Source organism: Thamnophis sirtalis, unplaced genomic scaffold (assembly GCF_051295495.1).
Source record: "Thamnophis sirtalis isolate CommonGarterSnake01/CBP01778 unplaced genomic scaffold, rThaSir2_p1.2 scaffold_7, whole genome shotgun sequence".
Classification (NCBI taxonomy): domain Eukaryota; kingdom Metazoa; phylum Chordata; class Lepidosauria; order Squamata; family Natricidae; genus Thamnophis; species Thamnophis sirtalis.
In genome coordinates this window covers 29,358,340-29,502,518 of record NW_028261387.1, presented here as the reverse complement: position 1 = coordinate 29,502,518, position 144,179 = coordinate 29,358,340, and the positions used below count along the sequence as shown (strand labels likewise).

General features: G+C 37.7%; 1 protein-coding gene across 1 annotated transcript; it reads right to left on the bottom strand.

Moving 5' to 3' along the window:
* Positions 1-41,709: 41,709 nt before the first annotated feature.
* On the bottom strand, positions 41,710-124,800 carry PLPP3 (phospholipid phosphatase 3). The gene is made up of 6 exons (XM_014055515.2): positions 124,006-124,800; positions 82,229-82,386; positions 69,589-69,872; positions 68,251-68,308; positions 53,782-53,958; positions 41,710-43,706 (listed from the first exon to the last, which is right to left on the bottom strand). Exons 1-6 carry the CDS (start codon positions 124,142-124,144, stop codon positions 43,584-43,586), a joined length of 939 nt encoding a protein of 312 aa, XP_013910990.1. The 5' UTR covers positions 124,145-124,800; the 3' UTR covers positions 41,710-43,583.
* Positions 124,801-144,179: the final 19,379 nt, after the last annotated feature.

Sequence of the window (144,179 nt, the reverse complement as noted above, 5' to 3'; positions counted from 1 at the left end):
CTGCATTCCAATAAAGACCTTCATCAGTATGTAGCTTCATTTCCCTTTAAAAATCCAGAACTCCCAGTGATATATAGCCAGGCTGGGGCATTTTATAAATCCTCTGCTCTTATAATGTATATGGAACTACAGTAAATGCCTTATAAGCAGTAATAAAATTCCAAGAATTCCACATCCTTCCAAACTTGCCTTTGATCTGTCATTGACTGTCAGAACTTGCATCCGTATCACATCTAAAGGCTACAGCCAGATGTCATATTTACCTATGTTTGTCAATGTCAGAATTGTGAACTTGCTTTGGTATTGTTTTATTTTGAAATGAAATCATGTGTCATGCCCAACATGTCACAATTTGGCCAAAGTGCTGTTTATCATTGTGGCCAAGAAAGAAGAAAGAGGTTTCTTTAGGTTGAAATTTTCAGATCATATTATATTCACAATTTGGCAAACTCCACACATGTCTGTGGTTAGAAGGAGGAATAAAAGGACCCAGCAATCCCAAGGAAAGACTAGCAGGCCTCTGTTTATTTATGAAGCATTATACGGTCCTTGTTTCATACTTACATTCATACGAACAACAACAAATAGTTTAAAACTGCTGCCAGCTGGTTCACATAAGCGTCCAACATCCTTCCCACTTGGTGTGGATTGAAAGGAATGGAAATATTTTTTTTCCTCCACAGAATTATTTCCCAGAAGGTCCAAATTCCTCTGAAGCATGGTATTTTCAATATACAGTATGTTTTTGTGTGTGTACATGGACGCATGCACTCACATTCACACACACACACACACACACACACAGAGAGAGAGAGAGAGAGAAACATACACAGGTATGATAAAATAGAAAATAACTGAGATGGAGAGGTCCTTTAGCAATTCTAATATGCTATCATCCTCAACTGATAAGTGGTGAATTTACCACTTTTGGGGGTAGGTTCTCTCTCTCTCTCTCTCTCTCTCTCTCTCTCTCTCTCTCTCTCTCTCTCTCTCTCTCTCTCTCTCTCTCTCTCTCTCTCTCTCTCTCTCTCTCTCTCTCTCTCTCTCCCCCTCCCTCCCTCCCTCCCTCCTTCCTGTTTTGTGTATTTTTTGGGGGAAGGGTGAATCCTATTATGTCCCCTTCATTCCCAAGTGAAGATATCGGTCTGGAGGCAGTGAGAATCAACGATCTGGTTCTTCTTGAACAGGAGATGGTCTGTAAGTTCAGGGGAGTTCTGTCTACCACAGCCACGTTACTTCTCTTCCCTCATACTTAGTTAAAGTGCTCTTGCCTCATCTTGTCCCAGGAGAATACTAAAGTAGCATAGACTTTACTGTTCACATTTTCTAATTCCCTCTTTTCTTGGCTAATACATCTCTACCATTTGGTTAAGAGCAAGGATTGTATATTAGTCAAATGACAATATGTTCCACACCATCACCTTCTCAACACCACCAGTCAATGAGAAAATTATCTACTAACAACAAAATAGCTATGTGCAAATGATGGTTGACAAAGAATTAGTCCCATGGGTTTAGCTGCTTGTCAGAACTTTTCCCGTTCACTTTCCATCTCTCTCCCAACCTCAGGAATAAAACTGGGAGGGATGTCAGGTGTTAAGGGAAGAGACGTTCTTTAATTCATCTATCTCTGGCTAATCTCCAACTTGACAGACCGTATCAACCTGAGTAGAGGACAACATAACAGGTTCTGAAAGAGGTGGGGATCAGGTTATACCCATGGTATTTAGCACTTTTCTTGAATAACAATAAGCATATGTTCCAAAATAGTCCAAAGAAATAACAGGTGATAGGTAGGGGGAGAATAGCAAGAGTCCTCTCTTTCTGGCCCATTTTATGATGTAGCCAGACTGCCAACTGACTAGTATTTGGCCTGATCTAGGTCTCTGAGCTGATACTATGGAAAGTTTCATTTGGATTTCTTCTTCCCAGAGCATAGTGGCCCTAAATGACAGTTGGATGGTTCAGGGATCAGAGGGGAGGGGGTGCTTCCACCAGCCAAAGTGGCTAATAAGGAACCAGTCTGATCCCATTCCTAGAGGTCACTTGAGACTGAAAAGTCATGATCAGTGAAGTGTATTAGAATTTACCTATGTAACAGAGTGGATTGTGGCTGCTTAAGGGTGAGCACACCAATACAGATGACTTTAAGGTAGCTAGGTAGAAAATGATAATAAAATTGAAGCAACATTACTGGAAATGAGAGAAAACAAAGTTTCTGAATCATATTCATGCATGATGAGGTATAAGTGAACTTTAGCAATTTTAGAACTGTAGGTCAGATGAAGACAAGATTCAGAAAACATCTTAGGGAGCATTCTCCTACACTCATGGCCTAACCTTCTCTACCTTTGTCATGAGTTTATGGCAACAGCTGAATCTAATTAATCACCTAATGTTAATAGTTCCTAGAACATCATGAAATAAGATTGTGTTTGAGTCTTGGGCTCAGCTACTGCAGACAAATATTATAAGCACACAGCCAGAGGAATGGACAAATGAGTCAAAATCAGTATTGGTGAGCCCAGTCAGAGGCTCATGAGCAGTGATATCTCAGCAGGATTATATGTATTGTTTTCCTAATTTGACTACAGAGTTAAATATCAATATTCCGGTCTCCTTTTCTAAAATTGGGGAGGATAAAAAACCATTATGCTGATAAAAAAATCCAATAATTGAACTGAAATTGCTTCAATCCAACCATTGGGATTGGGAAATGTTTTTCAGCAACCTTCATATAGCAGCATTAGCAGTAGTATTAACTGGAAATTCTTATCCTTGATCTGAAAGCCAATGGTGACAAAGGGTAGGAAGAAGCATAAGGTCTTTCAACACATAGGTAAACCTACAATCAGTTTCAATTCATACCTCATGCTAATACATAAGACAGAAAGATGCACAGTAGTGGGCTACATACTGAACATTGACATCTGACTTTCCCCCATTGAGGGAAAAAGGGAAAGGTGGACATTTGTACCTTTTGTGCCCCATACTTGGAAAATCAATTATTTCTAATCTCACTCATCAGTCATTTCCTTGATTGTAATTCTGCATAGGTCATCGTTCCACTTTGTTTTCATAGAGAGGCATATAGTAAACACAACATATGAAACACAGCAGAGATTGTTGAAAAGTGTTTGAGCAGATGTCTGTTTAGTGATGATAACATTATGTTTGCTTTCATATTTCTAAAGTAAGTGCTTGGCATGTGGTCCATTTTCAGAGGGGTATCTGTGTGGCAGCTGCCTTCTTGTGTTTGCTTATGTAAATAAAGCAAGAGGGCTTGGAGGGAATATTCTGCAGGCATTTATTTAACTATTGTTGAAGAATAATATATGTGGATTGAACTTAAAAGCACTTAGTATTTTTCAGCCATTCCCAAGCAAAAGAACAAGAAAGAGCTAAGAATAGGTTAGTGGAATACTCTAGCTTTATATCTGCACTAAAAATTTTAAAAAATCATGTAGGGAAGAAAACAGAGAAGTCTTCTTTAGACTTAGGTTGAGAGACAAGAGTAAGGTAAAGGTTCCCCTCGCACATATGTGTTAGTCGTTCCTGACTCTAGAGAGCAGTGCTCATCTCCGTTTCAAAGCCAAAGAGCCAGTGCTGCCTGAAGATGTCTCCATGGTCATGTGGCTGGCATGACTAAATACCGAAGGCACACGGAACACTGTTACCTTCCCACCAAAGGAGGTTTCTATTTTTCTACTTGCATTTTTACATGCTTTCGAACTGCTAGGTTGGCAGACACTGGGACAAGTAATGGGAGCTCACTCTGTTATGCAGCACTAGGGATTCGAACTGCCAAACTGCCAAACTTTCTGATCAACAAGCTCAGCATCTTAGCCACTGAGCCACCACATCCCAGATACAAGGATAGATCTTTCCAAAAGCCAGTAGTCAAAACTCTTTTTTTCTTTTCAAATTTCAGACTGGTTCATTCCAGGCAACTATATCTAGCCTTTTCATTTATCAGACTGTTGCAGTCCTGATTTGTGGATACACTGGTAAGAAAGGGTGAAGGAAATAAATATATTTATAGAAAAAAATGGAAACCCATCTATTCCATTGGGAAGCTGCAGTTAGGCATTGAGTAAAGAAACCTTTTTATTTCAATTTTTTTAAAGGTTCTGCAAAATTATATGATCCATCAGGAAGAGCTTTCCATTTCACTCAACCCATCTTGATCAACAATTCTTCATTCAGGAATAATCCTGTTTTAGAAATGATTAAGGCAAACGTATTCCATGGTAAATCCCACTGTGTATATTTATTTAGAAACATGCTTACTAGGAAAGCAGTCATAATACATTCGGTGGAGCAGATTTACAAATAAACTGTGTGTCATATGATGCTGACATTCCAAATTTTCAAGTCCTTTAGAAGTGTAAGAGTTAGAAGACGTTATACCTGTGTGCTACTAAGCATTAAGCTGCTTTGTACCTTAAAGGAGATTTGATTGAAACAAACTTCAAAAAGCAAGATCCAATACAGCAAATGTGTCTTCTTTCAGGCTAGTAGGAGTTCTTTATCTTTAATATAAAAGGTACCTTGGCGCTTTTCTTCTTTTGATTCTTTTTGAACAACACATCTTAAAACTGCATCTTGGCACACTTTGATATCTTTCGCACTCTGCTCCAATGTATTGCCACTCACAGTAATTTTCAAAATAAGTTAACTTGTTTTATTCTGAAGTTATCATGATTCCACATTAATTCCTTTTTATTACATGAATAAGCAATTATTTTCTTTGATAACTACAGGTAAGGAACTTGTGCGTGCACAACTTACTTGTATGAGGAAAAAATGATGTTAGCAAAGTTTCCAATCTCGTGTCATATATAATGAATAAATGTATCAATTTATTACATTTAAAAGGCCGCATAACCCAAACAGTGCAACTCTGAGTGATATATAACCACACACACATAAAAAAACCCACTACCCACCAAACTGTACCATATAACACTATTATATATAAAATAAAATATATCTTTTACAGATCAGCAGTCTCACTTTCCCCCCTTTTTTCCTCAACTGCTTGAGCCAAAACCAATCAAGAAGCCATGCTTGTTTTGTATTTGGCACTGTTAACTAAAACTTAGTTTGAAGTCTAGTTCAAGGATGAGGGAATTGATCCAGGATAAAATGCTTATTTGAAATGAAGTTATGTCCTGTGGCAACATACTGCCAAAAAGAAGAAAGAAAAAAAGTTAATGGCTGAAACAAGATGAGTTACATTTTAACGTTTTCCCTCCTGGTGTATGTGAAAATGTTAGTCTTGTGTATAATCTCTGGAAGGCAAAGATGAAACACAGAAAATGGTAGTGGCGAAATACTAGAACTTGGTAAAATAAAGATATTGCCTAAAAACACAATCTTTGTAGATGCAAAGCCAGGTATAAACTGACACAGACCACCAAGAAGAAGAAAATAAACAGTTCTGGTTCTACTAGTGCTTTTGGCTATGTCCGGAATTGCCATCTGATAAGTCACCATACCTAATAGGTGAATTAAAGACCTCTTCTGTGGGCTAAAAAATCTCCAGATCCTGATTCATCCATTATTTCTTTGGCCAACAAATCTTCCTCGCTCCTTAAAAAGTACTGAAAATAAAACAGAACTAATTGAAAATAATGGATCGTTCTTACGAATTCATGTTGGAATTTCTATCCCCTGTCCTCTCTTCCCTTTCTTTACTTTTCAAATAAAAAAAATTCATTATCACTGAAAAGAATAGAATATTGAGAATGTTTGCAATAATTAAGCATGCAATTAAATACACTATTAATTTAAATATAAAGTATTCAAATAAGTCAATATAAGTAACCGCAAGGACACTGTTCCCTGACTTCCTGCTACATAAATTAGAAATGATCATATATGCATGTATTTGTTTATTTGTTTCTGTTACATACCAGACCTTTGTAAAGACCTGTTCTTTTTAAAATGAAAAACTGAATCAATTGGCTTTCTTTCTAATCCTTTCCAGATTTTTGTAATGAATGTATGAATTTAAAATGGGTCTACATGGGATTACAGAAATAATGGATAAACTGATTTCAGTGTAGAATTTTACAGCAGTAGAGTAGCATCATAGGAAGGACTAGAAACCTCTGCTATTGGGTCATTGTTTCAGAGATATTTCCTTACTGAAACAGATAAACAGAATGACCAGAGGATGTGAGCAAAAAGGCAGTTGGTGGGAGCAGGATCGACTTCTAACTTCTTGCCAGTTTCCACATTGAGTTTCCATGTGGGAATCTGGCAGGAAGCATCAGAAATCTCCCGTCCCCTTTCATTTGCTTCCCTTTCCAACAGACAAGAAGTGGCTGCAGCTAAGTGAGGGAATGAATGAAGGATTGTGAGACTGGCTGGGAAACTGTCATGGAATATTGAAAATGACATTTACTTGACTGCAGCAGCAGCCCAGCAGTGTAGCAGCAGCCAGTAACACAGAAGCAGTCACAATTTTCCTAAATTTCATTTTTTCAGGAATCAGATACATACCTCAAATACTAGACACCTATCTCCCATCAATATATCACTGAAGAGAGCTTTAAGTTACATTCATTCATTTATGAATCACACATAGAACTCCTTATATTCATTAATATTTACCGTAGAAATGTTTATATTCCTAAATCTCTGATTGAATCAGTATTTATTCCTTCAGCAATGAATTGATTTACAGGTTTTCTGTGTCAGACATACAGAGAATTTGAAGAGAAATAGACAAAATATAGGCTACTGATTATAGTATATACTGATTATAGTATATACTGAATTGATTTTTAAGGATTTAAATGTGGATCGGGATGATAATTATGTGTTGCCCAACTTCCAGTGATTCCAGATGTATTTTCCAAGCATTAAGATGTACTGTACTTTGTGAAAACATTTGTTTTATCTCCTTTTAATAAAGCTCCTTATGATTTCCAAATAACTTCCTGCAATTCCATTAATGTTTCCATCTTTTTATCTTTCAATACATGAACTAAAGGTTGTGTGCCTTGATGTTATTGTTAAGTATATGAAAATGATGACAGAGGTAGGCAGAGAGTAATGATAAATCAACAATTCCATCTACTCTTTGTTCCTATTAATATGTTATGGGTGTTTTTGAATAAATTTCAGGAGATTTTGATTAGACTTTTAACCCCTATGCTTTTCATACTGTATGTACTACTAAACTCTTCCTTTTAAATAGACTTTACTTTATTAAAAACCAATGACCCTAGAACACCAACAGAGAAGGGTTTTTTTGTAGAAATAAATTATACTTCCTTGAATATGTTGATGAACAACTGTTGTAAAAGAGAATTCCATTGCAAATATGCAGAAAGGCCAGTCTATGCTTAATATAATAGGATAATGATCAGAAATTATTACTGATTGAATTTTAGAATTTAAAAAAAAAACTTTGAGATGCATATTAAATTCAACCAACTCTTCAGCAGAACATTTTCTCACTTCATTTGTACTATAATGAACATGTTTTATCTGTACTTAGTGCAATTTTATATTACTTTACAAAATTTATGATCTATTTTATTTCTTTTTTTTATGTAAATCCCTTTGATGCACTTCAGCATTGTATAAATATATTAAATGGTAAAAAAATAGATGTCAGATAAATTACGCCTTCATTTATTTCATTGTTAACATAAACTATCATCAGGATTTTAGATGATTTCCCTTTCTTGCCTTTTCCTGTAAAAGAAAATAAAATGAATAGTACAATGAACAGCTGTCAAAATGTAAAACAATATCCTTTTATGAAAGTAAAGTATTATCTTCAAGTTTCTTATTCTAGAGCATGCATTAACCAATACAATCATGGGACATTGATATGCATATTCAGTTGCTTCTTCTAAGATTTACACAGCTAGGAAAATAAAATAGCTTGACTTTCATAGACTGTTGATACACGTAGTTTGGATGTTGCACTTAGCCTGTGTTATATAAAATGAGGAATTTCAAAGGAAAGTCACAGCTGGGTCAACAGACTGAACCTCTGATTTTACATATGCATTTTTGAAAAATTCTGGTATTTTGGTTTTCCTAATTAACTAGTATATCTATAATATTTTGTGTCTATATTCTAGACCCAAAGAATATTAACCAGTGGAATAATTTGGGTCTGTTTGAGTAGTATACAACACATGTGGTGATATCATAAGACTGTTTAGAGAAATGGGAACCCCAATTCAATAAATGGTAACTCAGTTCTCATGATAATTGGGCATCTGTCCAATTTTGCAACGTTTTACCACATTTTATTATTTTTATATTGTTGCACTCATTACACCTTAAATTATCCATTACAAAACTGCTGGGTCATAATCTAATAATTTCTTATCTATTGGTTAATAAAAACCAGTGCAATTTCCATTCATCAAAGCAAAAAAAAAATCTATGGTCTTTCCCCACTTTAAAAAATAAAATAAAAATGATATTTCTGAACGTGAAGTCTTTGTATTTGGCAATCCTAAGTATTAGACAACATTTTCTGACTTGCCTCTCTGTTCTGTTCCCCCTTCTCTGCTCGTTAAACAGACGACAGGCAAACAACTTAAAAGGAACTCTCTTTATCAGTTCTCGGCTCAAACTGGCTGCGAGCCCAAAAATAACATGAATACAGTCTCTGACCAGATAACAAAATACCAAACAAAAACTCTTACAATGCAATGCACTTCTCCAAGTGTATCCTTGAACCAGAGTTACAGAAAACAAAGCACTTCTCCAAGTGTATCTTACATAAACCACGACTGCTGATCAATCAATGTTGAACGAACCAAGGAACATTGACTCCTGCAACTAGGGTGTGACACCGTCCGTCCTTTTATCCCCAGAATATGCCCCTAATGAGCCCCAGCTGCATAATTAATCTTGTGTCCTGAAAAGACTCACAGAAGACTGCTGCTGAGTCACAACTATATCCCCCACCGCAGGGCCCTTTCCCTGGGTTCTGATGGTCTGGATGCGGTTGGAATGATGTGTCCACAAGATGACCTGCACCCATGGTGCCTTTTTCATGAATCCCAAATCTCTGGAGGCATAGCCCCCTTGAATCGGAACTCCTTAGGTATCCGGTGGCCACCATGTTTCCTTCCGCCCTTCACAGCGTTGACCAGGGTCCTCCACCCTCTGCAAGGCCGACCCACCAACCCCCCTACTGTCGGAGGTTGATGGCACCTCTACCAGCTTTGGCCGAGCCTTAACACCCTGTCCAGGGTCCTCCACCCTCTGCAAGGCTGACCCACCAGGCCCCCTACCATCGGAGGTTGATGGCACCTCTACCAGCTTTGGCCGAGCCTTAACACCCTGTCCAAGGTCCTCCACCCTCTGCAAGGCCGACCCACCAACCCCCCTTCCGTCAGAGGTTGACAGCAGCTCTACCGACTCCTGCCAAGCCACCATGCAATCCCCTCCCGCAGAGCCCTTCCCCCAGTTTCGATGATCGGGGTGCAGCCCAGAAGGGTTGGTAACGGCCTCCCCAGAACATGGTCCAAGACACTGGTACCCCACTGGGAACCTAAAGACAAAGTCCAGTGCTACGGGGCCCGGAGTCGACAAAGGCTGGAATCTCAGCGGAGTTCTCCTTGTAGACCTGACCCAATGACACTGGGCACATGACTTCACACACCTCTGCATGTCATTTTTCAGATGGGGCCACCAAAATTGACGGGAGGCCAGGCGCAACATCTGAACAAACCCCCAATGTCTTGACGCAGATGCGCAATGAATCTGCATGAGCACCCATCGACGGATGTGCCCTGCGGGAACATAGCACTGGCCCCGACACTTCAAAAGATCCCCTTCCAAAGTCCATGGGGATGCTAGCCCCATTTCCACCTTTTGTCGTCCACCCAGTCATCACCCCGCTGCGCATCCCGTATCAGAGACTGCATGCTGACGGGATGCAAACGGCAGTGCAGGCTGCAATGGGTAGAACAGTCCGAGGTGGAAGCAAGTTTGCAGGATCAGAGTTCTCTACTTTACTCGGCAGGGCATCCGCCCTGGGACTCCACACACCCCGAACGCACGCTATCGTGTGCAAACGGAGTATCACAGCCGCACCAACGTGCTGGTTGTCCGACATGATAGTGCGTTGCTGAGGGATGCCTGCACTCCGTGCAACCCTTCTGTTCTTCTTGGGGCAGCTCCCTGCCAGGTGTCCAAGATCCCCACAGTAGAAGCACAATCCCTCAGCACGTCGTCTGTCCATCTCTGTCCGTGACACTCGAGGTCTGACAGCATGCCCCTAACGAGCCCCAGCTGCATAATTAATCTTGCATCCCAAAAAGACTCACAGAAGACTGCTGCTGAGTCACAACACCTCTCATAATAGCCATAACCAGTTTCTGCAAATAAGAGATGATTTTACTTGTGCATGTATGTGTCAAATCATGAATTTCTGCTGGCTAACTCAAATTTTCTAGAAAGTGGGTTCTAATTCCGATTCTGACATAATAGGTCACTCAGTTTGTTTGCTGTATTCTACTGTTCCAAGATTTATATTTTTGTTAAATACTTTCAGAGAAGTATTTTTAATAAATACAGAGAAGTAGTTTCAATGTGATTTTTAAAGCATTAAAGTTTTTATGAAATTAGATAATCAACCAGTAGCATTTTAGTTCTGAGAGTAAATTAAAATACTGGTTATTGAATATTGAATTGAATTGAATTGAATAAATTTATAGGCCGCCCAATCCCAAAGGACTCTTGGCGTCTTACAGAAACAAACTTCAAAAAAATAAAAAAAATAAAAACAGAGGAAACAGTTTAAAAAACCACATCATACGTCTACTCTGGTCGGGACTGGACCTCAGTCATGAGGTCAACAGCCCCAGGCCTGCCGGAAAAGCCAGGTTTTGATAGGAAGGCCATGAGAGTGGGTAGGGTCTGGATCTCTGGGGGCAGTTCATTCCATAGGGTCAGAGTGGCTACAGAGAAGGCCCTCCCCCGGGGAGCCGCCAGCTGACATTATCTGGCTGACGGCACCTGGAGAAGGCCCACCCTGTGTGATCTTATCGGCCATTGGAAGGTATGCGGCAGAAGACGGTCTTGCAGATATCCGAGTCCTAGGCCATGTAGGGCTTTAAAGGTACTAACCAGCACCTTGAATCGTGTTCGGAGACCGATAGGGAGCCAGTGCAGCTGGCGGAGGATAGGTGTAACATGGGTGCATCTTGGTACACCCAGTATCGCTTGCGCGGCTGCATTCTGGACTAATTGTAGTCTCCGAACACTTTTCAGGGGCAGCCCCATGTAGAGCGCATGCATACATAGACAAATCCTTTAAAATCAATATAACTGTATATAAATGTTCTAAAACACAAAGGGGTGTCAACTTCAGTGTCACGTTGCTGTCATGCGATGTTCATGATGTTTTTCCCATTCACGGAGAGGGAGTGGGTATGGCCTGCACGTGACACATCTGGCTCGCGGGCCACCAGTTTGACATCCCTATTCTAAAATAAGGATATTCAGAGAGTGAATTGTCTCAATGGTTTTTTGTTCTTCTTCCCACTCCATATTCTAAGCATGCATACTATCTCTCAAACCTTAAAGAAAAATATTGAACAGCGCAAGACATTAATAATGTGAGCTGGAACATGCTTCCCTCTGTACAAACAATCTTCTCCTAATTGAAATATAGGTCCAAATAGTGAGTAAGAGCTAGAGTTAACTTTTTTTTAAATTCATCAAAGTTAAACATTGACATCACTCCTCTCTTACAATATTTATGAAATAAATAGTTTTAAGCAGGAAGCATAACTAATACATTGAAAATAAATAGGGTGCTTGGCTATTGCTTAGGTTATAACATTGGAGGGGATCCAAGTAATCTGGGTCTGGGAGATTAATGTCATCCATCATGAAACAAAGAAGGAGGGACCTGATTTTTGGTGTTTAGCTTTTCCACTCTAACTCATCCTCAACTGAGGGGGTCCTTGATGTTTTCTGAGCTTGTTTGTTTCTTGCAGATGTTTTATTATGTATGTATGTATGTATGTATGTATGTTTAGGTTTAGGTTTAGGTTTAGGTTTATTAGCATTTGTAGGCCGCCCTTTTCCCTGAGGGGACTCAGGGCGGCTCACAGAAAACCAGGGGAGAGGGGAATACAACATTAAGACAACAACATATAATAAAATAGTAAGCAACATCCATTCATCATTCGGGCGGGGTAGCGATTCTTATCCCCAGGCCTGACGGGCGAGCCAGTTCTTCAAGGCTATGCGGAAGGCCTGGACGGTGGAGAGGGTACGAATCTCCACGGGGAGCTCGTTCCAAAGGGTCGGGGCTACTGCTGAGAAGGCCCTCCTCCTTGTAGTTGCCAGCCGACACTGGCTGGCCGATGGGATGCGGAGGAGGCCTAATCTATGAGATCTTATAGGTCGTAGGGAGGTAATTGGCAGAAGGCGGTCTCTCAAGTATGTATGTATATATGTATCATTTATCATTTATCATTTATCATTTATCATTTATCATTTATCATTTATCATTTATCATTTATCATTTATCATTTATCATTTATCATTTATCATTTATCATTTATCATTTATCATTTATCATTTATCATTTATCATTTATCATTTATCATTTATCTATTATCTATTATCTATTATCTATTATTTATTATTTATTATTTATTATTTATTATTTATTATTTATTATTTATTATTTATTATTTATTATTTATTATTTATTATTTATTATTTATTATTTATTATTTATTATTTATTATTTATTATTTATTATTTATTATTTATTATTTATTATTTATTATTTATTATTTAATTGAATTTATTACCCAAACTAGGTAACATTATCAGTGAGTGATAAGACTAACAGTGAAGATGTTATCTAGTTTGGATAATGAAACATCTGCAAAAAAATAAAAAAGCCAAGCAAGCTCAGGACCTCTCATGAACTACAAATATTCTCCTTTATTGGTCTTCTTCCATTTCTACTCCAGAGAGGGTCCCAATTCTCCAGAAGAGATTTGAAAAAGTTATAAGAACTGCAGGAAGTCACAGGAAATGTTAAAAGTCATACTTCCTTCTCTTCCTTTTAAGTAGTATTTTTAATTAAGAATTACAATTTAAAAAGATTTTTTTAAAAACTAATGCAAACAACATAAAATAAAAGAATAGAATGGAAAATAGAAATAGAAAGAAAAGAAAAATAGGAAAGAAAGAAAAAGTAAGAATATACAAAAGAAAATCAATATTTATTTATTTATTTATTTATTTATCAGCATAAATATAACAATATATATATATATTCTCCTACAATTGTATAAACAATTGTAGTAATTTAATTACTTCTTAAAATACAACAAATATGGCATACTTGTTCTACAGTATATACCATTTCTTTATCTATAAACAAATTCTTAAGGCCTCATCATTCAGTTCTTGTCAGCAAAAACCCATTAAGGATTACCAGAACCAACAATATACTATACATATAAACTTAATCAAATAAACCAACTTTCCTTCCTTTTACTTTCAACAATCTAAATCTTTAATATTTTTAAATAATGTCATATAATATAATATCTCTTCATTTTCTCTTTGATCCTTATCACAAAAAAATTCAAAACTATAACAAGTTTTTAAAGCACAATATAGTTACCTTTTGGGATCACTTTTCTAGTTTGTTCTTTGTATAACCCTTTTAATTATTAACACATCAGGTAGTTTCATTTGTATATCCAGTATAGCATATTTTTCTATATCATTCTTACAGCCTGTCATTTTTAAATCCAATTTCAGATAAGTCTCAGTCTTGTCCTGTAAAACTTGTTCCTCTTCCATAACATCTTTTAAACACAGTTGGTCTATCAAGCAAACATTTTTTTAAATTAATGTCTGGTACATTGTTCCAAAATAACCTTCAATGTATTCAGAGTTAAGATATTTTGCTTCATTCTGTATTATGATCCATCTCTCTGTGGGAGATGGGTAGTTAAGGAATGTAAAATGTAAATAAAATAAATTAATTAATAAGTCAGATTTAAGTGTTCCTCACCTTTAATTTTGATCTTTAGTTTCTTATGATTCCCTCTAGCGTCCAATCTTCTAAGTCCCATTCCATCATAGTTTCTTCTTAAGAATTTAAAACAAAAGCATTTTTCCACAGAAAGAATTCTTATAATGAATTACAAAATCTTATTTCAAATCTATCTGAACCCAAAAGTCTAATCACCATTTTTCTGTTTATTCCAAAATGACCTTAAACTTTTTTAAAAAACATCTTTCACTAAGGATTGAATAAAACTTGCCTAGTGCTATAAAATGTACGAACCCAAAAGTTCCTAATAGCTGAAAGCAATTTCTGAAAATGATTAGGGAAGTATGAGAACCCAGTGTCTTTTCAAAAGATACTGACTGCCGTTTGAATGGAAAGAGTTTTTCTTAGACTCCCAGAGCATTAAACCTGCCAGAGACCTCTGTTCTGAGATCTTCTTATTAGAAGCAACTGTATGGAGTACTTGTGGGCAATCTCAAATCCTCTCCTTGTTTGGAGAGGAATTATGAAGAGCTGGTCCACTTGCTGGTTCCTCATTCCACTGCAATCTTTGGCTCAATTTTTAGCAGAGCCATGTTCAGTTCTTCATTTCTTCCCCAGAAGTCATTCCTCCTTGTATCCTGTTGAAAAATGTAGAGAGAACTATTCGTGTATCATATTATTATAATAAAGGAGTATTCTAATTATTTTGATTGCTTGAAAATTATCTTATCTTACGTTGACTTTGTAAACTTTGTAAATAATTGCTTCAGCATAGATTGGGCACCATAATTATAGATACTGTATAGCCAGAAACCAGATTAATATCCATCCACACAATTTGCTTTGGGCCAACTGAATATACAACACACCTTTGTTAAATTTCTCAGTTGCAGCCACACCTACCTCTTCAGCTGCTCTAACTTGACAGGACAAAGACCTGTTAAAGATAATCAAAACCAAAAGAATGTAGTGTGGTTATTCAAACTGCCAAATCCAAGATTCCAAGAAAAGAAACTGCAAGTATTTCAGTTATTACTGAGCAAAATGAATGAGGTATTCAGGAATCCTTCATAGACTTCATAAAAGGATTCTACTTAATTACACACATATAAAAAAGTATTCATACATTAAAAGTATAACAGTGCAATCCCTTATATGTCTTCTCAAATATAAACCTATTGAATCCAGTACATAGAGTGGAATTGTACCATCACTTACAACATGAGAAAAAACCCATATTGATAACCAGATTAATCAATAAGAGTGGGTTAACTCTTGTTTCTACCAGTATAAACAAGATGGGCAGTAATAAGAGACAATGAAAACTGCAATATGGCAATAGCATGAGAATCAGAAGTAACTGATCCCTTCTTTCAAAAATTATAGTCAAGGATGTTTTGAACCCACATAATAGAGATAGTTATAGGATAATATAATAATACCTAGTTAAAAAGCAATAGCAACTGCCCCTTTTAAGGTGATAGGATGGTTAAACAAATAAGTTTAGAATTTATTTTCAGTGCCACTGGCTCAATCATAAAATATTCAGACAGTCCACAATTATCTGTGATTTAAGAAAGTCGTATGACTGGATTTAATTAGACGCTATTGTCATTGAAACACAGAGAATCCTGACCAAACTCATTCTTTTCCTTCACCACTAAAATATCTCATTCCCACAAAATAGGAAGCAAAGTTTTCCTAAAGGTGAAGGGCGGGGGGAGTAGCTTGAATGAAAATCCAAGTTACACACGACAATATCTATGCCTTACACAGAACCATTCCCAAACTTTATGACACACACATTTAGGTTTTATTCAACACAATAAACTGTAATGCTTGTGAACTGAACCACAGTAAGAAGCATATTCTAAACCTTTCTGGAGAAATCATCCTTTTACCAACAGCAAGATGGTTTCCTCCCTCCTCAGAAAAATGAAGAAAAACAGTACCCATTATATGATAATTACTAGCCTTTCACAACCTGGTAATCTGATCTACTTCTATTATTCCACTCAACATATTCACAGGACTTGATGGGAACCTCAATCTAACACTTTTCATTCATATTTTGTTGGACGAACCTAGTCACCTATGGGCACTGGGAGACCTATACTAAACCACGTATTAATCCCACACTAATCTGGATCGTTATTGCTATTTATTGCAAGACCACAAGTTTTGTCTGTTCTTGCTACAATTCTCTGTGAGACACTGAGCTGTCTACAGGCATGGCCACCAGTGCCAAATTTGCCAAAGATCTTAATAGCACAATATACCTTATCCATCTTGTGTAACTACTATGATCTTTCATGTGACAATCCTATCTGCCACAGCTGCTCCCAATATCCACTTTCTTTTCCTTCATAAGGTGAAAGAAAATGCTTCTTTCCTGCATTCTCTGTTCTTACATGGTGTAGTTTTGGGTTTAGTTTTCCTTCCCTTGCCTCTACTTTACCTGGTAGAGTTGACCGATGTTGAAGATGGGGAAGTCAGTAGATCTTACAAATGGCTGGTTTCATTCACCAAGAAACACAAAACCAAAGAGATGTCTTGAGAAAACTATACATACAATTGCGTTTGTGAACTCTAAATTTCAGGTGGTCTTTCTCATTTGCTTCTTTCATTAAAGCTACTTAATAGCTTTTTTTATAATAAAGGCCAGGAAAAAGCAGGGTTATATGCATGCATATCAAGAAAGATTTGAGTCTACTTTCCAATTCTTCAAATTTGGGGATTGCGATTAAGACGATTACTTTTAACAGCTTGTTGTCATCCATGGATTCTTGCTGACATATGTATTCTAGAGGCAATATGCAGATGTCAAAACAAGCTTGTATATCTGCACACTGCTCTTTTGATGATGCTTCATGGGCACCTGCAAGAGTTTCATACAACATGAAGGCATATTGTCATTGTTTTATTCTGTCATCTCAAAAAAGAATCTGTCATCTCAAAAAAGAATGTTTTCTAGTGTTTGAAAATAAGCCTGCTTATGGTATAAATTTTCATGGACTAGACACATATCCTAAAAATGAAATCCATGCCATGGAAGTAGCTCTGTGTGTGTGTGTGTGTGTGTGTGTGTGTGTGTGTGTGTGTGTGTGTGTGTGTGTGTGAGAGAGAGAGAGAGAGAGAGAGAGAGAGAGAGAGAGAGAGAGAGAGAGAGAGAGAGAGAGAGAGATCATAGAATTTATAATAGGAGTGACAGAGAGAGGGAGGGATGGATAGAGGGATGAGGGAGAGAGAGGGAGAGAGAGAGATTTGTTTACAGGTCATAATTAAATTTTTCTCCTTGTTTTCTCCCCCTTTCAAATAAGGAACCATTGATTGCATGTAACTTTGCTAGATTTCATGTATCAGCAATTAAAATCCAGAAATAAATAATTAAGGGAGATTGGTAAATTTACGGAGAATCCATTTTTTATTTTTATATATCTTTCATTACTGCCACAATTCCTGATAGTCTGGGCTTAAACCAGAGCTACAATTTTCTGGATGCTTATAACATTTTTATCAACATACTAATATTAACAAAACAAAATGAAGCATACTAAAATATTAATAAATGCAATTTGAAATATACAACCAATTTCATTTTACCAATTGCTATTGTTCATTTCTTATTTCCTTGCATTCATTATTTTATTCACTGTTTGGTTGTTGAAGGACTCCACTTAACCTTCTTTATGTAATTTATTTTTTTCTTTTTCTTTGGTTCTTAATTGTCTTGGTATTTTTCTCATTATAGATTTATGCATAGCTAAAATTTAAAAAAATGAGTAAAGGTATTTATGATATGGTTAGGAATAATTTGCTTTTATGAAGCTGCCTTCATGCCTCATTCAATGCTAAATGTTCAAATAGCTATGGACTCCACTATACTCACTCAATCTCTTGCAAGTGGACCGCGCTGCTGTGCACCATCCTATTACATTTTCAAGGGAAGTATTGCTTTCTATAAGCAAGACTTAAGGAATTGATAGAATCATAGAGTTGGAAGGGACCTAGAGTGTCAGTTTGGGTGTGACTCTTAAAAGATTTTCCACACTGCCTGTCCAGACACTAAACACACACACACACACGCACGCACGCACACACACACACACACACACACACACACACACACACGAAGGAAGTGAGGGAGAAAGGGAGGGAGGGAGAGAGAAAGAGGGAGAGAGAGAGAGAGAGAGAGGGAGAGAGAACTGAGTTTTCATGAAATCTCTTACACACTCTGAATTCATGTGAAGCTCCATAGGGTGAGGAAGCCATCTGTGCTTCATATATACTTGATCCAACAAAACGACACAATGTGAAAAGCTCTTTTCTCTTGTTGGCAATGAACGGTAAAAGTAATATTAGTAATAGCTTCTGCAGGCTGAGGAATGACATAAGTGTCACTCACTAATAGCACAGGAATTAGATACAACCATTTGTCAAAAGCCTACTTTTTATTCATATCTTCATTTTTAAAACTAGACCATTATGTTTGGGGGCCTTCTTAAAAACCAGGTTTCTGCTAGCACAAGGAGGGTTTCTAGATTGCTCTGGAAGAGTATTTTTTTAATCATAATTATTCCCTATTATGCAACTCTCTTTCACTAGAAGAAAACATTTGCTTTAGCCATAAGAGCTTGAATTTCAAATTGTTTCAAAATCTTATTGCATGGCTTGCCTCTCAATCATAATCTTTAGCAACTTGACCCGGTATCTGGTATTTAACACAGAGCCGTAGCCATGAAAGCCTGGGCTGTAAGCCATTGTGCACATATGTTTTTTGAAAGCCTGATATTTTCATTTTGCTTCAAATGACCTTAACTTTAAGGAGCATCCATTTATAGTATCCAGATATCCCCTCCCCACCCCCGGTAAATACTGTTTTCATTCTCATTCCATCTTTTCCACTGATTGACTGCAAAGATCTAGAACTTGGTAAAAGAAAGCTTGTTTTAATAATTTTTTTGCTGTGCAGTTTAAGATCTCAATGGAGCCATGCAGTTTTGAAAGACTGCCTGCTTACTGGAGCAAATGTTTAGAAAAATAACCCCTAAATCCAGCTAAGTTCCTTTTTCCACTTCTCCTAGTCTACTGTTTTTATAAATAGGCTGAGCTGAAATGCAGAAGCATGTCATAGTTTGTTTAGGTAAGTACGTGACAAAACAAATTGGACCAGTTTTTATATGTTTTATGTATGCTTTGCTCCTTTTTCTTCTACTTGGATGTCACTGGGAATATATATACTAGTTTACGGTACAATGGAATCTGGCGTTACTAGTAATTACTTCATCTAGAAAATCAAGAAACCATTCATTTATGAGTGTAGAAAATTCCATTCTATTCCTCACAGAGAATGAGAATTTCTAGTATTTCATTAGCAAAACTCAAAATTAGTTTTTAATGTCTAGCTTTGGCCTAAATCTTAATTTGTGTCTCATGATTGCTAAACTGAAGTTAATTAAAATTTCAATAATCTTATTAAATCAATCAAATGTTTTTACACAACATGAAATTCTATGAATAATCTAGAATGTCTTAGAGTTTTGTTTAAGAAATCGGTGGGTCTATCCGTTCAGATTCTTCTTCGGGGAAGACAGGAAGGATAATGCAGAAACATCAGTTGTAGCTTTTCTAGGAAGTAGTATCTTAAGATTCTTGGAAGGTAATACAGTCCACATGTCGTTTTATTGGCAGAAGGGCCAGTAACACGATATTTCTGAAATTGATGTTTATGGTTTTTCTTTTTGCATCAAAGGAGACAATTGGACAACTTCAACCACTAACTGGAGGTGCCTAGAAAAACACCACAAAATCCTACGCATGTTAACTTACAAGTTTGATTGACTCAGTAGGAGTTATTGCTAAATTGGTGCTTATAGATTGTAACCTAGTTCCTTGCAAATGATTGCTATTCACATATTGTCATTTTGCAATACTCCTTCACAGGTTTTATAGATGAAGTCTAACAAATGCTTCCCCAAAAGATTTGGATGGTTTGATCTTTTGGCTTTCTTTTCCTCCAGATGCTGGGCTTGCTTTATGTTATTTTATTGTATTATGATTATTTTAATTCAGCTTTTTCTTTTCATGACAGTGGTTCTTTTCCTCTTGTCCATTTCATTTGCTCAGCAATGAGGCTCCATGGATGTGTGCATGTACACTTGTCTAAAGAACAAGTGCTTTTTTATATTCAGAGCCAGAAGAAGAAGAAAGCTCACAATGTTAATGAATTCAGAACTCTTCAGACAGATCCTCATACCATTGACTGTTGAACAAAAGAAAGTCTGTTTTGTTTTCTTCCTTGAGCAAAATTTGGGTCACTTTGCTAGATGAAACCGAGTGAAAAGAATAACCAAAGCAGGGATACTTAATTAGGATTTCATTAATATGCACAGAATTCTCTAGAAGTGCTTGAGAGGCAGGCAGATACTTGTAAATGTGATGGATCAGCCCAGGGGAGGTGGTCACCCTTCCAGTTTTCAATTACTTACTTGCTGAAATGAATGTTTATTTTTCTCTTTACATTCATCTGAAATTATGTACTTTTGCTATTGCTGCTGCTGACTGACATTTAGCCAAGGAGCACAGAATTTGTCTTCATTTGTTTATTTGCATCTCCCTGGAGTTAAAATCATCATGTATAATCTCCCTGACTATCTTATCCACTTAATAAATCTACAAGGAAGTTTTTATATAAAGAGTTGGTAACTAATCCAAGAACACTCAGTGAATTTAATGGTTCAATGAAGTTCTGAATTGGGATTTTCTGAATGTCCTTTGACAGCCCATTTGCTGGTTTTTCGATTCCTTGATATTTATGTAGGCTATATCAATCAATGACCCATCTATGTAGTCACTTCCAGTACTGTTTTTAAATTGACATTCTCTGATCCAGTAATCCAGGAAAAATATCTGCTGGCATATTTTTGAAACATGGAGTACATTAAAATAAAATGAAACTATGACTTTTATTGCACTGCAATGATCATTGTGGTATATATTTTCACCAGCAATTGGATTACTTGTAAAAACAAATGTCATGTCGCTCTCTGGGTTTGTTTTCTTGCAGACGTTTCATTACCCAGATTAGGTAACATCAGTGCTAGTGCTAGTAAGGAGTGGCTGTGCTCTCAGTTTATATTCTAATAACCTGAGAACAAATCTCACTCCATACTAGCACTAATGATGTTACCTAGTTTGGGTATTGAAACATCTACAAGAAAACAACCGTGCTCAGACAGCACTAAGAACCTTCCATTTCAACTCTGAGCTACAAATATTCTTCTTTATTGGTAAAAACAAATGTATCAATATCAGTGGTGGGATTCACTTAACTTCCCTACCAGTTCGCAAATGTGAGTGTGCGTGCATGCGTGCATGCATGCATGCACTCACTGCACTCATCTGTGCCACCTTCTGCGCATGCACAGTGCTCACGCATTATGTCGTGGTGGATGGACGGAGGCTCCCACAGCCACTGCTACCGGTTCATCCAAACCGGAGAGAACTGGTTGAATACCACCTCTGATCGATATATACCAAATAAACAGAAAAGAAGGGGGAAAGCAAATTACTTAAAAAAACAAAATGAAACCAACAACATAAAAAACAAAAATTGAGATAATTAATCCTTCAAGCAGGCAAGTTAACCGATTATACAATATTTCCACTTGCTGCTCCTTTAGGTACAGAATTCTTCCCTAATATTGGCAGAATCCTAGGTAATAATTTTATCCTCACTTTATAAAGCTTCTCAGTTTGAACAAACAATGGATATTTGTAAAACTGCTGAGTACAAAACAGTAATTTTAATGTCTTTTTCAGAGGTTTTCCAATTGCATGTTTTCCATTATGCATATTAATTCAGAAAGCATAAATTACTTCAGCTTGTATTAAAATTAAAAAAAAAATCTAGTCATCTTTACTCAGGAGGCTTCATCAGCAATTTATTATGGCTTTTCCCCACATCCTACCTTTCGTTATATTTTTAACTTTTACAGTGATCTTCATTTTCCTGAGAAGTATTTCAGCAGAGCTTGTAAACATATTCTTCCTTTTCTTTGTGTTGTGGGAGTTCACATCCTCTACCTCTTCCTTCTTACAGGTCTGATCCCTGAAAATGCCAAGCCATATAAAAACAGTATTACAAAAAAACAAGAGAGCATTTTTCACCTGTTTTTTTTTTTAATGTACTAACGGAAGGAAGCTGCTGCCATCATGGCAGTTAATGAAAATCACACATCTCATTAAAAATAATGTAAGCGTGCCCTTTTCTTAAAAAGTCACCTATTCTCTTATATTCTTATAACTGTTGTTTACCTGCCATTTAATTTCTGGATTTTAAAAAAAGGACAAAAACATTAATTTCAGAATCTCCTGCTAAGATTCTGAATGTGCAAATTGCAAATGTGCACATGAATGTGCAAATTAATTGTATTTTTATATATAATTTCCACTCTTTCTAAAATCTAAGCATGAATAAGGCAGTAGTGTCAATGTAAGCAGTGTTTCACTTGGTTTAATCAACGGGCTCCTTCAAAACATAGCTGTGAAGCAAGCCCCGCCCTCAGCATCTCCTTGTCAAGGAGATTCAACCCGGCCACTTTATTTTCCTCAAAAAGCCATCGTTAACAAAGCCAAGTGGCCAAATAAAGGAGATCAGTCCCACGATGGTTTTGTGCCCATAGAGGCCCATCTGTCCAGAAGGCATGTGGTCCCAGCAAAGTGATACATCTCCACGATACAAAGATCTTGTTGAGGCAGATCATAGGCCACATATTCATTCCTACAGGGAGGGATGAGTGAATTTTTCAACTCTGTTTCAGTCAGCTATTCATGTAATCTTGAGTCTATTCCATTTCATTTTCACACATAATTATTTTTTCCTTTTTAAATCTGCACCTCTGTGTTTCCCTTAAGATATGCATTTGAATAGACATTTTTTCCCAATAAAAATCCACATTTTTATGCTATGCCTTAAAAATAATGCATTGTGCCTGGATCTCCCCAGTGCATGCTTTGTTGAATTTTAGAGGGCATTGCAACTTTAGAGAAGTACAGATATCAATGTGCAATGCTTCCTAGTTTGCACATAGGCTTGGGAAATTGGAAATATTTGCACAAAAAGGTGAACCTAGTAAAATTGGGATCAAGTGTCCTACCATATGTAATTTCAGCTTCACGTGAATGTACATATGGGAAACAACCCTGAAAGGTTTCACTCTTTCCCCAATGAATTTTTTTTTCTCACTCGAAATGACATAGTCATGTGAAAATCTGCTGGTTTGCTATATAGTAACTGTCATTGTGTGTGTCTTTGTAATTTCAGTGGGAAGACAATAAAAGGAAAAGTTTGTCAGTTTTTCAGTCAAATGATCTTTCCTCTTCCATATGGCTGCTTCTCATAACATCTTTCCCATCGTGCAAAACTTGTCCTTGTTGTGTTTGTTTCTTTCTGTACTTTTTATTTACTTAATTATTAAATTTGTATGGGACACTTCCCATTGGGACCCCAAGCCAGTTGGCAAAGCCAGGCTTACAGGCTTTTTTGGTAGGTCAAGAGAGTGGTGGCTAGTCTCACTTTGGGGGGAGGACGGGGAGAATTTCCATTTCTGTCTTAAAGACAGAGATTTACTGTAACAAAGAGCAATTTAATTGTTTGGGGAAAAATAATAAAACCAATTAAGTATGTAAAGTTTGTTTCATATGTATTCCTCTTCTTAATTTTCTTCCTCTAATTCAGTTCTTGAACATGCTACTTTATTGCCTCTGTAGCTTTTCTGCTCCTCCACCCCAGTGCTATCCTTTCCTGAATAATAATAATAAATTAGGACAACAGCAGCTTACATGTAAATGCTGACCAACTCTCTCAAGAACTGTGGGCATTTTTACAATCACTCTAAACATCTCACTTTTAACTCATTATCATTTTGTTCCTTTATATCTCTTTATTTTTATTTCTTCGTATGTAATCCAACATTACATTTTCTGCTCATTTTATTCTCCTTATTACTTCCTTCATCCACACCCCAGACTTTCTCAAACTCTATTTCATTTTTATTCATTTATTTTACTTCTATCCCATCCACTGGAAATATTCTCTGTGCATTCTTTAATTTCATTTTCCTTTCAAAGAAAACCTTCAAAGGATCCACTCATCTTAATTTTGCTTTTCCTCGCATAACCTCCTTATTCACAATACGTTTGTGATTATTATAATTTTTCAATCAGTTTTAAAATGCTTAAGACATAAATGGGTTTATGAGGGTGAGCTCAGCAGATATATTTCTCTTTATGGTGTCAAAGAATATCTACTCCAGAATACTTCTATTATCCCAATAACAACTCAAACAAGAAGAACTTGCATTTTAGCAGACTATATAAAAAAGTTGTGGGTGTTAAATTTGTTTTGCACTAGTAGTGACCTCAGCAATAAACAATCATAATAGTCTACCAGCTGATTCCTGGTTTCTGACACCAAATATTCACTGCCAACTCTTAATTGGTGAGCTCAGGTCTCCCTGGTCTGAGGAACAAAAAATGAAATAAAATTATGTGCTCAGGTAGTCCTTTTTCCTTATATATAACCCAAAGAGAAATCCTGGCTACTCGTCAATGAGTTCTTATCTCTACTATGTTACAGTAGTAGAGTATATTTATATGGAACAACTTTATGGTTCAGCTTTTTCTCTTTCTGTATCTGAAAGCAACTTATAAAGTAAAATAGCAAAACAATAAAAGTATTCAATTTCAAATTTCCACTACAGTTTTGTCTACATTCTTTTATAATATTTTGATTTCATCAGAGAGATGTTATCAAGAGATTTTGACTCAGAATTCTTAGTGGGGGAGATAGAGTTAAACAAGCAGGAGAGGGGAATGGTGGCCTACAGTGGCACAAAAATATAGATGTCGAACACGTATTGCTCATGGAGCCCAGATTGCACAAAAATTATCCACAAATTATCTAAAGCTCATGGTTCTTCATTTTCAAGTGTTTCCAATGATTCTTTTAAAAGTTTGCTGAGTAGCTTTCGATTGTCAAAATGCCAATCCCAGTTTGAGCCAGCAATGTGCAGCAGCTGCCAAAAAAGCCAACACAGTTCTAGGCTGCATAAACAGAGGGATAGAATCAAGATCATGTGAAGTGTTAATACCACTTTATAAGGCCTTGGTAAGGCCACACTTGGAATACTGCATCCAGTTTTGGTCACCATGAGATAAAAAAGATGTGGAAACTAGAAAGAGTGCAGAGAAGAGCAACAAAGATGATTAGGGGACTGGAGGCTAAAACATGAGGAATGGTTGCAGGAACTGGGTATGTCTAGTTTAATGAAAAGAAGGACTAGGGGAGACATGATAGCAGTGTTCCAATATCTCAGGGGTTGCCACAAAGAAGAGGAAGTCAAACTATTCTCCAAAGCACCTAAGGGCAGAAAAAGAAGCAATGGGTGGAAACTAATCAAGGAGTGAAGCAACTTAGAACTAAGGATAAATTTCCTGACAGTTAGAACAACTCATCAGTGGAACAACTTGTCTCCAGAAGTTGTGAATGCTCCAACACTGGGAGTTTTTAAGAAGAGATTAGATCACCATTTGTCTGAAGTGGTGTAGTGTTTCCTGCCTGAGCAGGGGGTTGGACTAGAAGACCTCCAAGTCCCTTCCAACTCTGTTATTCTATTCTATTCTATGCCGTGTGCACAAAGAAATGACTGCAAAACAGCATCCTCTGAAAGTTCTAGGAGCCAGATCTTTTTCTTAAGCATCTCTTAGCAGACAAGCAAGAGTGGAGCCAACATTGGGTCAGCTGTGGCTGGTATCCATCACTTTACACCAACGCTCAGAAACTTGCTCCAAAACTTTCTTTAAGATTTTTTTTACCAGGGCTTCTTATCAAAACAGCCTGTTTCTTGGCTTTTAGCACTGATTGAATCCAGCAGTCCCCAACTGGCATTGTCTAGATGTGTTGCAACTGGACCAATCAGAAAGATCGCAATGGGTGGAATTTTTAGGAAATTTAATCCTAAAAATCTTGGTAGAGCCAGTTTGGAAAAACTGAATTAGTGCTGGTTCTACTTAAGGAGGCTTAAAGCATGCAATATTCATTGTGTTGTAGCACATATGATCTTTTTCATTTTATACAGCCTACATTGTTAAAGTAATTATTGGTGCACAGCAGCTTACAGCAGTATTTGGATGACTAGGAACTTAGAATCCTGTAGTACTTTGTTAAATTGCTTCGGGTACACTACAAATACGAAACTATTTACAGAAAAGGAATGCTCACTGGAATCACTGATGAAGAAAATAAAAATTCACTCCATTATAAAACTTCAGAAAGCTAAGAACAGTCAGATGGCTGAAAACATCCTGTCAAGCCAACATTCACTTTTTAAAAAAGAGGATAGGCATTCCATGTGGATTTCAAATTGTGTAATTATGGAAAGAATTTCTCACCATACTTTTATCCACGTGTGTGTGAATCGACTTTTCTATTGTTTTCTACTTCATTTTGAGAAAGCTGCTCCTCCCAAGGCAATTACCAGTGTAACTCTGTTCTTTGTTAATACATCCTCAGGGCTGAAAGTTTAAAATAGGCAGCAGACTGAAAGTTGTGGCTCAGTCTGTTACGTTAGGGATTGTACTTTAGGAATATAATAATTACCTATAGCTACCTTTCCCAACTTAGCATCCTTCAGGAATGGTTTAGTACAACACACTATTTAGAATTGAGGTAGTAGGGAAGATGGGCAGGATTGTTCAACATATGAGAAGATAAAGAACCTTGTCTGACACAGAGGGCTACTGTATATAAAATGCAATTGTGAATGATACAAAAATAATAGTGTTGAATTTACACTTATCTGTCATTTCTTAAGTCTGTGAAGAAATTGTTAAAAAGAATAAAATTGATTAACAGCCTATTTATAAACTGAATTTCTGACCCATATGGAGACTGGGAATTAACCATGTCTTCTTATTCTACTTATAGCAAATGTATATGTATCATGAGGAGCTCGCAAGGAATAATGTACAAAAAAAACCCCAAAGGGCATCCAATGGGCATCCATTTTTTGCCCTTCTCTTAAATGAAGAATTCATCTCATTCAAAATGGAAAAAAATTGAGAAAATGCTGCCATAATTTACTCCCCCATTTTTGACTGAGAAAAGATGAAATGAAGTTGGCTTCTCATAGATAAGTCACTGTGTTGGTGAATTGGCAGGAGGAATTATGACGTGAGCTCAACTCCTGCAAGCTTGTGTCTTTTAATAAAATTTATTACCAAATTCCTGAGGTATTGGTGAAGAAACAGTTTTTCATTCTATTTCTTTTTCATTGGTTCTTTGTATCAACATTTTTATATAGCCAATTATGTAATTGTCCCTTCAAGTCAGCCTTGACTCCTGACAATTGCCTGAACTAATCTCTGAAGTTTTCTTGCCAATATTTCAGAAATGGTTTGCCATTCCCTGTTTCCCAGATTTGAGTCAGAAGATCGAGCCAAGGTCTCTCAGCTGACTATGTGCCCAAGGAAGGATTAAAACACTCAGATTCAAAGTTTCTAGTCTCTTGACCATCCCAAATGGGCTTAGAACATAAAACACAGAATCATAGGACTAGAAGGAACATCAGAGTTTTTCTAAATCAACTTCCTGCTCAAGGCAGGAGATTTATACTATCCCAGTCAAATGGTTGTCCAGTATATTTTTGAAAACATCCAGTGATGGAGTACCAACAACTCCAGGAGACAAGCTGTTCCATTGATCAATTTTTTTCACTGTCAGAAAATTTCTCCTTACTTCTAGATTGGATCTCTCTTTAATAAGCTTCCACCCATTATTTCTCATCCAGCCCTCTGATGTTTTGGAGAATAAGTCAATCCCCTCTTCTCTATGATAGCCTCTCAAGTATTGGAAGTCACTTATCATGCCCCTCAGTCCTTCTCTTCAATAGACTAGATATACCTAACTCTCTCAAACATTAATTATATGATATCGCCTCCAGACCCTTTTTTTTATCTTTGCTGCTCTCTCTGCATGGTTTCCAGGGTCTCAATATTTTTTGTATCATGGTGACCAAAAAAGATGTTGAGATCCTGGAAAGTGTGCAGAGAAGGCTTCCAATCTTTAATAATGCTGATCAATAATTCATTCAAAATAAACATCAGGATTACTGAATGTGAATTATAACTGAATCAGCCATTTTTAAGTGGCAAAGATTCATAGTTAGCACCTATTGACATATTGATCCTTGTTCTTTTGGCCTAGATAGCTGGTATTTGACCCATTCCACTGTATTGTTCCCTTTTCCTTATACCTAGAGACAAGCTTCAAAACATGGATTGAGATAGAGTAAGAGCTTGATTTGACTAATGTACATGTAATTAAAACTAGAAGTTTAATTTTAAAAGCTAATTAAAATGATTGCAACAGTTCTTGTGATAGGTCTTCCCTACTGGTTCATCAATACTTACAGTTTAATGATAATTTTTTGGAAGCAGAGCCCAGGTGGTATTCAGCCAGTTCTCACCTGTTCGGGTGAACCGGTAGCGGCGGCTGCAGGAGGCTCTGCCCATCTGCCCTGACATAATGCTCGAGCACTGCATATGTGCAGAAGGCAGTGCACATTTGTAGATGTGGTGCGTGTGAGAAAAGCCCGCACACACATGCACACTCATATTTGCAAACCGGTAGGAAAGGTAATTAAATCCCACCACTGGAGCAGAGATAACCCTGGTGCAAGAGGGAGGAAGGGGTATATTCCATCCCAGAAACTCAAACTGTGCACTTTTTCTTAGTAACTGATTGCTCCTGATGTCTTCTCCACAAGCCATACAAAGCCATACATATTTCTAGCTGACGTCAAGAATGCTAATCTTCCATGGGTTACTTCACTAAAGCTTGCAAGTGACCCTTTTTCTTTCAAACCACCTCCCACTCCCCATGTCCCCACTACTGCAAAAGAGTAATTTGACTGGGAGATTATAAACTCCTTTTGTAAATTCCATGCTGGAGTTTGTAATCTAATTTCTCCTCTTACTGCAGGTCACTGAAAATAGCTACCATTTCTGGATGGCCACAGGAAATGGTCTTTCCTCAACTGTTATAAATATGACTTCCTTGCGTATGTTTTTCCCAGTAATGGAAACAGAAGAAGAAATCTTCCCAGGCCTAACTTGATTGGCTTTTTTTATTTTCCTGAAGTCAGGCTACACCCAGTTTCCTTTGGAGTGATCTGGTCTGTTTACAGAAGATAGAAGACTATAGAATAGTCGCCTGGTCCATATATCCCTGCATGTGAAAAGGCAGTTAAAAGAGGAAGCATGTCATATGGCAAAAGTGAATTTCCAAATCAAGGAAACTGTCAAAATATATGGTAGATAGATAGATGGATGGATGGATGGATGGATGGATGGATGGATGGATGGATGGATGGATGGATAATAGATAAATGGATGGATGGATGGCTAGATGGCTCGATGGGTGATAGATAGATATATTTGTATTTACATATCAAATTTAGAGACCATCTATCTCATTCACAGAGAGGTTCTAGGCAGTATACAATTAAAGACAAACAGATATTAATGTTGAGCATTGCAACAATCTGTAATTCCATAATTCACATTTATCATGTTCCACAAATATTTCCAAATTCAATAATCTAAGTAAGGTCTATGATTAGACCTTACTTTATAACAGTTATATGGTTCTTTCTCTTAGACAATGGACAACTGCACACAGCGGTCTTAAATCTTCTGGGCTGACATTAACTAGAATTGAAGTTGGCTTAAGGAACTACTTTCTGGATTCAAACTTTTATAGTGATGCCAGACAACCTTTCTGTCCAGAAGGGGGTTTCTATGATGGATGGATTCCCTTGTTTTGTTTTGTTTTTTATATCTTGATCAATTATCAAGGGTTATTGTGTGAGAATGGCAGAATGATTTAATAGTCAAAAGATGTTGACTAATATTAAGCTTCCTTTGTAGGAAAAAATAGAAGGGAGAAGAGCTGGGAGAAAGGATAGAAGAGTTCCCCAGATCATCGGGATCTATTCTAAGGGAGATGGAAGAGTAATTTCATAATAAACTTGTTTGAAAGCACTCTATTTTACTGAAAAACTAGAGGTTAAATTGGAGATTAAAGCAGAGGACTTGTATACTGTGCACCCTAAGGACTACAAACATATCCCAAATCCTTATTCATGCCTCCCAACCCTTCTTCAAATATGTTGTTAAATTTAAGCAGTATAATTGTTGAGAATTGGCTATTGGCTGAGAAAAATTGTAGCATAATCCATAAATTATAGGGCTTTATGAACCAGTAAGTAGTTTGCTTAGGGATACGGCTGAGTCCCTTGCTTTGCAGATCTGAGGTGCTGCATTATCTTGAGGGCTTCTGCAGCCATTTCAATGGCCTTCTTGCATTGTCTAAGTGATGTATAGCCACTTATAGAAGATACTTCTTCTAGGATTGTCAGTGATGTAGTGCTCCTTGACATTTTGACCAGCTTTGTGAAACATCCTTTAAAATGATTCCTTCACTCAAAGAAAAGTAGTCAACACAGTCTGAGATTTCAATTTATTTTACTACTGGTTCACTCGTGCTTCTGCGCATGTGCAGAAGCATCCAGGTGGTTGGGCGGAGCCTCCTGCCACACCACTACCAGTTCGCCTGATGTGGGATGAACTGTCAGAAACTTACCTCTGCTGAGATTGCCTTTCAATCTTCAAAAATCCCATTTATCTCAACCTATATGGCATAACACAGTCTGTTTCCATTCTTGTCCTTTGTATTTTGTGCTCCCTACAAAATACCAAGCACCGTTCCTAGGCCCAGCAAGGTTGCCAATCCTTAGGTCACAATTAGTACATGTTTATAGACATGAAAGGATGAAAGAAATCCAAAGAGTGACTCTGTTCATGTAGACCCTTTTATAATTACCAGATTGGTATTTACATTGAGGAATAGTTCTAACTTCTTTATTCTGGAATAAAGATGCAGAATTCCTCTCTTACATTTACCTATGCTACAATTTATCATCAGTCAAGGATCTCTGCATACAAAAACATCACAACTAATGTGAGTTCTCTGGAATCTCTAGATAAATTTCAAATGTCCTAGAATGCCATATATTTTAAGAGACATGCAAAATTCTTCAAGGAAGTTAGGTAAGAGTGTATTTTGTAAAGCTACATTTTATAGGGATAGGAGGTCAGAACAGGACAGTATCTGCCTAGTCATGTTAATAATGCAAAAGAGATGGGGAGAAATGCGATCAGGGTTTATTAGCAATTTTGTCTTAATTAGTAAAGAACCAGGTTCTGACAAAGCTCTCAAATGTTCCCAGAATAAATATTAAATCTTGGTCTTTTAATCTAAAATGATTTATCTTCTAAACATACTTTTAGGCCAGTATGTTTAGAAGATAAATGCAAAACGCACCCTCAGAATGTAATCAAAATTTAAGTATCGGTATCCCTTACATCATTTTAGATTGCTCCAAGAAAAATCTATCCCTGACACATTGCAAATATTGCTAAATTTCTGAACGGCTGTATTTTTGGTATATTTAGAGGTGGGTTGTTGTTGTTTTTTGCATTTTTATTATATATGAAGCTGTGCTTATACTGATTTTTAATCGCTCTTACTTATCCTTTTCTCTTTTTCCACTGCTGAAGTTTATATCTTTACAGGAAAAAAACCTCAAGGTACATTAATAACAAGAATGTTATTTAATATATTATACTATGCTAAGTATCTTAAAGGCCTATTCATTACCAATGAATATTTCCCTCAGCAGAGCGCAAATGTCTTCAATGTTTGTTAATGGAAATTGGATTTGGATATAATTTTATTGCTCTAATTAATCTTCTATATTCTTTGGCACAATGAGGAATTAGAATCACTGTGCTTGCAGGCTTCTTTTAAATATACAGCAGCATTAGATAGGGATCAGTGGCAAAAATATTGTGGATGCAAGGCAAATACTCTAAAGTTTGTAAGTGCAAAGGACCTAAAAAAACATCTTTGGTGTTGACTCCATGTCCCATTGCCTTCCCTAAGTCTGACATCATGGGCAGCCAATAGTTAGAGTTTTCACCATCAAAGCTAACACCAGCCAGACAATAGAACAACTCAAAGAAGTTTTGCAAGATTGGAAGACATGGGTAGACCTGGCCCATAGAATTGCCAAGAGTCGCATATGACTGAATGGATAGCATCAGCATCAACATCAGCATCAACATCAGCATCAGTTAGAGTTGTATGTATCTCTGTAGACAGTCATGGTGGCACTGTGGTTATAATGCAGTACTGCAGACTAACTCACTGCTCACTCCAAGAGTTCAATTCTGAACAGCTAAAGGTTGACTCAGCCTTCCATCCTTCCAAGGTCAGTAAAATGAGGACCCAGATTGTTGAGGCCAATGTGCTGATTTTGTAAACTGCTTAGAGAAGGCTGTACAGCATGAAGTGGTGCATAAGTCTAAGTACTATTGCTATTGTAGTGTAATGCCATATCTACCAGTTGTCTGGATTTTTGTAGTTCAGAAAATATTCACTCAACTTTGGCCCTTTAAAGGAAGAGAGTGTGTAGAAGAGCTGCAACACTACTTCTCCTGATGCACCTCATTTCAGAAGCACAGAACTGAAGCTCATCAGGGATTTCTTTTGGTGTATCTGTGGCATTTAGATGGTAAGAAAGTGTGCAGGCATGAGTGTGTTGTCGACACCTCCTTAACTCAGGCATATTTTTTTCTCCTGGTTTGCACACCATTGAGTGAGCACAAGAAAAGATACAGCTTTTTTAACAAGGTGCTGATAGTTGCAGTTTGGGTGCCCATGTCTCTGCTCCTAAGGATCTTCTTGGCTTTGGAACTGAAGTACTGCACATCCATATTAGAAACAAAATAGTTTTTAAAAAATGAACATAGCATCAAAGATAATTCTGTTCACCTCGGAGCTCTACCATTTTAGTTACCCTACAATAATAATTCCTAACAGATTACTTCTATACACATATAAGCACCTTGTTTTCCCCAAAATTCTTATTTTCTTTGGATCCCCCGAAATAAATCCTTGGCCTTATTTTTAGGGAGCTTTTATTATTATTGAGGTGCACGAGGCGGTTAGCGTGGTCACCTCATGGCTGCTGCTGTGTTGTAATATTGTCAGGGATGGCTTATTTTGAGGGGAGGGCTTATTTTAGCGCATGTGCTCAAAACCCGATTGGACTTATTATATGTCGAGGTCTTATTTTCAGGGAAACAGGGTATTTGTTTGGATTGAAATATTGAACATATAAATATGAAATTAAAAACAATACCATAAGAATAAGCTTTTAAAAAGGTAGGAACTATAGAAAAATACTTGACACATAATTTGAAAGTTTGAATAAATACAGAAATGGAATATTTAAAACATTTAGCTAACCTTTCAAATTTTTTATATTTATTCAACAATATTGAATAGGAATATTTAAACATTAAATATATTTCTCTTCTGTATTTATGCAAACTTCCAAATTATATGTCAAGTGTTTTCCTATTGTTTTCAACCTACTTTAAACATTTGTTCTTACAATATTTTTCTCTAAAGTTTATATTTAAATGAAATATGATACAGAGAAGAAAAAAATTATTTACTTAATTTCTAATATAGCAGTGGCAATATTTTAGCCAATTTACAAAATCAAAAGCACTTGCTCGGTTAAATATATAGTTAAAATTGTACATACTATTTTAAAGATAATGTTTACATTTTAGTATTTTGTAGTATGAGCAGTTGGCATCTTGGAACAACACAAATTGATGAAAAAGACATGCCTAAAAACACAACATTCAGTTTCATAGCTTTCATTAGCATTATTGTTGTTTCTCCTTTGTGCACATGTTTTTGCTTACTAATTAGAATGATACACAGTGAAAAATAATACAAATATTTATACAGCCCCTTGTGTTATTGATTGCTCTGTGCTAATGACTGTTCATAGTAATATGAGCCCAAACATTCTGAAGTTTTCTGAAGTTTTAAATCGAAGTAATGGTTTATAATTTTTCTATTGAATGAAACAAAAAGAGGTTGCTCCTGAAAATAATTCAAAATGAGGAAAATAAGGATTTGGCCATAAAATCAGCCAAACAGCAGTTGAAATGGGAGTTTTAAAAAATTGCTGAGGTATCCTGTTCCAACTTTTTCTGAATAGCACCTTGATAAAGATGCTTTTTCAAATGCAGGTTGTTTTCAACTTACAACAACTTTCAACTGAGCACAACATTTCTATTGCTAAGCGAGACAGGTATTAAGTTAATTTTGACCAACTTTACGACCTTTCTTGCCACAGTTGTTAAGTGAATAAATGGAATTGTTAAATTACTAGTGCGTTGTTAAGTGAGTCTAGCTTCCAGAGTCTGCACAACCAGACCACTTGCGTGGAAAACAGGCTGCTGGCAACATATGTTTAATGACAATCCGTATGTTTTCTATACAGAAGATAGCCAGTTCAATTGGCATCTCTAAGTATGTCTTGGAAAGTTAAGAGTCTGAAAGTTTAGAAAGCTGCTGCTAGTTAAGGTAGCAGTTTGAAATGAGATGAAGCAATATGTCTGTATAAGATTGCTAAGTTCTCTGTGATTTGGGAAAGAATAGAGTCCAATTATAATATTTGTTTCCACAAAAATAATTTTCAACCAAAGCCATTTGAAGACAGCTGCATCATTTGCTATTTAGGCCCTAAGCAAGAATGGCAAGAATTATCATTGGGTTAATATTCTTGCACATAGTAGTATGGTTTGCAGTAAGAGGAGAATCTTGTTTCACATTTGTAAATTCCTTGGTGAAAATGCAGGTCAAACTTTGATAGCAGTACAATTTTAGACAAGAGAGACTTTGTAGCCTTAGTAAAATTGTATAATGGAGGAAATCTACAACCTTCCTGTAGGCATCTGCAGGGTAGTGAGGTGGATAAAATGGCAAGATATACATTTGACTTCTTTATACAATAGCTGCAACTTATGGACTTCCATGAGATGATGGAGCACAAATTCACAATGCATGATTTGCATGATAGCAATAGCAGTTAGACTTATATACTGCTTCGTAGTGCTTTACAGCCCACTCTAAGCAGTTTACATAGTCAGCATATTGTTCCCAACAATATGGGTCCTCATTTTATCCACTTTGGAAGGATGGAAGGCTGAGTCAACTTTGAGCTGGTCAAGATCAAACTGCTGGCAGTTGGCAGACTGAGCCTGCAATATGGCATTCTAAGCACTGTACCACCATGGATACTATAATTGTCCAGGTGTTATTTTGGCATCAACAGGATTTTCTAGAAATAGAATTCTTAATGTCAGATTTCGCTGTTGATTGGAATTACAATTAAAACAACTAAAGAACTCCACATTGCTTATCTCTATGTTATATAGTTCCATCCTTCATAATCTTAAGAAATAACCTTAAGAAAGCATGTACCGGCATGGCATAGGGCATGGCTACTTGAGGGGCCACCTCCCTCCCTTAGTATTTACTCAGCTCAATCTGGCAGAGATGGCATGTTCTGTGTTCCATCAAACATTGCCCTCTGTCTGGACCCCAGAAACTCATCTTCTCTGGAGAGGTGGCTGCCTTCTGGAATGAGGGTCCCCCCGAAGATTCAAATGGCCCCTAACATATTGGTATTTTAAAATAGGGATCCCCAACCCCTGTGGCTGTGACCCATTTGGAACCAGGCTGTGCAAGCAGCTGGCGAGCACATGTGCACTTGCCTGCTGCTCACAGAACCATTCCATCCCCCCCCCCAACCCTACTGTCGCCAGTCTGCAAAGCTGGAAGGATTGGGACTGATGTTTTTAAAAAAACTTACCTTAAAAGTCCTATCTCTTTACCGTAGGTCTTCGGGAGGATGACTGTTGCTGCTTTCCTTATTCTCCCCAGGTTTGGGGTTTTTTTTGTTTTTTGTTTTGTTTGCCATTGTTCGTTTGTCTTGGGCTATTTTTATGTTTCTGTATTGTCCTTTGTTTTTACATGCTTTTAATAATCATAAACTGCCTGGAGTCATTGGAAGTTGAGCAGCATGTAAGTTTAATAAATTATTATTATTAGTTTTGGGGCCATCGTTTTTCCTATTTTTTTTTAATATTACAACTAACTGGCCTTTTGAATTATTTACAACTAACTTTTTGTCCTTCTTTTATTTTTAAACTATCTTTAAAAAATCATTTTTTCCTCTTAGAATTTTGCCAGATGTTTTTTTGCCTTTGCCTTTGCTAAACAGGTCCAAAAGGTCATTCAAAGACTTTATACTTTTTTTAAACTCCTAAGCAACTGCGACTGATGTATAGGATGTGACAATCCTTTTTGCAAAAGTAAACAATTTATGAAGCTCTTTAGTGATAATGGCATAATCCATCATTAGCCAGCAGCTCTGTCTCCAAATGGATCTGCTGATTCTTGGACAGCTTCCTTGATAGGTATTTACAGAGTACTTTAAAGTTCATCTTAATTTCCTCTAGCTTTGGTCGTCATTCTCACTTCTTTACTTTTATTTAAGAACATGGCACATTTTCAAGGTTATTGATAGAAAGGGAAATCAACAAGAAATCATGTCATGGGAAAAGTAGGTGTAGTCACTTCACAAATAGCTAAGTAAAAAATACCACCTCACTAAAAAGATACGTCCTTGCCCCAACACTTGCCTCAACACTTGAAGTCTTTAAGATGTTAGACGTTCCATTTATCTGGAACGGCATTTCCTGCCTAGGTAGGGGGTTGGTCTAGAACAGTGTTTTTCAACCACTGTGCCGCGGTACACTAGTGTGCCGTGACATAGTGTAAGGTGTGCCGTGGGAAAAACACTTTATATATAGTCAATATAGGCACAGAGTTAAAATTTTTTAACATTTTCTAATGGTGGTGTGCCTCGTGATTTTTTTCATGAAAAAAGTGTGCCTTTGCACAAAAAAGGTTAAAAAACACTGGTCTAGAAGACCTCCAAGGTCCCTTCCAACTCTGCTATTGTATTGTATTGTATGTGTACAACTGAATTCCATGTTGGGGTTATTATTTTCTAAAAAGATAAAAATACAGCCAAGCCAATATTGCAATTCTTTACAGAAATCCATTTCATGGTCACACTAAAGTAAGGTGCAGAGTTTCTGTTTTTAGACAGCAGGAAGAAAATTAGAACAGAAAAAAGAAACAAAATGGTCAAGGAAATGAAAGAACATATCTTTGAGGTTAAGCTACAATGTTTAGAGCATTTTAACTTTGGGCTTATAAATGGGAACATATAAATGATTCCACATAAGGCAACTGAGTAATGCTTTGACTATGGGAATTTGGAAGTCCATTGTAAGCAATGAAGAAAATATGAAAAATGCATGTATTAAAAGTCAGAACAACGGCAATTTGGCACAGGTAGAGATTAATATTCAGGTATGAAACATTTTCTCCACTATAAAGAATACGGCTGCTCTACAATGTTATTAACAACGCTAACAACTATTAATAGTAATAGTTCCTCCAACAACTGGGAACCTCCTTGTTTCACTAGCAGTATAAAATTCAAGTAGTGTAATGCCAAAAATTGCATTATGTGTACCTGATGAAAGAAATGGCTGGACAACAGTGGAAAAATAAAATCCACTCTAAATCTGAGGGTTTGGACTACCAATAAAGGAGAATATCTATAGCTCCGGGTTGAAATGAGAAATCCTTTGTGCTTGTTGTTTTCTTGCAGACATTTCATTACCTAAACTAGGTAACATCAGCAGTGCTAATTTGAGTAATGAAATGTCTGTAAGAAAACAACCAATCACAGAGAACACCAAGGACCTCTCATTTAAACTCTGAGCTACAAATATTGTGTCCTTTATTGGTACTCCCAATTCTGCTGAATTATATCCATTGCTATCCATTCCCACTGCAAGGACAGTCCTTCTCCATAAACCCAGCTGCAATTCTGTATACTGTACCCTTGCCTAGGCCCCTGATATTTCCACATAGTTCAGTATGGAATCTTCTGCTTATTATTTCATTCCATAAGTAACCCCATTGGGGTGATAGATACTGTAATGCTGAAAATTTATATGTAAATTAGCATCCATGGGATTATTATTTAACCCTCTAAATCTATTGGCAGACTGTACTTCGTAACATGGGTTTCAGCTTTTTCTCAGTTTACTGTTTTTATTAAGAGAATGTATGGATGACTGGCAATGAAGGCACATAAGATTTTAAAAGGAGTCCCGCTGGCTTATAAAAAGCCCTGTGTCAGGTTTCAAATAGTGGCCACTGAGAAGCTTTTAGGAAGCTGAGCATTAGAGCATGAAGTTTACTGCATCTGGCCTTCTCAAACTGTGGCTCAGGGTTATGGGCAATTTAGAAGGGATTCATACTTTTTAAAAATTTGATCACATGGCAGTACTGTCAAAAAATGCTCTGAGCTTTGCTCCCTCCTTTTTTGGCTGTGGAAATAAGTCCTGGCAAAAGTGGGGGGAGTTTAGACAGCTCTTCTCCTTTGCTTTGCATAGGTAAAATGTGAATATTAACAAAAATCCCTCCAGTATTAGCTGCTCACTTGTTTCACTGTGTAAAAGAAATGGCTGGGATTCTGTGAAATATGGGAAGCCCTAAGATATACAGGTGGACCTTGACCAGTGGTGGGTTTTCATTATTTTTACTACTGGTTCGTGCACGTGCGCCTGAAGCTTCTGTTGCATGTGAATGTGCGTGTGACGCTCCCGCTGCCGCCACTATCGGTTCACCTGATCCAGGTCGAACCGGGAGCAACCCACCTCTGGCCTTGACTTATAGCCATTTGTTTAGTGACCATTCTAAATTACCACACCAATGACAAAAAAACTTCTGATCATTTTTCACATTATGACTGTAGCAGCATTCCCATGGTCACATGATCAAAATTCAGATGCTTGGCATCTGGCGTGTATTTATGTCAGTTGCAGTGTCCCAGGGTCATGCAATCACCTTTTGCTACTTTCTGACAAGCCCAGCCAATGAGGAAGCCAGATTTGCTTAACAACCTTGTCACTAATTTAACAATTGCAATGATTCACTTAACAACCATGACAAGAAAAATCATATCATGGGACAACACTCATTTAACATCTGTCTTGTTTTCCTCAGTAATGGTCATATGTTGAGGACTAGCTGCATAAATTAATTTTTAACTATAAATCTAGGGTTTTCTTTTTCTTTTTGGCCATGTCTTGTTCCCTATGAAATAATTAGTTTTCTTCATGCAAGTTGGGCTAGGATTTCTCATAGCATTTGAGATCCTCTGAATTATTCATTGTTAAACTATTCTTCATCCTTTTAGGGAATTGGGAGGTCTCTATATTGTCTGTTCTTCATGTTTCTTTCAGATTTCAATTTCAAAGTAGTTTTTAATTTACAATTTTAACACAGATTCTGCCACAAATCTAACATGTAAATTAATGCCAAACCAATCTTTCTGGGTGGCAAATTCTTTGGGAAATAAAAAAAAATAGTACAATCCCACAACTATTACAATTTTGTATGTTCAGATTACAGAGATTGGACATAAACTGCTTTACTGTATTTGGATTCTGGAAAATCTTAACTGACGTTTTCTTAGATGCTGAAAATAACACATAATTGCTTATTATCAGATTGTGTTTAGAACGGGGTAAAATAGGTACCAGAAAATCATCCAGCTTCTGGTATTATTTGGGGCAGTTTTCACCGATTAGAGTCTGGTGCTCATTGCTCTTTTTTAAAACTCCTTTTCTGTACTGATCAAGTGACAATTGCATGTAAACTCCAATAAATTACTGATAGCTAAATGAAATTCACTTTGATTTGCTTTCAGCTTTGACGTAATACATTGGACTGTTTCTGGCTAATGATTATATGGTTTCTATTTCAAAGGTAATTTGAGCAGGCAATCCTTGATTTACAACAACTGAGACTGAAATTTCTGTTGGGGTTGGAAATCAAGTTTGACCTGAATTTAAAACAATGTTCATAGTGGTTGTTAAGCAAAGCAGAGGTTGTTAAGCAAATCATGTTTGTTAAGTGAATCATGTGGTCATTAAGTGAACCCAGCTTCCTCAATGGGTGTTTTTCACAGGAAATCAACAAAAAGGATCGAAAATTGTGACCACGTCACTGAAGGACACTTCAACTAGTCATAAATGATTAGTGTCCAAATTTTGATCACATGACTATGGGGATGAAAGAACTGTCATGTGAGTACAGGTCATACTATATAAGTCTCTATTTCTAAGGCCATTGTATCTTTAAACAGAGTACCTGTCGTTCAGAACATCACTTATTTCATTTATTAATTCAAAATTGTAAGGTCACAGATAGACCCAAACAGTATAGCCTTGCAGCCAATTTAATGTTTGGTTAACACAAATATGCGATCTTAGATTTCATTTATTTTATTTATTAAATTTATTCAGCCCCTCTTGCTGTCATGAGATTTTAGGATGGAATTACTGGAGTTCACTTAATTTAATCCTCAAGCATCATTCGAGCACTCTGCTTCCCAAACTACTTTTAAAAATAATAACATGTGAAATTCTGTTCAGATTTTTAATCATTACCATCAATGTACCCACTTTGGCCTCCACTTGTTTTTTTATTTTTCTCTAACAGGCACTCCATTTGTCTCCCACCTGTACACAGACCTGTTTTTCTGATTTTTGTTCAATGCTTTTCCCAAGGTTACTCATAACTCCTCTTTATGATGCTGCTTTTGCCACTTAAACATTGTCACTCAAGCAAGAACACTAAAAATCCATAGAAAGGGGATGGCCAGTGGTGTGTGTGCGTAGAGCAACTGGGTTTGGGTGGCTTGTCCATGAAGTAAAACATGCAAGTTTGATCTGGAAACAGAGTGACATGAAGCTTTTGTCTTCCAAAAAAAGAAATAAGAAGAAGTAAGTTGAAAGCTGAGATGTGTCCTTGATAATATCATGAGTAACATGCTAATAGTTTTGGAAAAGGCAGTAATTTTATCATACCTTTTCATTAGCATTGAGACAGATACCATGATTTAAACAAAAACAAAAAAATTTTTAACCAGTAATTGTATTTTTTTGATGCATGATTAACGTAAAGCAAGAATGAAGAATCTGCAGCACTAAAGCTTTATGGGAGCCTCAGAATGATTTCTCAACTGCTCAATTCAGATCTCAGTTAAGAATGAATGATCCCCATCCCTACTCCTTTACTGTCTGGCTGCAGCATTGGGAGGAAGGAAGAGATGAAGGATTGGATTACAATAACTAAGAAAGAAAAGCAGAATTATTTCATCAGAAAGAGACAGAATTGATCCTGCCACATTGGGCCCAGTATGTCCCACTGCTCTATTCCTGTAGAAGATGACCAGGCTGAGCCTGAGGGAGGGGTCAAATATATAATAAGTCATGAGCCCCTATGCGCCCGCAAGAGATCCAAATCCAACCCATATTGGATGTATCCCTTATATCCCGCTCATTTCCCTTGACTTTCAACTGATCAGATTCTTGTAGAGAGCTTAAGTTTGCAATAAATCTTTATACTCATTTGAACTGCATGAATTTCCTGATGCTTCTGTCCCCTGCACAAGGCAAGCAGGTCCGAAGAATGTGGCCTTTGATTATTTTCCCAAGAAATGGTTATTCTTTCTATAAAACACATTTCTACAACATTTTTGCAAATACAAACTTTAATTCTGTACTCTACAAAAAGTCTTGTATATTCTTCTTTTTACAAAAAAAGGAGAAAGAAACATTACAAAAATACAGACAATTTAATACAATTTGATATAATTGTCTTTAGTTGTTATTTTCATTAAAATATTGCTACCAAAGAACTACAATATTTTAATCGACTATATAAAAAAAATTAAACCAATGCTTTCCTTTTAAGCAGCAACATGTAAATAAACACAGGTCAAAACACAGTTTATGATCATAGTGGATATATCTAACATTGTTTTGAAATAATATTTTACATAGTTAATTTGTAATGTTTTATACATTATTTATATAATATTTATATATATATATATAAACATAGCTTGCTAGAATTGAAATGATAGGACGGATTTTGCATGGCAAAGATGTGCAAAGGCCAGTCTGCTTAGTTAGCCTGCTTGGTTTACTTCTTAAAATAAATTTTAAACATCTGTCTTTCAGAATCCCCCCCCCCCCGGACAAAATTAGTTCTGCTGCCATTCATCTCCTTTGCCTGCCCTTGGTTTTCTTGAGAGCTGCACCCCAACCTGGTGCACTCAATGCATATCCTAAAACTCCCTCCATTTCATTCAGCTCTGCCAATCATAATGGGAACTGTGGTCCAGTTCACCCCAAAAGTGACAAAATGGAGGAAATGGACGTAGTGAATAGCTACAAATCTTCTGTTTTCTTCAGGGCATGGGAAATTCAAGAAGAGTTTTAACTGAATATCAGGATAAGACGGCTCTGCCCAGCAGTCCGTCACCCACCTGGAGGATTAGTGTTCTGAGTTTCAACCCCAGACCTCATAGTGCTAACATACATTAACAAGACTGTCCACACACAAAAAAATTTATGAGTGGGGACTGTCCAAAATACAGTTCCATCGTTAGTGGTAGTGGATAGGAAGATTTACTGGGCCATTGAGTAAGCACAGGCCAGAGGTACCAAACAGGATTATAGACAATGCCTATTAAAGATATTTAATTCTGAATATCTTAAAATGTCCCATAGTTGATTAATCCTATTTATTCTCCAATGTTTAGAGATGTATCACTTGCAAGAACAAATACTGAACGAATCTTACAAACAGGGGAATCAGCTGAGTTCTGTTTACCAAAACAATTTTGTTTTATGCCTCATCAGATAGAAAGTGGTATTAGGGGATGTTCAGAGGAATGAACAATAGGAAAAAAATATTTTCTAATATTTTACAGGGCATGCTTCATCTAAACCAAAGTAAGTCACAGTATGGAATGGAAAGAACCCAAAATATATAGATATATAGATATATGTAAGAGATTATCCTTAAAAAGTGACCACAATCGATGTCAGTGCTTATTTCTTGTACATAGTGCTATAATTTAGTTAGTAAGGGTTTGTCTCTCTACACCACCGTCCCATTTTCCTAACAGAAAATTACAAATCTTCGAAGGAAGGAAGGAAGGAAGGAAGGAAGGAAGGAAGGAAGGAAGGAAGGAAGGAAGGAAGGAAGGAAGGAAAACCGAAGAAAACAGAGATGGCCAGTTTCCTAACAATTATTTAGTGTTCATTACAGTATGAACAATTTAGCATTCACTACAACATGAACACTCAGCCAATTGCACATTTAGAAATTCCTGCATGTGTTGACTTGTTTTGTGATTGTTGCCTCTGACTTGGCTGAACAACATCCATTTTATGCAAATGTTGTAAAGAGTAAAAAGGCCACAGAGTAAGACCTTGCGGTCAGGCAAAAATCTCTCCCTACATTCTACTGTCAGATGAGATTGAGAGCAGCAGGTAGTTGCTGTCAGCAGTCATTTTGCAAAAAACAAAATAATAAAAATAAAAATACGTCAAATGTCTACACCATGTTGTGATGGTTGTTCCTGTCAATGATGTCCACAGGTGATAATATCTCCCTCCGGATGGGAGGAGACGGCAACATCTTGGTTTTCTGCTTGAAGAGGTCTGAGACATAAAAGACCTGTCAATAAAAATAAATATATTTAAAATGAGGGTCTACGAAGTGTGAAGTGAACATTGTTAAAAGAGGCTAAAATAGCCGTTCAGAAGTTATACAGTCCCCAGTTATGTTAGAGAACTGAATTTGTGTAATAGAGAAGAAGCAAGATATGTACACAAAAACACACAGAAAATACATTTTTGGCAATTGAATTCAACACTGCTCCCTTATCTATAAAAATTTCCCTTTTCATTCTTGATTTTTTCTCTCCTATTGGATTAGTCCTTCTTCGCAATATGATTTACTATTTTAATTTGCTTGCGTGGAAATACCTAGGCAGAGAATGTACTAAAGTAAGGAATTTTTGGGGAAAGGGTTTGGTAATGTGGAAATAGTCCAATTTCAGCTTTTCTAAATCATCACACAAAATCATGCCGTTGCACTCCTTCCTTCTGGTAATCCAAACTCTGCTATTAATAAATTTTCCTTAAGAGTCAGTTCTCTGCAATTATTAGTCAGGGACTAGCCTGATGTTTTTTCACTTTCCTTTCTCCTCTCCTTCCTCTTCTTTACCGTCTTTTCATCTCCATTAATATATTAACACTTACTCAGGATGACTGTTCAGTATTTATGGGGCAGCATTAAGAGAGATTCCCAGCCACTTTTTCCTTAAATAGCCAATGAGGTAAGCACAGTTACGGATGTGAAAAAGTCTTCGTTTAGTTATTCATAGAGGCAGCCGCACAATGAAAAATCCCAAAGAGGAAACTTTAACATCCTCCTCTAATATAGTTGAATATCTTATCAGACTAACATAATGGGTGTGCTTTTTCTCTTGCAAAATATTATTCTGAGGCCAGAAAGGAAGAGATCCAGACAGCGCCTGGTTCTGCAAACAGCAGAATAAAGTTAATCTCTCTTATACAGTAATATTCCAGTCATCAAAATCATCATCATGTGCATTATTTATACACTTCCGTCAAAAGTAGAACTTTTTCTACTTTCTAATTTGTGGGAGAATTAGATTAATATTGCTCATCAAACACTATGAGGTTAATAAAGGATCGAAAACTACAATCCAAGACTTATACTATAAATATTAAAAATAATGGCATATAAGGTTGACTGGAGTAGAATAAGACAGGAAGAGTCAGTTTTGTTCAGATTATATGACTTTTTTCAGGACTAGGTTCAAGCTCTGCCATCCTTAGTATGCCAAGTATATCATTAAATTCTTTCCCAGAGTGAGAAGTCGTCAAGCACATTAAAGATTCAATAAATGATTCATTTTATTGATACAAATGTTAAATTGATGGTTTTATAATATTTCTGCATCTAAATATTGCATTGAAGTATAGTTACTTCACAGAGGAATTAAAGTTTGAGAAACTTGAGCAAGCAAAAATCATAGTTAGATTGTAAGATCTTTTTGAGTTTTTTCTTTCTCATTGCCATCCTAACACTTGTTTGAAATTAAGTCAAATTAAAGACCAATTGGCCTTCCAGAACTTTTTTCTTTTTCTTTTGAGAAACAGATTTTCTCACAAGATCCCAAATGCCACTAAAACGAGCATGAGCGAGTTCAATAGCAGAGAAACCCTGTGAGAAAAAGATCTGTGAACAACTCATAGTCGGAATCTATCACAAAAGTTAGTTCTGACTAAATTCTATTGAAATTTTTTGAATCTAAATTCTATTAAATTCTATTGAAATCTATTGAAATATTGCTTGTGCTAGACAACTCTGATAGAACTCCATTCTGTTTCCTCCTAAACTTGTTAGAGCATGAATTGAAGTTAGTGTAGGCATATATTCAAAGAGTAAGCAACTCTCACTATTGGTAACTTCTAAAGAGAACCTTGGCCCTAGGTAATTAATGAGGCCAAATGCTCTATATTGTTCTATTTATTTTTTTGTGATGTTGGCATGTTTTGATTTCTGTAGATTTGCAATTGGAAAGGGCAAATTTCATTCAAATTATAATAATTGTACTGTATATATGTACTGTATGTATACAACTGTAAGAGCCCTGGTGGGACAGTGGTTAGAATGCAGTATAGCAAGCAAACCAGGCATGGGTTCCGGCAGTCACTACTACCAGTTCGCTCATGGCCATGCCATGCACGCACTTGATGTGCGCATGCACAGTGCAATAAAAATTGCTCTGTGCATGCACAGAAGCAAAAAACCAGACGAGAACCGGTTTGGGGGTGTGGTAGGCCTGGGTCATTGTTAGTTCCAGCAACCCACGCTGCCAAACAACTACCGGTTTGGCCAATGCGGGCCTTCCCGTTTTCCAAAGTCAGTAAAATGAGAACCCAGGTTATTGGGGGCAATATGCTAACACTGTAAACCGCCCAGAGAGTCTGTATAGCAACATGGAGCAGCATATAAGTCTAACTACCATTACTATTGCTTATTTTTGTTCCAGATCCAATGCTCCTGTAGCTTTGCAGTTGACAGCTGAAGGCCTGCCAAGACTTCATTTAATCTCAGCTATATCCACATTATATACCGAAAACTCCATGACAGATCAATCTGTGGCAGGAGGAATGGTGGTTATGCAGTGTAAATGATCGATAGAGAGATTAGATTCTATCCGGCCCAAATTTTATAAATGAGTAAATTATGGATGGGGTATCAGCTTGGCTTCCTTAGCCATTGTTCTGCAGCTCATGGTTTTGTGTGGCTTTAAATACTGGGTATCAATAGCATTAATTCTCTTTTAAACTGTATTTGCTTTAGTGAAAACTTGAGGTTATGCAGATACATACAGAAAGTGCACATAAAGTAAAAGATGATCTTCCAAGGTCATGGAAAACTTCACACTTTGTATGCGGAGTGCAAAAAATATAAGATAAATTCACAAGGTATTTTTGATTGGACTTCCATTTCCTGTGGAAAGTATTCTTTGCCCATAAAAATTTCCTATACAAAGTCATTTGAAATAATCTGTAGATATTTAAAAAAAAACTTTTATTGGGCCAAGAGTACTTAAGGAAATAATCTGAAAGTAGTCTGAGATGGAAAGGGAAATGGATTTAGATTCATGACCTCCCTAATTTTGTAACTACATGGGTAATACTGTCTGAATCTAAAATGTATTTTTATTTTAGCAAATCTCAGTATATTTATGTTATAGAGAATTCAAGTATGTTTCAGCTGTTGAAATACAAATGCTATATTGTTTTTGTTTTTCAGTTGGGGAAATCAATCAAACAATAAATTCCAACTACTACTCGAGTGTTTGAATGCCAACGAGACAAATTCAAATGCACCACAACCTTCTTGTCGAAAAACATTACATAACAAATAATAAATCACTAGACCCATATCCTATTTATTTGCTTAGCAATGTGTGCATAGAAACTGATTTACATGTGATTAACGGATAGATGGATGGATGGACTGATTACATGCCATCATTGTTTTTAATTCTTACCTACCACATAGAAAGATTTTCTCCATACCAACCAGTCCCTAACCTGTTCTTTTCAGGTTGCCCAAGAGTGTAGTACTCATTGCTACTATAATTGCCTCTATCCACCTTACTGCTGGCTATCGTTTTCTTTTTCCTTCCACTTTTCCTTCTTTTAAAGCCTTATAAGTGGTCAAATCAGACTTTTGGCTTTTCAGTGAAGAGACTGCAGTGTGTATTGTCTCAAAGCTCCTGCTGTTAAAGTGGCTTCACAAGCCAAGAGTTTGCCACCAAGCTGTTTATATCAAGATTCTTGACTTGTTCCTCCAAAACATGCTAGAAATCCAAAGCGGAAAGAATATGTTTATTTTTTTACTTTAGAAGATAAGTCAAAGAATTTCCGTCTGGATGTAAATTTTAGCTTTTGCTTGAGGGTGATTCTTGGGGTGGGGGTGTTGGTTTAACAACTAAATAAAAGTTAATTTGATGGGCATAGTGCAGCAGCGGACTGTAACACAAGGAACAACCCATAAATGAAAGTTCCAGTTCAGATCAGATTCTCTATGTAGCTGAACAATAATAACCACAAAAAAATCTATTATAAATGACGCAAAAGCATTTTTCCATCAAATCCATCCTATCACAAAGGGTGATGGAACAGTAATCCTATATATCTGGATGACACCAGACTACCAAAGTCCAACACTGGTAATGAGACAATTAAGTGTCAGATTTTACTTTAATGCTTGATTTATAAAAATAGAGAGAAGTTTGCGAGTCCATAAATCTTCTTCTGCAAGGCATTTTGCGTCTCAGTTTCAGACTAGGAGCAGAGTGAGAGGGAGAGAAGAAAAACAGGGCAAGCAAGAAGTAGTTTGGTTGTATAGACTTTTACTAACAGGAGGGGGAAACATCAAGACACCCAGTTTTGTATGTGTGTCTCACTCCCAGTCAGAGTTAAATTCTGTATAATTCTATTTTATAGAAGCTAAAGCAGATCAAGAGTAGATCTGGAACTAGAGAGAAATCCATTTAAGGCATAAATAAATAAACATATAATGAAGGAAGTACTGTATTTTTCCGGGATAAGACCACCTTTTTCCCTCAAAAAAGAGGATGAAAATCTGGGGGCATCTTATACACTGAATGCAGCATTTTTGGCCTCCTGAAACCCCACCCCATTTGCAAAAATGGCTGTGCATAGCCTTTAGGAGGCTTCCAAGGTGACCCTGGGGACTGGGGAGGGCAAAAATGAGCAAAAACCAGTCTGTTTTTTGCTCCTTTTTGCCCCTCCAGCCCCCAGGAGCACTCTATAAGCCTCCTTTTTTGACAAAAAACGGGCCCGTTTCCATGAAAAGTTGGCCGTTTTTGAGAGGTCTGCAGAATGCAAAAACTTATTTTAAAAAAGTTGCCTCTTCAAAATCTTGGTGCATCTTATACTCTGAAAAATATGGTAATAATCAGTCTTCAATAATCATAAACATTGTTGAGATGGGTGGTACATAAATCAAATAAATATAGGAATAAAACATTATTCCTGCAACAACTGAGTTACGTATTCTGTAACCATGAAATCATGGGAGGCCCTAGAAAATTGCTGACCATCCTTCTTTTCAGTTTCCTTTTCTTTGCTCATGCCTGTTGGTTGCAAGGCTGCACAAATGGTGACAAATGCTTTCTCCATATCCTGGCTCAGGCCTGATGCATATAGAAGAGGAGCTGGCAGGGTAAAAATGATTGGGGTGAAAAAGGAAAGAGCCATACATGTGCTTGATATTGAGCAGACAGCTGTTTCCTCCGCCCTATACCTCGTCACAGGAAAGTCAAGGCAAAGCAGCCAAACCCTCTTCTGCCTCAGTAAACCAGGCCATCTGTTTAACTGTTCAGGAAAAGTATGTTGAATTTCTAACTTGTCACTGCACAGGAAACAGTGAAACTGTCCAACTCTTTCTATTGTCTGCCTAAAACTGTTCACTTCTGTGCCATGAGTTCATCAATAATTCAATACACCTTGAATTCTATGCTTCATCTAAGGCAAAATACAAAACTATGGGTTTTTTTAAAAAAAAATCTCCACCTTTTCGTAATACGCCAAATCTGCTGCCTTACAGCGATACTGACAAGGGACCCTAGACCTCTGTTTCCCTTCTAGAGGGCAATTGGTATCTAGTAAGCATAGAATTATAACCAGGGGTGAAATTCAGCAGGTTCTGATAGGCTATGGAGAACTGGTAGCGGAAATTTTGAGTAGTTCGGAGAATCGGCAAATACCACCTCTGACTGGCCCCAGAGTGGTGTGGGGATGGAGATTTTGCAGTATCCTTCCCTTGCCACGCCCACCAAGCCACACCCACAGAACTGGTAGTAAAAAACCTGAATTTCACCACTGATTATAACTACCTTTAGTTACAAATTCCAGGTTTCTAAATGCAAAATGGTGGTTCTTCAGTTCTTAGTTAACACAATAAACTCCAGAGGGGAAATAATTAACACAGGGCGAGGATGATGATGCACACACTTGTTAATCAAAGTTCTTGATTTAGTGTATCATATGAACTTAGCCTGGTTCAGCTATTTAAAAAAGAAATAACATGAAAAAGCCTGAAATTAGTTCAATGATACATACAATACTATCAATTACATGATGTGAATGCTCACACAGCTGTGTTCCTTCATAAACAGCTATGGAAAATGGAATCAAATCATTTCTGGATTGTTGTGTCTGTGAGGAAATTGAATAATAAAAAAATAATTGCAGGGAACTAGAAGTCAGTTAATGGAAGAATGGTGGAAAAAGCAAGGCATATTAGTCTTGATAGGAAAAAACTGAGACATATAATGTATTTTTCAGGTATTTGAAAGGGTGGTACAGTTTCTCTTTCCTCATTCCTTAGGACAGAGGTGGGAAACTATTTATGACTTGTGGATTTCAACTCCCAGAATTCCTGAGCCAGCCATGCTGCCTCAGGAATTCTGGGAGTTGAAGTCCACAAATCATAAAAGGGCCATAGTTCCCCATTTCTTCCTTAGGATATAGAATAATGGATTTAGTAACAGGAAGTTAAATTTCAATTGTTAGTGCGGGAAACCTTCTTATCAATAAGAGCATTTCAACAGTGAAACTAATTAGGCAAGTAAGTGGTACACTCCTATCAAGCAGACGTAGAAAATATCATGGCATAAAATGCTACTTCATTAGCCCTCTTATTTTGTACTCAAAGCAGCTACAGCAAAAAACAAAACCAAACAAGTTTTACTCAGCAAAGGTGCTCTGCCTATATGGCACACGAGAGGGGTGAAGGAAAGAGAGAAAATATTCAGTGTTTAAATCTTTTAGGAAAGAAAAGGAAAAAAGAGCCACTGTAACCATTCATTTCCGAACGTCCAGTTGGCCCGTTGGGGCCATTTTTTGCTCTCCCCAGCCTCTGGAGGCTTTCCTGAAGCTTGGGGAAGGTGAAAACGACCTCCCCCAGCCCTCCAGAAGCCCCAAAATCAGCTGGCACAAGTGTGCTGGAGTTGACGACTGGCATGTCAGAAAATATGGCTCCACATGCCACCTGTGGCTTGCATGTCATAGATTCGCCATCACGGATCTAGGTGAATCATGGCATGGGTTCTGGTGGTTTGCCTCTCTCCAGTTATATCTGCCTGTCCCATCAGATCCAGAAGAAGATGTATGTGATGGGTCCCATCAGCTAGGGAGTTACACATGGTGGGACCCAAGAAACTGGCCTTTTCTGCCATAGCACCCATCTTATGGAACATCCTCCCTCCCCTGAAGTGAGACTAGCTCCTTGTTTTCCAAAAGGAAGGCCCCCAAAATCTGGTAATGCCAGCCAGCCTGGGGTCCCAGGGGCCCCAGCGAGGTACTGAGGTTCCATTGTTGTTGACATCTGTTGTCCTCTCAGTGTATATAATCACAATTTTGGATCATAATTGTTTGTTATATAATACTGTTTTATGGTTTTTATTCAACTCTGCACAGTCATTTCTGCATGAGATATTAATTTGATGAATGAATGAATAAATAAAATAAACTATGCTGGTAATATGCCCTGTTTAGCCCAAATTCAAAGAAAGCCCCCCCCCCCCCCCCCGCCAATACTAAATATGCCAAACCTCGATCTTTGGAGGGAAATATAGAAAGCAGCTGTTTTACATGAGTTTCAGCATTGTACATTACACCTGAAAAGTTAGAGGTCACTTGGCATTTATATTTCCAATTTCCCAACAATATATGAAGAAATCCTACATTTGTTTTCTTGGTTTAAGAGTGTCCTTTCCTTTCTTGCTTCGTTTTACCAATGCCAACCTAATCCTATCTACTGACAAGTAAACCTCCTTCCTTTCCCCAATGCCATTCCTGGCTGCTAATGTGTTCAGCTAATATAATAGCTCAATAGTAGTAAGTAAAAGAGAGAGATCTTGGAGTCTTAGTAGACAGCAGTGTGCTGCCACTGCCAAAAAGGCTAACACAGTCCTAGACTGCATTAACAGAGGGATAATACCAAGATAATGGTATCACTTTAATATCACTTTATAATGCCTTGGTAAGACCACACTTGGAATATTTCATCTAGTTTTGGTGACCATGATAAAAAAAAGATATTGCAACTCTAGAAAGAGTGCAGAGAAAAGCAATAAAGATGATTAGGGGACTGTAGGCAAAAACATAAGAAGAACTATTACAGGAACTGGGTATGTTTAGTCTAATGAAAAGAAGGACCATGGGGGATATGATAGCACTGTTCCAATATCTGAGGAGCTCCTACAAAGACGAGAGTGATCAAACTATTTTCCAAAGGACAAAAAGGCAAGAAAAGAAACAAAAAGGCAAGAAAAAAAAGTAGGAGAGAAGCAACCTAGAATTAAGAAGAAATTTCTAACAGTGATAGCAGTTTACCAATGGCATGGTTTGCCTTCAGATGTTGTTGGTGCTCCATCACTGAACGCTTTCAAAGAGACCAGACAACCATTTGTCTGAAATGATATAGGATCTCCTGCTTGAGGAGGGGATTGAACTAGAAGACTTCCAAGGTCACTTCCAACTCTGTTATTCTGTTATATTGTTATAATGGTATTTGTAACAACTTTTAAAAAAATAGTATATTGGTTTTCAGTCTGTGCTAAACTTCGGAGTCTCTTTCACTTCCATGTACATAGCTGTTGCTTGATAATAGCTAGGTGTCTCTCCCAATGCAATTTATCATGAGCTTCTAAGATTGGGACGCTGTCTATTATTCCAAATTTAATTGGCAGCAGTATTAATCAGCTATCTAGTATGAAACTTGCCTGTGGGCCACAGCAATTTCTTAGCATATTGTAGTGCCAGCGTCCCAGATATCAATGCCTTGTAATGTCTGGTAGAAGCCATAATAACAAACTGGCATTGGATGTATCGTGATGTAAGTACATAATCTTCATCATGTCATCCCGATGCAGGCAACGTCACCTTTGTTTCTCGGCTGACACTCAAGACTATAACCAATGTATTAAAATCCTATAACCATTTTTCTCGTCTTACAGTAACAAGTTCTATACTTTATGATGGTTGGTTTTATAATGCAAGTAGACTTATCCCATATTAAAATGAACATATAACATTTAGACCAGACAAAACAAAAATCCAATTTCAATATTTCATCACTTTAAACGATGTGCTCTGTTATAATTTTAGCATTTCAACAAATTTAAGTAAACCAATTGCCAACAATTAAGCAACCCTTTGTGAGAATGTGAATCCAAGACTTTCAGTTTCTTTATAGGAGGGCTGTTCTACCTGGAGTTCAAGTCAAGCTTCCAAAAGCCACAAGAGTGGCTCTGAGCCTTCCAAAAGTTGCAACTGAATTACAATTTTAATTTAATGTCAAATTTGTAGGAAGTAATTATGTTAATTGCATTTAATTAATGAAGTTAAATTTAATTTAAATTAAGTAGGTTTCATGTTTAGTATTACAAAAGCTAATTTTGAAAGACTCTACCTTTGGAATCCCTTCAAGTGTATGGTGGCAGACACTTTTAAAAACATAAATTAACTTGCAATGTCAGTGTCAAAGGGAACACTTTTCCTCACACAATCATGTTCAAATGATAAGGGCATATGCTATACTTGCTTACAGGTACCATCATGATCAGAGATAAGAAAGATAATATCTAGCAGACCAAAAAATCCTGTCCAGAAACATATGCCAAGAGCTAACTTTATTATTATGTAAAGCATGCTCTAATTTCCTGGTCCTTCTAACTTTGTGTATTTATCTTAGAAACATTTTAAGAAATCTTGTTGGTCACTTCTTTGTTTGCAGATTTTAATCTATTCCGTTTCTAAGTGTTATTACTGTTTAGTTTATTTTACTGCTTAGATTGTTAGTGTTTTATTGAGATTCTCAGATGTAGTGTAGTATAAAAATCTTCTACATACACAAACAAACTGTATCTTGCTAGCTGTGTCTCCCTCCCTGTTGGAAATATATTCCATAGACTATAATGGAGAAAAAATTCTTATATATCGTGCTTGAATAGTCATGTTTCTTTTATGTGACATATTACAATTCCTGGGTGTTTTAAGTTAAAGGGAGTCCTATCACAGTCTCTACCATGGAACGGAGTACAATTTTGTTATATGTAACATTTACAGATGTTTACTGAAATAATAAGCTGGTAATGTAGAATACTTACTATACAATACGCCACCAGGGCTCCTTGTGTAAAGCCTGCCAGTACATCTGTGGGGTGATGTTTGTGGTCGGACACACGAGAAAGTCCAGTGTAAAATGCCATCATGATCAGTGTGAACTGCAGCAATGGGCGCAGCAGGCGGGCTCCTCTCCAAGTAAATCTGGCTTGCAGGTACAACTGTAATGACAAAGAAAGCAACAGAAAAGCACAATGATACTGTCCTCAAAGTAAATGACACCATCAACCTTCTCCAATATGAAGCTTCCAAAATCCTGGTTCAGTGCTATGATAATGATGGTGGACTAACCAACTTCTGGGCAACCTTCTTCAACTTAGCCAGTTCTCCTTGAACAAAAGCTAGTACTAACTATTGGGGTACCAATTTCATCTTGCTACTGATTTCAGGGTGCCTGACCAATTTCACTTTGGGCATATTAAGAGTATGACTCCCATTGAACCTAGCAAGTGTAACATTGGAGAAAGCTGATACAGATGAACATTTTCTATGTGAGGGGTATCTATGCCACTAAGTATCACATCACATGGCACTTTAACTTAGGGAGTTTTCAGTTCTGGGTTATGTCAGCCATGGTTGTTGGGAACTGTAGTCAGCAACACCTGGTGTCAGCTTTGAAAGCCATATTAACACCGGAAGCTTCCATGCTGCCACATTCTTGTGCTTGGGAAATTAGGAAGGGGGGGATTTTGTAGAGGAAATGTAGTTAGACATAATAGCATTCTTCTTTTCGGTAAAGGTCATGGTATTCCTGCATCTGGAGAAGGTGTAGTTGAAGTGATGTCTTGAGTTGGGACGGATTGAGATTGGACCATGTGATGGACTGATGAATGCAGGGGCTGGGTTTGGACTTTTGACTTACTGAGGGAAAGCCCAGAAATCTCAGATTCCGGTTTTCCCAGATGTGCATGCATACCTACTCTAATAAATGGGAGCTTTGAGAAATGCCTGTCTCAAGAGTTTTTTATTGGAGTTGGGTCTTTATGGAACGCTGACACCTGGAAGATGACAGGCTCTCCCAATCGTTATGAAAGTTAATTACTCTTTGGGGTGGGGGGGGGTTGCTTTCCAGAGCCACATTTCATCCCGTTGCAATTTAGATTAAAAATCTGAACATTCAAACCGTGTATAGCAAATTACTTTGGCTTCCCTGGATCGATGCTAATAAACTTCACTGGGTAACCCTGACTCTCATTCTGATAATTGCAAGGATATTGTCTCGCTTTTTCCAGGTTATAATACTTCCCTTCTGTCATTTTCCCTCTTGACTAAATATCCCACACTTAAGAACTTCTTCATAAGAAAGGTGCCCTAATCCTTTTGGCTTCCCTTTTTCTGTGCTCTATAAAAATCTACAAAGCTCTTTCAAGTTTGGCTACTGGATATTTTAAAATACTATGTAGTTTCTTACATTGTGAAGTCATATGTTTGAATTTCACCTCTTTTCTAGTTTTGCCTGAAATTCAAGTTTTGTTGAGTTGCTTTCGACTTTAAGACTTCTTAAACATAAAATTTAGAAAGAAAAATGACATTTTTGCTACAGAGGTGGAGCAGAAACCTATAAATGTGTTAGATATTTACTCAGATGAAAACTGAGGGTGTGACCTGAGATGAAGTAGCTGTATGAGGTCAAATGGACACTTGTCCCCTGCCTCGTTCCTCCCCACTTATCCTGATTCAGTTTCCTCTCAAAAGCTGAGGGCACAGCCTATTCTCAGGTTCCTGTGGGAACCAGGGAGGCAAAAAGGGAAAGAGGCTGCAGGAAACACATAGACGTCTACTCACAAATCAAAAGAGCTGGTAGCTGACCCAACCCAAAAGTCAGGGTGTGGAGAATGTAGACCCAACTGAATACCTCATCAACCACTGCCTTCCTGTGCATAGGAAGCAAGGAACGGGATGTGACAAGGTCACAGAAATGCCTTGTGTAGGATCTGGGCTGTAATATTGATTGGAGGAATTGAACTTGTTACATTACGGTACACCTACAAGAGTGCATTAAAAAATCCTGCATATTGTTGAATAGAGAGCTTACAATTGATAAGAAAATATCCAACAAAAGTTTCTGATTCCCTGAACATGAAATGCAATCAGATTCTTTGCTGGAACGTAATTACTGAATGACGTGCTTGAATCTTGAGGTTGCTTTTTGTGACTAGGGATCCCTTGTCTGAATCCCAAACCTCTCAAACCTTCCTTAGAAGAATTCTCTCATTTGATACTATTTTCTGTATCTAAATCTAACTCATATCCAGTCCTGATCAAAATATCTGTGGTTTAATGCAGTGGGTGTAATTTTCGGGTGTGTGTACGGAATTCAAAACCTTCCCACCCAGTTCATCTCCTAGATCAGGGGTGTTAAATTTGTGCCATGACAGTGACATCATGTGACATACCGGGACTCCCCCCCCCACTTCACTAAACCAGGCGGGATGGGGCCAGCACTTGACGCATCCGGCCCATGGACCGTGAGTTTGACACCCCTGTCCTAGATTGAGGAATATGCTGCCATATCTATAGAACAGGTTTGCCCACAATTGTCCCAAATACCCTCTTCCTGGATTATTTCTATCAACACAATGGGTCCAATTGTGTGCCATCCTGTGATTTCCATGCATTCTCACACTGAAAAGTTATTCTTTGATAATGTTAGTGTGATTAAGAGTGCATTAGTGCTGCAAGAAAAGAGGGAAGAAAATGCTTAAAAAATTTTCTAGCAATAACCCAGATAAAAAAATGTACATGTCTGACTGACAAAGTCAGGCAGGTTGACCAGCTTGAAGACAAGCCCTGTGTCTAAATCCATTTTTGCCAGTTCTTATCTGGCATATTACAACTGTTTTGGGGCAGTGGAACAGACAAGAGCTACCTACTGTTGCTGGAAAATGGGAATAATTCATTAATAGCCCTTCCCTGAAATGTTACCGTAGTGCTGTGGTGGCAAACCTATGGCACGAGTGCCCAAAGTGGCACACGGAGCCATGTTGCATGGCACATGTGGCATCGCTCATTCCTCTTCTGGGTTTTTGGTGTGCATGCAACAATCATCTGGCTTTGTCCGTGCAGCAGTGCCAGAAACCAGAAGAGCTGGTCTTCCTTTTTCCAGTGTGAGAATGCACGTTGGCCAGCTGATCGGCACGTGCGCATGTGCAGCAGTCACCGGAAGTACATTTCTGGAAAAACAGAAGTACTCCTCTTCCTAGTCACGGCCCAGACAAAAAGTGCTCCCTTTTCGGCACTTGGTGCTGAAAAGATTCGCCATCACTGGTCTAGTGGGATCTAGGAAGTGTAACTATTTTTGCAACAGCTGCTTTCCTTGGGGAGCCATCAAACTTCACCCTCTTTTACTTCCAGAAGGTTGTGAAGAGCTGGCTATGCCCCCTGGCACTGGGATAGAGTAAGATAGAAAACTGAAGGTGCTTTAGTTCCAGGCAACAGAGGAGAATAGAGCCACAGTATTCCACCGATAAGGGCAATTTTGCTACTGAGTGCTCTGAAAGAGAAAGCTAAAGCCAATGAAATTATCTGTTTTTTAAAATTAAGCTTTAAGTTGAATTTAAAAAATTTAATCAGTATATGCATATCCTTTTATGATGAAAAGATAATGTCTGGCTTGTAAGCAGCACTTTTTGTATAAGAGTGATATATATATCCATAGAATCAAATTCCCCCCCAAATTTTAAGATATGTCTCAAGATATGACATGGTAACAAATTTGCAAAAAGCCCTCCTAAGAAAACAGAAACAGAAGCTGGCTTTATCACAGATGAATTCAGGCTAAAATCTGCATCTAATTTTGTTATGATCAAATGCTGTAAAAACAGCAGGTTTGTCCAAGGCTTTTACTAAACATGAAGGGTTAATTAATTGAGTTCTTGCTAACCAAATCTTCCCCTGTCTCATTCATGATCCATTTTGACATTGCCATCCTATCCTTACTTCTTAAATGCTTTCATTATAAAGTGAAACCAAGCTAAAGAAAACAAAACTTTATTCAAAAAAAAAAAATACTAAAGTTGTTTTCGTAGCGAATTATATATGAGTTTTTTTAGTAAAGTCTCCAACTGCTGCAAACTCAGTCATAGGAGTTTACAGAGGCGCCGAGGTGGTGTTTGGATAGTAACAAAACATTGAGCAATTACAGCAGCAGACCAATGGGCAGCCATGGGAAAAACAACCACCAATAGCATGGACTAGAAAAGTGTGACAAAACCAAAGAGGGAAGGAAGAAAGCAATGACCCGGTGACCATTGAGTGCGAGAGTTGCTGGAGAACCATACAAGTATTAAAATTCTGGCAAGAACTGCACCACCACATAACCAACAGCTATGGGGGAATATGCAGCACCGCCATTGCCAGGGAACTTCCAGTGATGTCAGCAGGAATAGACTGTGGTCAGCCAGAGATCCTAAGCAAATAAAAATGAGGTATCAGTGTTCCTTCAGCAAGTTACAGAACAGCAGGAGAAAAACTATTAATAGTTGCTTATATTTTTACTTTTTGGAATGCATTGTAAAAAAAAAAAAAGGCTGCTCACTCCAGCCTGTAACCTAAGCCCGCCTTCTAAATTCACCTCCTAAATGTTAGTTTTTTTGCTATTTCCAGTAGTATTAATGAACATGTGTTATGAAGCTTGTGCATGCCAGATTCACTTTCTGCTCATTTGTGCTGGCTGAGCCAAAGGATCTTTAGATACTCCATATCATTAAACGGAGATAAATTTGTGCCATTTGAAATTGCTGAGAAGAACAGAGGGACTCAACCCAAACTGGACATCCTCCTCTGACTTGATAACTGAAAATGTGTTGGAACTAAAGGTTTTAATCATAATCTCCAAACATCTGGAAAATATCAGTTTGGAGCTGGTTAGGGAAAGGAGAAGAGAGATACAACCAACTACAAAGAATACATATTTTGTGGGCTGAACACTTGAAATTCACATATACTGTATATACTTATTTATTAAACACACACACACAGTATACAATGTAATGTTTTTGGAAATAAATAAGAATGTATGTAAAGTACTACTTGACTAATTTAAATGTGGATATAAAATTGATTCATAGCTTTTTATGGTAGTAAAGATTAACATCTTACAAGTGAGTGAGTAGCAGAATTTGGCCTTGCTCAGATCAGTTAAAAAAATGCAAGAGGGGAAGACTAAAGAATTTCCTTTGTTGAATTTGCCCTTTGAAATAAGTCACCAATGTTTATATAATAAATACGCTGGCCATTATCCTACTGAAATATAGTTTTAGGTCTGCTCCGGTAGCTAAGAATAAATATCAATCAATTCTAGAAATTCAACTATTAAATATTAAAGATATATGAGTTGATTTCCTAATACATCATGGCACAATTAAAGATATGTCAGGCAAGACTACATAAGAAAGCAATACAACGACTGTTGTCGCAAGCATGGTCTCTGTGGGCAACATTATTTACTTGACTTACAGTAGCAAAACTCTGGCAAACATTAAAGCAGTAACTGATGTTAAGGAAGACAAAGGGAATATGTAGTGTTTGAAGAATGACATAGTAGTATCAGAACAGGACATTAAGTCTAAAATAAGCTTTGGTGTAACAAATTCTAATACAGAGGTAGGCAACTTATTGATAATTTGCCACATTTCTAATTGTTGAGATTGCTAAATACCACAATAGAAAGATCTCATTATATGTATGGACATAACTGCAAATATTTTTCTAAAATATTGAGGTTTTCTTTTCCTCTTTATTTTATCAACTATGTTAAACCCAACTCGGGATTATATTAATTTCTTTTTTTTTCTTTTTTCTTTTTTTGCTCTACTAAAAAATGACAAGAAACTGTGGGGCCAATTATCAGCAACCAAATGTTGAAAAGTGGGGGAGGGGATCAAGGGTTATGTGGTGCTGGGACTCCAGGTTACCCATGTTCTCATTTCCCCCTCCTCCTTACTCAGGTAAACCTACAGAAGTTTAGATTTTGAACTCACTGCAGAACTACTGATTTATACAAAGGCACAATGTAACATTCTTTCACGTATAAAGCTAATTGTCACATAATAGGTTTACCATATTTAATCTATGATGCCTCTGAAAATGAAATTAAGATATTATTCTCTGCAAGAAAAAGTACAAGGCTTATAATCTGGAGCTGATTCCCAACAGAGCTAAAGGGCATCAGGTTTGCAAAGTTGGCTTTATTGAACCGATGATGGGGAACCATCACATATGATTCTTCAATCACTGTTCTGTTGTTGAGTTTAGAAAGGTAGTTTCAATTTCAAAGCTCCAGATGTATAAGTCTATTTGCCAAATATTTCTGGCGCATCTATTTACAATTTTAATATAGATATTCTGGCATGAAATTTTATCAGATAATGTCTCCTATTACTTTGAACAGCTGCTTTTTTACCATGATGATAAAGCAAAATCCATGCATCCAACTACAATGAATTGTAAAGATCCAGCTGAGGAAAGTTCCTAATGTCAGTGTCTTCTTAGCAACAACACTGTATCTTTTTTTAAAAAAATCCCGCTGATCAAAGAAAGGAATGAATTATCTGTTAATATGCATTATTTCTCAACTATTTTTAAATATATATCATGAGATATGCAGTCCAAAGGAGCACAAATTAATTAGGGCTTGGTTCTATATTCACAGACAATAAGGGCTAATTTATGTCCACATAACAATAGATCACATGTTAAAAATATGTGATGAAATGCTGTCTTATAACAACAACAAACCATATTCAGATATACAGGCATTTGCTTAAAACTATTAAAAAAAGACATTACTATTTGAAACTTTTTTAAAAAAATCAGTGTTTTGAGACCACTTTACATATTCCATATTATTAAGTACGGATTATAGACTACTGTCAGATTTTCCCTACGTTTACATATACATATGTAATATGGCATCTGTTATACTAACTGTGGTTTATTACATGTATCACATAACAGGTCATCTGCTCTAAACATGCGTTGAATAGCAGGGGCAAAATCTGAATCCTCAAAAGTATATGCAAACATGTCCTTGAATTTTAAAAATTTAACAAGAACCAAATTTGAGTTTATAAATACAGAAGCTTTAAACATTTTAATGTGTCAAGGGCTTTGGGGAACACAGTTTTAATCTTAGTGGAATTTAAAAAAAACCACCATCACCAGCAACCTTGGCAACTTTTATGAAGATCCATTTTCTGGAGGTCTAGAATGTAGACAAAAGAATTATTTAAGGAAAATGGCCTCAATAGTGTCTCCTTCCTCACTGAGAATGAAGGAAAATTAGCACCTTATGGGAAAGTTTGCCATTAGTCAGCGCGTCAAGTTTCATTTTTAAAAAAATTCTAACAAATGAAAGTAGCATAACAGGTTGCATTTAATTATATGATCAGCTGAGCCAGAAAGTTCTCAGCAGGTTGAAAACCAGCAAGGCCCTTGATTATATGTACTATAGTAGGGAGGAGGGAGGAAAACATTTAGCAACAGTTTTGTATGAGACAAAACATGCAAAGACAGACCCCAGTACAGCAGTAATAAAATACTTGTTTGAGCATGCCACTATTTTTTAAAAGAATCCAAAATGAGAGTGACTAATTTAAGCCAAAGGTGAATCTTAAAACTTCTTTGCACCTATTTGTTTTAACCCATCTATTTCAACTGGCAGCAATTCCAGGATTTACTCTGGAGATTTTTAGTGCTGAATCAAACAAGGGGGTCCATTTCACAACTATGCTTCCATTAAATATGCTGCTCTCCTGGCTTATCAGTATGGTATGAAAGAATTTACAGATCTTGAGCTTTTTCAGATATACTCAGCCTGATGCCAGTTCAAATCAAAGCTTCGTCCTCTTACGACCCTTTAGACACTAGCAATGACAATACCGTTCTCATAAATCTGATGCGATTCTTCAAATAGCTATTTGCTCTTATTAAACTTTTATCAGACCTTCCCCCCCAGTGAGACTGTCACATAGCCTCTGAACAGTTACTGGGTTCATACCATGTGCTAATCCATAGTATAGATCAGACAACACAACATGTAGCTCATACAGCCTGTCAAACAGCCTTGTGAGACTAACCAATTTTTTTAAAGTAATAAAGTTATAAATTTAGAGCCACCACTGCTAGATCCAATGTTCCTGCTCCTCCATTAGCCACATGGACTAATGGACACTTCCAGTATTTTTTCCGTCCCTTGAGGGTTTTTCGTTTATCAAAGTAGCTCTTTCACCATGATGAGTTGTACAGGCCAGATAGAGACTGATTTTCACTTTGTACAATGTCTATCTAGACCCAGGCACTGTAATTTGTGAACATGGCTTATGGCTTAGCATTGTGTTTGCACCTAGATATTTTCAGTTTTGTAAGCAAAGCATAGCTTTGCTTTAAAATTTGATGTGCAAATCTAAGTTTCAAGAACTTTTCTCCATGCTCCAGTTCTAGGAAGGACCATTAGATTCTTCTGATTAAACAAGTGAAACAAACAAAGAAAACAATTCCGAATATAATCTAAGGATAAGAGGATAATTTAAAGATAATTTAACTGTAGACTGAAAACAATACATTTTATATTTTCACAAAATCTGCATACCACAGCACATCTATATCTAGAGATGACCACAGTATTATGATCTGAGAGACAGCATGCCCTCCTGACTAGAACATTGTGACCTGAATGCCTCTGCTATATCACATTAAGATGGCCTTTCCTACATCCCATACTGTTGGATTGTCTAACCCTTTAAATAAAAGGATTCAATACCATGTGGCTTTCTAGAAGCTGTTGGCACTCCTCTCCATTACTCTAGTTAAGGAAATTAGAAATGTGTGTCAATACTACTCTCCAGTTCTCAAATAAACAATGTCTTTAAATAAAGCTTTGTCTTCTCACCATTCTTTACATGCAAGGCTGCCTTTTAAAAAAAAAAGCAGAATAAAATCTTAATTTGGAAAAAAAAAAGTGCCACCTTGTCCCAGCAATGGTAGTGGTGATGAGTTACACAAATCATTTATCCAAACGTCCAAGGGACGAGCCTCATTGCTAATAACTAAAAGTCAAAATATAAACACTCCATCTATGCATTGCTGGGAACAAAATCAAGTTTTAACTTCTTTTGCATTGCATGCTTGTCCCTCCAGTTCATTGGCCATGTTATTTTAGCATTGCTGAGAGGAAATGGTATAAATGTTTACAAAGTAACTTTGAAATCCTTACAGTGGAAAAAAAAGAGAGGAAAATATGAGAAAATAAATTCACATAGACTATCAAAAAGCCTGGATGTATGGTAATTAAATTACAAAGATTGCTACCAACTTAAAGAGGAAAGGGGAAAGGAGGAGGAGGAACAGCAGGGAGTTGTCTTAATTTATCTTTTCAGGCAGCAACAAGAAGGAATTGTAATAGGAAAGACCTATTCATAGATATATTTAATGTTTTTATACCTTCAAGTCTGCATCCCTCCTTGGTAACCCTATTCCTATTTCATACCTAAGAATATGGCAGATATGAGGCCTATGGATCGTGGAAAGTCTCAAAAGGGGAAAAAGGGGGCCTTTCCCATGTTATATTTTAATCACAAATCACTCCTTAAATCTCTCCCTCTTCCTTCCAAAGAGCTTAGGGCTGCTCCACCCATAATTGACCTATGCAAGGTTTCTTTCAGGAGTTCTACCCAGCCTACTTCCAGCCAGGAAGCACTTTCGCATAACAAGCAGAGGAAAGGAAGGGCAGAGCTATTTTTCACTGACAAAGAAAAACAAGGCCAGACCCAGAAATTTTGAGTGAAACTATGTGGGCAAGTCAAATCCACCTGCCCTGCTTCCTGGAGTGCTTCTGGGTAAAGGAGTTTTTATTTATTTTCCCCCCTTTTCGCCTAATGAAAGAGATAATTATAATATTCACTCAATGTATGCAAATGCCAGATAAGCAGCCTAACATTATCTCATTATGTTTTCTGATGAAATAAAATATGTGCAACCATGTACATTTTGTGCATCTTTTTTTGCTCTCCCTGTTTTCTATGTTCTTGATGCTCTTGTAATGAAGCTACGCAGATAAGGATTTCCAAGAATTCCAATCCTTGTGAAGAATGAATGACATCCAAACCAATGGACTCATTTCAAGGATTGTATTTCTTAACCTGTTTCTTTCTGACGTCACACAATGGCCGATGTTGGACGCAAAATGTGGGTACAGCTACACTATTGGAAGCAAAGGACTTTTAGTGATCTATCAGATGATTAAAGTTTTGTCTGATGCAGACAAGAGACTGAATTGTTGCTTTAGGCTACAACAATGTTTCTAAAGTTAAAATAAAGAGCTTTCATTTTTTTCCTCAAAAATTGTTTTTCCTTTTCCTATAAGCTTAAAATTATGCTCACTTCTTTAACATTTTTTCTGGGCTAATATTGTTGATGATCAAGATCAAAAAACCATAGTTCCTAGGTAGTATTAGTTAACCTGGATTTGTTTTAATGTTGGCTCGATAACCAACTAGGCTGTTTAACAAGGAGCAGAATCTAGTTAATGTATTGGCTTACCAATACATTGGCTTACCTGAAGGATACTTTTCTGTGCACCGTGGGAGAGTCCAAGCGACAGGTTAAATCAGTCTGGTTGCCCTGGGATTGAGGAATCTTTTTCCTTGGCCACGCCTCCTGGTGTTACTTGGCGCCAGAATTTTGAGATGGTCTGGAACCGTGAAGGCTGGACGTATGATGAATCAGGTAAAGAAAGTCCAAGTTGACACGATGGTCAGGAATCCCTGGACTGAGAAACCACGGTGGGTTGGACTCTCCCACAGTGCACAGAAAAGGACCCTTCAGGTGAGCCAATGGCCATTTTCCTGTGCACCGCTTGGAGACTCCAAGCGACGGAACATACCCAAGAGATCAGAAGCTGGGCCAGGTCGCCGGACCAGACGGTGCATAGTGCCGCCACCTGATGACGAAGGCTACTAGGGGCAAGACCTTTGTCTAGGCCACCTTGTAGAAAGTCCAGTACGCAGGAAATAGGCACAGTGACTGGATCGAGACGGTAGTTGTCACGCCACTTGGAGAAAGTGGACCAGGTGGAATTATTTATCCTGGTTGTTGATGGTCATCTGGATGCCTGGATGGTACGCACAACCTCCTCCGACAGGCCTTCGCTCCTCAGGAGATCCCCCTCAAGTGCCAGACGGCTGGCTGGAGCCACTGGGGGTCCGTGTGTACTATGGCCCCCTGGCTGAGGGAGACTTGGTCCTGAGGAATCCGTCATGGGGATGACACTGACAGGCTGACAAGGTCGGCGTACCATGACCTGCGAGGCCAGTGAGGAGCTACGAGCAGGACTTCGCCCTCTCCGTGATGATCTTGCATATTACCTGTGGTAGAAGCAAAAGCAATGGGAAGGCGTACAGAAGACCCTGAGGCCATCTGCATCGAAGGACATCCATCCCCTCCGCCCCTGACGAGTGGAAGCGGGAGAAGAAGCGCTGGAGCTGCGTGTTCTCTCGGGTGGCGAACAGGTTGATCACTGGTGTGCCAAATCTGTGAGACAACTGGTTGAAACTAGACAGATGCCACTTTGCACTGTCTATGGTGGTCCTGCTCAACCAGGCCGCCTGGGTGTTGTCCACTCCCAAGATGTGGTCGGAGCGAATGGATGCTACGTGACGCTTCGCCCACCTGCCCAGGGCCGACGCCTCCGCCATGAGCTTCCTGGACCTAGTGCCGCCCTGGCGATTTATATGGGCCTTGGTGGCCACATTGTCCATCATCAGGAAGACGTGTTGATGATGAATGGCTATCCTGACTGGCCACCTGCCCTTCCTTACCCCCTTGCCCCTGCTTGCAGAAGTTCCATTGCTAGGGGCTCAAGAAGGACCTGGTCTACAGTCAGGGGAGTCAGATGGGCCAGGATGCTCCATGGCCTGATGGCACAGACTTCAGACAATTGGCCAATACAGGTGGAGGTCAGGAGATGAAGGAGAATTTAGTGCCTGGTGCTGGATCAGATGACACGCAGATATTGTGGAAGCAGGAACAGTTTGTGGGGAAAAAAATCCAGAGGAATAAAACAGGGGCTCTGCAATGAATCCAGCCACTTGACGGGAGGTGAGAAAGTGGAAAAGCATCTGAGGCTGCAAGACCGGGCAGATAGCTCAGGGAGAATCAGTAGATAAAAGGTAAAAAATTTACATAAAAATCCTCCCTGTGCTGGTGTATGACTACCAGGTGGCCAAGACGCCAACGCCGCTTGAGGAAACGATGTGTGTGAAAGTGACCCAGCCGGAGACCCGATCAAGGCCAGCTAACCACCCTGCAGATAGCTGCAGAAGCGTGGCTGAGTGGAAACACCAATGGGAGGAAAGGCGAGAATTCAGGCCCTCCCAATTGGCCGCCGCTCCGGTGCGAGGGAGAAGAAGGAGGTAAAGATGGCGGCCACGTGATTTAAAGTGACCGTGCACCCCTCCATGGCAGGCTACACCCTCCAAAAGGTGAGAAAAAATGCAAAAACACAACAATTCCAACTAAAAGAGGAATGCCGGCAGCTGCCGGAAGCCTCGCTGCTCCTGCGCGGCAAAAGGTGGCATGGCAAGCGGAGCACTCCCCTGTGCCTATCTCCGAGTCTCTAGGAGAAATCAAAACGACGTGAAGCAAAAAGGGGCAGACAAATGAACTGCTAATTATAGGAAAAACAAATTAAAGAAAAAGAAAAGAAAATACTAGAAGGAGAGTCCAAGCCTAGATAAATTACGCTGGAGCTCACAAATATAAGTGAGCTGAACGGGCAGACTGAGGAAAAATTCTGGCGCCAAGTAACACCAAGAGGCGTGGCCAAGGAAAAAGATTCCTCAATCCCAGGGCAACCAGACTGATTTAACCCGTCGCTTGGACTCTCCAAGCGGTGCACAGGAAAATCTTGCATCCAGTTAATTAGAGACTTAGAATAATTTTATTGTCATCTTAAATGTATACTAATCGGCATACATTAAAATAAAATTTCATGATCACTAAAACACTGTTAAGTCCAGGTTGAGATAACGTTCAAAAGCATCTCAGGCAGAGGCCTTCCGAATTCACTGGACCATAAGGAAGTTTGAAATGCAGTACAACTCGCAAGAATCTGGTACTACAGCTAATCTCAATCTCTGCCATCTTTCCAGTGGAGTTGATTTTCTGGTCTGACCTACCCAGTGAGGCTGACACATGGGGGAGGGACTACACACCTTTGTCACATGGCTTTGTGTTATTATTCTACCTGAACTGAGATGTGGTGTTCTTTTTTAAGTGCACCAAGCAATTAATCTGGGCTATCAATTGACATATTCTGTGTAGGATTCCATTCCGTCAAACTCATGGTAGTCTACCACTGCAATTCACAGATCTTACAGTATTTCAGTCCTTCCTAACACTATTCCACAAGTTGAATTCTGGATCTTCTAGATAAAAAACCTGTATGTCCCTGATTTGAATCTAAGATCTCCTGGATGCAAAACAGCTATCAGAAACTCTTAAATGTAAAGAGAAAAACCAGTATTGCAGGATTCGTGCCACATTGTTTTATATGGAAATGACGGCTGGAAGCCAAAATAACATTGTTCACATGACTGCATTTCTTCGTGTTTACAATACTGCATTTTCAAAGCAATTTTATATGTAGATGGATGAACTTGTAAAAGTCAAGTTAGTTTCTATGAACTAACAGAATTTGAATTACTGTGTCTATGCTTCTTCATAAATAACAGGGTTTGTTTTTTTAACCATAGATTTATTCTTGCATAAACAACTCCATATGGTTCCACCACAAAACCGCACTCGACTAAACCGCGCCCGACTAAACCGCGCCGCTGACGTCAACAGGGCGACAACAGCGTGGAGACAGAAGCACGCTGTAAACCCTAAACCTAAAATTAACCCCTAACCCTAAACCTAACCCCCTAAACCTAATCCTAACCCTAACCCTAAACCTTAACCTAACCCTAACCCTTAACTTAACCCTAAACCTAATCCTAACCCTAAACCTAACCCTAACCCTTAACCTAACCCTAAACCTAACCCTTAACCTAACCCTAAAGCTAACCCTAAACCTAACCCTTACCTTAAGTTGAATCGGCTTGCTTTCAAAGCACTATTTAAAGCGCCCTTCTTTCTCCGCGCTGGCTGTTGTCGCCCTGTTGATGACGTCAGCGACGCGGTTTAATTGGGCGCGGCTTAGTCGAGCGCGGTTTTGACGGGTCACGACTCCATATAGGAACGTGACTGTGTAAACTACGATTAAGAGACAAGCCTCTGAAGTTATATTCTAGATTTTAATAAATAAAGCTTTAATCTATGATTCTATTACATGAAATATATGTAGTAGTGATATTTTACTTCTTCTGGTTCATAATATTCATTCATTTCTCATTATAAAACCTGAGAGAGAGAGATTACACATGATTTGCTAAATAAAATAACTTTTGACTTACCACCAAATAAAGCATGGTATAGAGTGAGAAGGAAGCGTGTCCAGAGAAAAATGATTTCCTGAAAAGGAAAAAAAATACAAAGCATTGCATTCACTCTGTTATTTGAGTAAATGGTCAATTACTCTCCTTTCTTATCTGTTAAGGTGAAAAATCCACAAAACAAAAACTTCTCTTTATTCCATCCAAATTCATTTGCAACTATTAATTCAGAATTGAATAATTGTCACAGAGACAGCAGACACCTAAGATGAAATATTAACTGATCTATGTGTAGTATAAATCAACAGGGTAAGTAGTTATCAAATGCTTGTCACTGCAAACATTTATACAGCCCCATCTCATACAAGGTGATTCTGGGTAACGTTCAAATTGATTGAATATCTCTGTTTGGCTTTTATAGCAATAGCAATAGCAGTTAGACTTATATACCGCTTCATAGGGCTTTCAGTCCTCTCTAAGCGGTTTACAGAGTCAGCATATTGCCCCCACAGTCTGGGTCCTCATTTTACCCACCTCGTAAGGATGGAAGGCTGAGTCAACCCTGAACCGATGAGATTTGAACCGCTGAACTGCAGCTAACAGTCAGCTGAAGTGGCTGCAGTACTGCACTCTAACCACTGCGCCACCTCGGCTCTTTTACTAAACAACTATCATGAGCCATGGTGGTGTAGTGATTAGAATGCAATATTGCAAACTAACTCACTGCTCATTGCCAGGAGTTCAATCCTGACAAGGTTCAAGGTTGAATCAGTCTTCCATTCTTCCGAGGACGGTAAAATGAGGACCCAGATTGTTGGGGGAAATATGATGGCTCTGTAAACACCAGATAGTGCTGCAAAACACTATGGGTTGGTATATAAGTCTAAGTGGTATTGCTATCCAATCTTCCTATGAAGTCCATACTATTGAGAAGTAGAAAATGGAAACAATGCAATCATCATTGTGCCCAGCACGAGGACGCACACTTCTGCTTATACAGCATATAATATGTATTTAGTATGCCATATAGATTCACAGATGATGCCTTCCTGAGAGAATCTGTCCAATTCACTTTTACAGTTGAATTAAACTGGTATGTATAATCCTATCTAAAATCCTAAAATATATATTGACCACTATATTCTATACTTTTAGGAAAATAACTTCTTTCGATACATCAGTCATACCGCTTCTTAATTGCTTTTTTAAACTTTGATTTCCCAACAATGTTAAAATTCTTTTGCATTCTTCTTCCATGTATTTTTTAGCAACATTTATGAAATCTACATAGACAAAAGAACATTGTTTTGGTTGAGTTACAGATGTCTTTTGGGGGGGGAGGGGGGCAGAGATTCTTACCTTGCTTCCTGGACTTTGCTTTCATCAGGATTGAAGCACTGATATTCTTGTATGTAACCCTGGGAGCAGTTGATTTTTGTAAAGTCTGGCATACACACCGCAATGAAATTAGGTCTCAGCCGTCCTACCGATACTTTGGCAATATCAGTAAAGGATTGACTGATAGCACAGCCAAATGCAAAGCATCCCACTTGCTTGTATAATGCTGCAATGTATGGATTCTGGATAAAAGATCGAGATTTCTCCTTTAGGCAATGAATCCGATAGAACTCCCCTATAATAATCTGCAAAAGAGAAAGGTGTATTTTTTTAAAAGGATATTCAGTCTTACTGAGGATTGTATAGCTTTAAAACAATAGCCGACCACAGTGTAACTATTGAAATCTATTCACCTAATGATTTATTAGTAATGAATTATTGGCAGCAACTAGTTGAACTTGACTGATATCAAAAAGGTAATCTGGATTGGATCCAGATTATTTTTGGGGAGGTCACGTGGAAATATCAAGCTGTGGAGTTGAGAAAGCATCCAGAAAAAGGAAATGGCATATTGTTGCCAAGAAAACTACAGACTGTCTTTTCTCACCTCTGTTGAAGTTGTCTTAAAGGGTATTTTAACTTCACTTTAAAAAAGGTGATTTGCCTCTTCTATTAAATCACAATTGTCCATTTAACAGTGGGAAATATAGTCAATAAAGTGAGGATCATCACAGGCAGATAGTAAAAGTAAATTAGCTCAAATTAAGGGTTTTGAACTCTTCATTTTGAAACTAGTAGTATATTTCAGAATGTTAAAATGTGCTCATGCGCTTTTCCCCATATATGTTTGCTTTTTAAATATACCATCAAAGATAAGTAGAATTCAATCAAGCCTCACAATGTGGTTTTGAGTCCCTATTCTTGCAGATGTTGAAATCATAAACTCACACTCGTTGCTCAAAAATCTGCTTGTGTACCAAAGAATTCCATATTACTGCCAGTGTCTGGAACAGTGATCTCTCTGCCTGAACATCTGCTTGTTTATCTAATATGGTCTTTTGAAATGATTTGCAAATCTGCATTTACATACCAAATGCTCAAATCTAACACAAGAGTACTCAATTCCTCAGGCATGATGCGCACTTACTACTAATTTTCCAGTTGGCCTACCAGCCAACATAAGAGGGTATTCAGAGCAACAAATTAGCCACAGTATTTTACAACCTCATAATGAAGCAGCTGTTTTGGGTAGTAGTTTGGAACAGCAACAGATAAGACTGTCACCTATCATGACCCACTGACAAACTCAATTCCAATAATAGCGCCAGTCCATCTGAAATAGCGCCAGTCCATCTGAAATTAAATCCAGACTTCACCCTGTATATTTTCTAGCTGATATTGAAGGGAAGATGATGTGAAGTGAAGTAACAACAGTTATGGAAGAAGATGAAGGAGAAGAGATATATGTTTACTTCTCAGATATTAATTTGTAGATGGGAGCGTCTATTGGCACATGGGTTTGCCCCTTTCATTTCGCAGGTTAAACTTGACTGTATTAGTTCCTCTTAAATGCCCCAAGTATCTAACTAATTGCAGCAGGTAGCTTATGTTTATAATGTACTGCCAAGCTATCATATCATCCTTTCTATTAATAAACACAGTGTTTGGTTTTTCTCTTCTATGAATCAGATTTTCTCTCTACTTCTCCCACCTAAAATCATTCCATGGCTTTTTTTTATTGTATTGACAAAAAGATGTGATTTAACAAAAAAAAATGTCTCTAATTCCATTAGCTACTGCTCATATATAGACAATTCGATTTATCAGAATAAGAGCAACTTATTCAGGTGAACTAGTGTATTGTACTTTAGGTGCCTATTTCAACCTCAATATACTTGAACAAATTAACAGGGTCTTACTGTAGTTCATAAGACATATTTATTTTATTGCTTTCCAAAAGAGTCTGTATGGGACAAGCAGTAAAGATCTGCTTAAATGACTTACTGTCATGCTAGTTTTACATCATCTTGAAGAATAAATCTGTGCTCTATTGACAGGTGAAATGACAGATCTCCATAGTCTTTATATTTGGACTTGCTAAGCCCATTTTTCTATATGACAATATATTCTGTATAATAAAATGGAATCCTCCACTCTATCTCTGTAGCTCTACTCTGCTAAGTGTGGTTAAAGATGCTACAGGTGTGGTTTGTGGTACACATCACCCAATAGCTAAAATTCTTACATCTACTTCATTTTTGCTGTACCAAAGATTTCTGTGAAACCTAAAACTGGGGGGGGGGCACATTGTTCTTTTTTTTGTATTCAGGTGTTTATACATTTGAAGAAAAGAGTTCACATGACACAAATGTAGTTGGATTATTTCCAAGTCATTGAATCTGATCTAGAAAAGAGAACATACTTATCAGGTTATAGACATGCAATCCTTAAGAGCAATTATTGATCCCCAAACTATAAGTATAATGTGGGTTTAATATTAAATCAGAAGATTGTATAAGTTACTGTTTTAAGAGTTGCAAACTTTAGAATTATCCTGATATCTTTGTTCAGGTCTTACCCTACAGGCAATGACAACCCTGGAGACATAATTAGAAAAACTAGTCCAGCTGGTTTCATTTGAACATGCCATGTACTGCCTATTACCTGAAAGCAACCAAATAAAATAAAATCAAAAAGCTGTGAGCGTTTCTAGCATCATTACACCACTTATTGGACAATTGCTCTTCAGAAATTGCAAAATATAAGCTTCAGGTGTAGTCGACAATTGCAAGTAATTCCACAAGTACAACAGTTCCAAAACTAATCTGAGTTCAAGCTTGCCTTCTGGATTGAGAGCTTTTAAAGTGCTACTACTATAACTGCACCCATATATCTAAGCCAGTGTTTCTCAATCTTGGCAACTTTATGACCTGTGGACTTCCCAGAATTCTTGAGCCAGCCATGTTGATGTAGGAATTTTGGGAATTGAAGTCCACAGATCATAAAGTTGCTGTTGTTACCCAGCCTGGTCTAAGCAACAGGGAGATTTATCTTCCATGTATGCCCATGAATCTTATTTATTTATCTTCCTGTTTAAGAATGTTATGAAGGTTGGCTGTCCTTTCATCTCTTTATAGCTTGTAAATAGCTTTAGGTTTACTTTCAATTGATTATTTTATCACACAACTTATCTAAGGCAAAATTGCAAACTATCCTGAAAAAGATTTCATGGCTGAATCTCACTTCCACAAGCCCATTACTATAATGGGGGAAAATGCTCCTGAATTGTTAAAAATGATTGTTCTTAATAATAATATTGTTTATACAGTTTCTGCTTATAATCCTAATGTATTGGACCAAAATTCCATCATTTTCTGCCTCTGAGATAATGGGGATTATAATTTAATAATAAACACTAACATATGCACCCAACCTTAAATGAGCATAGGGCGATCACAACAATCAAAGGAATCACAATAAAGCATAAAAATAAAGATGGATAGTAGGATAAAACAAGAGATCTTTTTCCCTTGTCAGAGGGCTGGGTGAACAGTTAAGTATTCACAGCTCATCTGAATAACAGCAAGGTGAAGGCCATCTGACTCTGGGAGAGAATCTTGTTCCACAAAACAGGCACCAAACTGTTTTAGGCGTACCAGATTAAGGACATTTAAAACAAAATATAGTCATGCTGAATATCTGTGACCTTTTGCTTACACTGTAATGTACAAGGCTATATGAGTATTTACTCAAACCATCAACAATGATTTTCTACTAAAAGCATCATTATATGGAGTCATGACATTTAGATAGGCCATTTCCAAAAGAAATTTGTTTTATGGCATTATTTAGAAAGCACGGTGAAATTAATCAGGCAAAGGCTTCATTTTTTGAGTGCTATAAATCAGCATTTATAGCTTGCCTTCTAATTATATGCTTATGTCATCCAGTTGCTACATAGTACTAGATGGAGGACTGGAAATGAAGAGAGAGTCACAAATCTGCAATTTCCTAGAAGTATATGAAACAGAAGAGAGAATATTTACATCAGCACGTGCTTCAAGATAGATGACGTGATGAATGAAAATGATTGTGCAGAAAGATCAAGTAAGCAAGTAAGCAAGTAAGAACAGAAGTGATGCTAAAATATTTTATTTTATAATACAATAAACTAGTATTATAATGTGAAATGTAATCAGCATAGGCATATTTGAGTAAGAGTTTTCAGAAGCATATCTTAATGGTACTTACATTCAATTATTAATGCAATGGTCCCTACGATCTTGGATGAGTTCATACTTGCTCATATTTTTCTGCTGCCTCCGATATATAGCATGCTTTTAACTAGCAAAATTCACAAGCTTTAGCTAGGTTATTTCCACATCTACCGGAAATGCCTTGGACTTGATAGTAATACTATACATCATCTGTATAAACATGCTTGCCTAGCATCTTCTAATCTCAAAACCTGAAGACAATTTAATGAAAATACACAATTTAATCAAGTCCAAATGTTTGCTCACTGAAAGAGAAACGTAAGTTTAATTACTTTTTGCCATATTTTCAAAATAAGTGCTCTGAACTCCAATTTTAGTAATTGCTTCTAGTGAAACTAAAAATAGAACTAAAGAACTAAAACTTTTTAAAAGGTCTCATGCAAAGGAGAAATATAATTTTCAAGAACTACTTTCTAGATACAAAGTGAGAAACAATGGATTACACTACTTGTAGGAAACTTTTTATATTTACTATGATTTGGTTTTCAATGTTTTAACTTCTAAAGCAAAATTCCAAACATTCAATCATGAAAGAAGAAGCCGAAAGATCAATAAAATGAAAAGTCAATATGCCAAAGCCACAAAACCTAAAAGAAACAGAGGAAATAAAGCCAAATGTAAAATCTTAGGCAAATGGAAACAACTTGATTGGAGACTAGTCCAGAATTGAAGGGTCAACACAATAAATGTCTTTCATTAGTGACATACAAAACACACATTGCTAATTATATTACTTAAAATATGAAGTGTTTAATGCAGGTGAGGACATCAGAATGATCAATATATCTCCCAAATTTTCTTTTTAATGTTTAGCACATTTCTTCTACATTCACCTAAGAACAACAACAACAACGTTTCAAAAATCCACTGCTGGTTTTGAGCAGGCACAAAGCTTACGGATTGTTGGTTAAGAGTGTCTAATAAGAAACAATTATGGGTCAAAGCAAAAGAAGATTCTTTCTAAGATAACAGTTAGTATACACAGATATAATTCATAGAAGGTTATTGTGCCCTGCAAACCCAGTTTGCAGGAGATAAGAGAAGGTTTAAAAAAAAGATGGAAGTAAACTTCTAGATTTCTTGGTTCGAGAAACTGGATTGAGGAAAACAGAAGCTGAATGAAGCAATGGATTATGTAAATTACAGAATCTGGATGTGAAAGAGAAGACAGGGAAATTGATTATGGTAATTTAAATCTGGAGCATTCATGGTATAAAATTTAAGAAAAAATATAAAGGTATTTTTAGTTTATAAATAAAACTCCATACATTATTTGGACCTCAAAACTGCAATACTTTCCCAAACGTAAATTGATATGAAAGCTGTGGAGCTTCACTAAAGCTACCTAGGTTTAGGACCTGGTCTGTTCCAAAATCTGCTGGAAATCCTTAAGATACAAGTGCTGTCCAGCTGATGGCTTGTCTGTTTGTTGAACTACCTTCAAATGCAGGCAGAAAGCCAAGAACTAGATTTGCATACAGGATGAATAAAGGCATCTCTGTCCCAATCTCTTTTTCTTTGGAAGAATGCAATTAATTGCCAGATGGTCTATTGCAGTTATTTACAGGCAATTGAAACATTGTTCCTTTACTGGAAGATGAATCGCTTACAAATCCTCTGTGGTTTCTAAGTCACTTTGGAATGTATTTCCACCACATACGCACAAATATGGCCTGTAGTAAGCCTATATTCAATTTATTTTTATTAAATACAAGGAAAATAAACAAATGTAAGTTGATCCATATGACTTTTAAATCCTTTCCTGGGGTATGTATGGATGAATAAAAACATGATAAAGCAAAACAAAAAAAAAACTTTGACTTTTACAGCGATTGATACTTCCACCCAATAGATCTTATATAGGTCAATTTGTCCTCTGCAGAACTTTGAAGAGGTTATCTGCTTTGAAGAAAATCTGACTGAATTATTTGAACAAGTCAAATAATCAAATCAATTCAGCGCATCTGATCAAATCAGGACCTTTCAAATAACTTCAGAGAGATTTGAAGGCAATTTTGTGATTCAGTTGGCTTTCTGGTTGGCAGGATCCAAAACTTTATTGCTAGTTTCTACCCAGGTATGGGTGTGAGGAGGAGGAGAAGGAGGAGGAGGAGGAGGAGGAGGAGGAGGAGGAGGAGGAGGAGGAGGAGGAGGAGGAGGAGGAGGAGGAGGAGGAGGAGGAGGAGGAGGAGGAGGAGGAGGAATGGTTGAGCCCCTTTCTGGCTTATTTGTCCTTAATTCTTGAACTATATCTCAGTCTCTTTGCCCAAACTGTTTGCAGTTCCTAAGTCACCATTTTATTCTTCTCCCCCCTCTCAAAAATAAACAAAATTAATTTCTGTTTCCATTCTGCAACTTTTTGTGTCTTGGCTTATTTTGATAAATTTATCTTTTTGTCTGCTTGAGTGAGTTGAGACTGCTTAGCTGCTGTTTTAACTATACTATTTTCATTTTATAGATATAATAATAGGCAGTAGTAATATTAACACTTATCTGCCATTTTTTAAAGTTTGCACAAAGAATATACAATATATTGTTCCTGCCAAAAGTTAACCTTGTCAATTAGTCATGCCAAAAGTAAACAGTTAGGAGGTAGAAAACTTTTTAGGAAGTTTTAATTTTGAAAATTTTTATTGTGAAGGTGGATACTTTCTATACTGGGGAAAGCTTACTAATATATGCCACACAGTTTGGGAGCTATTGGTTCCTCACATGTACTAACTTTACCTTAAAAGAGGTTCAAAAATTATTTCAGCAAATCCTTGAGCTTAAAATTAAAAAGCTCTTCTATGCGTGCTCTTTTCAACTCACTGTGCCAAACAAATTAAAGCAGCTACAGAAAAGTTGATGTCTCCCATTACAGCCTAGGGTCTAATTTTTTTTTAGCAATTCTGAGATCAATTGAAATCAAATATTGATGCTGTCAAATTTCTAATCACAAACTGATTGAATATTTCTACCTTCATTTTTTTATTATTTTGCATACACCATTGAAGATAAATTCTGCCTGATATAGTAAAACATTGTAAAATTTAAAATTTACAACACAGATTGGACATAATCAAACTTAATCTTATGTAACCAGGAGTATGATTACAGTTGAATTAGAAAAGAGAGAAAAACAGCAACAAAACTACAGAGTGATTCTATCTTTGGCATTTACCAAAATATGCACCCTTTAAAAAACTACTAATAACTTGCCTAAGGGACATGTGTGAGTATTTGAGAAGATTAATGTTTTCTTTTAAACTGCTGGTGGTCTTGATAATTACACAAATATAGCAATTTGAAAATTGGAGTTTGCCTCCCCAACAGCATTCTATTACATAGTCATGACCCTTCCTTCTTTAGCCAAATTGTGGCAAAACCCTTAATAAGTTGAAGTAAGAGAATCTTGTTCTTTTGGCAATGTTGACCCCATTTTTTTTTTTAGTAGGAAGAAGAAAATGAAAGAATCTTCGGCAACTAATTCAGTACAGATGTGCAAAAACTGAAACTTCATCCTGAATAAACAAGTTTTAAAGATATTAAGCTCTTCTTCTGACTTGTGTCTCCAGCAAAGAGGATGCATGTGGTGTGAACTGCTGGAAATGCTTAAAGGGGAGTAGTGATGTTAAGAACAAAGTGCACAGCATTTCACTATGCTGAAAACAGGACTGAAAATGTTTTTTAGCAAATACTTGAAAAGTCTCTAACAGAATTTGCCTCTGATTTTGTCAAGTCACCCTTGCAATTGTCCCTTTCTGAGTAGGAATTTTTAATTTTCAAGTTAATATACAGGTAGTTCTCAATTTATGACCATTCATTTAGTGACCACTTAAAATAACAGCACTAAAAAAATGTGATTTGATGTCAAAATTCAACTGCTAGCTTAATCGGCTTTTATTTACAAGGATTACTGCATCCTGTGATCACCATTTGCAACCTTCCTAGCCAGCTTCCAATGAGCAAAATCAAGGAAGTTGGACTTGCTTAACAATTGCAGGGTTGGCAAAAAGGTTGTAAAATTAGCCACGACTCACTTAACAATCTCCTTGCTTAGGCACAGACATTCTGATCCCAATTGTGGTTGTAAGTCAAGGACCACTTATATTTTTAAGGATCTAATCAGATGGAAAATTGTAAGATTTCTGTTGAATACAGGTAGTCCTCAGTTAAGAATGAAAACTGGGACCAGAATTTCTGTTGTTAAGTGATGCAGTCATCATTAAGCAAGAATTAATTAACGTGCTCAATTGAGCATGTTCCAGAGAGCTCACAGGCAGGATGGCAGGGAGGTAAGGCACAGTGATAGCACAGCAGGGCCTGGAAAGGGGAGGGTACAAATGATTTATAATTCATCATTTACTTTCCTTGTGGAAGCCAGCAGGGAAAGTCACAAATGGCAATCCTGTGGCCATGGAACATTGCAACCATTTAAGTGTAAGCTGGATGCTAAATGCCCAGATCACACTTATATGTTTGTGGGGGTGCTGAGACAGCTAGAATGTTGAGGACCAGGCTTAAATTGTGTTTTCAGCACCGTCATAACTCTGAACAGTCACTGAATGAATGGTTAGTAAGCAAGGATTACTAGAACACATATTTATCTTATTTTTAATGCTATCGTTTTACAAATATAACTGTTTCTCTCTCCCCCAACCCCAAATATACTATATTCTGCCAGACTTTGTAGCTAAATATGGGTACATCTAGATGACAGATCTAACATAGGAATAATTGCAGGTGCTATTTTCCTATCCTCTAAAATCTTCAGTGTAATCTACCATCTAAAAAGATAATTTAAATCCTGCCCAAGAACATGCAACATAATTATGTCTATACATGTTTATTTAGAAGCAAAGGCTAGCTAGAGGGTCCACCTAAATGTATTCCCATGTAAGTATGCATGTGACTTTTACATCATCTGTGTCTCTTGTGCATAATGTACATCAAGTGTCTTTTCTAAACTGATGAAACACAGAAGTCAAAAGATGAATAGCCCATTACTCAAATATGAAAAGAGAAAGCCTTTTGTTAGAACTGAGACCTTTACTAGTTGACCTTTATGGGAAACTTTTATAAATCATGACTAGGACTAATGGATAAAATGAGAACCTCAAAAGTTAAACTGTATCTTCTAAGGTGAAAGAAATACAATAGCAGTAGACTTATATACCGCTTCATAGGGCTTTCAGCCCTCTCTAAGTGGTTTACAGAGAGTCAGCATATTGCCCCCAACAATCTGGGTCCTCATTTTACCCACCTCGGAAGGATGGAAGGCTGAGTCAACCCTGAGCCGGTGAGATTTGAACTGCTGAACTGCTGATCTAGCAGTAGCCTGCAGTGCTGCATTTAACCACTGCGCCACCTTGGCTCTTAAATACAGACTGGGATAATCTCTGGGAATATTTAGGGGAGGTCTGGAAGCATGGTCCCTAAGGCAATTAGTATCTCAAGTGCCTTGTGCATTCATATCCTCTCCTGCACCATAGGAGACAAAGGTCAAAACCTCCAGAGTTTATTTAAGAAGAACTTTGTGGATCCTGGAAGCTTCATAAAACATGACCTACACCTTTCATAGATATTCTGTTGATAACAAAAAACAAAAACCCCATCCTTAAAAGTTCTAGCATTAAAAATGCTCATTCTTCCTCAACCTTTCTATATTGTTTGAAACAAAACGATCATTAAGAGTAAGACAAGAATAGGGATTCTGTATATTTCTGAAGAATTTATATTCTACTAAAACAATCCTGGAACCTAAATTATATCTTTCAATGGAAACGTCTATTTGTCTTTTGGAAAGTTGCCTGCAAGTCTAAAAGATTTTGGAAACAATGAAATATAATTTTTCAACCTGCAGGGATTACAGCTGCTATGGCCTCTATCAGCTATGTAGGTCATGTTACATAAATAAAATTAATACAGAATAGAAATGGTAATCTAAACAAGTATCTTCTTTTTGTCACTGGATTATTCATCAATCATTACCTTTCTAAATGAGCAGGTTATGTACACAATAGCAATGTTGCAATGCTTTATTTAGTTGAAGTGTTAACAAGACTAGTATAGGAAACATTAAGTTGTAAACATAGCTGCATTAACTAGAATGTACCTAATAAGAAATGCTATTTTTAAATTTTGTAATAACCATTTTATTTGTATCATCTCTACCACTACCATCTCTATTTTAAAAAAAAACAATTAAAAAGGAAAAAGTGGGGAAAGGACAGCCTCTCAGCTAAGAAGACTAAAAATATGGGATCTGACTGATCAGTCCAGTCATCCTGCTGGCATTCAAAAATGAATGAATTGCCTGGGAGAGGAAATAACAAAGTTGGCCATTCATACGAACAAAAAAGTCTTCTCATAAGATTATTTATGTAAATTAATTACTGTAATTGTCCTGAAATATGGAAATTACATTTGTATACTCAGTGTTTTTGTGTAGCTGGTCATGTACGGCCCTGAACTTAAATGTCCTGGTATAATCTGAAACATAACCCAACTTTCCAGCATTTATCGGAATGACTTACTTCATAAGCATACCAAACCATTATTTGTTACTGTAAAAATTACCCTTGATTTCATGGACTCTCCTCCTTCTTCTCTTAAGCATTTCAAGGAATTAATTGCTACTTATTTTAAACATCCAAAGTTTCATCTACTTTGCAAAGCAAATGCAAATCATAGTTTGTGGGATGCCACATAACAAACTATGGTTTAAAAAACATAGCCATTCTTATTGCACTTAGTAATTACTTTGGCATTCCATACAGCCCGAGACTTTTGGTAGTTAGTAAAATTTGTTTATAAAACCAGTTCCATTTATGTGTCTATGCATAAAATAGTGTCCCTTTACTGCCTATGATATACTGAGTTCACACCTTCCAAGATTAAAAATGTTATTTGATTTGAGAAAATGTTTGCAGAAATATCTCCAACCAAAAGAATATCAAACAAATTATTATTTCAGTGCAAAGAACTGTGGTAGTATAGGCCCATAGACCCTATATAATTTAGACCTTCATTTCTCTTCATTTTTCCAATTTCACATTTCATTTCAAATTATACTTCTTTAGTTTTTAATCTCTGAACCCAATACAGGTAGTCCTTGACATGACAGTTTGTTTACTGATTGTTTGAAGTTACAATAGCACTGAAAAAACTGACTTATGACTATTTTTCACAATTATGACCATTGCATGTTTGTTGGTCATCTGATTTACATTTGAATGCTTAACAACTGGTTTACATTTATGACGGTAGCATTGTCCTGGGATCATGTGATCTTCTTTTGTGAACTTCTTACAAGCAAAGTCAATGGGGAAACCAGATTCACTTAACAATCATGTTACTAATTTAGAAGCTTGCCACTTAACAAATGTGGCAAGAAAAGTCATAAAATGGGGCAAAACTCACTTAAGAAATTTCTCACTTAGCAACATATATTCTGGACTCAATTGTGATCATAAGTCGAGAACTACCTGTACCAGGTGAGAATTATTGACAGACAATGGCTAACAATTCCAAGAAAGAATATACTTCATGATTCATTTCAATTGAAATATAGATAAATGTCTCTCAAAAAACCTTATCAGTCTAGGGATACTGGGTACCAGAACCTTCAAAGCTCCTAGCTGCACGTTACTGAAATGTAAAAATGGTATGAGCTAAATTTTGTGGCATTTATCTTGTTTGCATGGTTCTGAAAGGCCATCATATCCTTACATTGAGATTATTTCTATATGCTTTGATTCATAAAGTTATCCAAGTGCTGCATTTTAATCATCTAGTTCTATCCTCAGAGATAGGCCAATGATACCCTAACTTCATTTACATTATTTTGATCCGCATAGTAGTCAGATATATTTTGCAGTTGAAACTATAATATCAGAGCCAGTTACTCCACCACCATTTTTTAAAGATAGTTTAATGACTAGCTATTTATGAATAGGAACAAAAGACAGGTACAGTATTTTGTTTACAATCCAGTGGCTGAGTTTAATTTAAGCCCAGGTGTTTAAAAACCAACCATGGCTGAAGTCTAACCAAAATCCGAATAGCAATAGCAGTAGACTTATATACCGCTTCATAGGCCTTTCAGGCCTCTCTAAGCGGTTTACAGAAAGTCAGCATATTGCCCCCAACAATCTGGGTCCTCATTTTACCCACCTCGGAAGGATGGAAGGCTGAGTCAACCCTGAGCCGGTGAGATTTGAACCGCTGACCTGCTGATCTAGCAGTAGCCTGCAGTGCTGCATTTAACCACTGCGCCACCTTGGCTCTGAATATACCAACTGTTATATACATATATTGCCAACTGTTCTTCTTAAAGACCGAAAACATTTTATTGCAAATATGGTTACAAGATGCAGATTTCTGTTATTTGTCTTACTTACAGCAAGTATGGCAATAAGAATGCCTGCAGCACAAAGAACAGCGTCGTTGATGGTCTCTCCACTTTTCACAGGGTATCGGATGCTTTCATCATTACAGTAAAATCCCCGTGGATAGGGTGCGATTGTGCTCGTTTCAATAATCAAAAATGGCAATCCAGCTAATAGGAGAAAAGCAAGAGAAGAAAAAGTTGTAAGAAACATAGAAAAACTTGGCCAAATAACCAAGAAATCTTCATTACTAAGAACGAAGTAAACTTCCTCTTAAGCCAGACCCATAAGAAAACAATCATCCAGTCCAGCAAAATTGTCATCTTTGAAACATAATCTACCTTGTAGTATAGAAAACAAAGATGGAATGGACATAGATAGTGGTTTTTTTTTTCTGCTAAGCAAAAGCTACAGAAATTATGTGCTGCCCAACCACAAATAATCAGAATGAACTTCCTGGTGAGTTCACAAGATTAAACTGAAGATCTTGAATAAAGTTTACATTACCAATAACAAATGTAATCATCTCTAAAACATACTTGGAAAGTTGCCAAACAGAAATATGGTTTCTATTAGTCCATCTATATGAATTACTATGAAATAAGCAACATATTGCTTGATGAAAGACACCACTGTGCTTAGGAAATGGCCCTTTAACAAAACATAGGGGCCCACAAGTCTTCAGCCTATTTGATAGCCAACCAACATCAACTTTTTCTAATTCAGGGGGTGGGTAGAGTTTTATCTCTTTTGCTTCAGAAAATCCCTACAATTGAGAAACTAAATCTCAATTGTAGGGATGGGCAACTATGGCCCCTTTATGACCTGTAGACTTCAACTCCCAGAATTCCACACTGGTTCAGGAATTTTGGGAGTTGAAGTCCACAGATGTAAAGGGGCCATAATTGCCCACCCCTGTTCAAAAGGATACTTCCAGAATTACAGAAGTAACATTTTTTTTCTCTTTGAAGTGTATATGCATGCTCTCCAATGCTCTTACCAATTTACTGTCTCAATGCTCCTCTCCCTTAGAATTGGCAAATTAAAAACTTCCCCATAACTCTGGAACTTGCTAATGGTACAGATTTGATGGCTGCAGCTGGTACTATTACTGTGCCAGGGCTAGGACCGACAGTGGGGATTGATACCAAAGGAGAGATCTAGCACTAACATAATTGGCATTAAGAAAGGTGCCGCTTCTCTGGGGATCTAGCAATCAGCAAGATCAGCATTTTACCAGCTTATTTACTTCACCTACTGTACATTGTGGTATATTCGTGGTACACTGGGGCATATTCTGATATCTGCTGAACCTTGCCCAGTGAGCCAGACTGACATTGACAAGAGAACTAAATAGGGTCAGAGGTAGAATACTACCGTTGTGGCTGGTTGAGTGTTCAAGACCTTTTATTTACCAAGATCTCACTTTGTCACCCTGGCTGTGAGCATGTGGATTTCTCAGGACAACTGGTCTTTTTCAAAGCCCCACTTTTGGCTTTTGATGGGAGACAGTTTGCTCACTTTACATAGTTTACTATCAACTTCATGTAGCTGTTTCATGAACTTGGTGGAAGGGCCTCTCAACTGTGCTTCTAGATGCCAACACTATACATGGACCTTTCATGATTGGCTCTAATGGTGGCACACTGCTTGTGTTTGGCACAGTTCTCTTACCCCTAAAGCTTCTAAGCCTTCTGACTATAGAGTAGGTGATCTTATACAAGTAGGAAGAACGTACCCATAACTGGAAGAAAGCACTAGAATCTAAATCCCAATTCTCACAGTATTAGGGTTTCCGTGTATTAGCCATCATTTATCAGGACACAAGATGGTCGTTCCCTTCATTTTATCAATAATTTTAATATGACCATTTCACTATTTTATAAATAATTTTTCTTCTACATTTCTGTTGTAAGGGCTAACAAAAGCAGAGAAGGATGTAAATCAAATAAATTAAAGAAAACTGAGTTATCTTCCTGAAACTGGGATAAATTTGGAAAAACCACAGCTTGATGAAAATAGAAAGACTATGTTCTTGCTCTTTAATTGTGACTTGTTACCAGCAATATTTACTGTATTTTAATAAACATGCGTTAAAAATGATAATGGAAATTGCAATCAGGAAATTTTTGACCTGGAATTTAATCAGGCAGCTTTGTTTATGGAGCTATCTCTTTTACAACACATTCATAATTACTCAGCAGCAATATTCTTGTCAATTGAGCCTTCATTTTGCAACCCAAAACTTAGCATATGCAGACATCCTCTTTCCACAACCTAAATTATGTTGGGAGACAGCCAATGTGGAGACAGAGTTGGGCTTCTGAGCCAAAAGTATGTAATACTAATAATCATTTTTTTTTAAGAAAAAAACCTTTGCATCCCAATGAAAATTTACTGCAGAGAAGCTAACACAACATGATGTGATCTGGCTTCATATGCACAAGCAATACTTTAATAGTCAAACTTCAGGGATTAAATGCACCATGGTTACGTGGCTTATTGTTATTGCTCTAGTTCCTCTTTTTAATAGTTTTCACATGACAGATCTGTAAAACATATGTTCCATCAAACAATAAACCTATGTAAATAAAGCTTTAACAAAAGGGCAAGAGGCTTCTCAAGGAGATAGGACACTATATTATGTTTCTTTTCATTAAAGGAACAATTTTTTTGGGGGGGGGGTCATTTTTCTTTTTCACTCAATCAATCAGAACAGAGATGGAAGGGACCTTGGAGGTCTTCTAACCCAACCTCCAACTCAAGCGTCCAAGTCTTTACTTAAAATCCTCTAGTGATGAAGCACCTACAACTTCTGAAGGCAATTAATTATCCTCACTGTTTAGGAAGTTTCTCCTTAATTCCAAGTTGCTTCTCTCCTTGTTTAGTTTCCATCCACTGTTTCCTGTCTTCCCTTCTGGTAAGTTGACCCCCTCCTCTTTGTAGCGGCCTCTCAAATACTGGAATACTGCTATCAAGTCACCTAGTCCTTCTTTTCTCTAGAACGGCCAAACCCAAATCCTACAAATGTTCTTCATATGTTTTAGTTTCTTCATCTCTTTTAGTCTTTTCAATTATTTCATTACACATGTGTGTGTTACACACACACACACACACACACACCACACAGATACACACAAGAATACAGGCTTGGTTTTAGAAATTCAAGGGTTTTGTTTTTGTCTCCTGCAAACGTGTGGTTTGGTGGGATATTGCCAATTGAGTCTTGACATTTTTCCAACACAGCAGTAACCTCAGATTGCCTATTTTCATATGAGAAACATAAACACACCCACAGGAGCTGAATGGATATTGCTCACAGAACCCATGACATGCCCAGACTCTGAGGCCTGGGCCAAAGCCATGTTTAGAAAGGTTACATCTAGGCCTAGCCACATGTTGTCCTCTGAAAGAACATGGTGGTGCCAATATGCTGGGAAAGGTAATCTTGCTTCTAAAGATTATCTTTTGGAGCAGAGATTGTTTGAAGAGTTGGGTGTCAGTCACCACCCACAATGTCTGGCATCCAACCCATCTTATGGGAATGGTTAGCATTGAGATTCCAGCATGGATTTAGGCCACCCTGAAAATAAATGTACAGATGAAACTCTCTTTGGGCCCTAGAGAGAGGCAATTGTGGGGTCACCACAGATGAAAATCACAGAGGAAAAAGAACACAAAGACATTGGAGTGTGAATGTTTACAGGAAAGGCCCCCAACCAATTTCTGCTTTCAGTTAAACCAGGAATATTAACAGCTTTGCTACTTCTGTATTCCATTCTGCTCTAAATAGACTCCATTCATGGGGCTTTCAGCTGGACTTTAAAGGTTTCCTGCAGTGCAGTCTTGATTGTCATCTGAGTGTGAACTAGCTAAAATGAAGCCAGTTTCAGAAATCCCACCCACAGTAATAGCTAAGTATTTTCTCTGGACTATGGTTAATATGACTTCCAACTGGTGGGCTTCCCTGCTTCTTCCCCTTCTTACTTATTCCAGGGTATCAATCAACAATTGCTTTCCATTCTCTGACTTGGGAGAAAACAACTGTTGTACAGTTCATCCTGACACTTAGTCTAGAAGGAGAAACGTGGTAGAGCTCGTTAATTCACCAAATCAAAACAAAATACAAGAAAATAAAGAAAAGTCCATCATTTCCCTTTCCACAAATAAACAACAACAAACTAAACAACACCAACAACTAATTTCAGGATGGGGGACAAGGGAGGCACCAACTAAAGCACATCCTAACCAACATGAATGGAGGCATTCACGTAGAATGGAATGAAGCATGGCAGGTTGATTTATGCTGGTAGATGGGGAAAAATACTACTCTGGGTATCGAACAAAGAATCTGGGGCCATTTTCCAGCAGGCTGAGGACAGTCCTGAGCATGACAGCACTAGTTCCTCTGCTACCTAAAATGCTAGGTATCCCATCCACATGTTGGGGCAATGCAGAGATGGGTCTGTTCAACCTGCATAATGCTAAAGAATTCTACTAACAAGAGCTGAATTATTGAATTATTATGTTAATTTTGTTATATAGAAAAAGGCTAACTGGAGATGATCTAACTCCTTGATGAAGTCTTTGTGAAAGAGAAAACGCAAAAAAGAGCCTCAAACATTACTTGGCATCAACATCTGAGTCAGCCACTAATGATAATGCTGGTCACTGCATAGATCACCTCCCCATTCATCTTAACATTGTGAGGTGCTGGACTCTTGAGTAGAGAGACTGAGCTTCTATTAATCCCCTGCCATGAAAGAATCTCATTGGAGACTCTTGCATTCACAACAATATATTGGCTTAAGAAATCTATTATTCATTCTTCCATTCTTTAATTGGAGATTCAGCCTTAAAAATATTAAATAAGGTGACACAAATCTCTTTCTTTCCGGCATATAATGAAACCTTCTCTGCTTGCAGTGCTGGCTGAAACAAGTGTGAATATTCATAGGTCCGTAAAGACCTAGAAGAGGTTTTCCAATGACTAAAGATGAAAGACAAAGAAAATCAATGTCCCTATTGCATGGAGTGAAGTCACAGTGACTTTTTGACTCCTCTCCGCTGGTGCTGTCTTATTTGCAAAGGGGCTTTAATGAAAAAAAAAGTTGAAGCTGTTTTCTATATTACATTTTAATACCAAGTAGTAGAGTTCGAATGAATCCTGGTGGGTTTGAGGCACCAAATGGATTATTTTTATCAACATTTTGCTCCACAACCAATTAAATTTTTTTTACTCTACCTCTGCAAATGCTAACACCCCCAGATCCATAGGAGGTGATTTCTTTTTAAAAAGCATGACATTTTAGGACAGCACGCACTGGGGAGAAAAATCAAAGGACTCATCTGTTAGATTCAACGCTTTGAAATATTGAACCTTTGAAAACTTAACACTTGGGCAGGTTGGGAGGGAATGGGGGATGTAAGAGGATAAACTTTCACTGGCCACCCATCGATGGACTCTCTGTGGTGACCCAGCCAAGCAGCTCTGATCTTCCCAGCTGAAATTTCACCTTTGCACTAAATTAAACACAGTTGCTTTCCCCATCTTTCAAATTCTTCCCTTTGCTTTGTTTTCATACCATCGTCTTGTTCCTTGTTGATGTTACAAGACAGAAAGAAGTTCAGTTTGGTAAAGCACCTGAGTTGATTTCCAGTAACTGTTACAAAAGCTTGTTCTCCAGTATATTTATTTATTATTCATGCAACTTATCAACCCCTCTCACTTTTCATGGACTCTGGGCAGTTTAGAGTTATTAAAAGGACAAAAGAAATAACAATACATGTTAAGACCTTCAACAACAATGTTAAGTGAAAAGAAAAGTACACACATACTTGGTATGTGAATATATATCTTATACATTTACCCAACACAAAGACACACATACAATGTCAAATTCTTACTATCTTGCAGAAAACCACAAATATACTTTTAAAAACTTGAGTTTTGTTTACTCAAGCATTTCATTCATGGATAGATAAACTTGTTTCCTCCGAATTTTGAGACTAGATTCTTATTGGATTTAAGCCACAAGACCAACACAGTATTAATGAAATATGATAAGAAGATGGAATTGTTTTATTTTTCTGTTTTCAGGTGGCCAACAGAGTCACCATCAAACAGCTGGGGGAGACCAGAATGAGAAGACAGGCAAAGCCTAATAAATGTGATACAAATGTACACTCGGATTTAATAGTGTTAATGCAATAAAATTAGTATGATTATTCCTCATGAATTTCATAACTTTTTATTTTGCTTCATTAAAAATTACTGAATTGATGGCAACATGTGGAAGGCTAAGTCACACTCATAGCTTTAGGAGATTACATATCAAGTTACACCAGTGATGGGCAACCTTTTTGGCGTGGTGTGTCAAAAATCGGCAAAAAATCCGAGCATAACTCGCGTTGTGTGTCACTTCGACAAAAACATAATTTTGCGCAATTTATAGTTTAAACTACAAAAATGTATAATTGCAATATATAAATTTGTGGAGCCTTTCATAAATTTAAGGATGGAGTTAGATTGGCTCTTATAAAGGTGTAGCTTCCTGGAAATGTATTCCCTCCTTTCATCCTCACTTTTTTCCAAGAGCTGGGAATGATTAGTTTCAAAATGTCTATTTATATTCCACGTTCTGCTTACTACCGTTTCAGTACATAGAACGCAAAATGATCTGCCATTTTTTTCTATAATGCCATACATCTCGCTCCATGTCTCTTGAAAGGGTCGGCCACTGCCACTACCACTCCCTTTACTTAACCTTTGTTTTTTATTTTTTGGGTGCTCCATCAGTGGGCCAGTGACAGCAGATAGAATTATAGATAGCCAATTAGGGGTTAACTAGCCTAACAAGCTAACACAACCTCCCCCTCACTTATCTCAGTTATTGTGGGCAATTACAAGTCCATGGCACCCCAATAGTTGCTGCTAATGGCGCTCACAGTTCCCGTTGGCACTCTGTTGTTCCCTGCTGTGGTGCGGTCGTAACCGACAGTCCCAGGTGTAGACTCTCTGTGCCGGCCTGACTGGAGAGAGGCGCGCACTGTTCCCGCGCTCCTCTCCTACGGGTCCTCCCTCGCCGCGCTGATGATGTGTGTGCGCACAGCACGCACGCCTTACCAGCAGCCCCTGCGCTCAGAAAGGGGCAGCAGCAATACAGTAAGTGAGTGAGTGTGAACGGGGGAGATCACACATCCCGCCCCCCCGTTCCTCCAGCACAGATTCTTTCATCCTCGGCGGCCGTGCAGGAGCCGAGGATGAATCGCATGAAATCCTGTGCGTGTCACCCCAAATGGCTACGTGTGTCAGCACTGACACGCGTGTCATAGGTTCGCCATCACTGAGTTACACAATAAATTTGAATACTGTGCAAAACATCTGGAAGTCACTGGTCAACCTATTCATGATTTAATCTAAAATGGTGATACCTTCCTTTGGCTTATGTTTGGTTTAAAAATCAATAGATTAGATTTCATACAAAAAATAGAAAACCATTTGCCCCTTCTGCTTTTAGCTTACAATGGCTAGAGATACAAAGGGTGAAAGAGATAACCCATAACAGCTAAAATTTCACAAATCCCCTCAAGTTGGGATAAGAAGCCAAAATTACTATTCTTCCTATGTTTGACTCAAGATAAAGATAAAAGGGGGGGGGACTCAAAATATTTTGGATAGTTTTGTATACGTGTGCATATGGAGTCAATGAACTCTTGATTTTCAAATCTTACTATCTAGATTTACACATCATATTAGGTCAAAACAAAGCTACCAATTTGTGAATCCAATCATTATAAAATGCTATTGGATAAGAACCATACTATACAGGTTGTCCTTGACTTATGACCACAACATTGCTAAGCGAGACTTTTGTTAAGTGAATTTTGCCCCATTTTATGGCCTTTCTTGGCAGAGTTTTTAAGTGAATCACTGCAGTTGTTAAGTGGGTAATAATGTTCTTAAGTGAATCCAGCTTCTCCATTGACTTTGCTTGTCAGGTCACAAAAGATCACATGATCCCGAGACACTGAACTATTATAAATATGAACCAGTTGCCAAGCATCTAAATTTTGTTCACATGACCATAGGGATGTTCCGACAGTCATAAGTGTGAAAAATTGTGATTAGTCACTTTTTTCAGTGGTGGTGTAATTTTGAACAGTCACTAAATGAATTGTTGTAAGTTGAGAATTACAAAAATATGTTAATCCTGTTTTTGGAGCTGGTTCCCTGATATTCTGCCTTGTTTTAAAAAATATTGGTTTTAGGGAAACAACTGGATCCCACTTTAGAATTTGTTAAATAAATAAGCTTTTTAAGTCAAGGCTAAAATTTAACATTTCTTTCTCTTTTTCTCTGGTCTGTGATGGGAAACTCCCAAAGAAAAATGACAGCAACATGAGTAATCATCCAATTGTACACCTTTCCTTCTTTTCACTTTCACTTCTTGGTGTTTTAAAGAGCAAGAAAAATTAAATAAACTTTCCCCAGTTCAGTCATTTTAAAGAACCTTTCTTTGCTCTACAAATCCACAAAACTGGAGCAATGCTGTCAAATTCAATTGATAGATTTGACTGAATCTCTCTCAAATTCCATTCTTGTTAGAATTTTACTATTAGGTATAGTGTTCTACTTACAGGGCCATCAAATCAATCTTTATTACAGTTACAGTCCAGCATAAACAAGGAAAAAAGCACTATATTTTATAAAATAGATGCAGCAGTATCATTCTACTTCTACTTGGTATGGTTGAGTTCTTGGATAAGAAAAGATCTTCCAAATTGATTGCTTTGGTGCAGTAGAGACTGAAAAAATAAATGTGACACTAATACACTCAGCTTCAAATAATTCTGTATTGAAGCTATCACTTGTTTGTCTGCAGCCTTTACGTCAAAAGGCGAAACAGGATCACAACAAAAAAGCTGCAGTGCAGGAAGGGCTAGTCAAAACTTATACTGGCCTTCTAACAGTCCTCACTAACATGGACTCTGCATCAAAGCTTGCTCTAGGCTACCAGACACAAAAGTTTATATGATACTTCCGCAGAAACATTGAACAGGTAGTCCTCGATTTACAACCATAATTGAATCTGGAATTAGTCATAAGTCATATGGGTTATTTAAGAGGATCACCATGTAACAACCACATCCAATTTTTCAACCATTTTGTGGTAGTTGTTAAATGAACATGGAAGTCATAAAGAGAATGCTATGGTCATTAAGAGAATGCCACAGTCATTAAGTGAATCAATTGTCCACAATGGGCATTTTGAGGTGGAAATGGGAAGCAAACAGAGATTTCTGGCAAAAAGAAATGTCATAAATTGAGGTTCCATAACTGTGTGATGCTGCAAAATACAGGCTGGTTGCTGAGCACCCAAAATGTGATCATGTGGGCGGGGCCATCAATACTTCAAATCTGGGTCATAAGTAGCCTTTGGAAAGTCTGTCATAACTTTAAATAGTCACTAAATGACAGGTTGTATATCGAGAACTATTCATAAACTGCTTCAGTGATCTAATTCTTTTAACATTCTCCCAAGAACTTCTTACTTTTGATTGGGCTATAAATAATATAAACAAATCTCACCTTATATTATATGTTCTCATATTAATGAGGGAAGTCTAAAACACTGCAACTCCATTTGGAATATCCAGTTAGGAACTTCTCATATTCCTGATGGCTCAGAACTCCTTATCTCTCACACTAATGAGGTTTGTCATCCACTCAACTTAAGGCTTAATATAAAAACTATATAGTTGATGAAACCATTAAGAATCCTAAAGGGAATCAATCTAGAAGGAGCCAAAAAGAAATGGAATCAAAATATAGTATTTTAGAAAACCGTGCTTTTCCATCAAATTCCAAAGAAGACATATCATAGCAAGCTGTAATATTTCAAACTGCTAAAGCTCCAGGAGCAAATTACATGCGGCTGACCTTGATTGACCCAGCTGAGACGAGAAAGTTGTAATTCTGAAATTCTAACTGATTGAAGCTTACATAATAATCACATATGAATTACTGTCTACATTTATACACAATGGTTTATAAAGCTGTAGAAAAGTGTACCGGGCACACATTCTTCCCCATTTTGGTTTTTTGGGGGGAGGGGTTTCCCCCACAATCAAAGGGAGGAGTCAGGGCTGCCTATTATAACTAAACTGTGAAATTCTGATTTAGGGTGGATTCAAAACAAGCAAAATATATCTAAACACCAGGACTAGAGATAGAGAAAGATTTTTTTCCCAACATTCACACTGGAATTAAAAAAAAAAAACTTTGGCAGCATTATAGGTTGTGAACTACTTGACTATTATACCTGGAGCATCTCCACAAATCTTAAATACAGGTAATACCCGATGTATGATCAGAATTTCTGTTGCTAAGCAAGACAGTTATTGAGTTGTGCCCAATTTTACAACCATTTGTAAAACCCTGAGTGCTACTTACCACTCATAAAGCCCTTCATGGTAGTGGATCTGCGTACTTGAGAGACCGCCTCCTGCCAATTACCTCCTTGCGACCAATAAGATCGCATAGATTAGGCCTCCTCCGAGTTCCATCTGCCAGTCAGTGTCGATTGGCAACCACACGGAGGAGAGCCTTTTCAGTAGTAGCTCCGACCCTTTGGAACGATCTCCCCGTGGAGATTCGTACCCTCACCACCGTCCAGACCTTCCGCACAGCCCTTAAGACCTGGCTATCCCGTCAGGCCTGGGGATAAAGACCACAATCTGTCCCCACCCGGATAATGAATGAATGTTGTGTACTATTTTACTCTCATGTATTGTTTTATGTTTATTGTTTTGTACCCCCCCTCCCTATTTTATGTAAGCCGCCCTGAGTCCCCTCAGGGAAAAGGGCGGCCTATAAATGTTAATAAAATCAAAATCAAATCAAATCATTTTGCCACAGCAAATTGCTGCAGATGTTAAGTGAATCAGGCTTTCCTCCTTGACTTTGCTTGTTGGAAGCTAGCTGGGAAGGTTACAAATGGTGATCACACAGGACCCCAGGATGTTGCAACCATCATAATGGTTTGCCAAATGCCCAAATTTTATGAGGCAACTGTCATGGGAAAACCAATCATAAGCCACTTTTCTCAGTTCTGTTATAACTTTGAACAGTTACTAAATGAATGGTTGCAAATCGAAGACTACCTGTATAAATTTATATGAGCCGTTGGGTGTGTGTGTTTACATTAGTCCCATTGTCCACAGTACTATACAGTCACAATAACTTCATGTTGCTCCTTCATCTACCTTTTATAACTCCACTTTTTTGCGGTTTTAGGCAGCTGTCTTTTCTTCTTCACTTAATTATGAAGACTTGTGAGCCTAAAAAGTTCATTGTATACTCTTGCGTTCTGTTCATAAAACAAAATATTTATTCACCTTTTAGTCCTAAAATACTTTTTTTTTTTGCTCTTGATTCTTCACTTCCCCTTCTAGCAGAATCACCTTTCCCTTTTTCTTAAAAAAGTTTCATGCATATGTTGCTCATTTAGATTAGGAATGTACCCTAATCTCTTTGCTGCCAATTACAATTTTCTTGCTTTCACTAGTTTTCATTATAGGGAGCTCTTACCCTGAAAGTATAGAAAGCTGTCCAAGGGGCTTTCATTAAGGCCAACCCTTCATTAGGCAAAAGAAAGCAGTCACCCTAAGTGACAGAGGCGGGATCCTCTGATCATTGTGAAACCTACTGTCATTCCTTCTGGTGGAAACATTGCTTATTCTACTGCTCTAAACCATCTGCTGCCATGGATTCAGTGATGAATGTTACCCTACTGCCAATAGTTTAAAAATAAGATTCAATTGCCAATCCAGTCAGCTTTTATATAAGAAATGAAGAATACATCCTTTTGCAAAATTTGGCTTTAAGTTTTGGTAGCACAATGTCTTGGTTAAGTCTTGACTTACCTGCAAAGCAACTAGCAATCAAGATTAAATTCATATATACTTGTGACATTAAAAACCTTCCAGTTAAACAGAATCAGATGCAGTGACACACAATGGCATTCACTGTAATAGGCCCAGATTTGCTGCTATGCATCCCGTTTGCTGCATTTGAAAAAAGATGGCTAAAGACCATTCTCTCTTGGCTGATTTCTTTCATTCTGATGTGAGTACCCAGATTGGAACAATTCAAAACCTCCAACACTCATCTCTGCTTTCGGGTTTGACTTTTGGCCATGGTGTTTTATCCTGTACAATTCATTGATCAAGAACTTTTGTCTAAATTGATTTTTCCAATGATTCCAGAATAATGACTTTTTTTTTTAATCAGATGTTGAGAACAAATTTAATTAATATGAGGCTGATAATACTACTACTTGCATTTCCAGGGTAGGGTTTCTAAAGAATCATTATAGAATGTAATTTCACATAGAATCTTGATTGAATAGTTTAATGGAGAACTTCTCGTTCTGCTGAACATCTTGCGTTCAGAGGAGGGAAAGACGGAAAGCTCTGAATCGTCAAAACTGGCTGAACAGCCTCACAGACAAGAAATTATTCTGTACATGTGCTTCTCATATATTGCAGTCGAAATCTGAAGCTTGTTCCTAAATCCCCACTGGAAGAAATAGTAACAGCGCTACAATTCGCTTGTCCTCTTGGGTCATGCTACATGTATGTTCTACAAATAAAAAAGGATAATGTCCAACTTTCCTGTTCAGATCTCCTGTAACAATGCGGTGCCCTGCGGTCAGGCAATGTGTGAATAAATTGGGAGGAGAAAAAAGTGAAAAAAGCCCTTGGGGGGAATAGCAACCTCTTTTTCTCACTTTTTTTTTTTTTTGCATTTTATTATGGTACATGTTAGACAAAGGGCTCTCTGTTCTCAGCACTTTCCCCTCCCCTTAAGAGCTCCATGCCAAATAATGTTATTCCCTTTCACCATGGCACTGCCATGAGAGCAGGCTGGTATGATTGCCTGAAAATCGTAGGCTTTTCATGGAAAATCCTTCAGCTCAACAACCCCCTTTGTCAAATTAGACATGAAAAGGGAAAAGCAAAAAAGGAGAAGCACCCAGATGAAATCTAATCATTGGGATTGGGAACAAAGCTATGAGAAAATACCACAATCACAAAGGGATGGAGGAGGGAGAGAAATGCATACACACATACACACACAGCCCCCAAGCAACAACCAAATTTGGTTGTGCTGCCACAGTCTATTAAAGGAAGACCATTCCTGCTGCCTATAGAGGAGACAAGTCGTCTATCAATAGCAGCATTACCAAACTTTTTTTGTAAAATTGCTGTAGCCTGCACAATAATAAAATATATCAAGGATAAATGTAATCTATACAATAGATACAATACAACAATAGAGTGTTTCTCAACCTGAGACGTGTCTTCTTCATCCCTTAGAATTTCATTCTGGAAAGTTCAGTTCCTTTCTTGTCCCCCATTAAATGATACTGATTCTTTGAAACGTTGGCTTTAACAATTAAAATCTTATTCCCAATCATTCTTAGAAAAAGATGTGCTTAAACGCTACAAAGAAATATTTCTGATGGTTAAATTTTTGAGAAAATTGAAGCTTAAAAAAAAAACCTGTCCAAAGACTCCTCCTCTCCCTTCCTACTTTTCTTCCTACTTTCTTATACAGGCATTTGAAAAGGCTTGTCAAACTACACCAACCAGAAATCTATTTCTTTAGATAAAGGTAAAGGTTCCCCTCACACATATGTGCTGGTTGTTCTGGAGTCTAGGGGGCAGTGCTCATCTCCGTTTCTAAGACGAAGAGCCAGCGCTATCCAAAGATGTCTCCGTGGTCATGTGGTCGGCATGAAAACCGCCGAAGGCGTACTGACCACGGTTACCTTCCTACCAAAGGTGGTTCCTATTTTTCTACTTTTTACATGCTTTCAAACTGCTAGGTTGACAGAAGCTGGGACAAGTAACGAGAGCTCACTCCGTTATGCGGCACTAGGGATTCAAAATGCCAAACTGTCAATCTTTTTGATCGACAAGCTCAGCATCTTAGCCACTGAGCCATCGCGTCTATTTCTCTACAGGAATGTATAAACAGACTGCATCTTTCCTGTGCTAGATTAAAATCTACAAAAAGATGCCAAACCTGCTTATTCAGAGATTCGTGAATGCAAAAACTTAGGAAGTAACTTGCACAGCAAACATGTAGTATAAAAGTTCCAGAAACAAATCGGTAGTGTTCCAAAGGAATGTGTGCACATACACAAGTAAGTAGCACATATATCAGCAATATATTGCAAGATAGAGGATTTCATTATCTTGGATATGGTCCCATTTCAGGCCCACCAGAGTTAAGCTCTTCTTAAACACTGTTTTTGAGTCATAAATCTGTAGTCCTCAACTTACGACCACAACTGACTCCAAAAATTATTGCCAAGCAAGACAGTTGTTAAGTGAGTTTTATCCCATTTTGCGATCTTTCTTCCCACAGTTGTCAAGTGAATCACTGCAGTTGTTAAGGTAGCAACATGATTGCTAAGTGAATCTGGTTTCTTTAGTGACTTTGCTTGGCAAAAGGTGGCAAAAGGTGATCATATCACCCTGGGGCATTGCAACCGTCATAAATACATGCCAGTTGCCAAGCATCTCAATTTTGATCATGTGACCATTGGGATGCAACAACAGTCGGGTGAAAAAGGGTCATAAGTCACTTTTTTCAGTGCCATTATAACTTTGAACAGTCAAAACGAATCGCTCTAGGTATAGTATAACCTTTATTGTCTTTGTACATCAACTATACAATGAAATTGGTTGTAGGTCAAGGACTATCTGTAAATGAAATGTATCTTTGATGATAAGAAACCAGAGAATGAAAGCATGATAAACTATATTTGACTGCTCTTGCTATGGATAGATGCTTGCATTGGCTGAGGGCTTTAATGGTCTTGAGGTGTCATTAGCAGTTTAATGAACACCAACATAGATTATAATGTTTGCCAACCTTAATCTTAAGCAAATAGTTTAAACAATAGACCATAGGATTCAGGATAAGAGGATTGTAAATGAAACAAACAAAATGTTAAAAAGTTATGTATTTATTTATGTAGTTACTGACCAAGCAATATAAATTATATTAAAGTAACCAAAATATCTTTACAATCCCCAAGGCATGTCACAACTTTTGATAAGTCCTAATGTTTGGAAATTGAAAGTTGAAAAATGTAATACGCCCTATCAGGCAGGCAATTAAATGACTCTAGTTTTAAAGGAATGGCAAATATTAAATAGTCAAAATACATGTTTATTTTTTCAGAAGAAAAATTCAATTATGTTCTTATTTTTCCAAAAGGTAATGCACATATTGTATATACTGGGTAAATAGCAATGATTTTTTTTCTTCAAATGTGCCTTAAATGTGCCACTGGCTTGCACTAGGCATGTATAACCATTAAACTATAGGTACAATATATTAAGTCCTACAGCCAGCAGTGGGATTCACTTACCTTTCCTAATGTGAGCGCATGTGTTGCACCTGCACTGCGTTCTGTGCATGCTCAGTGCTCATACATTACGCGGGGTGTGTGGACGGATCCTCCCACAGCCGCTGCTACTGGTTCACCTGAACCGTAGAGAGGCTGAATACCACCTCTGCCTACAGCACGGTTATTGTGTCTTTGATCAAGGTCTTTTAGAGATCATACCCTGCAGTCCTCTATTCCACATGCTACACGCAACAGAAGCCAGATGATGATAGTACAAATCACATCTCTTTTTGAAAGTACATTTTATTTATTTCATTTTCATTTTCATTTTATACAATCACTTATATACTGTGCGTAACAAAAAACAAAGAGAAAAAAATCCACCATAAAAAAAAAACCCAACATAACACTTCAATCCCCCATACACCCTCTCTTCTCCCCCTCCAACTTTCATTTCTCCCCTCCAGCATTCCCCTCTTCTACTTCCCTTCCCCCTCAGACATCTCCCCCTCCCTCCATCTCACCCTCCTTACATTCCCTCTCGCTCCCTCTTTACTTCTCCCTCCTCTTTCCCTCTTCTCCTCACTTTGGTGTATCCCTACAATTAATCTATTCAGTTTGTTTTTTAAAAAAATAAAAGAGAAAAAGAAAAAAAAAAGGGAAAACGAGCCGCAGTATACAAGTGAATTCTTATTGTTCTAAGAATTGAAACTGTAATTCCACCCTCCCCCCTCCCCCCTATAATCCCCCCTCCCTAACCCCCTTACGGCTTCGCAGGTCCCATACCCGGCATAATTCTTTAACAAGCACTTGAGTATAATAAAGCCAGCTAACTTTAAAATTAAAAATAAAATAAAAGAAAAGCCAAAAAAAAGAGAATAGTAAAAAATAGAAAAGAAAAAAAAACACACACACACACAAAAAGAAAAGAAAAACAAGAAGGGTCAATAAACCCACTACGTTAACACAGCTTCCCATCCTCTGTAAATCTTAAACAATGTAGCTCATTCCAAATTTCGGTTATTTTACTACTTGCAGGGTTTCAAACTGTATTAGAGCCAGGTAAGTTAATCAATTAGGGTTCCCCAACTAAAAGTCTCATTGCTTTGTCTATCTATTCAGACCTTTAATTTATCTCTTTTTTATCCGAATATCCAAACCTTTCTATAAAACCATTAAACTCATGTACTTCTTTCATTTTTCATTTCCAACATCTCCCTTTCTATCCTTACCCACCTCCACATGTAAATTTTTAACCTTCCACCCTGCCTTTATCCATATCCACATATATATTTTATCCGCGTCCATTGCTCCTCACATATTTACTCCACCTTCCTGGAGACTCTCCGACCAATCTTTCTTGACCTTATATTGAAATAGCAACTCAAACAAACATCAGCTTGCATTCTAGCCCCAAGTAGTCTAATTAAGCTTTCGCTACCCTTCCCTCTCGCACGCGCCTCCCAACTCCGTTCGTCCCTGACCACAACTCAAAAAGATCGCAATCTCCGCTCTCCTCGCCTAGGAAAATAATTCATGCGCAGTTTGAGTTAGAGTTCAAACAAATCTTATATACAATATGTGTCCACAATCAGCAACGCTTCTTTCAGTCTCCATGTCTCATCATCGATATACAACTTTTCCATTTTATCCCAGACAGAAATCATAAAGTTTTAAGAACATCGCTAAGTCTTTATTCTTTAGTCTTCTGCCCTTCCGGAAGAGGAAAGCAACATCCTCCGCCTTGTAGCCACGTGTCTCGCTGTTTGTCTTCTCCTTCTCCTTGTCTCTCTCCAGGTCCGGATGAGTCAGGAAGTCCCGCCTTCAGGGTCTCGTAGTAAAATTCTCGGGCTTCACAGACAGAATTAATGCGGTGTTTTTGGTTGCCAAATGTAACTGTAATGCCAGCTGGGACTTCCCATTTGTATGGAATCTGAGAATTTCTGAGTTCTTCGGTTAAGAAAGCGTACTCTCTCCTTGTTCTTAATATTTGAGATGGTATCTCTTTAAAAACAATCAAGTCCTGTCCATCAATTCTCAACCTCTTGCTGTAAAGCCTCTGTATTATCTCATTTCTGGATTCCCTTGTGGTAAAGTATATAATTATGTCCCTCGGAAGCTGTCGCTGTTTTGCTACCCACGAATTCTGGCGGTAAATTCTTTGAATCTGCCAATCAAAGTTAAGTCCCGGACTTCCCACCAAGCGGCTAAGAGCCTCAAAGAAAATCTGTTTCAAATTCTCCTGTTGGTTTTCACGCAGTCCTCTAACTCTTATTGCGAAGGCAGTCTTATTATAATTTATCATGACAAGTTGTTTTTGAGCGCTTTCAATTTCCTGTTGTAACGTTTGAATTTTGGATATCAAATTAAAGTTAGTTTCTTCCAAAAGTTCCAATTTGTCCTCCGTTTCAGCAATATAATCTGTCATGACTGTCATTACTCCGATCATATCCTCCTTTGCCTGAGCAATTTTAGCATCAAATTGATCATATAAATCCGATATCAGTTGATTAATTTCCTGTCTGAAATCATTAAGCGTTTTGAGAAGAAATTCTTGTGTTAACAAATCTCCCGTGGAGGGTGTAGGAGGCAAGGGTAGCGGCTTCATAGCAGTTTTTTGAGATATGTTATTAAGGAAGCGCTTCTGTTTAGATTTGGGAGCCATTCCAGAGTAAAAATAAAAGACAAGCAATCAAGCGAGCCAAAAATCAAAGTCTCTGCTCCCCTCAGTTAATCTTTTAGCAATTAGTACGGAGAAGCCTTCAGGAGGGTAGGGCTGACTAAGTACGTCACATCAAACACAAAAGCTACAAGATCGCCATCTTGTGACGCAGCTAAAAAAAAAAGGGAGCCTTTTGCGAAGTTGAAGCTGGTATTTTAGATAGTAATGGAAGAAATTCCTCAGGAATGGTCCCCGCCCGGATTGATTTTTAAATAGCTTAGCTTTGTCCTGGGGGGGGGGGGGGCAATCTGCCTAGGGCTGCAAAAAAGGCAGCGCGGAAAACTGGCCGGAGTAAAAGCTCAGCTAATGTTGAACCTCTTCTCCATTCACAGCAAAAAAAAGCTATGAATTACAAAGAGATCCTAACGACTGACCTTCTCCCTGCCCCTTTCTGCCAGAAAGGGGAGATATCTATAGATCTTATAAGATATACGAACCAGAATCCTGACAGGAGCTTCGTTGAGCTCCCGACGGCGGCAGGCTCCTCCCCCCGAAGCCGCTCCAAATCACATCTCTATCACTACCTTTACTGAAAGAAGTTGATGAAGAACCTAAACAAGAGTTGACCTTCCCAAATTTACTTGTAAAGTTAAAAGACTACAGTACATGACTTGTAATTAACCCTATTTAAAATACTCTGTAATTGATGCTAACCTAAGTTAACTGCTGTCTGATAAGCATGTTATGGCATAATATAATTGGTTTAACATTGGTTCAACCTACTGTGCAGACCCAGGCAATTTGGTCATTTTAAACAAATCCTATCTTAAGTTTTTGTGTGCCGAGTGAAGCCAGACAATAAGTCTCTTTTAAAACGGTGATGATTCTTAATAGTTTGAGGTGTTATTCATAATTTAGTGTCCCACAAAAAAACTTGAAAAAACAAAAAGTCCTCGGGACCAATATTGTAGAATAGACGAACACAAGTTGCAGTGCCCCACACAGACCCCCAAAACCTGGAGTGTACCTCCTCACTGATTTCTTCATATCCAGCCTAAAGCAATTAACTACATTTCTGCAGTGACTCAGGCAAAGTATATTGATTATATCAATACATAATATGGAACCGTGGAGATGTTTTGAGTTATACATTCCACATAATCCTTCAAGTCTAGCCATGGGAGTTACTGCCAATGCTGACACTGTATCTGGAAGACATCAAGTATCTGGACAGCAGTGAGGATTACAGAAAGTCCTTGGTTTGCAACCATTTGTTTAGTGACCGAAGTTACATCATCACCGGAGAAGTGACTTATGACCATTTTTCACACTTACAACTGTTGCAGCATCCCCGTGGTAAAGTGATCAAAATTTGGATACTCGGCAACTGATTTATGATGGTTGCAGTGTCCCGGGGTCATGTAATCACCTTTTGTGAACTTCTGACAAGCAAAGTCAATGAGGAAACCAGATTCACTTAACCTGTTACTAACTGCAGTGATTCACTTAACAACTGTAGCAAGAAAGGTCATAAAATGGAGCACAACTCTCTTAACAACTGCCTTGCTTAGCAACAGAAATTTTGGGCTGAATGGTGTTAGTAAGTGGAAGACTACTTGCACTTTGACTGGTACATTGTTGGTTTGCTTTCAGGTTTACAAACATGCAGTAAACATGCATCCACGTTGTTCTAAATTTTATGTTTTCTTAATGGGAAATTCTAATTCTCTTTCTGGAATTCATTAGAAGCAGTCTCTTACATTTACAATAGTGAGATAGAAACTAAATATACAATTGGAGTGTTTTTCAGATTTAAGGACCTCCCTAAACTTAAATCCACATGTGTTCTTAATGTTACCAAAAAGATTAGAAAAAAGCCTCTAGTGTGTGGCTTGCTGAAATCATGTCTTTAGTGTAACCAAGCCTTCCTTTCCACACACCCACCCTCTTGTGTTTTAAACATTTCGGCATGCATCGAAGGTGGCAAGTCTTAACCATGTTTTAAAAGGTTTTTTTTTTCATTAGAAATTGTTCAAATAAATTAGGAAAACAATAGGGAAATACAAATTTGGCACTTCACCACTGAGCTTTGGACATGGTTGGCTTCCCCCTATCCTTCCAATTTACACTGCAGTATTATTAATTTCTTTAAACAGAATCATTACACTCATTTAATAGCAAATGTCACTTTGTGGAAAATTAATGGAGAACCCAAGCATAATGGGAAAGTGTACAGCTATATCAATGGAATAGAGAGACAAAATGATTAATATTCTGCAAACCATTCTGCCTCAAATTAAAAAATAATCCCTGTAAAACAATAGAGTCTATAAATAAAAACAAAAATGTAATTGGCTTTATTCATATAACAGAAGAACTTAGTTACTTACTCCCTGCTTCCTAATACAACTCATCTTCCTCCAATTACTTTCTATAATGTGGATTCAAGTCAGAAAAAGAGGAACAAATGTGGTACACATAGCAGTAATTAGTGTATTATGTCTCACTGGAAAAAATGGAATGGAATTTACACTGTAAAACTAAGCAAGTTCCCTCCACAGGGAAAAAAAATCTCATGTTTGTAGGTTGATAGTTTCTGTTACATGAAAGAGTTCAGTAGAAATTCCTGATTTTTACTATGCTGTACTCAGACATCATATGCAACAATAACGTTCTAGGTAGCCAACTCAAGAACAGTTTGAATAAGGGAAGAGCTGTCTCTGAAGGGTGAATAGGATCTTAGAAAAAAAAAGAGAGAAATGAGTCCCTGAAGCTGACTTTTATCAGCTTACATTAAAAGCCATGCTCTGCTGAGTGTCTTTCTACTTCACTGCATATATACCCAATATATTTTGTTCCTCACCAAAGAGTTCTGGGTGCTGCACCAATCCCAGACAGTTTTCAGCAAAGCCAAATCTCAACTTGGCCACTGAAAAGCTTCTTTGTTTGCTGTTGCCTCCCAACTCAGCAGACCCTGCAAATGAACCCCTTAATCCTGAAAATGGTTGGTGGGCCTTAGCTGCTGGAAGGTCGATGGTTACCCTTAACAGATTTTCAAGCATCAGTGCTAAGACATATTTATTATCAAGAAGCTCTTTCTCGTGCCAATAAAAAAAAAAAACTGGAGGAATCCACTGAGCAGAGCAAAGAATAGCACAGAATTATTTTCAATGAAAGTTTTATCCTTAACTAATACCAGAGATCTAAAATTTTCCCACTCTAGGTTAAATCATGAAAAAAAAGCATCATTTTTCAGCAATATCTGGTTAAGAAGCACCACAAAGCTTTAAATGGGCTGTTTTCATTCTTTAGTAGTTTAATACTGTATTCTAAAGTAAATCTAAAGCATTTTATTTTTCCAGCTTTTCCTTTGGGGTGGGGGGGAGTTTGACCAAAGTTCTTCATATTGAAAGTTTTGGATTCTTTCCTTCAGCTTCTCTGGAATAATTTTCTAATCCATCACTTACTTGCTAATGTGCACTTCAGTGTTCAAAAAGCCTAACACTTCCAAAAAAGGCCACAATTGCCGTGATTGTCATTTTAAAAATAAATCGGTAGATGAGGTAACAGCGTAAATGTTCTAAAAAAGGTCACATGTATGAAATTTATTTTTAATAGTAAAGCCTGACCTCAGCATACATTTCCAGCTTGCCTTTCCGAAGTTACATTTATGAATTTGTTTCTTTCCATAATAGTCTGCTGAACCAATACTCTCTGGCAGCACACAGAAAGTCAACTGCCAATTCCTTGCTTATGAAAAATCCAAACATTTATTTTCCTAAATAAATACCAATGATTAGATTTAAGAAGCTCAGTGCTGGCATCACTGAGAGCCAATACATACCACCATGTTCCATCCTGGAGTGCCGATCTTCCTCCACATGCACATACAAATTGCCAGCATGGAATGGCTGATTCATGTCAAGGTTTTTAACCTTTTGCCCCCTCCTCTCAAAAATAAGATTTAGACTCTCCTATGATACAGCTGCAATTCACATTTTCTATGTATGTGAAAAAAATATTATTCTTTTGCTATCAGATTTTATCCGTTTATAATGTAGCATACAAAGAAAATACAAAACTAAATAATAGGAAAAATAGGGAAGGGAAAAGAGAAAAGTGAGGGAAATAAAAGGGGAAAAAGAAAGAAAAGACTTTTCAATGCCTTTGGTGCAGTAAAATAAGGCATTAACATCAAACCTCAATGTTTTACTTTTATATAATAGTTTAAACGACTTATTTCTATTGTATAACAACAAATCTAGCTAATCAGTAAAACCCAAAACCAAAGTTTCATTTTTTTTCCACCTCAAGCACAAAGTCCAGAAGCGGTTTCTAAGTAGAAATAAAAGTATTTGTATTTTTTTTTCTTTGATTAAAGCAGTCAATTTAGCCATCTCTGCTAACTCCATTAATTTTTACAGCCATTCGTCCATTGCGGGGACCAAGGTGACTTTCCATTTCTGTGCGTGAAAAAATAATTCTTGTGCAGCTTGTGGGAAAAGCGCCAGTTTGGTGCATTAGGCTAGGAACTGGGAGATCGTGAATTCTAGCCCCACATCAAGCATAAAGCCACCTGGATGTTCTTGAGCTCATCACTCTCTCTCTCAGTCTTGGAAAGGAGGCAATGGCAAACCACTTCTGAAAAAACTTCTGAAGAAAATTGCAGGGACCTTAGTCTGGACAGTTGCCTGACTTAAGCATATACACGTACAGTTTATGCAGAAGGTAAACTGAATCAATGTGAAGGAACTGATAAAATGTCCTCCTTCTACCCACCTGAATGTGGATCAGAAATTATCCATCCCAAACGAAAGCCATTAATTTAAGGTGACATGCAGCTTGGTCCTGAAACAGCAGTCTCAATTTAGATTCCAGAGAGACATGCTGAAGATTCACATCAGAAATATTTACAGCAGGACAGCTGGGTTCTGGCAATATGATTTTACAACAGGTTGCACATGCATCATTTTCACTGACTGCCAAGGACATATTATTGTTCAATGATACTAAGATACTCTATCATGAATGATCTTATGAATGATCAACCAAAGATCTAAGGATAAGCATTCATAAAGCTCTCATTCTCACTCAGAACAGTATTTCAGGGTCAGTATGACCCATACATTAATACTGAATGACAACCTGAATACATTTATATAGCCTTTCCCCCCAGACTTGAACTAATCTTGCTGCACTAAAACTGTAGGTGGCAGAGCCATATTTTCCATGCTATCAACAATTCTCTGCTTGAAACACAAAGTTGGAACAGTGTGGAAACACATCTGAAATCCAAATCAGTGCTTTGAAATAATCTGATTCTCACACAGGGCTTTTAGTTCTGTTGCTGCTGAAGACAACTTTGGAAGCAGATGACAAAATTCTTCTAACACAGCCAAATCAGCTGAAGGCTTTTGCCTCAAGGACAAAGCAGAGTCATAGTGGAAAGCCAGTTTGGGCTCATGGTTAAGGCACCAGGCTAGAAAGCAAGAGTCTGTGAGTTCAAGTCCCACCTTAGCCATGAAAGCAGTGCCTTTGAGCCAGTTATTCTCTCTCAATCCAACCTACCTCATGGGGAAATTGTTGTGGACAAAATAGTAGGAAAGTGTGTTGAATATGTTTGCTGCCTTGAAGTATTTGTAAAGATAATAAAGGCAGAATATAAGTAAATAAATATTAATAATGTAGAGAGTATCTGCTGAGGGTCAAGTTCATAATTATTTGGATCACAACCCAGGAAGGAGAAATTTAAGCCTTCCTTTTCTTGGTCCATTTTAAGAAAAATACCTCTTCCAATGCTGGCATTTATTTCATGGGAGAGCAAGCAAATCATTTTCCAGTTAGATGACAGCTAAATTGTTTTCTATGGAATGTAAGCCAAACCACTTTTGTTTCACATTACTGAGAGACAATGGGTGGCATAGAGACTCAGCTTCCTAATCAAGAAGTAAAGATTGGGAGACATGTTCCTTAATACCATATATATTTTCTTCAGAAATAATAATGATTTGAAGATGTTCCTGAGCAACCAGACGTTTTTGGTTGCTTCCAATGCTCAGCCACAGCAAGCACTATAGGAGCATCAGATGCATATCTAGCACTAGATGAAGTTTTATATGTTTGTAAGGATTCATTGATTGGCACTAGAGAACTGCCCAAAGCCTATGGTTGCTGGTATACAGTTTGCTACGCAAAATATAGAAAGAAAAGGGTGAGAAATGTTTTTCCAAGGAAGGACAGAGCCAAGCCTTCAGGAAACTTCTTTGTAACTTTAAGCATATGAGGATGTTTCTTCTCTTCCCTTAAATGGGCCGTTTTTATTTGACTTTTCCATGGAGTTGGGTTTGTGAATAATTCATGCCAAGTTAAAAAAAAAGGGAGAAAAGATTAAAAGTGTTGCAAATGTTGGCCTTTAGGAGAACAGAAGCTATTGGAAAGTATATTTTTTTTAAAAATCACTCACAAACTAATACAACCTTGAATGATATTACCACAAAGACACAGGCCAAGAAAGACTCAGCATGAAATAGGAATAAAATAGAGGTGAAGAGGTACAGGCATGCACAAAAGCCTCAATTTCAAGTAATTGCATTTACCCAGCTGTATATAGATACTGCTACAAAAGGAGGCTAAATAATAGAGAAGACTTAACCCATTTGCAGTCCTAAATGTGACTAGGGACACTGATATGAAAGAGTTCTCTATCATGGACAGAGGTCTAAAACCCTTTTAGACAGGCGTGCACGGACACTGGAACAGAACATTGGAACAGAATTTGTGTGTAGCATAGCCATCTTTATCCCCATATATGTGCAAGTATCAGGCTAAGCCTTCTGAGGATTTGAGAAAAGCTGCAGAATGGATGTACAGAATAGATATACAGTATACAGAGCATTTCCTGGCAGATAGTTGCATAATGATGATAGATGAGGAAAAAATGTGTGGTTATTCCATCATTTCCTCCTTAACAAATCTATTAGGGAAAAATGGACCTTGGTCATTAATGAGGTTATATGATTGTTCTTATATACAGGTAGTCCTTGACTCATGACCACAAACTGAGCGCAAAATTTATGCTGTTGACTGAGTTTTGTCCCATTTTACGACCTTACTTGCCACAGTTGTTAAGCAAATCACTGTTAATTTAATAACATTAAGAGAATCGGACTTTCCCATTGACTTTTCTTGTCAGAAGGTCACAAAAGCTGGTCACATGACCCCTGGACAATGCAACTGTCACAGTTGCCAAGCATCCAAATTTTGATCACGTGACCAAGGGGATGCAAATGTGTCATAAATGTGAAGAACGGTCATGTCACTTTTTTCAGTGTCGTTGTAATTTTGAACCACCAAATGAACTGTTGTAAGTTGAGGACTACCTGTACAGCTTTACTGCAAAAGTAAAAAGTCTATAAAAGTGTGTCTGAGGCAGAACAGGTAATGCTATCCTGCACAACTGTACAATTCCTTTTTAGTAGTTTCCTTTTACAGTTATTGTAGATACCTATCTACTAGAGTTGTGTTGATGGGATGATAGGAGTTATAATACAACAGATCAAGAAAGTACTAGGTTGGGTCTAGAAAAAATATATGGACAAGAAATGTTCTCCATTCTTCATCCACTGCCACCCCTGCTCTCAAAATTGGCCTCAGCTCCACTCTACGCAGTTGAAGAGATGTCATGTTTAGTCATGTCTAACTTGGCCCTTGCTCTCTGGTTTTGGATTTCACAACCCAGCCATTTAATGAGAACATTAGCCTATGTCTTAGGGGCCTTTCTCCACCTGCTTGAAGGAAACCCAAGAACCAGAGACAAACCAGAACTTGTAAACTTCACAAGATTTCTATAATTAGGCATCAGTTTTCCAGCATCTGAAAAGTGCTGCCACTTTGACAGCAGTGTAAAGACCTCAATAAAATAAATGCAAGGAATACGCCCATTTGGTAAAAGCCTTAGGGATCTTTGTACGAAACTCGGCTTCCCACCTGCTCCTGATTCGTTTTTGCCCCAAACCATAAATAGCTTATTTGTATAAATAAGCCACTGGCAATACAATCTAAGCCTTAAAAAATGCAATCAAAGCACCAGGCAGACTACTGATATAATCAAACAGAAAGAGACACAATGGAATTCCAGGAGCAGACAATGTTGCTGTTTAATGAGCTGCAGCCAAATAATTACATCAAAATGGAAGAGGGGCTTGTTGATATCAACTAATCTTGACTAAAAGAGCTGTCATGTGTTCCTTTTCTGAGTAAGTGGTGACGTCTGAAAAAGGCAATTTTACTATCCCTGGAAACCTCAGGCCCTCTGATGAAAATAGAAGACACATCTCACTCTGAAGATAAAGTTTAGTAACATTGGTTTATTTCTTTGCCTTACCTAAATAAACAATTGTTGGGTGCATAGAAGGCTGTGTGTCTGTGATTCATCATTCTCCTTCTGTCTTTAATAACTTTAATAACTAACCCACTTAATCTTTGAATGAGACCGTTTTCTTCTGCTCTGTTCACCCAAACCAGGAGAAGAATATAGTCTTGGAATCAATTTTCCTGTCATGACCTCATGATCTTGTCCTTGTTTAATCCCCCCACACTTGGAGGGTCAGCTTAAAGTCATATTTAACTGTCCCAGCTTTAAAGTAGCCTTCTTCTTCACCTGACAAAAGTTTCACTGTGGATGGTCACCTGCTGGCTGATTCACCATGGAGTGGCCATCAGTTCAGTTCTTACTGACCATGGTGAACTGCTGCCAGAATATCTTTTCCATCTGATCAGTGGGAATTGCCTTCTGTCATCATTTTATCCTAGGCCACAGGAAAGACCAATATCACTTTGGGCCTCAGTGCCAGGAACTGTCACTTCCTTGAAACACTACCAAATGATCACTGATCCTACCTACCAGTCAACTACAAGCCCTCTCCATACCTGTTACTTGCTAACTGGGTGAATTCTGAAAAGCAACTTATTATTTTTTAGGAAGAATTTCATTCCTCTTTAAAAAAATAGTTCAAACAACAGAATTGGGAGCACCGCAATGCTGGGTTCTGGATCCCATTGCAACCGGTATGGTGCAACGGGGCCCGGCATACACCATATGAATGTGCACAGTGTGCGCATACGTCCTTACCTGTTGAGACGCCTCCGTGAGCCTACGCAACGCTCCAGCTGCTTGGTGGAGCATCGCGCAGGCACTGTATGTGCTGTGCGCATGCATGGAAGCGCCGAAGAGCTCAAATACAGGTAAGGAGAACGGGTGGGTGTGTGGACCCTCCGGAGCACCATACCGGAACAATACCTGGTGCTGCCGGCAGACACCAATATGCCCGTACTGGGGCGTTTCACCTGCAACCCACCACTGGAGCACCGACTCCATCAGATAGAAGAACTGGCCTTCCCTCTTAGTGCATGCTACATCTTAGTTGAGTGTCCCACCATTTTACGCATCTAAGTAAATCTGGTCTATACCATCTATCCTTTGTTAGGGAGAAAGACTGGTGGTGATTGTCATGTCAGCAAGTGAAGCTTAATGGGAGGGGAAACAAAGCCAGAAACATTTTCTGGTTTGTCAACAGGGCAAAATAGAAATCAGAAGTGGGGGAGAGGGGTAAATACAATCTTACTTAGGCCATATCAAGATGCTAAGAATGCTTCTGCATTTATTTGTCATGTATGCTCAGATGAAAGCAGGGTTGTTGCTTAAAATGGTAAATGCAGAAGCATTCTCGCTTGGTATCTTGAAATGGCCCAAGTTAATGATATTTAAGTTATAGGGAGAGACAATTCAGCCTTTCTAGTAATGAGTAGAGGGGGTGGAGAAAGAGGAAGAGTCCATGGTGGGCTACAAAGTCGGATATTTGGTTCAGAGCAGTCTTCCTCTAGATGTGTGGAGACTTCACCTTTCAAAATGCTTAGAAATGTTGTTGAAAATTCCCAGAAAGCAAAGCCAAGAAAGTTCCAGGATATAGAAAAGGCCACTTTGAAACTGAACGTTATATGTAACAGCGAAGTATTCACTCTGAAGAAATTTAGTAAGATGTCTTAGTGGTCTCTAATGAAGATCCTAGGCAGTGGGAGGAGATGACTTGCAAGAAGAAAGAATTTTTTACTGGGAGTCTGTTTGAGGTTGCTTGGGTGAGAAATACAATTAACTGCATTAAAATTACCAGTTTACCTCAAAAGGCTTCTGGGATGGTGTTATTCTTGCTTCAAAACCATGGCAACGGAGTCTCTTTTGCTAAGAAGACCTTAGCTTGGTGTTCTTGGCCAGTTGCCATGGAGACCAGGCCTGTACAATGCCTACACTGAGCATAAGAGTGGGAAAGACAGCTCAGTCAGGTTTCTGTGCAAATTATGTGCCACAGGAACTAACCTCTGCTAACAGCTTTAGCACTGAAAAAGAAAAAGAAAAAACTAGCAGGAAAATGCCTCTGCACCTCCCTTGTTCTTTTCCCCACACAGAAGAATGGAAAAAGCTGACAAAGATTTCAAAGAGCTGGGACACGCATACTTCACGTTCTCTTCGTTTTCTCCCCTTTTTTTGAATGCAATGCTTCAGCAAACCCATGAAAAGAAAGGGTGGGCTGCCTCTATTGCAGAATGTCTAAACTCCAAGGAAGCCTACAATGGGAGAAAGAAGGGACTCTGGAGAGGGAATTAATATCAATTTTGAAGATGTTATTTTGTTCCCAATCTAAACCTATGTAGAGTTGAACTTTTTTTTAAAGAAGAAAAGTTTACATAAAACAATTGCACTCGAGCCGCATTTTAAAATAAAAAGACACTGTGGATTTGCGGCTCGGATGCAATGCTGCCCCCATTTTTCATAAATAACAATTGATGGAAGTTGTAGTAGCCTATTTAAAAAGTCAGTGCATTAAAAGGTTACTCAAAGTAGCCTTCACATAATCTTAGCTCTGTGATTAATGAATTAGCAACCTGAAGCTGTTGCTTCTAAAAAAAATACTGAAACTATTCAGAGTATTCACTGAATTCTAGGCCTGGAGAAAAGGAATCAGAAATAATCTGAATTAAACAGGGGATTCATCATTACTAATTTCTCTCCACTTTTTTTCTGAAGTTTTTCTTCCCAACTAAAGATTCTGCATTCAGACCTAACCTCAACACCAACCTGTTACAAACAAGTGCAGATGCAGAGAATTTAATGTTTTGTAATATTAGTTCAATCCACAGTGCCTAACACAGCTACAGGGGGACAGAAGAAAGCTTACTGATTTCTAAACTGTAGTAAATACCATAACATTATAAGAATACACAAGGCAGCAGATTTTATCCAACAATGGGGCAAATTAAAATGTATTTTATAAATCCAATATACATATACTAATATGCGTACATACATACATGTGTGTGTGTGTGTGTGTGTATGTGTGTGTGTATATGACTGTGTGTATGTTCCAGCATAACTACGGAACACCACAAAAATTTCAACCAAACTTGGCACCTCGGGGTGTGTTCTGTTAAGATACACTCTCTTGTGCCATAAAATGACTTCTACTGTACAGTGCAGTAGAGTGGAACGGCTTCACGGTACTCCACAAGGGGGGTCCCTCTGCTAAAGGGGAAAATCCAGTCTAATACAGGATTAGGATAAATAAATACCTGGGCACCACCGGGTTATCAACTAGTGAAATATAATCCTCAATAGGGAATTACCTGCCTTCCCTAAGGTTTGATTCAGGACCAGGTTATCTGCCTTAATTTCTTGATTTCATTTCCCCCCAAAGTATAACAGCCACTAATCTAAATCTGGAATAAAAGCTATGTAGTACTGTATTATTGGTTATGGACAATCATGGTTGTGGACCACAGAGATCAAAATATTTTAAACTGGGGAAAAACCTGAACTTTCTATACACACTGCATAGGAATGTAAAAGAAGCACCTATTGGCATTATTACACAGCAGATGATCCTCAGAGCCTGAAAATACCTGTTTCATTCTCTAGAGAGAAAGTCCCTATAGAACAGGAGATTGTCACTTGGTAATGAATTAATTCCTTGCTTGGCATATGTATGCAGAATATTTGATAGACACTTAAATGCAGCTTTCCACAAAGGCCTATCTTCATTTGTGTGAAACTACAAGAGTCATCCAAAATAAATTTAGACTCTAGTAACCGACATCCTAATCTTAGGAAAAAAGTAAATCTGGATTTGGGATGCTGAAACCATCATCTAAAAAATTCCCAAGAATGATTCTCTGTGTATTAGAACTTCTAAGTTATGACGCTTATGATTGATTTTGCAGATGTTGTTACATTTTAACAGCTTGATGTCTATGGATATTGATAACAGGAAAAGCAAAACATGACCTGACCTAGTCTACTGGTCACTGAGTAAGCCCTCTTATTAAACAAACTGAGTTTGAAAAGCCAAAATCAAGAAAGAGGCTTAAGTAAAGGTTGATATAGCTATTTTGCCCTGCTTTTACCTTTTAATTTAATAGTCAACAAATACTGTACTTTTTAAGAAAATTAGATGAGGTTTGATGGTATTCAGCTAAGAAAGCACTGTATATATCTGTCTTGAATTGGTGATGTTGTACTTGACCACAGGTGTGCTAATTGCCACCCCAAATCCATATAAACTTGGCTGAACAATCTATATTGTCTTCTACCTGCCTTTCTCAAAGTGATGACAACCTCTGGCAATTTCACAAGCTATTTTTATTGATTAGAAGCATTACACTTGTAACTAGCCACCAATCCAGCAAAACCTCGACCTTCCCAATATCTTATGGCAGCTGTCAAAACATAAGCTGTACATACAGAAGTTTTATTCACAGACTTCTGATCTCTCCTGATATGTACTGCCTTTGAGATGAGAAAATTTATGGAAAGCAGAAAACAACAAAAATGCCCAATCCCCACAAAGTAGATCAGTTTAATTAATATTATCTGGGATTAGCTTCAGATTCAGATGTTTCTACAAATAGGAAGTAGGCTCCAAACCTAAAGATAATAATGTTCTTCTAGATAAGGAAGTAGAACCTATCAACTTTTAATATTCATCTAGTACTATAATGGTATTAAGTATCAGAGCAATTGATTCACTTTCCAAGGAATATATTATGTATGTATGACTACTCAGTATCACTTTGCACCATGAGATAAGCAGCATATAAATTTCATAAATAAATTTCATAAAAAATCATAAGCATAAAAGAGATGCCAAGAACATTCATAACATTCTACATATGAATTAACCATGAAACAGGTTCACTATTATTGCCAGGGCCTCAGGCTACATTGCAAACCCAAGTTTTTCATGCCTTACGAAAGGCCAGTGGGTGGATGATATTCCAGTGGGTGAAAACCATGGCAAAGAAGGCTCTCTTTTTGGTGTTGCCCAATGTAACCTCTAGTGCCAGGACCTGGAGCAAATTATTTTCATATGATTCCTTCATTATGGATGTTAAGTAATACAGAATTTCATTTGCTGATAATACTGGTAATTCTGCTGATTTGGCAAAGGGCTCAATATTCAAAACTAGTAATTTTATACACTGTTTGGACAGATAGTCCAGGTTTAAACATTACTGTAGTGTATATTTATATACAACTAGACAATAACCCGGCATTGCCCGGGTATTTATTTATAGGGGGAAAATATTCAGACCAAATGTAGTTTCTAATGTTGGAATTTTCCACTTACCAGAGAGAGCTCCCTTATGGAGTACTGTATTGTACTGTACTGTATTGTACTGTACCAGTTACTGTACCATGGTAACTGGTAAGCCATTACCATGGTAACTCCACTGTGCTGTACAGTAGAAGCCATTTAAGGCACAACAGGCTGTATCTTAACAAAACACCCAACCTGAGGGGGGGGGGGTTGTCTTACCCCCACAATATTTGTTTCCAGAGAGTAAGTCATCTGTGTACCAAGTTTGGTATCAGGTGTCTCTTTAGTTTCTGCTTTCAGTCTTTAAAAGAGAAACTTTAATAATACTTAGCCTGTAGAATACTATCAGAGCTAGTTATAGGATTAGGATTTCAAATCAGGCATTTATATATCATATCTTATGATTTTGTATCTCAGATGGAACTTGGAAAATTGGACTATATGCATTTGGGACTAATTACAGATTTTACCTGTAATACATTCAATGAAAACATGTAGGAGGAGCAGAAAAAAAATAATGAATAACTTTAAGCAATACTAGTTGGGAATTAGGTAATCTACAATCTAACACCTCTGAGTAGCATCTCAAATCTAATAGTAGATTAGGACGAATGATGTAAAGCATGCTGTTGATTTCCCAACAGCTTTGATCATATTAAATATGAAATAATCTCTTATTATTACAAATGTATTTAATAATAGAATATAGAAGTGACCCTCTGCTCCAGGATTGACAAAAATGCATTTGTTTCCCATTAACTGAGCTTTATAGTAGTGAATAAGCTAGACAACTGTTCTCTTGATTGAATGAGACTCAATCCACAATAACATTCTTAGAACTGCCAACCTTAATTGTTTGGGGTAATTCCAAAGTAATAATTCTAGACTTTGCTTATCTTTTTAAAATATCCTTTAGGTTGGAAAATATATCAGATAAAATTAGTGATTTTTTATTTTTAGCACTACTCTGCTTGAATCCACTTCAAAAATGGTTCACAGGATTCACCTACTTGGATAAACTTTACAGAGATAACAAAGACATTATCGGTTCATCAGCTCCTGCTTGGTCTTAAGTAACTGATTGATGCAATAGAAAGATCCTCAGTAGTTGAATGTAAGTATCAGTTGCAACATAAACATAAAAACTTGTGATCTGTCAAACCATAGTATCCTCCGGAGAAAAGCAGGTTTTAATGCTTTTTTGCCAGCAGATGCTAAACATTTCATGGATCTGAGTTATAAAAAGCAAAGGAGATCTCTGGTGGCCTTCCAATTGATACTGATTAGACCTGAGACCATCCCTTTCCATTTGTCATACAAATTAGAGTTGGTGGAAGCTGAAACTTAGCAATTGCAGATAATGTAGCTGCTGATTGCCTGGAGGTGCACAGCATGGCAACTGGGGAAATGCACAAGCTACTCATTCCTGCTCCAAGGCCATTTTTCCGTATCTACAGTAATTTAATATAGGTACAGGATTTTAAGAAGGATACTGTACTGAAAGTATAGACTTCAACCAAACCATTACCTGGTGGATCACACTTCCTAAGTTTTAAATAGGATCTAATTATAATGACAGTACATTCTCACCCAACTGGTAAGTAAACAGATAAAATGCAGTCTATTGAATGGTTAACCCTGGAGGAAACACAGCATTCAGAAATAAAGGCTCCATAATTTGTAAGCAACAAAAATAGGATAAATATCCTTGCCTGACAGTTTATTAATATATTTGATCACAATTACTTTTTTTATTCAATTCATCTTTATTGATAAATATGCAATCTCCTTCCCCTTTTTAGAAGTAAGTCCCATTGAATTCAGTGGCAACTGCTCTAATGTAGAAGATATTTAACTCTAGTATTAATTACTATTCTTCCACCTGTATGCTAAGCAGTTTAGAGAATATGAAAAAAATCAAAATGATTTACATTGGGTGAAGGGAGAGTTCATACATGCCAACTCAATGAAGCGGTGGAAGTGATGAACCGGGGCCTTGAGGCTGTTAAAGACTGGATGAGAGCTAACAAACTGGTACTCAACCCGGAAAAGACCGAGTGGCTGTTGTGTTTTCCTCCCAAAAATTTGGCTAATGTTCCATCAATCAGGCTGGGGGGACAAAATTTACACCCCTCAGACAGGGTCCGCAACTTGGGAGTCCTCCTGGACCCACAGCTGAGTTTCGACCATCATTTGTCGGCTGTGACCAGGGGGGCATTTGCTCAGGTTCGCCTGATGCGCCAGTTGCGGCCCTACCTGAACCGGGAGGCCCTCACAACAGTCACTCGAGCCCTTGTGATCTCTAGGCTGGAATACTGCAACGTGCTCTACATGGGGCTGCCCTTGAAGAGCATCCGGCGACTTCAGCTAGTCCAGAATGCGGCCGCGCGAGTGATCGTGGGCGCACCACGGTTCGCCCACATAACACCGATCCTCCGCGAGCTGCGCTGGCTACCTGTTGGTCTCCGGGTGCACTTCAAGGTCCTACTTACCACTTACAAAGCGCTCCATGGTAGTGGATCTGGCTATTTGAGAGACCGCCTTCTGCCAATTACCTCCCTGCGTCCCATCAGATCGCACAGGGTAGGCCTCCTCCGAATTCCATCCGCCAGTCAGTGCCGACTGGCGACTACGCGGAGGAGAGCCTTCTCAGTTGCAGCTCCGACGCTATGGAACAATCTCCCCGTGGAGATTCGCACCCTCACCACAGCCCAGGCCTTCCGCACGGCCCTCAAGATCTGGCTATCCCGTCAGGCCTGGGGATAAAAAATCTAGTTTGTCCCCTCCCGAATGATGAATGAATGTTGTGCTCCATTTTTAAAATTATGTATTGTCTTATGTTTTTTGTCTTGTACCCCCTTTCCCGCGTTTTGTAAGCCGCCCTGAGTCCCCTCAGGGAAAAGGGCGGCCTATAAATTATAATAAATACGAAATACGAAATACGAAATACATACTAATTAAATGTATTTCTTTTTGGCATCCAATTAAGACAATTATTTACCATTTTTCCTCCTGTTACTTGGTACATTACACAAACTACTATTCCAATACAGGATATATGTTTATGTACAGATTTATTTCAGCTTCACATTTTTAAAGAACAAAAAAATGGAGTACTCAGGTGGTTTCATGATGCCCAGAAAACTAATTATTGCTGTACAGCAAAAATAAAATAAACCAGTTTCCATTTCCAGTGTGTTGACATGGCAAGGCCAGAGACTTCACTATAAGCTACCTAAGTACAGGAATCTAAGTATATTTATATAAGAAGAGATTTCAAAAATGTATTTTAGCATTTTTAGATACTATACAGCATCTATCATCATAAAACTAGAATGTGTTCTAGAGAAAGTAATGAAAAGCATCACACCACTGTTCAAAGTATTTTATGATTCCTACCTCATTTGCCCTCACATTATTATTCTATCTGGAGACTGGAGAAATCAGGCTGAGAAACAACAATTTGCCCAAGACCATGCCATCTGTAACTCAGTTGTAATGTCAATAAAAACTTCTTCACTGTCCACAGAATCTAAGCTAATATATTATGTTTTCTTTATGAATGTTTTTGAGATCCAGTTTAGTCTAGTGGTTCAGACACCAGACTAGAAAGCAGGAGACTCTGACTTCAGATTCTGCCTTAGCCTTGAAACCACTTGGGTGAGTTTGAGTCAGTCACTCTCTGTCAGTCACTCTCTGAGGGTTGTTGTTGGGTGGAGGAAGGTGTGTTAGATATGTTTACTGCCTTGAGTTATTTGTAAAAATAATAAAACTGAAATAGAAATAAAACAAAACAAATAAACAGAATTCTTTTAAAGTAACCTTTTTTCTCCAACAAGCTACAGTTTACTTGTTTTGAAAACCATGTTAAGCTATCATTGGATTAAAATCCCACAGGAATATGGTTGAAGATTCATCTAGCATATCCAGCAGACGAAAGAAAAAACACTTTGTGCAATATTTCAGCAAAGCACTAATTAATGTTATTCTTAATCTGCTGGTAAAGTTGTAAAACCTTAGCACAGTAAGTCCTACTGAAATGCTAATGAGTATAATTGCATTGTTAATTACAGAAACATTTTTGGCCATAAAATTGCTATCTGAACCATTCATTCATTTCCATGAGTTTAAAATTAGACAATTACCAACTTTCGTTCCATCATTTATCTTACGCCCTTAGAAAAAGTGATTTGAAAATTAGCAACTGGCAGTAATTGGACTGACAATTTGAATTTATATATTACATACAAGAAAAGGAAATCCAGTAACAACAATTAGAAAAACCCTGTTTCCTTATTTGTCAATTTGGAGTGAAAACACTGGCCCATAGCCAAGCAAAGGACAGTACATGGGAACTGTGGGAAGATACACAGAAGCCCACTTTTAAGTGTCCTTAATTGAATGCTCACAGGAAAAGGTTATTCATTTGCTCTTCCTACATTTACAGAGATCATTGGAGAAGTAAATTCAACTGATGCTTGATAATGCAATAATCCTATCAACCTTTATCAAGAAGCCAGTTCATGCTCAAGTCAGCTCATAAATCTTAAGATCATTCATATTTACCTTGAAAGAAGCTTCACTGCTTTCAAGGGTACATGAGTAGCACTTTGTCATAATTCTGCGAAGTGATTATTTAATTGGATTAAGTAAGTCCCACTAAAATCAATGGGATTTATTTCTTACAGTAGCTAGCTGTGGCTTTTCATTCCAAGCGTCAACATGTTAAATGACACTAAATAGAAAGACCTGCTGGAACACAAAAGGCTTTTTGTTAATTATGTTATGTCACTGATCCCATGACCATGTATTTCACCAGTCATTACTAGAATCACCATGCAAACAGTCTGGTCTAATGGTTGAGGCGCCAGGCTAGAAACCAGGAGACTGTGATTTCTAGTCCCATGTTAGGCATGAAAGCCAACTAGGTGGTTTTGGGATAGTCACTCTCACTTAGTCCATCTCATCTCACAGTGTTGTTGTAATAGCAATAGCACTCATTATATACTGCTTCACAGTGCTTTATAGCCTTCTCTAAGAGGTTTACAGATTCAGAATATTGCCCCTAACAATTTGGGTCCTAATTTTACCCATTCGGAAGGATGGAAGGCTGAGTCAATGGGGAAACTATTGAAGGAAGGAGCATTAGATATGTTTGCCATCTTGAGTTATTTATAAAAATAATAAAGGCAGCATCAAACTAAAATAAGAAAAACCCAGAATAATCTTATCTATGTCTATTTACAAACTCCAATGTATTTAATGGAGCATCTATTTGCTGGCTAATAAGGATCTTCAAGAATTAAAATGGACTTCTTAGTACATTGATAAATCAACCTCATGAACATTTATTCACAAGTAAAATAATTGGTTCAATGAGAATTATTCCGATAAGTGAATTTAGGATCACATTTTCTACAATATAAATGTTCTAAATGCTGATAAAAGTGAAACACCTATCAGGGAGTTTAATTTTCAGTTTAGAAAAGCTGATTAATGTATAGTATTTGTATGTTTCTACTTAAAAAAATATGTTGAGTTTATTTCTTCCAGATCCATGGTCTATATTTTAGGATAACAAAAAAGAAAGAAAGAAAGAAAGAAAGAAAGAAAGAAAGAAAGAAAGAAAGAAAGAAAGAGGGGGCAGAATCTATTATCTTTGCTTAATATATTAGGTCAATTAGGTCAAACTGTCAGAATGATGAAAAATATGCTCAAAGCAGAGACCATCTATGATATGAATGTGGTTATTAAAGTGACATGCTATTGTACTGTATTTTTATGTGAAAGCTAACTGATTGCTGAAATATGGAGAAATAAGTAAAGCAGTTAGTGTTACCCTAACATCAGGATAAAAATTATTAACTGCTACATTTTTCAATAGCTAAGCCATTTTTTTAAGAAATACCTTAGGGAATATGCAAATGATAATACAGTGTCTACTGGAGGCTTCATTAGAGAATACTGTGCAGATAATTACTGTTCTTAAACAAGTGTTGATTTATTGGCCAAAGAGATACCACTTCAAGTGTCTCTTCTAAGGCAGAGAAGCTGTCCTGTACTGTGTGCTTAAAATGACAGCCTAACTTCATTCATAAGGAAACTATCAGGGATTCAATGGGAATTATTCCTAGGAAGGACTGAAATAAATCATAAGTGGCTAGGTTCATATATGTTAATTAGACTACAATTTACAATCTGTAACAGCTGGGTTCTCAGAACATGCCAAGGTAAAGTTAAATAATGTATGAACCATGTTAGTGTGATGAAGGAAGTGATAGGGAGCAAACTATGGTTAGAGTGAAAAGTATTTCACAGGGCAGCTACATCTAGCTTAATTTTATGACAAATCTGTATAATGACTTAACTGCTCAAATGATATAAGTCACCCTGATGATATGTTTTTCTATTTAACATTTGTCCAGGAGTATGTTAAAAGCAAGGATTCACTGTTTTTCAGTTTTCAGAAATATAAGTGCATGTTTACCTGCTTAGCAATCTCAGTGTGCAAAACATTAAAGGATTGTAACTAATGTTAACGTAGTGAAAAGTGTACAGACCAGTGAGTTGAGCAATCATTTGTAGAAGGATTTCTGTGTATCACATTACTGAATCTGACATTTCTTCAAGAATAATAATAGGGTGCCCACAACCCTCACAATTCCAAGTCAGAAACCCAACTTATCTGGAGAGAATCAGCCTCTAATCTCCCTGGTTGGAAGAGTGCAATAGCAGAATGACATAAGAAAATATTGCCTAAATAAATATTAATAAAACATGTATTATAATAATATTAATAAAATATTAATACATTAGTAAGAAATATTAATAAATATTTATTATGTGCCATAATAAATGCTATTCTAGACTTGTTTCATTACAAAACATTTTATTAAGTTATATAAAGTGCCTTTCATGAGATACAAAGGGTGGCATCATGGATCTGTGACTTTTTCAAGGAATGTTACCCACTGACAGGAAATTGTGCATCCCAGTAGCCAAAATCAATTTGCATCCTGTATCAATAGCTAGGGAATACAGTGGAAGCTGCAATACCAAAATATATGCCTATTTTAGGTTTAAGAAATAGGATCAGACCTTTAATTGCACCTTATTCAATAGACCATAGCAGCACTCTTAGTCTTCATTTACAGATATGTTCTTTTTCCTATTTGCATTAGCCTCCATAGATTATTATACATAAGACAGATGAGGGGGAAATAATGTAAAAACTCTAAGAGGAAAATATGTCTGAGATTTGTTTAGCCCGTAAAGAGACTAAGAATTACATGTATAAACATACTATTAAATAATCTTTTTGCTTCAAAATGTCACCATTTTTGTATGTCAGAAGTCTAAGAGTGTCTGTATTTTCTGAAGTTAGCAATAGCAATAGCAGTAGACTTATATACCGCTTCATAGGCCTTTCAGGCCTCTCTAAGCGGTTTACAGAGAGTCAGCATATTGCCCCCAACAATCTGGGTCCTCATTTTACCCACCTCGGAAGGATGGAAGGCTGAGTCAACCCTGAGCCGGTGAGATTTGAACCGCTTACCTGCTGATCTAGCAGTAGCCTGCAGTGCTGCTTTTAACCACTGCGCCACCTTGGCTCTCGCAAGTTAATGAGAAAACATCATTTGAATTAAAAAAGGTGTTTATGTTCAGAATTCCTTATAATTACTTGAGTGATACAGGAGCAGATGGCCATTGATTTGCTTACCACAGAATTAACTTTGCATTTAGGAATATAAACACCAATCACGAAGATTGTTAAGATATATTACTTCTTATTTAATGTTGATTATAATATGCTTAACAATATGATATACTGTCCTAATTGCACAGAATAAGATCACATTTGTGCAAGTTTTATTAAAGTGCAATATTTTGAGTGAGTCTTAACAATGTTAATTACCAATTGACCAATTTCATTTATTTCCCAAAAATTGGTTGGTCTGGCTTTTCAAATCCTAGAAATTCCAATCACAATGACTAGAAATTCTAGAATCATTTTCTTATCCCATTTAAAAGATGTCAAGTCATAGGACACCAAAATATGAGTATTCTCCAATTAAGGTTTAATTGTTCAACCATCTGATATATGTACATCATTATAAATCCATCATACTGTAAGCTGGACAGCTGTGATCAACAAAGCCAGATTCTTAATTAGCATAAATGACTAGATTTTCTATGGTCTGTGTATTAGTTTCAACATAAGAATATGTATGCAAATCATGTAGTTGATCATAGCATACTTTTAATTTCTCCCCAACCCTTTCCCTTTCTTTTTAACCTTTTTCTTTGTTTTATATTTTACACTTTTTTGAAATTTAATAAAGTTTTTTGGGGAAAGAGGCAAGGTTAGTTACTCATTGATAAATGGATAAACTCAGAAATAATCTTAATATAATCCCATTTCAGTACAAACTTGATTGTTTTACTAGCTGTAAAATCCCTTCTACCAGCATGCTACAAAATGAAGAAGTTGCCCATACATCTAATATATTAGAAATGGAGATGTTGAAGGAGGTTGAAAGGAACAATCTTTTAGATCATGTTATCATAACAAATTTGGAGTTCATTCTTGTTCTTTTCCACACTGGGTTATTTGAACAAACAGTGGAGTACTAGTGTCATATAGCATTCATGGCCATCTGTTCAATTTCTCTGCAGCATCAGCAGAATTACCTTTAATTATCTTTTTAGTCAAGATGTTAGATGCACCTTTCAATCCTGGATAGTTTGCAGTGTTAATGAAGAGGATCAATGTTTACCAGGGACAGACAGAATTTCTAAACATCCCTAAACATCTGCTAATATACTGTGCAAGTATCATCCTCTCCTTTGCATTTATGTGCATTTACAACTTGGCTGTCATTCATGAAAACTGAAGTCACCACAAATAAAGCATAAGCCCTACTATGAGCATCCAAAATGTTGTCTGTGTCTAAAAGTGTAACTTTTAGGTACACAAAAGCAGGCGTTGTGGCATGTCACACAGTTGCTTAAAACAGTGGAGCTTTGCAGGGTGGAGGGAATTATTTAGGGTTAGCCCCTTCCCACATGTTGCAGAAGACAACTCTTATTTAAAAGTGATATTGCTGACTTCAAAGTGCTCAATTCCCTCAGAAGTCCACAAAACAAACTTTCAAGCTCACCAATTACTATGGCTTTGTTGCACTGCCATTCTGTGAAGATTTATGATGGTTGGTGTGTCTGTGTGTGTGTGTGTGTGCGTGCGTGCGTGCGCGTATGTACCCCACCCCCTAAACCCTCCTAACCCCTTTAACAACCTTTTCCGAGTTTGTTACTCTGCCTGCAAATAGGATCCTTCCTTAACACACTCTCTCCCTCTCTCTTCAGACCTGGAACACACGAAGAGCGCCATAAAACTTTAGAAGCTCAATTAGGAGCAACTAAATGAATTTAGCCCACAGAAACTGCGCCTCATTTTGCTCAGTTGCCTTTAAAGTTGCGAGTCGGGAAGTGATGCTTTGTTTACACGAGGCTCAGCTCAGTGGTAGGACATCCATTTTTATTTCGAGTCTCGGAGCTAGGTGCTTTCCTACAGTAAAATCAAGCCCATTAAGGGGGAAAGGGCAAAGTGAGGACTTGTGCCTCAAATCGAAGAAGGGCTTGGGCCAATAATTTACACAGTCACCTGAGACAAGACAATGGAGTTTGAAATCTTCCACCCACCCACCCGCGGAGCCTCTCATGTGAGAAAGGGTGCAAACAAGCCCCAAACAACGACATCCTTGCAGAAAATCAGCGCGAGAAAGTTCAGGCCATCAAAAGTGTGCAGGAAATGGGGTTGGAAGGAAAGTTTGCAAAAAAAATAAAAGGCAGAACGATCGGAGAGTGAGAACGGGAGAATTGGTTAGTATTCACAAGGAGGTTGTAGAAAAGGAGGAGAAAAGTTTGTGCAAACGACCGACGCTGGAAGTTTGGGATTGCCCCCGCTTTTTTTAAAAAAAAAAGAGATATCCGGGAAAGAGATAAAGAGAATTAAATCAGGAGAAAGGATCCACTCGGTTCAAATCTCACCCATGAAGAGGCAGAAGAGGTCGAGACAAACCAACAAAGCTTTCTTGCTGGAGCTTTTGGTCGGATTGTTATTCAAGGCAGTGCTGCCCCCGTTCTTGCTCTCCGGAACGATCGCCTTGTCGTACTTGTAATTCTGCATGTTTTGGTGGGCAGGGGAAACCGAAATCGCCTTTCCAAGCAAGGAATGTCTCCGGGCGACCTGATGGAGAAGGGAGGCACACGGGGGGAAAGCAGAAAATCCAGGCGCTGAAAACGATGCTGCTAGCTGGCTTTTCGCGTCCGGATCTTCGCTTGCTGGAGGAGGAGGAGGAAGAGAAGGCGATGGTCGAGGGGGTCGCAAGCTTTGTTTGGGTCGACTTGCCGCTTAGAATTAAGTTTTCAGACCGCAGAAAGGTCTCCCTTCTTCTCCTCTCGATCGTTATGAAGTCCTGATGAAGACTAATGAAAACTCCTGGGAAAGGATGAGTTTCCAAAAGTTGGGAAGGGGAAAAAAAGTTTTGCACACACACACACAGCGTGTTCTGTGATCCGGCTATTCCCGACCGGCGACCCAGAGCTCGGTTTACTAGCTTAGTCCTTCTCAGCCAGGAGGCTGGTGTGCTTAATGAATTGAGTTGTGGGGGGCGGGCAGAGAGAAGGGCGAGCGTCCAGGAGGACCTCGCCCGCAAGCCGAGCTCAAACTCCCAAAATATGCCGAAGCTGCGCTTTGCCGCTGCTAGCGCCGCCACCGGTACTGTGGGATCGAGTTTGGTTGTATCGCTACTTTTATTTCGTCAGGTCCTTTTTCCACTGTGCGCTCTCCAAGTACAACCCCCTTCTTTAAACTGGCAGATATGATAATTAACTTCGCGGTCGTCCCCGTCCCCCAGCAACTCCACCTCCCGGTGCCATCCCCGCCCGAAGCTGAGAGAAAAGAGGCGAAAGCGACCCAGAAACTCGGCGTGCGAGCGCCCCCAGCGGTGACTCGGAAAGCAACAGCACACCGGTTTTAAGACGGACTGTTTACCCGCAAGCCGCCTGTGGCCAGCGACTATAAATTAACGCACTTCGGTGGGTGTCCCGCCGCTCAAGAAAAGTCTCATGGACTTCAAATCCCATTATCCATAGCCTGAGGCAGACGGTGATCACTTTGTAGCAGGGAACACACGGGGACTGGGATTGTAAAGGGGCTTCTACACATATCGTATTTGGCGGGACACTGGCTTCAGAATCACGGTTTCACAAAAAGCTAAAGAACCTGGGTTCAAATCAAAGGGGCTTGCTTGGCCCCTTTTGATCAGAGGGCTAAAGATAGATTATAATATCCTTTCTTCCTTACAGTTAAGCAGGAAGGGTTTTGGGGAGCCTCTCACAAACTATTTAGTGGGGAATTCTAGGAGTTGAAGTCCACTCATCTCAAAAGGGGTGGCTGAGATTGAGAAATGCTAGTTTAAATAGGTGGCTTAAAATGTTATGGTAGAATCTGGATCCTATGGTAGATAGAATCCCGGGATATTAAAGCCATATCATTCCAAACTAGACTGGTTACTCTGTGTCATATAATATGACATAATTTTGTATTTTGTATGCCATGTTTATATAATGTATATTGGAGGTGGTGACTCTTTGAGAGCTATATGCAGGGGTGGGCTGCTGGGGGTTAGCACAGGTTCAGGCGATCCTCTAGCTAGGATTCTGTCCAGTTCGGTGAACCCCCAAATGCCACCCTGGCTGGCCATGCCCACCCTGCCACCCCCCTCCCCTCCCAGGAGTCTCCACGCTGCCCATTCATCATGCCAGGTAAGCAAGTAGGTGCAGGGCCCGCGCAGAGGCTCTGGGAGTGGGGGGGGGGGAACGCATCTACCAGAGGTTCCAGAACTCCGGAAACAAAACTGTCTCCAGCCTCCAGAGGGCCTCCAGAGCCTGGGAGAAGCAGTTCAAGGAAAGCCTCCAGAGCCTGGGGAGGGCAAAAAGCGCCCCCCTGCCATGGTGCAGGAGGCCGACAGCCATCATGGTCACGCCCACCCAGCAATCAGGCAGCGAACCCGTTGCTGCAATTTTTGAAGCCCACCCCTGGCTGTATGCAATGAAATTTCATTTTAATGCATGCTGATTAGTGTACATTCAAAGTGACAATAAAGTTATTCTAAGTCTAAGTTTGAAGAATGAATCCTCAGACAGAAATAATTTTAAGTATGTGTTAAGTATCTTTATTTCAGCATTATTGCCATATTTACTTATACGACCTCTACAAAATTGGATTTCAGTACACATCAGAGGGCAACATGCATGTGGAGGTTTCATTTAATTGATGATCCATGTCACAAATATTCGTCCTTTTCATTGCATTTCTTTCAAAATAACCTTCCAGGAATTACAGAGAACATGGTGGTCATAATGGAGAACAATATTTGCTTCCAGAGGATCATCTCATGTGGTAACTGTTGCTTCCCGATGCTCCGTTCTCCTTTTTCTTCCTCTACAGCACATGCACAGACACATGGAATAATAACTGGATAGATTTCTTCCTCTAATCTGGTGCTTTGCAGTGCAGCCCTGAGCTAATAACCATTCCCATCATTTGGCATTCCTGTGAGTCATGGTTCCTTTCTGCGGCATACAACTTGCACACCTGGTTTTGGTGTCCCTGGAAACATCATTGGATGTTAATGGCCTTCTGTGTTTTGGAGTTAATGAAAGAGATAATATGAAATCTAGTGAAATTATAATTGGCTTATTTTGCTTCTTATTTTTTAGTTTAAAAAATGTTCGCTGTTGACAATCAGTGCTGCATTATGGTTGATAGACCAGAAAACTACTTCACATTTGTTACAATATGTGAATCCAGTCACAAGGCTGGGTTCACATATATTTTATTAATACTACGGTAGTTAAAAAAACCAGGATGAGACTGAATTTGACATATTGATTTCAGTTAGACACCTTAAAAATATTTGTAAATGAATGTTCACTCAATTGCCTTTGGAAATGAATAATAGCAACTGTCAAATTAGACTGCCTGTCAAATACACTATATTGCCAAAAGTATTCGCTCACCTGCCTTTACTCGCATATGAACTTACTGTAAGTGACATCCCATTCCTAATCCATAGGGTTCAGTATGACGTCGGTCCATCCTTTGCAGCTATAACAGATTCAACTCTTCTGGGAAGGCTGTCCACAAGATTTAGGAGTGTGTTTATGGGAATTTTTGACCATTCTTCCAGAAGCACATTTGTGAGGTCACACGCTGATGTTGGACAAGTTTATGTGGCCTACCACTTCGTGGCTGAGTTGCTGTCGTTCCCAAACACTTCCACGTTCTTATAATACAGCTGACAGTTGACTGTGGAATGTTTAGGAGCGAGGAAATTTCACGACTGGATGTGTTGCACAGGTGGCATCCCATCACAGTTCCACACTAGAGTTCACTAAGCTCCTGAGAGCGACCCATTCTTTCACAAATGTTTGTAAAAACAGTCTGCATGCCTAGGTACTTGATTTTATACACCTGTGGTCATGGAAGTGATTGGAACACCTGATTCTGATTATTTAGATGGGTGAGAGAATACTTTTGGCAATATAGTGTATGTTGGGAAAGAAAATGAAATCTAAAAATCCATTTGTCTTCCTTTCAGAGAGTCGGCATCCTGGAACAGGGCAGTTTAGTCTAAATAAGGGTTATTTGGATTATCCAGATCAACATTAAGCCATAGTTATGTTTCTTTAAAGAGACAGAGACATAGAGACAATCACAACATAGCGGTATTTTGTCTCCTGTGGCGACAGCCTGTATGTGGCAGGACCTTTGTATGCATATTTCATATGTAAAATATTCATCTATGCACATTATATATCTAAAATAATCTGATAACCTACAAGATATTTGTGTGCAGGAGCTGTCTATGTTGAATAAGAGATTTTCCCCACTATAAATCTACCTACTTACTTGATTTGATTTGATTTAACCCAAACATGGTGCTTGTGATGACTAAATCATCCATAAACAATATTTGGTGACATATTCTACTTTTTTAACAAAAATGTTTACTTAAATGGTATTTAAACATACCAATAGAAAGTTGGTATGCTAGAAAACAAACCACCTTTGACATCCTCTGAATTTTGGATGGCTTTGATAAGCAGATAGGCTGAAAATGTGTCTTTGAAAATAAAATGGAATAGCTCTGCTCAGAACCAAAGAAAGAGACTAAATTTAAGGTGAAATATTTTAGAAAGCTGAGAATTTTAAAATCTTGCTCATAAATTAAGTGCAGTTCCAGAAAAACCAAGTGTCTCATTTATATGGGATTTGTTGCATAAGATATACAGAGCAGATACTGTTATCCATTGCACAAATACAATTGCCACTGTTATTATGAAGTGTGTGCAGTCATTCAGGCAAAAATATACATCTATGTGAACTTGGTTCAAATACAGATCATATTCGCCTGTACTTTGTGGCCAAGTACCAACGTAATCTATATTTACAAAAACCAGAAGGAATGTAGCATCTTATTTGCTTGTTAATCTATTTTGCAAAAAAATTTAAAATTTATTTCTTTCACTGAAATGGAGAGAGAAAGCTTTTCAAGACACAGCATGGACACCCAAATAGAATAATTATTGAATCAGGGCACTCCTTTATCGATGTACTGGGAGGGTATGGAACCAAGTTTTCAATTTAGGCACGATTTCTGTACAGGTAGTCCTCAATTTATGACCACAATTGAGCCCAAATTCTTTCTTGTCAAGCGAGACATTTGTTAAGTGAGTTTTGCCCCATTTTACGACCTTTCTTGCCACATTTGTTCAGTGAATCACTGCAGTTGATAAGTTAATAACATGGTTGTTAAGTGAATCTGGCTTCCCCATTGATTTTACTTGTCAAAAGGTTGGTATCATGTTCCAAAGGGTTAATGAAAACAATGAAACACGGAGACGGTTTGAAAATGCAGTTTATCTTCTCAAAGGAAATGAATAAATTGTCAGAGCTGACGCCTGGTGCTCCCCACCACCTTTTATAGTTACTTGGTAATTAGGCTAAACCCCACCCGCGTGTGCACACACCTATCACCTCATGACACAGAGTTAAAACCACCCGGTAATCAATCATGGATTGTTCGCAGTCAGTTATCAGTTCTGGAATGTTCTTAGTGGAAACCTACCGGCAGTCAATCATGAAGAACTTTGTAGAGTTCTCAGCTGGACTGCTTGTGGTGGAGGGAAATCTCCATCTGGTAAGCACAAGTCTTCGCAACTGGCCCAGTTGTCCCCCGCCCGAATGGCAACCAGAGCTGACAGTTGGATCACATGACCTTGGGACATAGCAATGGTCATAAGTATGAACCAATTGCCAAGCATCTGAATTTTGATCACATGATCATGGGATGCTACAAAGGTCATAAGTGTGAAAAATGGTCATAAGTCACTTTTCAGTGCTGTTATAACTTTGAATGATCACTAAATGAACTGTTGTAAGTCAAGGACTACCAGTATATAGGGGAAAAGAACACATTATCCTTGACTGGATTATTCATCTAGCACGTCTCTTAAGCAAACCTCGACTGGTTTGTTCACATGGTACACAATGATTGACATATTGGGATTTGTGTAAGAGCAATTCCCAAATTGTGAGATCACAGTTACATTATTCATTTAGGATTATTATTCTTGCTTATTTTTTTTAACCTCATCTTTAGAAGCTTTTTTTTTAACCTGATCTTTAGAAGCTGCTTGGGAATTATACAGCTTCTTCTATTAAATGCCTGGCATGAGAACAATTCTGTATCTCCAAAGGCAGGACACAGAATTTTTAAATTATTAAGATGGATTTGACTTGTACAATGTAATGGCCTAATGCACACTCCGCCTAATGCTTTTAACATGCCTGTCCCCCCCCCCCCGAATAGAGGGAATTTGAAAGTGACTAGCACAATTATTCACGTAACTCATATACAGTGTTGCAGTGGTGGGTTCCGGATCCCGTTGCAACTGGTACGGTGCAATGGGACCGGACATGCATGTGTACCCACTGCCCGCAATGCTCCAGCTGCTCGGTGGAGCATCATGCATGTGCCTTACGCTTCGTGCGCATGTGCAAATGCCCCAGTCGGCTCAAATAGCGGTAAGGAGAGCAGGCAGGCAGCACCGTACCGGAACGGTACCTGGTGCTCCCAGCAGGCACCGGTATGCCCATACCAGGCGTATCCCACCCCACCGCAGTGTTGTCTTACTAGCATCTGACATTCACTCTCACCTAAAACCATTGATTATTGGTTGTTGTTTCTAGCAGCTTTGACTTGCGGAGCCAAAAATCAAAATCTTCAATAGATTTAGGGAGGAACCTCAGCATTTTCATTCCAAATTAGGGACCTACATAAAAAAATATTTTGCATTTTTTCATACCAATTTCCAGTTAGTTTGATGAGAGAAAATTTCCATCAAAGAAAGAGAGATATGTCTTACAACAGTTTATTTAGTGACCGTTTGGCATTGAAAAAAGTGAGTTATGACCATTGCAGCATCCCCACAGCTCAAATTTTGAACACGTTATCACAGTTGCAGTGTCCCGGGAACATAATCATTTTGTGACCACCTGATAAGCAAAGTCAATGGGGAAGCCAGATTCACTTAACAACCATGTTACTAACCTAACAACTCCAGTGATTCACTAAATAACTGTAGCAAGAAAGGTCATAAAATGAGACCTCAACCCACTTAACAACTGTCTCAATTAGCAGAAGAAATTTTGAGCTCAATTGTGATCATAAGTTGAGGACTACTTGCATTTAATGAGATTCTCATGGGTGCTGTGTAAACTACTTGCCCATTTGCCATATTTAACTGTAACACAACCAAGAGGGATGTGTGTGAATGTTCTGTGCTTTACCTTAAAATCATCTCTCCAACTGTCCACAGTCATTTTGGTTTCCAATATTTCAATTGCAAGCCAACACAAGGTATAATTGGGAACTGCCATCACAGGATTTTTCAATGTAGCTACTACTATCAAAGGGACGGGGTGGCTCAGTGGGTAAGACGCTGAGCTTGTTGATCAGAATGGTCGGCAGTTCGGCGGTTCGAAACCTTAGTGCCGCGGAACAGATTGAGCACCCTTCTTCTGCCAACCTGGCAGTTCAAAAGAATGTAAAAATACAAGTAGAAAAAATAGGAACCACCTTTGGTGGGAAGGTAACAGTGTTCCGTGTGCCTTCGGCATTGACTCATTCCAGCCACATGACCACGGAGATGTCTTCAGACAGCACTGGCTCTTTGGCTTTGAAACGGGGATGAGTACTGTCCCCTAGAGTTGGGAATGACTAGAACATATGTGCAAGAGGAACCTTTACCTTTTTACTATCAGTACTAAAGGTCATGCTTTTCCTTCAACAACCATCTTTCTTCCAGCCGTTTACTGTCTTCTCCTTGGCGTCCCACACTTCAGTTAAATACAAACAGAAGGCATCATCAGGAAGCTCCTTCTAAGAATTTTTTTCCAGATTGGCAATTAAGGAGGTTTGAGAGAGATAAAAACTGTGTGATAAAAACAGTAAAAGCTGCAGCATTCTTCACCAGATTTTGGCTCGATATTAGATTACATCTGACACAGAAATCTAACCTTCATCAGCCTGGATTTGATTGGTCTGTTATTGGCTTGTTTGTGCTAAATGCTGTTAGGTTATTGGGAAGACTCAATTTCTAATCCACTTTTGGCCTTCATAAGTGATTACCCCCTCACTCAGGGACTAACTTATCTCTCACAAGATTATTGCCAGGAAAAAGGAGAAGAAGAACTGTGTATGCCACCTTAGCAACTTTTAAGACTTCAGGACTTCAACTCCTAGAATTCCCATGATGGCTAGTGAATTCTAGGAGTTGAAATCTACAAGACTTAAAATTGCTAGGGTTGCATATCCCTGATGTATGCCCTTATAAGCTCCTAAATAAACAGGATGATGTAAAATCCAACAAATAAACTTTTTAAATTTTGCATTTGGAAAACCTGTGTAAGGATGCAATGCTCATTTAGCCAAAGAAATTTAAAAAAAGTCCTAGATCCCCAAATGTGTTTCTCAAAATTCAGACAGAATCTTTTCTCAGCATCTCCAGAAAGGGTGGCCTTGGACCAACAGTCATTTGGGTGCAAACTATCCAGACTGGCAATGAGCTACAATGCAAGACAAGAAGTATAATTCTGGTATGAAAGAACAGATTCTTGCATCCTTGTGTAGACATGCAAAAGACAATCTGCTTGGGTAAACCAACGTGTATTACTACAGGGCATTGCACAAGGAATGAGACATAAACTCATTTGTTATCCCTCTTATCTAGCATTAACTATTCTACAATGAGGTCCCACAAAACATTAATCAGTTTCAACCCGGTACATTTGAAAACCAATCAGTCAATAAAATAACGCTATCTGAAGAGAGGCTCAATAAGACTATATTTATATTTACATTACTAGCAGTATACAGGGTGGAGCGGGTGGGGTAGAGGTGGGGGTAAGATCCTTTGACAAAGCAATCCCACATAAAGCTCTTAAATCTTTTGTATTCAAGGAAGCTTGCTTCTAGCTTAATACGACATGATTGTAGGCAGAAGGATTGGCCTTCTTTACTAAGGCTAGCTTCTCTGTCATAGATGTGGACAATTATTTGTTTACTTGCTAGGTTTATTCCCTATTTTTTGTTTAGGAGCTCAAGGCAACATAACTAGCATTCTTTCCTTCCACTTTCCCCTAAAAATAACCCTGGAAAGGCCTTGGCTGAGAAAAAGTGGCTGGCCCAAAGTCATCCAGTGACCTTTCGTGAATGAGGGTGGATTTGAACCTAGTTTCCTCAACATCACTCCTACACCTTGACTACGACACCATACTGGGTCTATTTTTGAGGTAAAGTGGTAGAGAACATGCTCTGAATAAACCTAGAATTTATTTATTGAATTAGCAATAATAAAAGAAAATATTGCTAAGATGATTTCAACATTCAATTTATTAAAATGAAACTATCTGTTGGCAGTAGACATATTTTAGAGAAGACTTCCATCGCGATGACTTCCTTCAGTGTCCGACGTGGTAAAGGTAAAGGTTCCCCTGCACAACTGTGCTAGTCGTTCCTGACTCTAGGGGGTGGTGTTCATCTCCATTTCTAAGCCGAAGAACCAGACATTTCCCTTGGTCATGTGGCCAGATTGACTCAATGCCGAAGGCACACAGAGCACTGTTACTTTCCCACCAAAGTGGTCCCTATTTTTCTACTTGCATTTTTTATGTGCTTTGGAACTGCTAGGTTGGCAGAAGCTGAGAAAAGTAACAGGAGCTCACCCCGTTACGCAACGCTAGGGATTCTAACTGCTGAACTGCCAACCTTCTGATCAACAAGCTCAGCGTCTTAGTCACTGAGCCACTGCGTCCCTACAATGTCATGTTATGTCCAACATGACATTGGTGAAATGAAATGAAACTTGATACAAAACAGCACAGCTGTTACATCAGCCTTTCCCAACATGGTAGGTACCATCCCTATGTTAGGCAAACAGCAAACAGCATCATTCACTCCTTGCTCTGGAAGCATCTTTGTGCTCAAAAGTGAAGCTCCCTGATGTGAAATGTGGTTCACTTTTGAATAAATATGTATAAACATGTTGCATTACAATTAGGTCTCAATGGACTTATGATGGGCTGCTTAGGGACCCTTTAAGGTTTTATGGAATCCCCCAAAAGGTACTTATGACTTGTTTTGGAAGTTATGAGGGCCATGGTCATGCCATAGCATTTAGGATGCTTGGCAGCCAGCTCAACTTTATAGCTGTTTGCAGTGTCCCATGGTCACATGACCAAGATTTGTGACCTTTTTTGCTGGTTTCAGCTTTTGGCTTCCAATTTCTGGCAAAAAAAAAAAGGCCATTGGGAAGAATTGATTTATTTAATGACCTCTGCATTTGCTTAACAACTACTGCAAAAAGGTTTTAAAAAATGGGTCCAGTTATGTGATGCCTTGATTTAACAACTGCAACAACCTACAAATGTAATTCCAGGTTCAATTATGGTTGTACTTCGAGGGCTACCTGTAATTCTATGTTTCTTAGACTAAATAATGGGACGCGGTGGCTCAGTGGCTAAGACGCTGAGCTTGTCGATCAGAAAGGTCAGCAGTTCAGCAGTTAGAATCCCTAGTGCCATGTAAAGGATGAGCTCCCGTTACTTGTCCCAGCTTCTGCAAACCTAGCAGTTCGAAAGCATGTAAAAATGCAAGTAGAAAAATAGGAACCACCTTTGGTGGGAAGGTAACAGCGTTCTGTGCGCCTTCAGCATTTAGTCATGCCGCTCACATGACCGCGGAGACATCTTCAGACAGTGCTGGCTCTTCAGCTTTGAAACGGAGATGAACACTGCCCCCTAGAGCCAGGAATGACTAGCACATATGTGTGAGGGGAACCTTTACCTTTAGACTGAATAAGAGTTGCATTTTTTTAACCATTAGGAATAGAGAGAAAGTAGGGGGGGGAGAGTAGATTCTTACCCATATGAGATAAACTGTTTTCCCACAAACCAGCAAAATATTTATACTACATAAAGTTTTAATTCTGTCCCCATAGCAGTTTTTGGAAGACTGATACAAAACCCACAAAACTGATGGGCAAGCTTTATTTGTGCATGGATAGAATTAGGTTGAGCGCACGAAACCATCCCCTCCCCTCCGCCGCCGCTGCTGGTCCATGGAGCCAAAAAGGTTTGGGACCACTACTCTATGAGCTAAGATTGTGCCCCTGTAGACAAGGAGTTATTGAAAGTATACTTCATGTCCTGCTCTGTTGGAGACCCACATTATAATTTCTTACCTGGTAAAATATGCTTGATATTCTGATCTTTATATATAGCTGTTATCAGATCAGTAGGTCTTAGTCACCTGTGCTGTAGCTAAATTTTATAAAATTTAGCTGTAAAATCAGGCAGATTTTGATCATCCGCTTTTTGCATCAATTGTAATATTTTATTTATATTTGTTTTTAAAAGGGGATTTTTGTTGGCAATTTTAGTCTGTGAGCATAATAAAAAATATTCATGCCCTGTTGCCTTATTCCAAATAGGTTTGGAAATTTTTAGTTTCCATATTCCACTTTTAATATGCTAAGGAGAGTTGCAATGTCATGACATATTTGTAGATGAAAGTCAGCCTCCTGGATCCAACAATCATTGTATTTCTGCTGTAAATAGGAACTTGAATCTTGCCAAGATCCTAGTAGATTCTAAAGAATGTATCTTCTATTTAGCACTAAAATAGGCAACATCTCAAAAAGAATATTTCAGAATTTTTTTAGCTTACAATTTATTTTCTTTTCCGGAAATGATGACCTATTAGCCTTATGAAGAAAATAGCAGAAAATTCCAGAGCAATTATTAGAAAGTAAGTGTACAATATCAGAAAATGCATTGATGGTTCATAACCCCGCCCCTACACCAATTCAATATATATTTAAATAGAAAACCAAAGTAGGTTTGCAAGGAAATAGGTCTCTATTATGTGTATTGTCTTGTAGCTATGTGATTGTGATTTGTCATCTTCCCAGCTGTCCCCCAAAACAAAGTCAATTGGGGAAGCTGGATTTGCTTAACTACCACAGTAAAAATAGTTGTGAAATCGGATCTGGTCACATGATTACTTACTAAGCGACTGCCTTGCTTAGAAATTCTGGTGCCAACTGTGGTTATAACACAAGGATTACATATACAATTATTCATTAAAACTACTCATAGGTTCAAATATGCCTCCAATTAATTGAGAATCAAATTTAGCTAAAATTATTGACCCAAATGCATGTTCAGGATGGAAGTGGCAAGATTTGTCATATTTTATTTGTTTGTTTGTGTATATCCTGTATTATTTTTACAAATAACTCAAGGCAGCAAAACATATTCAAACACAGCTTCCTCCTCCTATTTTCCCCACAACACACCAGCAATTCTGTGAAGTGAGTTGGTCTAAGAGAGTGACTGGCCCAAGGTCACCCATGGCCAAATTAGGACTTGAACTCATAGTCTTCCTCTTTCTAGTCTAGTATTTTAACCACTGGACCAAAATGATTCTATTTATCTTATGGGATACTTTCCCATGTCTCTCACATGTGGAGCAGCACCTCCTTTGAATCCCATAAAACATATGCCTCCCATCTAAAAATAAATGTGCTTCTAGACTCAGAAATGTTTTACACATATGTAAGGACTATGCAAAAGTGATTGATTAAAATTGTGATCAGTTAGTAAAACTGTTTTTAATCAAGCTGTACTCTTTTCAGCAGTATCTAGTGTTCCAAATGAAAAACAGACTTGGTTAGTAGTCAATGGGCTGAGTGCAGTTTTTGTCATAGTTAGATTTGGCTTATAGAGATTTTAAAGGGACATGTCAACTTTAAATAAATGGCAATAATTTCAATCAATATCTAATTATAACTAAATGTAAATCCAGTACATTGATTTAATATTTTGGAATCCTTATGAAAAAGATTTTCATGACATTTGATGGGAATTCTATCCAAATAAGCAATGGAAACACGATCATACTTCGTAGATGTGATCCTATGAATATTTCTCAACAGCCCTAAACTTTTGGTACAAAGTGAGACAATATAATGTGTCTCATTATATGAGTCTGAGTGGAACATGGTTAAATGATGTGCTATATGAAATGAAATACATAATCCTGCATGATCTAATCAAATAGTCAAAACTTTAATTCATGGTTGAATTTTTTAAACAGAAATCATTACTATATACAAGCAATCCTTGACTTGCAATCATTTGTTTAGTGACTGTTCAAAATTACAATGGCACTGAAAAAAATGACTTATGGTTGTTTTTCACATTTACAATCATTGCAGCAACCCCATGGTCATGTGATCAAAATTTAGATGCTTGGCAACTGGCATGCATTTATGACTGTTGCAGTGTCCTGGACAATAAGCCATAAATCAAGGACTACCTATATGCCCAGAAAAGATATAAAATACGAGACCTGAAGAATGTCTTACTAAACTCAGCTAAATTCATATAATTGTATAGTTCACAATTTTCAGAGAGGGTCAATTTTATATGTGACATCTTTAAGGGGGTTAGTTTTATTAACTGGTTTTATTAGCAATCAATCAATGGAACAGCTTGCCTTCAGAAGTTGTGGGTGCTCCATCACTGCAGGCTTTTAAAAAGAGACTGGACAATCATTTATCTGAAATGGTATACTCGAGCAGGGGTTGGACTAGAAGACCTCCAAGGTCCCTTCCAACTCTATCATTCTATGTTCTATGTTATCGGCAATCCTCATATTACTAATGGTCCCTTCATCTTCAAAATAAAGTGCCATTTACTCTGATACTTCTCTATTTCATCTTCAAAAAAACCCCAACCCCCAAACATGAGCTGTTACCAAACCGAATGTAGGGCTATCTGACAAAGGAATTCATATACATAGCGATTTGAAGTTTCTTTCTGTTTTATGGATTGAATCAGATTTTTCTTCCCCCTTTATGGAAGCAGTTGAAATTTGGCAAGCCTTTTTATCAACTCAAACAGAAGGAAATGCTACCATCTAGTGCTTCCACATATTAATGCAATAAAAGTAAATGTCTTGATTAAATCTTGAATACATTATTAGTCAGGTTTTAATCTTAGTCTCCGTAAAAGCATATGCTCTAAAACAAAGCTGAGAAACTTACAGCTTGCTTCAGACTTTGAAAGACCTTGGAGGAGCAGAATATTGATTTTGGCCTCTCATTTCCTCATACATTCTTTATGCTCACTGGCAGAGATTCCACACAACCACTCAAGCTGTTTTTCTTTAGTCTATTAAAACCAGTAACTAGTAAAATTGTTTTATATATTTTAATAGATTTGTTATGTGGCCTTGCATTGACTGATATATTTATTGAAAATAGAGAGTACTGAGACCTTCCCGTGGTCATGAGCTTTCAGATTATTTGTTGTGATCTAATTATTTGATATTCTGATGTTTCAACAGAAATTGTGTCTGACATCTTCCAGAGCTTCAAAATATCCATAATTACCAGCCAGAAGGAAGGAGAATGGGGGAGAGAAAGAGACTAGACTAAAGGTAGAAAAAGAAGCTGTGCAGAGAATAGATTAAGAAGAAAATTTGATTTATCTAAGCATGAGATAAGACTACAAAAACATATTATTTACCTATTTTTAAAGGGTTGCTAAATTCTGATTTAACTTGAATCACATACACTGTATTGCCAAAAGTATTCGCTTACCTGTCTTTACTCATATATGAATTTACTGTAAGTGACATCCCATTCCTAATCCATAGGGTTCAGTATGACGTCGGTCCATCCTTTGCAGCTATAACAAATTCTATTCTTCTGGGAAGGCTGTCCACAAGGTTTAGGAGTGTGTTTATGGGAATTTTTTACCATTCTTCCAGAAGCACATTTGTGAGGTCAAACACTGATATTGGACGAGTTTACGTGGCCTACCACTTTGTGGCTAAGTTGCTGTCGTTCCCAAACACTTCCACATTCTTATAATACAGCTGACAGTTGACTGTGGAATATTTAGGAGCGAGGAAATTTCACGACTGGATTTGTTGCACAGGGGGCATCCTATCACAGTTCCACGCTGGAATTCACTGAGCTGAGAACGACTCATTCTTTCACAAATGTATGTAAAAACAGTCTGCATGCAGGGCCGGATTTTCCTATAGGCTAACTAGGCTTCAGCCTAGGGCCTCAAGATCAAGAGGGGACTACATTCAAATTGTTAGCAAAATTAAAATTACACTATTCTAAAAACAGTGAACACTAAAACACTGAACCGAAAATAAGGAGAAATTCTACGCATATGACTAATAAACAAACATAAAAATGTATTGGTTAAGATCGTTCCAGCGCCGCGGCAGTTGGGGAGCCTGCCCACATTCCCGGCACCGGCAGTCGGGCGAGAGGCGCAGCCGCTCCCAGTAGCCGCCCCGTTGACGCGGAGCCCAACAGCGGCCAGGCAGGTGAGGGCAAGGGGGCCGAGCCAGGCAGCTGAGCACAGCAGGGGAGGCAGCTGGCCTCGCTGCCTTTTCCGCAGAGCAGAGCCGCCCTCCGTCGGGAGGCCAGCTATATATATTGATATATATCACAGTAATGATGTATTTTATTGTCCCTCATGTAATTTACAAACTTAAAAACGGGAGGTGAAAGGGCCTCATAAGTGGAATAGCCTAGGGCTTCTTTTCATCTAAATCCGGCACTGTCTGCTTGCCTAGGTACTTGTTTTTGTACACCTGTGGAAGTGATTGGAACACCTGATTCTTATTATTTAGATGGTGAGAGAATACTTTTAGCAATATAGTGTATGTATGTAAATTCTGCTAATTCTCGTGATGTATCTTTCATCCCTGGCTATTGAAGTCCAACAAAGAATCTTCTTAGATTCATCAGTTGGCAACGACATGGACTGCATGGAATATAGAACTGAAGGAAGCACTGAAGAACAACATTTACACCTTTTGCATATTAACTCCAAGGATCTTAAAGAGATGGAACAGATATCACCCCTTTGAAATTGGGGGAAAAGTTAGTCAATACTCAATCACTCAGACAACCTTTATTTTCTAGATCTTTCTTTCTAATTCAGTGTCTATAAAAACCCAGTAGGATAAACAAACTAAACTATCAACCGTATGTATGTATGTATGTATGTATGTATGTATGTATGTATGTATGTATGTATGTTTATATGTGTTTATATCAAAATAATTGCAGCTAAATGTGTATTATATTCACTAGTGTTGTCTATATAACTATAAAATCTGTATGATTTTTCAGATGCTCTGTTGTGGTTATTATAACTCTTTAATTTGCAACACAGTTTATATGTTCAATGAAGAATTTGACTTCAGTTTAAACCAAACACTTTTAGAGTTTGTATAATCATGTTTATAAAATAATTATATTGGTTGGGATCAGTAAGTGATGGACATATTTATGTGATGTGACTTATTTCCATTCTACAGCCACTATAACCCTCTGTGACTGTACTGTAGTAAGCAAATACACAACTCAGTATATTATAAAACATTAATTTATAATATGATTATAAACCATGGTTTGTTTTAACCATGGTTTTTGAACAAGCATTAGTTCCCCTGCTTAATTCATAACATTCAACCTTAAACTATGATTTAACAACAATTGCCTGGCTTACAATTGCTGAAAGTGAAAATCTGGCAATAATTACTATGGCCAAAAGTTAAATTTTCATCATAAAAAGAAAGGATAAAGATAGATAAGGTCATGATGAGTATTTTTTTAAAAAAATGGTATTATCAAACATTTCCAAGCTACAGAAGAACTGATAATTTTATCAAAATCATTTGTGAATAAAAACTTGCTTATTCATTGTTACACTGCATTTAAAACAATTACTATTCTGCCTGGACAACTTAATATACCTTTTACTACTTAAGTCAAAGTTTTTTACTTTCTCAGTTTCTATTTCAATAAATATCTATATTTTGAAATTAATCTCTTGTGGCATCCATGATAGTTCAGCTGTCAAATATAAGTGTTTAGAGCCAAATTAGACTAAATATGGCAGGCTATTATTTAAGGCAGAAAGGAGAACAAATTAGTAGACATTGTAGCAGAAATAAACATTGTAGGTCAAAATTTTGTGTGTGTGTGTGTGTGTCTTTTTCATGTAGTTGCAACTACATATAGAACTACATATAGAACTATGCATTTTCTGCCTTACATTTCAAAATCAGTCCTTTGGTACTAATCTTTAATGAAAGAAATAATAAGTATACAAATGCTGCTATGTTATTATAAAAGCAAAATCTAAAATGAACTAAATTTAAAGGATGAGAATAGAGGATAATAAAATGTGCAAGGAAAAAGAAAAAAAAACAGAGAAAAATAAGATTTTAATAAAGAGAAAGAAATATATAAGAAAGTGTTGTTCTTCATCACAAATGTAAAGAAATTTAGTGACCTTTCATCCCCTATGATGTTACAAATTATCTCTTCATCATATACCCCATTTCTTATCTATAAACCCATCAAATGTCTTTTCAATCATCTGCAGATGTCAGCTGAAAGTCCATAAAGGTTGCCAGAAAGTACAACATATCTTGTTTTAACTTGATCAAATAAACCAACTTTATATTCCTTCTTTTTATTTCTAACACTCTTAATTTTTTAGTTCATTCAAATGTTGCTATTGGATTTGGTTTCTCTTCATTTTTCCTTTATCCTATTCTTCAAGGCTGTAACAACCCTCTTCAAGAATTCTACAAAGGCTTTAACAAATCTCTTTTGTAAATTTAATAGGAAAACAAATCTCTTGATTTGTTATTTTATTTCCCGTTTAAATTTCAAAACGTCAGCCAGTTTCTTTTGTACATTCAGTGAAATATCCTTCTCTAAATAATTCTCTGCCCTGCCAGTTGTAAATCTATTTTCAAAACCATTTCTATTTTGTCAAGTTTATTCTACTTCTGTCATTCAATAACATCTTTTGGATACAGAGTTATTGACATTGTTGATATTGTGCTAGTATTTCATAATTCCATTCTTTAAAAGTCTCCTTCAATATTTTTTATTGTTATAACATTCTGCAATATTTTACATGCCTATAAATTTTTCCTCTACCTAAAAATTCCCCTGCTAGTATCCAGCATCTATGTCCAAAGATAATAGTTCATCTTCATTATGTCTAATAAAAATAACAAGATCCATTTCCTACAAGAAGTTGTTCTTTATAATTAATTTCAAAAAACATGATGTATAAGTTTCAATATCCCAATTAGTTCATTTATAACTTTCTATGATCAATCTTATTTAGCTTTTCATTGTTTATTTCAGATTCTTTACACATATTCTTCCACATCTGATTAAAATGTTGTTTCATTTTGGATTGAAGGTAGACGTTCAATCCAAACGCATTTTCAGACTTGTTATTCTGGAATCTTAGTATCTTAAAAGGAATTAATAAGCAAGTTCCAAAAGTGATGAGAAAGTGAGATTTGCTAACTTAATGTCCTTTAAAAGTTTCTGCTGTGGTTGTGAGCAATCTTATCATCTCCCAATGCTCATATTTGCAGAAAATTGCTCTCCCGCAATCTCCTCATAAGGAACTGTTGTCTGGAGCACTTATGAGTGATCTCTCATTTTCTCCTTATCTGTTCCAAGGAACCCAAACCAATCTACTCACTGGTTCTTTGGTCTTTGCCATAGTTATTGACATTAAAATAGTTGACTTTGTACTATGCGCTGACCAGCATCCAAAACCCAGCAGTTTAAAAAGTAAACAATCAGAAGGTTAAATTTTTGAGTCATGAAAATAATTGCTATTATAGATGAGAACTCTGCACACACAAAAAAGACAGAATGCCTACTTTCAAGTTATGTTCAAATAACTTTGTCTATCATTTAGACTGAAGTCAAATACTCTGATCCAGAGTGCACCATACACTTTTGCAAACAGTGCAGAAAGTACCATTCATTTTTTGACTGCTATTCTTCACATTAAATGGAAAAGTAGGGATACATTCATTCTTTTTCTAGAGTCAAGAAAGATCTGCTTTATTATTATTATATGGTTAATCTTTGGTAAGATTCACAGCCTTTGGTTGGTAGCTCAACAGCTTGAGTCCTAACCAAGGACCTAGGAACTGTTAAGGTAACGTCGGAGAATATAAGCTGTTCCAAGTAGGGTAGTTTTTTGTAGAATCAGAATGTTCAAGTCCAATAATTTTAAAATAAATTATTATTAATAATTTATTAATAATAAATTATTAATTATAATTATTAAATTATTATTATTAATATACAACTGTATTATTATTATTATTATTATTATTATTATTATTATTATTATTATTATTATTATTATTACACAATTGTATCACAGCGGCCAGTTGTTTCGCCGGATTTGGCATTGGTTACTAGTCGGGCCCCACCCAGGGGCCTAGGACGTCGTAACGTATTTTTGTAATATGCGTGCAGATCTAAGCAGTGCGGTTTTTTGCATTTGACTGATGGTGATTTTGTCAATTTTTAACTGTTTTAAATGTAATTCCAGTGCTTTTGGAATAGCACCCAGTGTGCCAATTACCACTGGAATTACCACTGCTGGTTTGTGCCATAGTCATTGAATTTCGATTTTTAAGTCCTGGTATCTTGCGATTTTTTCATGTTCCTTCTCGGCGACCCTGCTATCACCTGGTATTGCGATGTCTATGATTGTGACCTTATTTTTCTCAACCAGTGTGATGTCTGGTGTATTATGCGCCAGTATTTTGTCGGTTTGTATACGGAAATCCCACAAGATCTTGACCATCTGATTTTCAGTGACTTTTTCAGGCTGATGTTCCCACCAGTTTTTTGCTGTTTTGATATTATAATTTTTGCACAAATTCCAATGGATCATTTGTGCTACTGAATTGTGCCGCAATTTATAATCAGTCTGCGTGATTTTTTTACAGCAGCTGAGTATGTGATCAACAGATTCATCAGCTTCTTTGCAAAGTCTGCATTTGGCATCATCAGAGGATTTTTCTATTTTGGCCTTAATGGCATTTGTGCGGATAGCTTGTTCTTGCGCAACCAGGATTAGTGACTCTGTTTCTTTCTTTAATGTACCTGTTGTTAACCATAACCAAGTTTGTTCACTGTCCACTTTATCTTTTATTTTTTCCAGAAATTGGCCATGCAGTGCTTTGTTCTGCCAACTCTCCATTCTTGATTTTATCACATCTTTTCTGTATTCTTGTTTCGTCTGTTGGGCCTTCAGTAGATTTTTGTTCTTTACTTCGATTAATAGATGTTCTTGATTTTCTTTTAAATAATCAGCCAGTCCATGTTTTTCTTCTTCAACTGTTTGCTTCACTTGTAATAATCCTCTGCCACCTGATTTTCGGGGCAGATATAGTCTACCAGTATCACCACGTGGATGTAAACTGTAGTGCATTGTCATTAGTTTCCTGGTTTTTCGGTCCAAAAGGTCCAAATCAGCTTGTGTCCAGTTAACTATACCAGCTGTGTATCTTATAACTGGTATTGCCCAGGTATTTATGGCCTTGATTGTATTTCCACCAAATTGAATGGTGGAAATACAAATTGAATGGTGGAAATACAAATTGAATGGTGGAAATACAATATTGAATGGTGGAAATACAATATTGAAT

Bases quoted from the DNA above. Each gene is read 5' to 3' on its own strand.
- PLPP3 (XM_014055515.2), bottom strand. From the start codon at position 124,144: ATGCAGAATTACAAGTACGACAAGGCGATCGTTCCGGAGAGCAAGAAC. The intron at 53,959-68,250 runs GTAAGTCAAAAG...TTGTCATTACAG, and splicing joins ATACCATGCTTTATTTGGTG to TTGTACCTGCAAGCCAGATT. The intron at 43,707-53,781 runs GTAAGTATTCTA...TTTTATTGACAG, and splicing joins CCCTGGTGGCGTATTGTATA to GTCTTTTATGTCTCAGACCT.